The 143,312-nt window shown below is 38.2% G+C and overlaps 1 protein-coding gene and 1 non-coding gene across 2 annotated transcripts; both read right to left on the bottom strand.

The window, feature by feature from the left end:
* Positions 1-27,601: 27,601 nt before the first annotated feature.
* PREP (prolyl endopeptidase) lies at positions 27,602-139,376 on the bottom strand. Its single transcript, XM_062572694.1, has 15 exons — positions 139,227-139,376; positions 137,916-137,990; positions 130,328-130,461; positions 127,489-127,619; positions 124,597-124,806; positions 123,139-123,260; positions 110,493-110,598; positions 80,870-81,061; positions 71,038-71,235; positions 66,544-66,647; positions 44,354-44,490; positions 39,102-39,196; positions 35,951-36,082; positions 30,618-30,774; positions 27,602-28,274 (listed from the first exon to the last, which is right to left on the bottom strand). Exons 1-15 carry the CDS (start codon positions 139,368-139,370, stop codon positions 27,980-27,982), a joined length of 2,232 nt encoding a protein of 743 aa, XP_062428678.1. The 5' UTR covers positions 139,371-139,376; the 3' UTR covers positions 27,602-27,979.
* TRNAV-UAC (transfer RNA valine (anticodon UAC)) lies at positions 31,318-31,387 on the bottom strand. Its single transcript has one exon. It is a non-coding gene; the product is annotated as a tRNA-Val (tRNA).
* Positions 139,377-143,312: the final 3,936 nt, after the last annotated feature.

Below are 143,312 nucleotides of genomic sequence, written 5' to 3'. Positions count from 1 at the left end.
CAGAAGAAGCAAGAAAGTCTAGTATATTTTGATGATGTATCTGTGAAATACTTTTGGCAGTGTATTTAGTTGCAAGCAAAAATCAAGTCATGATTCTCCACAGAAATGTGGATCTCCTCTGATAATTTCTATTTTTATTGAGTCAACTCTACATCACGTATTCTCTAACCATTTTAAGACTGAAAGTGCGTATGACCTTCTAAATTTAGCCTGGCTGGATTATGAATATGTTACTTCAGTGTTCATTGCGGTTTACGGAAGTATAAGCTTGAAGAATAACATAAAAATACAAAAGGTCAAAACGAAGTACTGATACAGTAGCAAAATAGTCACTGTCTGAAATGCTTTTCAGTAAGCCTCAGAACAGGCTTAGAGCAGGGAATGAGTTAGGCAAGGTTTTTTAAGTCAAATGGGCTTTGAGGAGTCCCATTGTGAGTGCTCAAAGTTCCTAAAAACAGTTGGCATTTATCTTTGAAAATCAGGCCAGGATGAGAGATCCAAGTAAGCAGTAATAAAATGGCTAAACTGTCACATTCTCGACAGAGATGAACGCTGCCGAGCAGGCTTCAAATCAGCCGCTTGAGGGATGAGGCTACTCTTGATACAATTGAAACCACTTGCGCATTTTTTTTTTTTTACATAAAATGATGCTTTTTTTAGAAGGTCAATTGGTATAATAAATGCAAAACCAAATTATAACCAGTATTATTCTTTGTAACAGTATGGCATGATATAAAGGTCGTGCTTAAAGGTGAACTTGTAAAAGGGACTGTGACAGAACTCAGAACTCCAATGTCAGGGATAGAAAGTTGTTGGAGATGTTGGGGCTCTGGGTCAAGGAGGAGGCTTGGCTATGGCAAACGTGCTGTGTGGAGGGTGCAAACACAACTGGCCAAACTGCCAGCAAAGGCCAGCTGTAAAAGAGTGGCAGAAAATGGGAGATGGGTTCAAGCTGGGCCGAACGGGGCAGCTGTGGCAGGAGCCCCCGGTGCTGGCAGGTGCCTGGGGAGGGGCTCCTCAGCCACTGGGCTGCGGCTTGGGATGTGATTTCACCATCTGCAGCACAGTCCCATCTATTTCCCCAGGTTTTATCCACTGCCTACTTCAGGAGGGCTTATAGCATCAGGCAATTTTGCTCTCAGTTGTCCCTAGGTAATTTATTTTTTTTTCCTCTGAAGTAAAGTGATGGTGTTTCTTACATCATGCTGAACTCTGGAAGGTAGAAGTTATCAATAACTATGTTTGGGGGGGGGGGAAGACTTCTTTTATGTTTTCTTATACTCTTTTAATGTTTAATAAATCTTGACTGCATTTTTCCCTTCTCTGAATTGTCCTTGGTCAATAAAAATAACTTATGAAGGAGGAGGATATGGTAGCAGGTAGCATGATGAATTATCTCTTTAAGAAGCAATGCACTTTTTCTCTGTGGATGTAATACTGTACTTCCAGGTAGTCACAAGAGGGCATTATGTAGGAATTATTAGGCATTTTTGAATGAGAATTAAACTGTATGCTCTTTGAAAAGGCTTTAGTGGACTTTTATAGCAGAGGTCTCTTATAGACCTCCTCTCCCCTTTATTTGTGGATTATGCTCAAGTAAAGAGAATCAGAATTGCGTGTGGGTAGTAAGCTAGCTTTTATGAGTACCTTCTGCAAGCATGACATGAACCAAGACATGTCACAATGCAATATAACCCTCTAGTTCATATCATAGGCAGTCTGCAGAGCCAAACAAAATTCAAATTGGGGAACCTTTTTACAATGCTGTTCAATTAACAGCATTCCCTGCTGGGTACAGATAAAGCAGTTCTAATTTAAGCAAGAGTTTCTTTATGCATCAGTCAAATAACATGTTAAATAGTTCTTTCAACTTCTTATCTTTTTTTTTTTTTTTTTTCTTTTAAAGGCTTTCAGGTAGTAGAACTGGAATCGAATATCCTCAGCTGCTCTTCAGGTAGTAATTGTTAGATGCTTCTCCTTCCAGGCTGTCATGAATAGGAGCATCCAGATATTGTTTCCTGACCAAGGGACTTCCCATGTGGAGGCAGCCGACTGCAGAGAAGGAGATTCCTTCCTCAGCCTGGCTCTTCCTCACCTGAACTCATTTCAGACACCAGCATCTAGAAAAGCCCGAGGAAATTCCTAATGTGGGATTTCACTATAACAAAGATAGGTGATTCCGAAGTTGTGACTGCTGCTCATAGAGATGTTTAAATTCCCTTGTTAATATTTTGGCTTTGGGCATGTGGCAGGATCCCCTCTTTGATGTCTGCATGTGGCCAGACTTGCTCTGCTCCAGGTGCTCCTGCAGTGGTCACTGAGCTCAACCAGTGCACTTGACTATGGGGAGTCTGGGGGGTGGACAGTGGGTGCATGTAATGCCAACATCACCCGTGTGCAGAAGGCTGAGCCTGGCACAAAGTTCAGCTGTTGTCAAATCTAGAAGCCAGAGAAAGGCTGGAGATTTCTTTGGGCCGAGAAGAAGGGTGCATGGAACAGGTGGGTTTAAAGTCCAGTGCTTGGGATACTCATGTGGGAGGGAAAGACCTGTGTTTTCAGTCTTGTTCTCAAGATTGTTTCCACATTGCATCTAAATATAGTTTAATAACTGGTACAGAAATAATTCGAGGAGTTAGCACTAAAGGTGGACTTTCCGCTTCCAGAGACGAGAGCATTGTAACTGCTACACCATGGAGTTACTGTCTTTCTCAGACATAATCCATGAGATTACGTTACGAATCCATTGGAGAAGTATCTCCAGTCCTGGAGATACTCATAATCCAACCACAGGGTTGGATTATGAGTACCTCCAGGTACTCAGAAACTGTAAAATAAAGCTCAGTAAGTGCTCATATGGCAAAAAGGAGACATAGATTTGAATTGGTGCAGACCTCTATTTTCTTGGGTGAGTGCTTTAACCACCACGCTGTCACATAAAAAGTTGGTGGCCCTCACCAGGCAGGGCTGCAGCTGAACTGCAGCTCTGCAAGAGCAGGAGATGCATTAAGTTGAAGTTTATATCCCCATAGAGCCATACTTCACAATCCACCCCTGAAGTAGGGTGTCTTCTCAGGAGTGAGAATTAAAAAAAAAAAAAGAGTAAAACTAAAAGCTCTTCAAAGCGTTAGGTAACTGCAAAAGACATCCAGGGTGAGAATTAAAATATTTTGTTGTAGTCAGACAAATAAAGCAGATGCTGTCCATAACATATGTTTAAAGGCTCTTCAGGCACAGAGATGTTCTCTGCTGATTTCAGACTAACGCTCTTTCTTGCTGAAGTTCTGAGTTGTCATCAACCTCCTACTAAATGTTGTCAGAAAAAGGAAGGAAACCTTTAATTTCCAGCCTAAGCTTTCATTTCAGATATCTTTGTAGTTACATAATGTTTTCAATTGTTTTTAGATACACAGACCTTATTTTTAACTTCGTACTCTCACTGCTCATTTTACTTTGTCACCTTCTTCCAGCTCTCTCTTCATCTCTTCCCAGAAGCCTCCTGTCTCAGTCCTTACCAGTCTAGCTATTTTCACAAGCATTGTCATTAAGAATAGATAAAGGTCTTCTAAATAAATTATTATGTTTGCTTAGAAGGATTCAGATGGCCAGTGTACTGGCCAATACAAGAATTTTGATTGGCTAAGGAAGTCCATCTTTTTCTTAAAACAAATTTGGACTAACTGAGAGCTACATCAGTTTTAGTTAACACTCATACAGTATTATTTAACTCCTGCTCCATCTGCTGTAGCTCTCTTTCTCAGCGTTAGGAAGAGGTATCCACAAAAAAGTGTTATATTAATCCCAGTTAGAAACAGTAGATATCCTATGTCATCAAATACTGGCAGTGAACAGAACCAAGTTAAGCTTCTCTAACAGGCAGATTTGCCCTAAAAAACCTTCTGGAAATTAAAACATACAACTCGGAATTTGCCAAAAAAAGCACCCTTTCCAAATGAAATTTCTTACACTGGAGCATTGAAGGAGGGAAACATCATATAGCACGTGAAGTCCCTGTAGTATGGCTTGCTCCACTTAGCTGCAGAGCACTGGCGTGGCAGTGTCAGGAATGCTGGGTTGCAGTTCCCACAGTCTGACCATCTGCCGCACATACTGAAGCTCACCTGCTCTGTGAGGGTTAGCCAAAAATCATTGCAAATGCCTGTACTTACATTTAGCTGCATTAGTTTAGGTCTAGACCTATCTGCTGAGATTGTTATCAGAGATAATAAACTGTGGGGTTGGCATTCATTATGCTTATTAAAATTTGGGTCTAGATGGTGTTTATGAATAGAAAAAGGACTTTATTCTTGTAAATACAAGTTCCCAGTATTACTAACTATATCCGTCATGATCACAGTTCTTGCGTTTTGCTACAGACACACAGCTTTGCAAAGAGAGCCACAGCTAGCAAGGATGCCGTTATATTTAATTCAAAGGTATAAAAATAGTAAATGGTTCTTTTGAGTGTTCACTTTATTATGTTGCTAATGAATTATAAAATGTATATCATCAAAATAAATATTCTTGAAATTGCTTCCTAATGAATCACTTAGACAATGTGCCTATTCAGTTGTGTCAATGATTAATTATATTCTTGCCTCCTTCCTGGAATACAAATGCTTTTATTAAAGCAATCCAAAGACAGTAAGACAACAGACTCATTCTTATGGTCATTCATTCAGTTGTGGATTGATAGAGTACTCCTTTCAGCATTTTTAGAGGGTATCTGAACAGCTGCAAGTGGCTGTGACATAGATGAAAATTCATCTCACCTTAAGTGGAATGAGATGGAAGACATTCTATTCATCTCGTTTTAGCTTATCAGTGCACAGTCATTAAATACTAATATTAGTGTACCTACCATGCCAGCTACAGGCATCCTCAGATGGGAACCTTTTTACAACGTTCTGATGCACGGAGGTGAATTATTCCAGAATATTAAACATTTCATTAGTTCTCAGCTTCGAGCTATGGCTTTAAAAGTGGCCAACCTCAGAGAAAAAATCATAATCACTAAATATAACACTTACAAATCAGGATTTATGAAGTTCAATAACTGCCACTATGAAATAGCCTCAGCAATCTTTGTGTAGGCGCCGTCATTTTTGCAAGCCTAAAAGGCAGTTGCTTATTTGCATAATAGCATTCATACCATTGCTGAAAGATTAGGATTGATTTAATGAAAGCAGCTATGAACAGGGAAAATGCTTTTGTACTGAATTTAAATAAGTAAATCCTGAGTTTAGGCATTCCTTTTTGGCTTCTTAGCACAAGACAAATAGAAAATGTTGACTGCCATCCTTTTCTTGGCACCACTGGAGTTCATATTCGTGGAAATAATTAATGATGTTGGTTTGTACACCAATTTATTTAAGCATCAGTACCCAGGTTAGTTTAATCTAGTAATTCAACATTGAAGAATAGAAGCACTAGAGGATTAGTTTAATATGTTTCATCTTCCATGACATGTAGCAACCAATTTACAATGACAAGAAACAAGGAAAGGTAGAAGTTAAGCAGGAATCTACCACGTTTGTTTATTAGATGGAGTGCTGCAGAGTGCAGAGTTTAGCTCAAATTGAATGATGTTAAAGGGAAGACCAAAATAAAATTATTGCATTATGAAGCACAACCATCCATAAAGGATCCATCCTTTGTGTACACACCACTAAAATATTTGATTCCAGTGAAAGTTTAGTAAAAATACACAGAGATGTCTTGTACATATGGTATGGTAAAACAAAATCAATAAGTTACAGAAGCAGATTTTTAAGATTTCAAAAGTTTCTAGATGTTTTGGGTGATAAAGAAAAGGCAAAGAGCACTTGAGCCAAAGCTGATTTAATTTGATAGTAGTCTTTTTCTTCAAAATGCAACATTTACATATGGGGAAAATGTTATATTAAAAAACACAGCGAAGAGAACTGAATTTCTTTCACCTATTAATATGCCCCTTTCTTATCCAAATCTACTTTTTTTTCACATGTCCAGCTCACTGAATTTAATCTGAGTGGGCCTTCTCCAAACCCATTTTGGAAAAGTAAAGCTCTCCCCTGAGCTCAGGGGAGTTTAGATGCAGCTCTATACAAGGAAAGAGCTATGGTGAGAGCTACTCAGATGCTTTCTGCACAATCCTTTTTTTTTTTCTGTACTGCTAAGAAGCCTCCAGCTAAGCATTCAGTGAGCAGCTTAGAGATACATGAATTTTCTTGTGCTTCCTTCATTCATTCAGGCACAGATCAAAAAAGATAGAAGTGCTGAAGAGCTTGTGCCCTGGCTGTGCGCTGCAGCGTCAGGGCAGCTGTTTTTCCCTCCAAAATACTGATCTGGGGCTTCCCTAACACTGGAGAGCACCTGGCTTTTGAAGCTTTCCCCAAAACCATCCCTCCTTCATCCTCTTCACTTCCAGATGCTCTGCCAGATCCTGCCCACACGTGGTACCAGGACCTACACAGTAACGCAACCAGCAAATAAACAAAAACTGAGTTAATGAGCTCCATGGTGCTTACAAAAACGTATTTCTATACTGTGGAAATCAGCATGAGGTTGCAAACGAAGCAGAATATGTCAGATTTGCAAGTATCGCTACTTCATGATTTGGGGGCTTCCTTTCCCCAAACAGGATGCACTTTTACTGTTCTCACTGAATTATTCTGTTTCAGACCATAAGGCACTTTTTCGCTCTATTACCAGTACAAGAATATACCAGTACACTGGGATGGAAAACTCAATAAAGTAAGGGAGGATGGAGCTCAGAATATATATACTCTCATACAAGACACACATATTCAAGCTTGGATAAGAAAATGAATAACAATCTAAATTCAGTTTGGGGACTTCAGAAATAGCTTATTCTTTCTGGAAAGTGTCATCTTCTTTGACATATTCTTTTATCTTCCTCCTCTTTATTAAGGATATTGTCTTTCAATTGAGTTAACTTTCCTAGTTGCTTAATGACTTGGAATAAGTATCTCAATTTATAATCTTTTATAATCTGTCTGTTTTCAGCAAAGTTTGCCTGCACTAATTCATAATATTTGAGGATATATGTGTACATACATATATATATATATATAAAAAATATTTTTAAGTCTTCTCTGGCATTATCTTTACAGTTCAAGGCATATGTTTTGCCTAACGCATCTAGCCAAAAGAGTAACAAAAACCATAATCCAATTGCAGCTAGATAGGCTACAATGTAGGGCACATGGGATTGCTGTCAGAACTTAAGCTGGCCAGGCATATTTGTGGAAATGACAGTTAAACTGTATTTTAGAAGAATGGAAATTTGGTGAAGTCACCCTACTCATTAATATAGACTGTCTGCCAGAATGCCAAAAGATTATTGCACATAGGTATTAGTGCACACAAGCGATGAATGAAATGCTACTAAAATTACACTAATTAATATGCATATTCTGCTTATGTAATTAATTGTATTAATTACTTATGCAGAAAATTATGTCTAGAGCATCCAAGCATGGACGACATGCTCAAATACAAGAGTGATGGCCTGAACACAGAAACCAAAGTGGAGTAAACAGAAAAATGGTGCTCAATTCTTTTATATTTCTGTGCTACGTAGTGGATACCTTTCTGAATTAACACACATTGGCAGAAGCCTGTTAGAGAGATAGCCAAGCTAACCTTCGACTAGCTAAATCACAGAGCTCTGAGCATGCTAGGGTATCTGCCAGGCGTCTGAGCAAGGGTGTCCATGCAATACTCAGTTGCAGAGTAGATGCATCTCTAGTTAATCTGAAGCTAACTCAGAGATGTATGTACTAGCTCAGTCCTAGAGGAATGTAGAAATTATAAGCAGATGTTTTAGAGAGGGAAGGTGGAATCTACAGGGTTAATACTCTATTTTTGTTTTTTATTTGCATTAGACACAAAACATTACACAGAAAAAGAAACATGATTTAATATGTTACATTTTACTATATAGTCTATTGTATTTACTATACAGAAAAAAACCCTAAAAGAATGTTATCTCTACAGAGCACTGAGTATTTCTCAATGTGCTGATCAGCATTTATATTTATCATTAGGAAATGCTACAGCATTGATTGAAAGTCTGAGATACACAAGATATCACAAGATCCAGCTTGAATAATGTGAAAATCTCATCCTGCTGCAATTTACTGGGAATGGAAGGGATGGGATAGGAAGGGAAGGGAAGGCAAGGCAAGGTAAGGGAAAGAAAACCAATATGAAAAAACATACTTTAGATAGTGCCTGGAGCACTGGCAGTTATTGTATGAGGATTATAAATAGGATATTTCATCATTTAAATTAAGATTTTTGAGATCTCAGTTTATACTTATTACCCAAGTCCCAGCTTTTAAAATGAAGATCAGTAAGCTGTTGAAAAGCTTCACAGATAGTTTAGTTTTAGTCTTAATTCTCAGGTGCAGGCCAAGCAAATGAAATACTGATCTTTGTAAGTGAAGCTATTTCTCCAGTGCTTAAAAAAAAAAAAAAAATCACCATTCTGAACATTCATTACTTCTGTAGCTTAGAATTACTCTGTCAGCCACTGGAAAAATATGATGCTGTCATTTTATTTTGGACAAAAGAAAATAAACAGAGCTTCAGAAAGCTTCAGAAAATGCTCAGGCCTGGATCTGGTGCTGCAGCCTGGTGACCAGCAGAAAGGCAGATCCTCTATCTGGCCTCGTAGCCTGCAGCCCCATATCAGATGGATAGCTGGCTCTTCCACTAAGCTTTAAGGGTTACGCCCTTTTTAATCAGATCGGGTTCGAATGAAGGAGTATTCAGAAAATAAGAGGATCTCTACTAAGCTACATTAGATCTCATCCTGAGCCTTTATGATGAGATATTCATTTAAGTCCCGACTGATGAATTTAAACATCCCTTCCCACATTAGTGTGAAATAAGCTAAGAGACTTCACAGGAATATGGTTGCCAAACCTTCTTCTGAATCCTGCTGATTTCTTGGCCTCAGTGATTTCCTTTAGAAATGAGTTACAGGTTAAATGTCATATAGGAAAATATTTGTTTTAGTGGTGTTGGATTCCCCACATTCTCACTTCACTAAGGAATTTTTCCTGACTGGAATAGCAGGAATACCTTTTCCTAGGGAATTATCATTATAGCTTTTATAAATGGACATCATCTTCACAGACCTACTGGGGTTCTTTGAAAATATCAACAGCAAGTGAATAATAAAAATAAAACTTGGATTTCCAAAAGGCTTTCAAAAAGGTCTCTCGCCAAAAGCTTTTAAGGAAACACGACAGCCGTAGGTCAAGAGGGAAGGTTCTTGTGTGAATAAGTAATTTATTAAAAGAAAGGAACCAAAGAGAGGGAGTAAACTGTAGTCCTTCACAGTGAAGGGAGATTACAAGAGGAACCCTACAAGAAAATGTCTACTTGGACTTGTGCTGTTCAACATAGTTACACATTAAATGGAAGATGGGTGAGGAATGAAGTTTGCTGATGATATGAAGTTATTCAGTTGTTCATGATACTGAAGATGACTGTGTAGAATTGCAGGAGACACTTACAAGATTGAGTGGGCAATAAAATGGCAAATGAAATTTGGTGTAGAAAAATATGAAGGTGGGAGAAAAATGATCCTAATTTCATACATAAAAAGAAGGGCTGGCTGTTTCCCTCAGCAGAAGCTGTGGGTTATGACAGATAGTTCCATGGAAGCTATTTATGCTTGCTATCAGTAAGAAGCCTAATAGTCAAACAAAATGTTAGGAAATTCCAGGAAAGAAGTAGAGAGCAAGCTAGACATTATCATCACACCGCTATGTAAGTCCATGATTTGCTCATCTGTTGAACAGTACATGCAGTTCTGGTCTTCTGGTCTTTTACATCTCACAGATGTAAAAAAAAATGAAAAAGTTACGAAAAAGGACAGCAAGGATGATTAAAAGTATGAAACCACTTCTATATGAGGAGCAATTAGAAGACTAACTAAACAGTCTGAAAAGGAGACAGCCAGGGAGGGGGACTTCAGAGAAGTTTATGAAAGCATGGAAAGAGGGGATAAAGATCAATTGCTCACTGCTTCTGGTAGAAGAATGAGGCATCATCAGGTGAAGGTGGTAGGCAGTGGGCTCAGCAGACATCACGAGGGGTTGTGCCACACTTGGATGTCCTTGGGCTGTGAACTCCTGTTCATAGGACCTTATAGACACTGAAAGTTCACATGGTCTCAAGGGGACACAGGACAAGTTCATGGAAAACAACTTTACAAGGGTTGCTAAGTGCAAAGAAAGCGCCTCTGACACAGCAGGTCCCTGAGCTGCAAATGGCTGGAAGCTAGGAACATACCCATCAGTGGTATCATGCATGTTTGCCATGGTCTTATGCTCTGCCGTAGGAGTATGCCCACTTGTGGTCATGGCTGGCGACAAGGCACTGTTTTAAAGAACCCCTCTGCTCTTATGCTTTAAGAAGTAATTTTAAACTCTTTATAAAAAGCAGAACTTACTTATTTTAGGCCAAAGGTAAGTAGTTCCTGATCTGCAGTTTGGAAACAAAAAACTTAACTGAATAAAATGATATGCTTTTTCCCTCCTTCCTTTACCCTGGAGCCCAGTGTTGCATCCTTCAACCCATCATTTGTTCCTTGTCTCTGCTAGCTGAAAATGCTCTGTGGAAACCCCTTGCTTATGTGAAAGCCTTGTTTGTGACTGATGTGTTTGCTAAACTAATATTTCTACCACTCTTAACATGTAGCATAATGCAACGTTATTAGCAACATTAGGTTCTTCAACAAACACAGGGCTCCTCTGGCCAAAATCACATTTAAACATGAGACTGATTGCATTTAGGCCTTGTCAAAACTTCCTGCCATTTTTACCACTTCTACCCAGCTCAGCTCCCAGCACTATCTAACCTTGAAAAATGATCAAGCAAAATACAGTTGTCAAAAATAATATTAAACATAATTTCATGGGAAAATAAATAACACTATGATTTGAAGCAAAACCATCAAACATGGTTAGTACTAAAAGGAACCTAAGGCTAACCGTGACTTGGTTACACAAAGGGCTAAGTTGTATTTAACACTATGTTTGAAGTAATATTTTTTAGCCTGATACATTTCCTTTGCAAAGATGTATTTTGATCTGATCAATTCCATTGCTATTGAGGATGATGAGACGTTCCAGAAAGCGTCCCCAGGGTATAGACAATGCTATTGAATTGCTTTCCTTCTTTCCTGAGTTGTCTTGCAGAAGGCTACAATATAGCTCTTTGTCTTTAGCAGTTAATTTGCATCTGTTCTTGTTTCTCATCTGTTGTTCTTATTCCACATGCCTGGAACTATCATACTTTGTCCTTGACATAATGGGTTTCAGCGCATGTGTGCAAAGTCACAAAGAGAGGATTATTAGCTTCTAAATTATGACAAGCAAGAGCAGATGAACGCTTAAAGCAAAAGATCTTATTTCCCTGAAACAATACTGGTACTAAAATGAAATCAAATCAGAGAAGAAATAAAAAAAAATATGGAATATGAGGTATAGACAGAATTGTTTGTAATTAGCTAGGGTTTCTTTCTGTATGGACCAGCTGCTCTTTACACTCTTTGTTAAATAGACCCATCATTCCTCTGTGAAAGAATCTTTTAGAAAAACGGCAGAAAAGCCTTCTTTTCAATTACTGTCTCATAAACTAGCAGAAGAATATGCACTAGAGCAGCAGCAGAAGAACTATGTGAAAGCAGCAGTCTCAAACAGCAAAACGCTGAGGCCCACGGCTGCTGGCACCTTGCTACGAGTGCAATCCTCTCTGCTGCGGGTGCCTTGCTCTCTGCATGGGCTCTGCCTGGGCTCCCACCGGGATACTCACCGGACTAGTGGACCGAGCAATCTTTAAGCACGAGGTGGATGCCTTAGTGCATAACTCAGAATTTGCCTGTGCATGCCCAAAAGAGGCCATTTAAGAAATCAAAGCACTAGGAAGTCTTGGTGCTTGTGATGTGGAGTTAGATGGGGCCTGAGTAAAAGTTTTCAGGGTCTATGTCTAAGCATTCGACTAAGGTGTCTGCTGAGGCATGGTGGTAACAGCACCAAAATCCCTTTTGTAGCTCTCTCTTTGGGGAACAGAAAAGTAGGAGACTTTTAACCAGGCTTAGAATGAGATCTCCATTTCTTTTGAACCACTGGAAGATATTTTGTTTGTAAAACATGAATGCAGAAAACATATGAGATAAAAAAAAAAAAACAAACAACTAAAAACCAAAAACCCAAATCAGTATCACATGGGGCGCGTTATACAATGACTTCACTTTTCAGTTCTTTAAAATATTCACAGATGTTTTGTGCAGAAAAATGGGCTTATGGAATAGACTCCAAAAGCAAAGTCTTAGCTTCTGAGCAGATGAACTAAGCTCCTGATCTTCAAAATAACTTCAAAGTCACCTTAAAGTCCATACTTACATTGCTAACCAAAAAGCTTTGCACTAGTCAACTTGAACTGGTGAGCTTTAAAAAAAAGTTAGCTTGGCACCAAAGTTCCCTTAGGTATCATCTGAGGAGAAAAAACATTCAAAATTAACATAATGCCACTTGATTAAGACAACATTTCTATTTGTAGCTGCTGGACATCTATATTTGAAGCCAAGGGAGTGAAGAGCATCTAAATTCTATGTTCTTGCAGCACCAGGGTAGTATTAAAACATATTTAAACACTTGGATTGTAAAGTTATGAGTCAGGTCTGCAGGACAGGGATATTATGTGGCAGACTTGTGACTGGGAACTCACTTTCAAACTTTACTTGGGCAAAAATGGTGAAAATAACAGAGCGTCTCTTTAGATGGGTAATGCTTGGGCAACCTGAGACTTTCCTTGCAGCAGTCTCTTAGCACTTTGCACGTAGTGGACACTTACGGTCCATACATTTGGCTCAGTTGGTTAGAGTGTGGTGCTAATAACACCAAGGTTGTGGGTTCGATCCCTGTATGGGCCACTTGCTTGAGGGTTGGACTAGATGACCTCCAGAGGTCCCTTCCAACCTTACCGATTCTATGATACCCCCAAGTACACCCCACACATTTGAGCTGGAGTCTAGTGACTGAATAAGGGTGTCTGTGGCCTTCAAGGTGCCCCAGGGTATCCTGGATGGCCTCCGGGGCCTCTCCAGAAGGTCTCCTGCAGATCCTGCCTCATGTCAGCGAGTCCTGACCGACGCGCGTGCCTCGGACAGCGCAGGCTCACAGATGGCACAGGACATGTCCCTTGCAAGTAGACATCTAAATTTAGGAGTCTTACCCTAGAGCTCGCTTGCAGGGAGGGTGCCGCTGCACAGACACGGGGATCTAGTGCAACCTGAGATGTGTCAGGGTGCTGGGGACAGTTGGGCAGCGCTGGCGAACACCACGCGAGGCCTGGGAGACCGACACACTTTGAGAGCGTCTGGCGGATGCAGGATGCCCGAGAGCTTCTCGGATGCCACTAGATACCCACGTGTGGGCAGCTGAGCTGCTCCCTTAATGACGTACCATTGAACTGGTATTTATTGCAATCACTGGTTAGCTTGGCTGACACAGGGTAATGTGTGACATAAAAGATTACTTTTCTAAATATAATTAAAAATATATCTCTGTTTTTTTTCTCTGTATGACATAGAACTGTAAAATGTAAGTATTTCCTAGCTAAGTAATATTTGAACAGGGAGGTTCTTAGCAGGCTTCACTTAGTCTCTGTTCTTTGATAAATTTCTTTATCATTCTACTGTTCTTTCTTCATACTTTAACCCTTCCATTTTTGAAAGAAACTTCACTGAAAACGCTCTGGAGAAAATATAAATCATCATGGCTTCCCTGAATTTGTTGACGTTAGGAGAATATAATATTATATTAGGGAAGGAGTTTGTCTTTTCAACTCCAGCTGTCATAGATTCGTCCTGCTGTCTCTGCTGCAATACTCCAGAGATGCTGAACTATATGCTGAAATTTTATCATACAGTTTATTTAGAAGGTTAAGACCTATATTTTTGTTCCACATATTTCTGCTGAGAATTTATCACATTCAAAGATTTTTGGAAAATAAATTGTATTTTCTCACATTGTGGTATTTTGATTAAGTCTGATGTGAAACAAAAGTCATCACATATCTTCCACAGAATATTATACTTGGAGGGATGTTTTATGTATATATTGTCTAAGAGTAACTGCACTGAAGTGGAAAAATATTCTTCATGTAGCAGAGGCACTGCTGCCTTTGAAACATTTTTTTTTTTTTTGTATGTAAAATACAGGGTCACTTTTCCCTTTCAGTATAATGGAATTTTGACAGGAATTATGAAGGACAATTTTTTCTCCCAGGTTTTAGCACATTTCTAAAGAAATGGATTTTTTTCCTTTTGACAGAGTACAATAGCTAATGCATTACTATGCTGGAAAAAAAACATTAACTAAGATTGGACAAACCTATGAAAGACGCTGTTAACAGAGCTGACAACAGTGGTTAATCTTAACTTTTTTTTTTTCTTTTTTGCTGATGGCAAACAGAAAGATATTTTCCATTTCCCTCTAAAGATGCATCCATGAGATTCATTGTAATGCTATAGCGAGCGAACAAGAACGAACCAAAACACGGGATAACATAAACTGAACCGTCCGCAAGGCTTGAAGGAAATCTCCCGGGCGGCGCCGGACGGCTCCGTCCCCGGCGTGCGGAGGGCTCTCTGTGCCGGGGCGGCCGCGGGAAAGGGCAGAGGGACCCGCGGCCTCGTCCGGCCGCTCCTCTCGCCCCCCGGCACTGCTCGCGGCTCTGCCCGGTGCTGCCCGCGCGACCCCCACCAGCAAGGGCGGCCGCCCGGGGTCGGCGGTGGCCGCGGGAGCCTACGGACCGTGTGGGAAGGTGGTGGAGGCCCGCGGCGGGCTGGGGCTCCCGCACGGCGCCGGGCCGGCAGCTTTGGCCTGACCGCGGCTCATCCCTTCCCGTCTGCCCAGGGTTTTCCGAAGGGAAGTGACAGTGATGGAGGAGGCTGAAGCCCACAGTGTCTCGCCCCGGTTTGAGTCCTGAAGAGGACTGATACGATGGGGTAGGCACTCTCAGCGAGCTCTGAGGTTAGTGCTGCTAAAACGTAGCTGCAGCCTGCTGGGAACGCAACAGAGGACGCGCGCGGTGGCCTCTGGGTGCTGTAAAGCCGTCGCTGTGGTAAAAATGGCACGCGAGAGGTGCTGAGAAACCTTCTCCCGAGCGCTACTTGGAGACACCGGCAAGAAGCTTGTGGGTGGCTCTGGTCAGAGATGTTGCGCTCTAGCTCCTGCCGACGGCTTTTACATTTTCAGCAACAACGCGATAGGAAGAAACCAAAGGATCGGAAGCAGACCTGTTCTTTCAGAAAGCTTGGCAAAATTAAAGGTGGGAACATCCCCAAAAATCTCTCACAGTCTTAAGTATGCTTTAGAAATGGCTTGTAATATTACATAGTCTTATGAAGGACTATGGAGGGCAGAAATAGGAGCAAATTCTTCACCAGAGACCACATATGCTGGTTGTCCATAGTGATGTGTTCATGACAGAGTCAGCGAACTGTTGGAAAGGAACCTCAAAAAATGTTGGCCAAGTCAAGCCATTTCATTTTCAGACTGCTTCTCTTTCGGGATAGATGTCCTTTATTTTTTTTCCTGGTCAAATGACATGCTTTCTTCAATTCAAAATGAATTTCAGGAAATGCATTTCAGTGAAAAAGAACAGATTGAATACATTATTTTTGAGTTTGACCAGAAAAATGAAAACTCAGTGTTCTGCACAAGCTTAGCATGGTTGGAAAATGGAAGTTAAAGGCACAGGCCAAGACTGCCCTGGCAGCACCAGTTAGTGCCTGTAGTGCAGCCAACCAAGTCAGAAGAGAGGAGAAAAAAGACTGAAAGGAAATCACATAAATTAGATGGGAATTGTCAAATGGGCTTATAATTAAGTGCAAGTAGAGCAAAAGATATGTAGTTTTGTAAAGGCATTTCCAGTAATAAGAGCTGACATCAAAGCTTAGTTTGGCCTTGTTCAGAAAGCAAAGACTCAGGAAAGTCCTTGATAGACCCTCACATAGATCCAAGTGGTAGAGCTGTGGTAATGCAGAGGTTTTTACATAACTCCTTGCATAAAAATGTCTCTAAACATTTTACCTGACAGAAAAAATCTGATTCTCTCCTTCAAAACACCGTTTTTCTAAATCTTCCCATACATGTACCAAGATATGTCAGGTCATCACAGGTGATGAAGAAACGCAAGGATCAAGCATAAAAGTGCAGATCCTTGGGGGATATAACATGAATGGTGGGATATAACATTCAAAACAAATTTTGAGCATACTAATAACCGTATTCCTTTTTAAATGGCTAAATGGCTTCAGTCATATTCCGCTGTGGCCCTTTCATCCAGCGGAGACCGCAAAGGCAGAAAAAAAGCTTTAAGAAGTAAGCGAAATATTTCTCTACTTTTTGAAACCTCTTCCTCACTTTTCTCCCACCATCTGCCCGTGCTGAATAATCCCTGCTGTGCCTCATGGAGACCTGAGAGCGCTCCTGCTTAGTTCTGCTTGCACAGAAAATTGCACATGAAACTGAGGAGCCCCGAGCCAGAGGGGCTTGTATATGTCTAACTATTTTTTAAACCCTGCACTCAACCCCCGATAACATCTCATAGCAAGGAGAGCAGCAGATTAATCATACCTTGCGTGAATCTATTCTCTTCCACCATTTAAATTTTTTTTGACTCTTTATCTTCTTTGAACATCTTTTCGATTGTGGAGAAAGCACAGATTTTAGCACCTAATTTACCTTCTCTACAGTGTTTGGTGTTAATATATCTTTCATGTCCTCTGTTTCATTCTTCTCTGAATGAAAAATTCCTAATTTTTCAGTCTCTCCTAACAGGCAGCTGATAGTCTGCTTTTCATATGCACTTTTCTACTTCTGCTCCATTTTTTTTAAAGACAGAACTAAAGTGATTCAAATTTCAGAAGATGTTGCAACCTCACAAATAGCTTTGTATTAAAACTTCCCTGTTATTTTGGGGTCTGACACAAAAGTTCATTGACTAAATGGAAAACTGGCACCAAGTATTGCTTTGGGTGAGGACAGCCTTGCACCAGTCACTCAGTTTTCAGTGTCCAGTACTGAAAAGCTGGTGGGGGGAACTTGCAGGATCCCTAAACTCTTCCCTTCTGTTGGATTTAAATTGATTTAAGCTTCATTGGCTTGGTTTACTCGAAATGTGCCTAGGGAAATGTGGTGCCAAACAAACCTGTTCTTTTTGTCCCCTCAAAGGATGTAAAATGCTGAAAACTACCTGAGGTTTGTAGGAGGAGATGACCAAAATAACGAAGAAAAGAGGAAAGAAAAGCAAAAGAATCTGAATCGCTGTTAGTTAGGGGAGCTAATTAAACAGACTAGGGTGAAGTTCAGAGCAGCAACATGTCTTGGGTGTCTCGTAGTGCTGACCATTAACCAGGGACAAGCAATTCTTGCGCAAACACCTGAAGAGAAAGTCTGTGAGATCCACGCCGGTGCAGAAAGCGTTCCTTCAAAAGCTGGCTGCTTGGGTTGGCAGCAGACAGTGAAAGAGCAGAGGAAGGAGAGATTAAAACCAGAGGGCAGAACAGGAATTGTCACTCTGGAACCAAACATTCCCAGTGGGGGAAATTCAGTTCTGTATGGAAAATCAGCATATTGTCTTAAGTCCCCCTTGCTTCTCAGAAATAAGGTTTGAGTGAGGCATAATCCTTTGGGGAGCCGTACATGCGGGAAGCATGTGTCATCCAACGAGAACAACTCATCACTGGAGCTTGGCTCTAGGGATTTCTGAATTTCTAAAAAGTGATCTGCAACAAAGCAGAGAGAAAATCAAGCAAAGCCCTGAGGAAAGGTCTGTATTTGCACGTGCGTATGAGAGCCTGGAACAAGTTTGTTTTTGCCATAAGCTTCATAGTAACTCCTGCATGATAAAGCTCTAGATAATTCAAGGAGTAGGCAAGGTTAGCACAGCAAGAAGGCTGAAGAATGAAAAATGAGCAGGCAGAGAGTGATTAGGGAAAATGAGAGCACCTTATGGAGCTTAAAGCAGGTAAGGAAAATAAGATATTCCTGCAATGTATAATACACTGCAGAGAGAATTAGATGGGAGAATAAGAAAGATGAGGCTGTTGCAAAGTGCAGGGTCAGAGTCTGTAAGAGAATTTATGCACCTGAAACTGGAGTCAGGCTGCCTCTGGTAAGTCTGAAACTGAGATTCAGAAAACCCTGCAAATTCATCCATTACTTAACCCTGAGTGATGCCTCTCATGGCTTCTGAGTATCCAGAAGTCTCTGTCCCACGCATGCCCTGACCTGGGCTGGGCTGTAAGACCAATACAATGGACTTCTCCTTCATACCAAATTACAGGCCCAATTTATTCAGTGACTAGGTCAGACTCTAGCTTGCCTCTTCCCCTCCTGGCCTCGCGGCCAGCGAGTCCACATGAGCAGAGGTGGTGGCAGCTCCTCCTGCTCCCATATGTGGCCCCTGCGGTGAGCCTGGAGTCCCAGGGAGGGGGGAAGTCATGCTCCTGGCCTTAGTGGAAGTATCTGCACAAGAATAAAGTGGGACCTTTTTCTGAAGACCTGTTATGAAAATTTCCTGCTTGCTTGTTTCCTTCCTGGACTAGCAGCTTCCTAGGAAGCTGGCTTCCAGGTAAGTGGCATTATCCAGCAAATTTTTGGCTAGAAATCAGGATGGCATGATCTCCAGAAAGCTCACACAGACTTCCTAGGATGGGAACATAAGGATGATTAGCCCTTCTAGACATCTGTTGTCATTCCGAATAGAGGAAAAAAACCCACAAATAAGATGAGTAGACCAAAAAAAAAGAAAAAAAAAAACACTTTTGAGTGCAGGGGAAGCTTATAGTTAAAGGAAGAGAAATGTTGTCTTTGTTATTTGACAGCATTCAGGCCTTTGCTGTGGAAAACCAGGATGGCCTTATAGACTTCAGGCTTCAAATATGCCACCCAAGTCCCCGAGAAGCCCATTTTCCTCAGCAGCCCAGACCTACACCAGGAGGAAGCATTGCTCTGGCTCTTGTACAGACAGCACAACCCTCTGTGAGTCAGTACATTAGTCACTACAGGAACCGGATGATGGCAGAAGCATTAAATATACTGGCAGCAACATGTACTCCCAGGCTTGGCAGTCCCTAAGGAGTCTTCTCTGGGTCCAGAATTGCCACTGGGCACCTGTGGGCTTTGCGGTCCCTGGGGCAGGCATGAGCCTCCCCACACTTTTTTACATCATGTGGTGGTTTCGTGTACAAAACGAGCCGATGTTCTGCTATCCGCACGGTGTTACAAAGCTGCCAGCTGCAAGGAAGGCATGCATCACTGTCACGGGGGGCTGTGCATGGGCAAGCCCGTGAGACCCTCCAAATTGTACTACAGCATGTGCAAAAATGATTCTCTTCAGCCTTCTGCCTTAGGGCTGGTGTCAGCTGGAGGAGTATCACTTTCGGGGACAAAAGAGAGGAAGAAAAAATGTTTCTTTGACAGAGCGATTTATCACCAGCTGTTTCAATCTGACCAGATGTCAGGAACACTGAAAGCCATCTTGAGGAACTGTGATTTTTTTATTTAAAGAGACATAAAACTTTTCGTAACGGGCCACATCCAGTAAAGTCAGGCACAAGTCCGGATCTACAAGACACAACCTTTAGCTGCCTTGCTAAATATACATACCTATGTGCGTGTAGCTTGACTAGCCTGAAATGCAGAGCAAACACCCAGTTCCTAGCCCTAAGTGAGGTACTCTGCTGTTTGAATTGGGTAGACTGAGTTTGGACAGAAAAGCACCTAAAGGATTTTTAAGTTAAATGGAGATGCTCTAGGCTAACTCTGATGTGAGATTTAAGTGCCAATTAAGTTGAGTGTATTAATACCTAGTTTTAGGAGCCAGGCTCTCCAAAAGAGATATCAAAATTCAGTGAGGTGTCTACCAGACTTGTATGAAAACAGGAGGAAAGTAAACCTAGATCTCAAAATGGGATTAGCAGTAGTTGGCATGTTAAGCCTGAAGTTGCATGAGCTAGTCCCTGGAAACGCTAAGCACAAGGGGGTCTGAAGTCCTGCAGCCCACAGGGCACAGACACCTTTGGATAGCTCCTGTTACTGTATCAGTAGTTACTTGTAAACATTTAAATCTTCTTAACTGCCCGCATGCCTGCAATCAAGTCTCAGCACAAGAATTTGTTGTCAGGCCTTGAAGGCACTACCAGGTCTTACTGGCCCTGCTTTGGGGCCTCCACGCTGCCCATGACCCAGGAGCTGTGCTGTAGATGTTCTGTCTGCAGTCCTGCCCTGGGGTGGACCTGGCCCTACACTGTAGGTCGCTGGTCTCCTGGCTGGACTCCTCGGACATGTTTCATAGCTTGTCTCCAGACCTGTCCCTGGCCTCTCCTTTTTGTCCTGACCGCATTCCCCAGGACTTGGGCCTGGTTCATTTCTTTGCTGTATCTCGGGTTGCAGATGGACTCCATTACCAATACTTGGCTCAGCCCACTGTCCGCTGCAGGACTGTGCCCTGTCAGTGAAGACATAGCTGGCATTAGGGTCAACCTTGGCTCCCAGCTCCTCTTCCCTCAGGTAGCAACCAGCCCTCACTGCTCCCCAACACACATAGCAAACAGCCCATCCTTCCCCTGGGAACCCCCAGGAAATGATTAAGAAACTCTTGACTATGGTTGGTAATTATAAACTTTTTGCAGGGACTACCATCATCTAAAAAAAATGTAGGAGTCATCCTCCTAGTTGATGGCAGGGATGTACTTGTGGTGCCCAAGAGCATCTGCCTAGGCTGGGTGTTGTATGAGGTAGTCCCATGACACCCAGGAATGGTATGTGGAAGCCACAGCACCCCTTCTTGACTCTGGGGACTGGGAGCAAGGCCATGGCTCCAGCTTGCCGGGAAAAGGTGTGCTAAATGGAGAACCTTTGCCCTCAGGGGAACCTGAGACAAGAGCTGGCATCTGGGCACCATGCAGGTCTTGGCACATTGCCACATCGCAGAGATTTCGATCTCTGCCAGCGTTGCAGTGGGTGACTGCAAGGGAAGGCTCAGCTACAGGCTGTTGTGCTTTTACAGCAGGCTAGAGATGGCCAACTCTCCTGACCAAAACCTGTCCTCCACTGCAGCTCCATGCCCGTCAGCTGCTAACAGAGGCTGTGTTATGGCAACCTGCACTGACAGCAACCTTGGATCAAGGCCTGCAAAGCAGGGTTAAGTGGCTGAGCGGTTAAATGAATCAATCTATCACATCCTTTTCCAGGTCACTTGTTCCTTATCCTCAGCTCCTAAAATAACAGCCAAATAGAGAACTTCCATAGCTCTGTGACTACAGCTAAGCACCAGCAGAATGGTTGGTTCAGGAGCTTGAGATGAGCTACAGCCACTACACTACAAAACCAGCCTCTGAAAGCTAGGGGGCACGGCTCTTCCTTCAGCTCCATAGGTCTGCGTAGGCAAAAATAAAGACACACAGTTCTTATTTGGTTATTCACTAAGCGACGTGACACTCTTGTATTTGGCTGGTGATTGTTCCCTGTGTTTTCTGATAGGTCATGCTGCAACAGGTGTCTTGTCCCCATGCCAGGTGTAGAGCCACTCGGATGATTAAATAGGATTTGACTACCCTCTGCAGTCAGTGCTCAGATGGATATTCCCTTGAAAAGAACCTAATTAGGTAAGGAAAGCAGGAATCAATGCACTTTGGTGCAAAACTCAAATGAACTAAAAGCATGTTTTCCATCATGCCTTTCCAGGTGATATACACCATCACAGGGCTTCTTTCTTTCACCCAGCATTGCTGTCCCCAGTTGGCAGAACAGGCTGCTTAATCCTTACCAAAGGGAACAAGCATCAAAAATAACAAATGCTGTCCAAAAACTCTAATGAAATGGTCTCAATAGGGTTTCTAATTCATTAACTGGAAGCAATTTTCTAACTTTGATACCCTTCCCCCTCGTCTACTTCCTCTGGCAAGTGCAAAGGCTTTGGAAGCCTCCACCATGCAGGAAGAATGGGCAGCAGGCCCACAGCAGCAAACTGTTTAATGACTGTGTTATTGTGTGAGTGACTGTCATCTGTGAGAGGAGGATGTTTTCCAGTCTGTCCTTGGCAGCCAAAGTTCTCCAAGCTAGTAAGCTATTGCTGGAAGATACTCATATGATTAAAAAAAAAAAAAAGAAAAAAAGTTTTCTTTTAGGAATTTGAAATGATGGGTGCTATTGCTAAGCTCAGACTTGGAGCTGCACTTCATCAGAGCTCAAAGAGGTCTGGGCATCTCTAATTAGGAAAAGCAGTCTAATTCCAAAATATAGCAGGCCTGTTTATGTACAGTCAACAATAAGAATTCCCAATTCTGCAATTTAGAGGCACTAATCATGAATGTTTATATCTTTTTTTACAGTAATGCATAGTTTTCCTATCACGTATGCCTATCCAATGAAATGCAAGATGCAAGGTAAACCATATATAAGCTGAAGCTTGGGCTGCTGTGAAGGGTCTTAAGACTAAAGTCTTATTCCTGTTGTATATTCATGATGAAAACACATCTTTCTAACTGAGAAGCTTTAAACTAAAACCTAAAACCAATTTCAGTGCAAAGCAGTAAAATGTTCTTTATCTACACAGACTATATGAACTGTTTGTTCATGTGTGCACACGCAAATGTGCTTACCAACTTTTGGCCAAGCTACTGAAATAGTTATCTGCGCATACCTACATTTCAAGGCATGCTGTACTACAGCAGAACTTCCTTTGAAAATATAACAGTACCAGAAAACATTGAATTCTGTAGAGAAATGACACTGTTTCATTTGAAATAAACAGAAAACACTATTATCTGTTCTTTTCACAACTCCAAAGGATTCAGAGTATGAAATAACTGAACCTTTTCTTCAGTTTCTTTCCTGGGAAGGAAAGAACAGTCCACATCACCATGCTTTGTCATTTGCTGTCAAAATGACATGCTCTTGCTGCACACCAGAAAAGAGCCTAAGAGCACAAAGCAGCACAGAAAGCAGTTTTTCACCATCTAAACATTCCTACCAGAACTTCTGAAAAATTGCATTAACTAGTGTTTAACTAATGAATAAATTCGTCTGTTACTTAATACGCTTGCTGTTGTTCAATGACTGCTAGGTGTCAGAGAAAGCAATGATTTTTTAGTGTTGCTACTGTCTCCTGGCACTGTCAGAGTCCCACAAGAGTAAAGGATATATTAGGTGGCATATATACGAAATGCAATGTATCTGAATGTTCATCTGCTCATCTCTTGAGATGTTAGAGGTTATGTGCAGGTCTTCACAGGGAAAGAAAATCTGTATGGAAATGATGATGTTAAGTTCTAAAAGGAATTACTACCTATGAGCTCAAGTGCCTCTGCTGAACTAAGGTATTTCATGCAACTCAACCTACAGCTTGTCTGTAGCTTTACTGTATGCAATCTTGCACTTCTAGTACAATCTTATTTCCCGAAACAAGGAAATTCCAAGCCCTACATTTTGGGGGGAATAAAAGAGGATACTTATTTTAGAATCCATACAATGAATGTTCTTCAAGCATCCTAGAGGATCAAATCAATATGAGTACCTTAAAATGAAATCATTCGTCTGCTTTTCTTCTGATTATCCCTCTTATATTTTGACAGTGATGCCAAAATGAAAATTATAAATAATATTCTGGGCCTAAAATGGCACTCTTTAGTTTATAGAAAATGTCTAGTTTAATAGTTCAGGTGGCACTATCAGATGTACACGTAATATGTATGTTTGTTAAAACTGTATGCGAACTCCACCTTCTTCAAGGGGTTCAGGAAGAACATCTCCTTACTTTTTGGACACAGAAGGCCTGATATACAGTGGAAGTAATGCACGTGCACAAGTTGTAGGCTTCCAAATAGCACCTTGTAGGCTACAAACATCAGATCTGCAGAGATGCTGATCCCATGCAGCATCTGAGCAGAAGCTAAAAAGCTTTAGCAAAAATCACCATGAATTGACCCTTGCTACTCAGTTTCAACATTAAACTTCTCCTCCTGTGCAGGGCAAGGTAGTGAGCAGCAAGTTCTTTGCCTCTCTTACTCCTGCTACAGTAAAATCCAGAATTTCAGTAGATTTCTGTAGATGCTTGTAGTCAGCCTAGCTTCCACTGAGGGACTCCATCACTCGGATTTCTCTTCCATGAATAAACTAAAGATACGAGATTATTCAGAAATGGCTATTTGTGGAATGTTATGTGACGATACACCTTATAAGAAGTATCATCTTGGTTATCTCAAGAGACATGAGAAACAGAAGGACATGCCACATCCCCTTCCCACATGGGCAAGGCAAAACAAGGCCAGAAGAACACATTTGCTTTCCTTGGCATACAGTAACAGCAAGACAGAAGTAATTAAAAGAACATATGGAGAGACTAAAGGAGTTGCCAAACCTGGCTGTTCAAACAGCATGGACTATCCAAAATCCCAAGAGGTCTGCATGGAGAAGCCATTGCACAGAAGTTACCTACTAAAGATTTTCAAAGTAGAAGAGTGAGGCAGAGAAGTGGGTGGATGTTTATTAGCTTGGCTTCCAAGTCCTTCCCTTGGCTCTCCCTGCTAAATCCTACCCAGCTTGGAAAATCCCCCTCACAGGAGAGGCTGTGAGGAAGAGTTTACAAGAAGATCCTTCTGCAATCCTGAGGGGCTACCTCAGGCTAAAAATAAATAAATGACTTGACAACATAGATGTTTGAAAGCTGCTGCTTGTAGTATCAAATCCAAAAGTACTGTGGCTCATGTGTCTGTCTTCCGATAGACAGATGGCAAGGTAGAGTCAAATCAAGAAAATCCTCGTAAAAAGGACAAGTTCTAGGTGCCAGGAACAGGTATCTCCAAATCTGTCTGGATTTATTCTCATATTTACTCTTATATATCCAGAGACCAGCTGCTCTTGTTCTGCCCTTAGATCTTGTGCTTACGTTGCTGGGGAGGGTGCAGTATCTATTCGAAGTCAGTATCTTCTTTCAGTAGCTACCAAAATTTACATGAACTCTGATGTGAGGGAATTCAAGTATCTCTTCCTGTGAAGAATATGAAGACTCTCTAAAAGAAGAAGCCTTTAAAATATTTCTGACCTTTTTCACATAAAACAGTTCTGATGTCAACATATTCTCACTGGAGTGAAGGCAACTAAGAAGTATGTTAGTTCTGAAGAATATCAAAATTGAGCAACATGTAGAAATTTATTCTTTTATTTCCACTTAAAAACAGATTTCAATTCATGTAACATAAACCTCCTATATGACTTTAAAGATTTTTCTGTTTTTGGTCTTGGCATAAAACATTGGTATCAATTTTTGTAAGAAACATGATTTTTGAAAAAGCAGTTGTGAGGAGGTTATCTTGCCATGTATCCAGCTGGTGAATTCTGCTTCATGCGCTAGAAATAAAAGGCACAAAATACAGAGCCTCTCTATGAAATAGCATTTCCACGGTAGAAAAAAGAAATTAACCTTGAAATTGGATTAACTGAGACTTCATTATGGCTTTATAGAGCAGGAATGGTTTGGTTTCAAGAATACTTAATCCAAACCCTTAAAGTTTAAATCACACAATATTACAAGGGCATTATTTGCTCTGAGTTAATTACAGATTCTCTTTGGAGCCATGACTCTGCACTGAAAGGAACAATTCAGCTAACAGGATAGCTCTACAGCATCCTTTTTGGACACCTGAATCCCCTACTTGGCATATCTGATGAAGATCAATTAAAAAGTAATAATTAAGACCTGGTTATGAAAACAAAATGCCTTTCTCATTGAGAAACGAGCTTTTTACCAGTGATACTGTTGAACTCTTCTTATTTTGAGTAGTGTCTTCAGCAAACTAGCTCAATCTTCGCTACTTTTGATTGCCACTTAAGCAGAAAGTTTTTGAACTCCCCACTTTACTGGTCATCTGACCTGATACTGAGTTACCAGGGAGCTCAGCTCAGCAGAAAACATCAGGAAAAAAGTGAATTATTTTTATCCTGTGGCAGAAGCATTGCGTTTGAGCAGCTGGAGAACAACAAAAAGCATTTTTAGGGACAAAGACATGAAGAGATGACTGAGGAGGCTGCATCCCAGCCTTTGCAATCCAAGGCACAGGTGCAATTCATGCCTGTCTCACAAAGGTCCAAAGAATGAGTTTTACACACACGCTAACCTTCAAAGCTCCTCTTACTGCCCTCTAATGAAATTACTGCATCAATAAAAGGCCAGATGTGGCAACTGTGAGATACTACAAGCAAAGATGGTTTGTGTGCTTTGTTTCTGCCATTGCACGGCAGCTGTTGAAACTTCCTAGATGTCTTGGAAAACAGTTCACATTCCTTGAACTTAGTGGGGGGGAAGTAGAACCTAAACTCCATTTTCACAGCCTAGAGGGAAAAAAACCTCCCTCCTTTGAGCTCGCTAGTCTGATTGTCTAATTCAATGTTGTGATAGAGCACATCAGTCCATAAGGTACCTGAAAGAAACTGTAATGTCTGGAATAAACAATAATGGAATACAAACTCTTCAGGGTTTAGGTATGGTACTCTCTGATATTTCATAGGAAAGCAGAAATCCTTGTTTTTCTCCTGAAATCAAATTATGCATTACAAGGGGCTGAGAGGAATCATTCTTCCTGGATTGGAGAGGGAATCAGCAGAAGCCCCCAGTGTGTGAAAGAAATGTAATGTAAATCTGGTACAAACAAACACCAGCCTGCTCCTCTTTTAGACAACACTTACTCTTCTTCCCAGGCTGAGATATTGCTCACTTAAACATAAAACTCTGAGCTCAAAGTTAAATACAACCTTAGAGTCTGAGTGTGAATATGACAAGCATGACTCTGGAAAAAGTATACTAATAAGTTATCCAAAACTGAGAAATGGCCGTGTTTTATCTTTTTGTTTTGCAAAATCAAAAGCTAATAATGCAGCACTGCACTGAAGTTTAGACAGCTTACAAGCAAATATTCATATCTACTTAATAGCTTTACAGCCTGTAGATGGGAAAGACATGAAATGGCAGTTCAGACCCTGTGTGTCTGTCAAATCAGTACGGAATCTGACTGTGTGCTCTTGCTGTTCTGCAGTCAGAACCAGATTATATATATGTTCAGATTTTGGCTTGTTAGAGAACACACTGTCAAAAGCACTAGGAAAAACTGAATTTGAACAATCTGACTTTTTTTTTCACTTGTGTCTAGTCTGCTGTTGAGAAATAGAGAGCTAACAGCAGACAGGCAACACTGTAATTTGACAAAGATTACAGTGAGAGTCTAGGAATTTTTCAAGTTTTCTGGCCTCCAATTTTCTATTCTATGTGGAAATAAAAGAGGAAAGAGAAAATTGATGACACTTGGAAGCCTCTTTGGAAAGAAAAAAACAATTTAGCAACATCATTATTACAGATTGTAATATACTGTCAGGAACAACACGAAACATAAGTTTTGAATAATATTTGACTAAATTATGCAGATCACCTGCTCTTCAGTATTTCATGGTTATCACTTAACCTTTTCAATTTACATTCTTAAATAAATTACTGTGTAAATAAAGTATGCTCAGAGTATGGGGACAGTACTTACATTTAATTACAGATGATCTGGATATGTTTACAGGTGCAAAATACATTAAAATTGCTTACAAGAAATAAGTCTATCTAGCACTAAACTCTGGATCTAAATGTTCACAACAGCACTGACAGTAGCTCAGCTATTTATTTGAACATGCTATTTAAAATGTACACCGGAACGCAGTAGAAAAGAAATTCAAAGAAATGCTGAAAAGATGGAAGCACAGAAGATCAAAACTCCATAGCAGGTTGGATCAATAAAATATTAAACTGCAGTTCTTAAATGTAAGTACTACACCAAGTAGAAGTCTGGTTGGTCTTAAATGGTGTTAAAGCCCTTGTTTTCTAAAATAGACTGCAACAAGCATTTTGCCTATTCAATCCAATCAAGATTTAGGCATCGTGCTACAAAAGCAAACATATCTGACACCTCTTCTATAACTTTAGCAGTTGGCTTTCCTGCTCCGTGCCCAGCCTTGGTGTCAACATGGATAAGAAGTGGATTGGTTTGTTTACGGCTTCGGCCCACAACATACTGCAGAGTGGCAATAAATTTGAGTGAATGCAGAGGGACCACACGATCATCATGGTCTGCTGTAAGAAGCAGTGTAGAGGGATACTGGATGCCATCTTCTTCTGGTAGTTTGATATTGTGAAGTGGAGAGTACCTGAGAAGAACACACAAATATTCACATATTTTTTCCCCAGGTCCAACCAGAAGGCCATCTCATATTGAGTGGCATTTGACAGTACTTAGAATATCACAATTCTCAGTTGCAAAAATCAGTATTGCACTACTGACTACTGAGGTATGAAAGCGGCTACAGATTTCTGGCTCTCAAGTGTGAAGCAAGTACCTTTCTTTAATTTTGGAGAGGCATAATACAGACACCTCATAACAATATCGAAAATATCAGCAATAGATTTCAGGGAAACCTACAGCAGAAGCTATGAGGTCCACTGCTGGAAACAGGGAAATCAGTCATTTTCCCAGCATACATACACAGCCCAGATCTATGGCTTCTATGGCTATGGCATGTGAATGGCTTCTTTGCATGTCTGGAAATAGTCTCTGATATTAAGCTGCAAGTGGTGTACAGCTATTAAATTTGGTCCCTCCAATCTTCAGACCTCTTTTGAACATAGATACTCTCTGAGGAAATACTATGTGGGAAACAAAGAAGAGAACTGTAAGTTTTCCTGCTTTCAGTGGATGACTTTGATTCATATTTCTTGAACAACGACTGATCTAACCTACAAAATTTGCTTTCCTTGCAGGAAAATTTAAAACTCATCATTACAGCAACATAACATAAAAGATCTCAAACCAAATACTTTCAGGTATTAGAAATGAATGTAATAGCAAGTCATAAAGAATTCTATCTAACAATTTCATATATCACTCAGGCAAAGCAGTACCTAGAAAGAACGCTGCATTCCTTAAATCAAGAGTAAGATACTATATTTTTCCTATCTCATGACAATAAATACAGAAGGGAATTTTGCTTTATTTTTTAATTAATTTCACACTTGGAAGAATATCAATTAAGTAAGTCTGAATTATTTTTATGAGCATGTGACAACATTCAAATGTTTAATCTAATAGATTTCTAATTTCCCTATTTTCATCTCAGGAACAATGTGAGTTAATTAGTAGAACTAAGATTTGTTTTGAAAAAAGATAAATAATGGTCAATATGGAGCACTCTATTTTTAGAATATTTGTAATGACAGCATCTAAGCAATATTATATAATATCTTGTTACATTTGATAAAAAATTGCCAGTTGTTTAACAGGAGACAAAGCAGCTTAAACAAATTTTCCCATCTGGAAAAAAAAAGAAATAATTCAGGTATCGCCCTAAGTTTTTAAAATTACACACCGAGATTTTGTGAGACCTACAGTATGTGCATAAGTAGGTATAAAGTGACTCTCTTCTACAGAAGCATTTTTCCTACTTACAAAATGAATTTAAAACTGTGCTTCTACTTCCCCTCTATCTGAATTTGCACGTGGGCAGGCAAGTTTCACTGCCAAAATTATGAAGATTATTTGGATTAGTTTTGTAGCAGTTAATTTTTTGAAAAGCAATTAACAAAAGTTGAAATATAAAATTTGTTAATTGTTTTGTGCATTTTATTTATTTACAAAAATACGATTTCCACTGAAAGTTTAAACAGGACAAATGGAGTTCTAGAAACAATCTAATTACAATGGGCCTGACTGATCATTTACTATTTGAATTTGATACTGATTTTCAAAAAAATAAATGCTTTAGATCAAGTTTGATCTCAGTGTACTTGCAGAATATGAGATACTATTTTTAGTATCTAAATGCTGTTGTATTTTAAATCACTCAAATTGCTTAGTATGTTTGAGGGATTCTCCTGTAATAACAATCTTCATTACTATAAGAATACAAAAACAGTAAAAGGAGATGAGGTGCCAGAAAAAATTTTGAAATGATGGCACTTATTCTAACACACTCATTATTAGCCTTATCCAACATGCAGCCCCCTTCTGTTCTCACACAGCTCTCTCCCTGTTTTTTAAAGATATTTCCAGGCCTCTCAGCAAGAAGTTAAGAATTGAATTAACATCCTATTGTAGTCTACTCCCATTCAATTCACATAAACCCTATCCACATTGTGTAATGCAATTCACAATGGTGATCATCTCTCCCCCATCGTGAAAATACAGTTTGTGTAGTGGTTCACAGGAAAGGATTCTGTTTTGACAGTCTACCAAAAAAAAAAAGAGTCACAATTCAGAAAAGAAAATCTCACAAGTTGTTAAAGTTCTTAGTCTTTGAAAATATGGCCAGCTGACTCAATGGTGTTTTGAAGACAATCTTTTGTGCAAAACTGACTCGTGAGGAAATTCTGAACCCCTCAAATCCAGTGTGAGAAAGGATGAAATAATTCTTTACATAGCTGTTGATTATGACAACTTAAAACTACTGAGCAGACTATGCATTTTAACAACCACAAAAACATCAAAAGGCACTTACTTGCAAAGCCATTCAAACTGCTCTTTACAGTCAGAGCAACCGTAGTCAGTAGTCCAAGCATGACCAATCGTGTACTTGTGGAACTTGAGCATATCCATCACTCCCACTTGGGCAATAGCACAACCAAACAGATCAGGGCGCTGATTAGCACAGGCAGCTTCAAAAGGGAAACAACTCTATTACTACTCATACTGAAAAGAATGAAGCTCAGTACTGAAAGGTCCACTGCCAACAAACTCATGTCAGCTCAACTTTCATAAAACTGCTTTTTATAAACTGTTTTTTTCTCTATAAAACATGTAAAATTGTCAAGTTAAAACAATGCAATAAGAAATACAGATTCCCATATAATGTCTGAAGCCAAAAACTTGAGTATAAAACGTCTAAAATAAAACCAATTGCACTTAGAGAAGACTTGCAAATGAATATGAAGTCAAACAGACTTTGAAGCAAACCTGAAAGTAAATACACAAAATAAAAATTACAGCTCCCAAAGATGGTATTTTCAAAACAGTTTAAGAGTTATTTCTGTGATCTCTAGGCACCAAACACTTAGCACTTTGAAAACTGCCTTCCAAACTAGCAATTTAGGTTTAAAGGAGATATGTACTTTAAAAATCACAGATAACCACGGAATGAGTAAGGTTGGAAGGGACCTCTGGAGATCATCCAGTCCAACCTCCCAAAGACTTCCTGGTGCTGGTTTCACTGGGGTTTGAACCCAGGACTTTCTGCATGTAAAGCAGATGTGATAACCACTACACTATCCCTCTACCTCCCCAAAAAGCTTTCCTGGTGCTGGTTCCACTGGATCTTGAAGCCTGGACCTTCAGCATGTAAAGCAGACGTGATAATCACTACACTAAAACTCTACTGTGTTAAATACATGAGCTTTTGGACAACTGAACTGCTGCTTTCTAAACTGATTACTTCCTAAACTTCTAATACTAGTATCAACGAAGAAAAGGGCATTAAGGAGCAATAAATCTCCATCTGTAGAGGAAGATTTTCTACAATTACTATGTAAATCCAAATGAAAAACATTTCCCTGTTTTTCAAACCTTTTCTAGTCAAAGAGGTCTGATAAAAAAGAGGTAATTGCTTTAAGAGTAATGTTTGCCTCATACTATAAAAATAACCATCTTTGCCCATCTAGCTCAGTGCTCAATTTACAAGGTGGCTACTGGCAGATGCTCTGGGAAAAAGTTTAACAAAGAAAGCAAATGCTGAATGGTATTTCCTGTTCCTTTGTCATGTTTGTGCAACTAGTTTTTTTGTTTTTCCCTGAGCTGGAGATTATCCATCCTGTTAAATGGACATCAAAGCACATATCCTAGTAAATTGCATATTCCCTTTCTTAATATTTATTCATCTAGACTTCATGATATCCTTTGGCAATTAGTTCTTTGATTCCAATTTCTGTTGTTTGATTTAAATCTGTTGCCTTGTGATTTTACAAATTCCCCTAGTTGTTCTAGTATGAGAGAAAAAGAATAACCAGTCTTCATTCAGCTCTCTCATTCCATTATTTGGAATTGATCAGTATTAATTGACTATTATCAGTTCCCCAGATTGGTTAAATCTTTCCCAAGCTAAGAGTCACAGTTTATTTGTCTGTCTTCAGAAGGAAGTTATTTCATGCCTCTGATCCTTCTTGTCATCTTCTCTTTATCTTTTCTTGTTCTACTATAACTTTTTTGAGAGTAGAAGCTAGCACTCTACAGGTAAGATTCAAGATATCCATGTAATCAGGACCATAAGTACAGGCTTAAATATATTATTTTCTTTTGGTATTTATTCTTTCTTAATCATATCCAGTATTTTATCACTGAGTAAGGCACTGAGATTTTCAGCTAACTTCCATAGTGAAGCCCAGAATCCCTTTCTCAATTCAGAGCCCACCTCTATGCACTCACACTTAGGTAAACTCTTTCCCAAATTTCTCTATTCTTCTGATTCTCCAATCTTTCCCACTGTGGAAATGGAGAATTTATTCCCACTCTTTGCTTCCTGCTAATCAGAATATAGCTACAACACGAGCTTCCTTCCAGCTCAAGAAGAACTTTTCTGCATAGCTTTGTGTGAGGGACCTTGTCAAAAAAACTTTCAGAAATTTAAGAATAATTCCTCAACTAGATCACAGTTACAAGCACCACATGACTCCTTCAAATAGTTCTAACAGATTTGCAAGCCTCAATGTCAGCCTGCAAGATTCTTCTTTATGTGTGTCAGCTATTACTTATTAGTTTCAACTGGTCTGCCATCAGAGAAGTCAGACTTATTGACCTGCACTTTGTAGATCACCATGAATCATTTTAAAAATTGGTCAATTAGGGGGCAGTTGCCTCCTTCAGTTCCTCAAATATTCAGGCTTAGTAGTCTGCAACTGGAGTTCATATAGGATCTTGTGTGTGCACTAGTTGGTCCTGACAAACCAGCACTTTTCATCTGATTGATCTATTCCAAAACCTCTTCAGCTGATGCTTCAGCCTGAGTCAGCTCCTCAGAGCATCCCCATAAAGAGAGAGTCTGGTGTAGGGAATTCCCCAAGCTCCACAGGAGGAAGCATCAATACATACAAACCATTTAGTCTTTCTGCTCTGCCATTATCTTTCTTTAGTGCTCCTTTTACACCTTGATAATCTATAAGACCCAGAGATTCTCTGGCCATCTTCCTGCTTCTGATGTGCCTACAAAGTTTTTATTGCTAATCTTTATGCTATTAACAATTTGCTCATCAATTTTCTGTGGTCTGTCAGAGTTTATGCTCTGTCCTATTTCTTCACTTGAATGTCTGTTTTCTGAAGGATGTTTTATGTCTGGTCACTTCTGATATACAACCATGCCGATTTTTTCTGGGTCCTTTCTATTTTCATAAGAAATATACAAATATATGGGGTCTTCAATAGTTGCCAGTTAAAAGCACTTTACTCTTTTAACTGAATCTTTTGATCAGATCCCTCCTTTTCATGTTTTTTCCTCTCTTGAACATAAATGTTATTCTGATAGGGCAAAGAAGCTGAAACAACTATCATAACATCGAATTTTAGCACTCTATTACAGAGTGTATCTTCAAGACCTGAACTATGTGCTGCTCAGGATTTTATCAAAAATAGTTGTGTCTAGTTCTCTGAACAGTTATTCTCTGAATAGTTACTTCAGTAAGAAATTACTTATTGAGATACTTCCCAGTTCTCACTGCATCCCTTTAATTAACCATAATACTTAACTATACGCATTATTAAACTGCAACTTGGTACGATGATTTCTTCATGAGTTTTACCCTTTCGATATATTTTGGGTTCCCTTTTTCCCTTTTATTTTAAACAAATTCAGTATGAAGATAAAATTTCAAAACCTCAAAACTGTTTGTCTAAGCAAACACAAGAAGTTAAAAACTGCATTTGCATGAAGGAGGCTTTCACCTCACAGCTGTGTTGCCCTACTAAGCTTTCAGATCCCACTCTGCAGGACAAGGAAGTCTTGTTTTGCAGTTGAATGAGCCAGGAGGTCAGAGCTCTGCACTCCTCAGAGTCACCTCCTGTTAATTAGACTAAAAGGAAACAGTATTTTGGAAGAATGACAGTATTTTTTCTTATCAGTTTTTTCTTCAGTAAATGTGGAGTAAGAAAATCTGGCACTGGGGAAATCCAGCTGGATTGCAGTCAATCTGCAATTGCTAGGGAAAGTTTCTAAGAACAGATTTTCCACAGCAGCAAGGTCTAGATTTGTCACACCTGTTTCATATGACATGAGATGCTCTCTGTAGATGTCATCAGGGTTCCCTTACCTAAAGGAGTCCAGCTGCTAGTTCAGGCAGACACAAGGGTTTTCTGCTGACTGAAGCTGGGCAGGACAAATCCTATCCTGACTGAAACTATAGTCCAGGTAAGCAGCTATGTAACAACTACTGAATATTAACTGAACATTCAAATAGGTATTTAGAACATAGAACAGACTTGTTCTGTGTTTGCACTCACAGTGATGTGCAGATCTTTTAATTGCTTATATATTCATCCATTTCTATTTGTACATTTATTTACAAATATCTCGTCACCTGTAACTGAGAAGCATATATACAGAAACAAAAATAAAACTTTATATGTACTGTTATTTATCTTTAAAATAGATGTTTTCTTTAAAAAAGAACATAAGAATGGCCAAGCTGCATTAGACAAAAGATCTGTGTAACTCCAAATTCCAAATCGTTTACTATACTAGATGCTAGTTCACTTCAAAAAAAAAAAAGGGGGGGGGGGGGCGGAAGGGGAGCACCAGTAGTCAAGAGCAAATAATTAGAGAAAGCAGCATCCACAGGGTGATTCTAGTAAATCTACTCATTTTCTATAAATCACTGGTTTGTAAACTTTAAATGCACTTTTCTTCTTCTCACTTAATTAGTTTGATTCCACCATATTATCACATTCATTTCATACTGTTTTAAACAAATCCAAACAAATTTGAATATTATTCATTATGCTTCCCTCTCCTTTCAAGACTGAATGAATTCCCCCACCTCACTTTTTTTTCTACTACCTTCAGATAGAAGGATTTAATCAGAGACAAATTTTGTAGCTCTTTGAATACTAGTTAGACTATGAGACATTTTCTGGCAAGCTTTTCTGTTTAAGAGGAGGCTATTATTTTCCCTGAATTCAGGTCCAGACCAATGAATTACATGTTAACAAGAGGCATCTGAGACAATGTAACAAAGCTCATGGCTTTTTCAAGTAGCTGCACTTACTTTTTTGTATTTCTCACCAGAGACATTCATGGTTTTATCTGCAGTCACGTTTTAACTTTATAAACAAATTTAGAGTCAAATTATTACTTATCCTTGTACAAAGGCCTTAAATGCTAAATTATCATGTTTTCATTTTCCTTCTATGAATGAGAATGCATAACTCCAGAAAGACTGAATGAGAAATTCTGACAAAGGACTGCCAAATGCAGGGATCTGGCTTACATGACAGACTACATAATGCCCCTTGGTGCTATATAAAACTTTTTCTTTTCTTTTTTTTTTTTTTAAGAAAAAGTAAAAACAAATGTTTTTTAAAGCATTCTTAACTATTGTACGACAAACACAGGGCTAGCTCTAGCACACAAATCAAGACATTAATTATAAATATGGCTTTTAACAGTCAGAACTTGCTAGAGATTGCAATATCCCTATGCAAATGGCAAATAAAGTAGAACTGCATAAAACATTTAGTTTATATTAACGCAATGACATTCTCGCAAATTTTGGAAAGAAAATCTCATACATCTTTTGCCTGGTTACTTTTGACAAATTCTAGCACCAAACCCAGGAAATGTAAGGAAATTCTTACCTACTAAGAGGCCCCCATTTGAGCCCCCATTAATAGTCAGCTTCTTTGGAGATGTGTAGCCCTCTTTGATAAGGTACTTGGCAGCGCACTGGAAGTCATCAAAGCAATTTTGTTTGTTGGCCAAGATTCCACCTAGTACACAAATAAAAAAAATCCATTGATTCCATAAAATCCGTTGGGACTTCAGAAACGCATGTGTGCAGAAATACCTGGGAACAATTCCAGTTTCATGAACATTTTAATAATTGATGCAGCTGAGAAAGACAGGAAAAATGAGATTCTTCCAACACAGAGAGTCTTAAGATGGTTCTGTCGATAGCTCTAATGCTTTCAAAAACCCTGAATAATACATATCTATACTGTGGAGTGAGTGCCAGGTAATGTTCCTAACCAGTAATATTTCAGCTAAAAGCTTTGTATTGCAAAATGTATACAAAATAACCACATGCACTCCACTGAAGGCTTGATCTAATGGGACTTGAAGAACATTAAACTCAGTGATGGCTTCTTAAAACAAGAAAGCTTTGAATTTGCTTATGTATAAAATAAGCATTACAATATACCTGGATAGAGGATGTATGGGTGGTAATTTACCCTTTTTCTATTATTTGATTTCAAATTGGATGATATATAGTTATTGTCAAAAAATGGACTTTAGAGTTGCATCTTATTTTGAAATTTTATAAACAAACTACCAATATCAAAGTGCTTAAGTTAAAATGGTGCAATCCAGTCCAAACACGATCAGATGCAAGGGGAAATAACTCATTATGGAAAATGTAGGTATAGATGAGATAAAAAGTATGATTTGTAGGTATAGATGACATAAAAGGTATGATTTCTAGGTCTCAAGACAAAAAATCTTGCAGGGTAGGATGGGAAGAGAAAAGATGGTCTTTCCCTAAAATCTTTCTACTATTTGAGCAGAAGAATATCAAACTAGAGCATTTAGTTGACCAAATCTCACAGTACCAAATCCACCTTCTTTAGAGGCCTATTTCGTAAGAGACAGTAAAAACACCTTCTCCTCAAAGGTTACACATTCTACCCTAGGCTTGGTATGGTGAGTTCTTTCTCAAGTAATAAAATGCCAGCAAGAAATGGTAATTGGGAAGAAGTTCTAAAGTTCCTGTAGCAGAGGCTGTAGTCCAGTACAGTCCAGTGTGCATATGCGTGCAGACATCTGGTGAAAGTAGAACTCAAAAAGCTAGGTCTTTAGTCCAAGCTGATTGTCTAGGTTCTCACTCCAGGAACATCCATCCAGGAAAACTAATTCCATTTTAAAATAAGAGGAAAGAATTATTATCCAGGGGTGTCTCTCCATCTTCATTGTCTGTTCAGTGAACAAAAACGCCCAGCTTATATAGGATGCTTCACATTTAGGTTGCTAAAGTCAGATAAGATGACTCTAACCTTTAGTTGTACAAATCTCCTTGTATAACTAGGATCACTTTTTTTTTTTTTTTTTTAAATGCATGTGCACAATTCACATTAAAAAAGACCACTGAAGAAAGACATGTTGGGAAAATTAAAATATCTTCAAAAGTGTGGCAGCAAAGGATAAAAATCGAAGAGAATTGAAAAACTGAAGAAAAAATAAAATTTAAGAGAAATCTTACTCTTTGCTCAAAGTTCTAGTCTGAGGTAAGATCAGAATTGTGTTTATATAATTAGGTTGCAAATCTAAGTAAACAGACTTCTCTAATTGCTTCTAGAATTAACAAAGAACAGATACATATCTAATTATGTAACTGCAATAAAAGGCTCAGGTCAAAATTAAACAGGAAATAGGTAAACTAAAGAAACATTATCATATTAAGATAAATTTTATTAAAATTTATTACAAACCAACAGGCAAATTAAAATTAACGAAGGATGCAAGCATACTTTGTCTTGAGCAATAATACTCTGTATCTGTGAGCATATGTGGTTTCTGCTCATGAAACCATTAGATCTTTAACTCAGTTGTGAGGAAATGACCTAGAGAAAAGAGTTGAAATGGTAATACCAAGCTGTAACGATCTGGGAATCCCATTTTGTTTAATAAGAAGTTATCATGGAGTACTGATTGCAAATTGCTGTATTGTAACCACTACTGTTTTGGCACATTCACCCTGCTGACAATTTCTCCAGCAACTTATCCACCAAACTCTAGAAATAAGAGTAAAACATTGTCATTAAATAATGGCAGATGTGTTATTGAGCTAAATGTGATTTTCTTCAGCTTTTTCCTCTGGTGAAGGCATGCAGAAAATTGTCAGCAAGAAGGCAAGTCAACATAGGCAATAAAAGAATCAGAACAAGGACTGGAAGCGGAAAGACTGGAGAGAAATATATCAAAGATAACTGAGAAAAGGGGAAAAGATGTGGACAAGATTTTGTGGGGAGTTTCCTTGCAGTCTCAATCATTTTTTTTTTTTTTTTTTTTTTTAGGAAAAATAAAAAAAGCTTCCCTATAGGAAGCTGGATCTCCTAAGATCATGTGGAGTGGATAATAATGTGGGGTTTTTTTTGTTTTTTTTTGATACTGTGAGAGTCTAAGCAGGCAATGATGCCCTATGGGGATTTTGTGAGCTCAGCTCTCAAAAGCAGAGGACTAGATTTAGGATCTGTAGCCCAAGTACCTACAGACTGTAACAAAAGGCAATGTCTGGATGTAGTTTAGATACCATTTTTAAAACAGGTAAAGCCCTGATGATAAACTGGGAGTTGCAAATATGTGGGCACAGCTGGATTCTGCCATATATGCATCTGCAAATAATAAAAGAGATATGTGAAAACAGCACGGGGCTCCGGCAATATACAGACATTTTTGGAAAACCATTGAAGATAAATAGTTGCATTTTCAAACCCTAAAAGTCCAGGAGCTTCATCTTGTTTTGAAAAAAGTAATAATTTTATTGGAAAATATTGTATTGGTGCAGAACAGGACTTTTAAAGTAGGCTGCAAAAACTGAAACAGTCTAACTGTAACTCTCAGATAATACTGGGTGAGCTACAGATTAAATATTATGAGCAAGGAAAAAAAAAAAGAACTTTTCTACATGAATAAATAAAGGCAAAAGGAGATATGTGCACAGAAGAGGGACTGAGAGAAAACGTTGTCAGCTTCACTGCTTGCAGTTTTGTGCCTGTACTTGGACTAATTTACCTTTGTGCCAAGTCTCTCCATATTCACCACCACCTCTGATGTTGGCCACTGCTAGAACACCCCCAAGGTGTCGCACAAAAATTAGTCTTGATACACTGAAAAATCAAACAGATAGATTATTTTAAAATTCAAACTGCTTATACCTCTACCATCCTTAAAAAAATATTTTAAGGGAAAGATCTGTTCCAACATGACAGAATCAAGAATAAAGTCCTCCTTTAATGGCAAACCTGAGTAGCCAGACTTTTATTATTATTATTATTATTATCCATGGAAATGAAACCTTCTACAATTTCTGGAAAGGAACCAGTGCTGTTCCATTCTTCTTACTTCAGTTCTGCACTTTGGAGGCTACTGGTCCTGCCTAACAAAAGATGTCCAGGACATATCACTATTCTTTGACTATCTTTGAAGCCTCCAGTGTGGGAAATAAAGCCATGCAGTACAACTGCATCCCTACAGCTTTCTGAACTGTTCCTCCTCTGCTTTTTCGGAGAAGGAAAAGTTTAGCCCAAATGAAGAAAGCAAAGAATTAAGACATTAAGATCAGCATTTGATCTTTGTTTATGAGGTGTTTTCAACTTTTGCATAATGTAATTCTTCTTTGACCTTTATAAAACTGTATTTGCAAAGAAAACCTCTTGCTTCCATCACTGGTTTGTGCTAGGGTCTGCTGTCAAGTTCTGGTCAATCCCCTTTTCATTTGTTTCCCATTATATTATTACATACAGAAACAGATCATAAAAGCTTAAATCACAAGTTTTGCTTTCCCTGGTATCTCCAGAACTTAGATGGAAGCTGAAGTAATATAGATGTTTTTAATGTCAGATTACAAAAGTACCAACAGTATTACTATCCTTTTAAAGGGGATTAAAATAATTTAAATTATATTTACCAATTAAGAAGAGAAACTGATCTCTGATCATTGAGCAATAGTGTAACATAGCAGATGGCAAACCACATATATGCCAAGGAGAACAGTAAAATATTCAAAACTAAACCCAATAAGCTATTTTTTTCTCTCTAGTAGGTAGGTTTAAATTTTTTTTTATCTACTTGAAACCTTTGCTCATGCAAGGAACTACTATCTGCAGAAATTAATTCTATTCAATCACAAGGGTAAGGGTTGGGCCTTAATACCTTTAAGCTGCCGTACTGCTTATCAGAAATCTCTTGGAAGATGCTAGTCTTACAGTGCCTTCATCTGTAATCTGTTTGTATATCAAAGCAAGTGAATTTTTCATAGCTTCCAAAGCAATTATCTATGTATTGTCATATTTTCTTGACAGTATATTCCAAGGACTAAGAAAACAAAGGAAAAGCAGAAGGATAACTGATAAGAGACTTCTGCATTTTCATAATCCATCAAAGGAAGTCTTCCACTTGGGCTGGTAAACAGTAGCCATCAGGAGCTTTGCTTCTGTAAAATCAATTCTGAAGTTCATCACTGAATTGCATTTTTTCTTGTATCTCTGTGATACACTAATCAGATATAAAATTTATAATCTAGATGTACACTGTGCAAAGAGTCAGAAAGCATTATTCTGTCAAACTGTAAGATGCCTTACATTTCTACAGCCTGATATACTGCTGATGTGGAGTAGCCTGACAGCAGGTTGTCCCAAGAGATTACGGCTTCTTAATTTTTAGTGTGTTAGAACCACAAAACCTCCCAGGATATTCCGCACTACTTCTTATTCTCTCTGTCCCTCACAAAATCAACAGAGAGATTTTTAGGTCCAAACTTACTTGATCTGCTAATAATCAAAGATAACAATTACCTGAATTGCAGGTAAGTCATGAGTTTACTACCCAAACATTACCCAAGATTATTTGTAAAATAAAAATCTCGAAATAAAGTCCATCCTTTTCTATCCTCTGAAAGAAACTGTATTTGAGTAACCTGCACATTTAACCAGCAAAGCATATGTGACCAATACGAAACCACACTCCTGAGTTGATTCTATTCGCGGCCTCCTCTAACAAAGACACTACCTTGAAGACAATTTTCAGAGAGCTTAAGTGACTCAGAATCTTGTAACATACTATATTTCCAAAGAGCTCCCACTGCAGTCGCTCTTATTACAAGGGGCTAGTTCCCATTCCCTTAGTGAACGCTCTTTATGTCATATAGACCCTCAGTGTGATTCAGTAACAGTGAATAAACTGCAGTTTGGTAACAATCATTACATTACCTGAATTGTAAGCAAGCATAAACTTAGTTTATCTGTGCCATCTTTCAGCAACGCTACTGGGATTTAGGCACTTCTGAAAATGTTACTCCATCATTTACATCTACTAATGTCACTGCAAATGACTATTAATTAAGGTCTAGGCTATGCCACTTAGGTATGATCAGTAGTAAAGTGAGGCTGGACTCTAACCTGACTGATGTTTTGGGCTGAATTGGCCAAGAACTTACCATAAGCTCTCCCAAAGTGTTTTTTTAAATCCAAGTAACTGGGTTTTATTAGAACATAATCTGGACGTGTTAGCTTTTAAAAAGTGAAAATTCCAAGTCACCAGAAAGCACAAAACACAAAGTTCACAGAGAACTCTGCAACTGCCTACTGTGTTTCTCCAGGGGGCTTCTTGCTACCAGGTTTAATTTCAAGTCAACTGGGTGGCTGAGTTGCAGCAAACTCTGACTAGCTCCCTCAGATGCCCAGGAAACACCTTGTTAAGTCTGGTTCCCTGCTCTTTCCAGAAGTCTCTACTGCCTGCTTTGTTTTCATCAGCCCTCTTTTTCCTTCTCTCCTGGGAGCAGGATAAAGAGTAAAGAAAAGGGCAATAGGGTCAGGAAGGAGGTAGTGCCGGGAGGGGAAGATAATTCCTTCCCAGGAGAACTCTTTCCTGACCCTTTCATTCTTTTCTTAAGCAGCATAACAGAAATCATGAACAAAGAAAACAGGTATTGTTTGTTGCATTATAGAGCAGTATGAGGAGCTTCAGGGAGCATGATTTTTTTCCCCAGAATTACCGATCTGCTGTCAAGCATTACTGCTGACGGCTGTAGCTTTCTTCTTGGGAGGGATGTTAGTTAGTGCATTGGTAGTGACAAAAAAAAAAAAGTACTTGAGTCACTGACTATTATTCCTTTCTTGGCTCCTGTGGAGCAGGATAGAGAGGCAACGGAGTAACAAAAAAGAATAATCTTGCACTCTGCACCAGGGGCTGCTATTTTGCCTGACCTTTTTGTGGGCTTACAGTCTTTCCTGCATCACATCCTTGCATAAAGACTTGGTGGAATCTGGCCCTGTAGCAGTAAAATATGATTTCACAGTCCGCTTCACAATCATTTGTATTTCAGGATGCATTAGAAATTACTTCTATTATACCTACACAGGCACACACAGAACAATAAAGAGAAACATGTTGGTTCCCTCAGGGTAATTAACAGAATCTGAGGCATTACTGGTGCATTTTCAATAGTGTTTCCACAGAAGCTCTGCCAAGCCATGGGCGTGAATTACATCAGTTTCAGCTTGCACTCACTGTGCAGGCTGTATAATTAAGGACAGTGCTCTAATGTGCACTACACTAGAAATACTGTCAAATATAGTTGTTTGGTCCAGTGTAATATATAAAAGAAGATATATGCTTGCCTTCAAAAGTGAAGCACTATTGTAACTGCTTTAATGACTTCAGGCTATCATTCACCTTGTAGCTATTTCTGCATCACTTTACCTGTTGATTTGTTTATAATTCATTCAGGAAGAAAGATTTCATTTTTTGTGTTACTGAATAAATAAATAGCAACATCAGTTTCTGAATTAAGCAGAAATATGCTTCCCAAGCCAGTGAACTGGCTCATATTAATGGGTACAAAATATCAGCTATGGGACATTTGACCAACTTGAAGAAATACAGAACAGAATCATGTGGAAAGGAGAAGTGGAATGCTTTGTGAAAAGTCACAATAGGTGCAAGTTCAAATAAAAATCAGGACTATTTACCCAGGAACAGAGTGAGGGTTGGGATTGTTTTTATTTAAGATAAGTAGGCTACTGTACTGCTCGGTTGCATTTCAGTAGCTATGTCTCAGCTCAGGATCAGGTGAACCACATGGTAGGTCCCAGCTTTGAGTTAAATTAGCATAGCAAAGGTTCCAGCAAGTAGTAAGGCCAGTGGAAGGGAAGTGGAAGGAAGGATCATGAGACACCTTTTTATCCTTTGGCCAGCAGCTAATTCTTGTGTGTTCTCTGCAGTATGTGAAATCCTAAATCAATCGATACATGATATTCACTTTAAAAAAGAAAACGTGTGTTTTATCAGTTTTCAGCATTGACAATAAACTGTAATAAATCAGTGCTTAACCATAATCTAAAAAGGAATTTAAAAACTATTCCAGTTATATAATTGCGTCTCACTAGAACCACAGGAAATTAAAAATGTAGCTTTATAAGGCAGATGAAAAACTTTCAGGTAATCATAGGATGCAGGAAGGGAGGTCCATTGTTAGACAAAGTATTTGTTACACAGGACCAGATACTGTAAATGCTACTTAGAAACATAATCACAGTGACCTGGAAGAGTGAGCACTACAAAGGATTTCTTGAAATGTGCCGACTCTAAAGCAAGACTGATAGCATGCATACTTAATAGGCTGGTTTAATAATAGATTATTTTTGTGTTGGTGAGCTGCCCTTCTACTATCTGAAGAAGGACTCTCCATTCTGTCTTTTGTATTTCTGTCTTCCCATCCTGCCTTTGGTGTATTTGCTATATGTTAAAGCTCTAAAACAATCAGTGTAAGTTCTGGTTAAGTCTATTCAAATTCCATTTCTGAGGAAATAAGCCTTACCTTTTAAGAGATAATCTATTCAAAAAAGTCTATGGTTTAAATGCTGTTTTGCACACAGCATTTTTGGTTTACAATGCATTGCTTTGTATATGAAGAGACCATACTTTATGCACTTGAAGACAGAATCATCTTTTCTCTTTACTGATTATAAAATACTATACTCAAAAGTATAGTATTAAAATACAGCTACATTTTAATTATTTACATAAAAGATTTAGATTATTTTTAACACTTAGACAAAGGTAACTCTGTAACTCAGTAAAAACCAAACCTCCTATGCTATCAGTTCAGCAGAATGTTTAAATACCAGTTCAATGTAGTAGGCCTATAAGCTTTTCTAATGAGCTCACTGACAAAGCAGGAATTACTGAGCCAGACCCATAGTCCAACCAGTCCCATCTCTGACAGTAGTTACTTCTTCAGAAGAAGGTATAAGTTATCTGCTTACCTGTAGCTTGGTGTAATTGAGATGTTGAAGCCTCCATATCCATACAAGAAGGCAGGATGAGAACCATCCAATTTAATTCCTTTTTTGTGAATAATAAACATTGGGATCTTAGTACCATCTTTGCTAGGGTAGAAAATCTAAGAGAAAAGAAAAAATAATCTGAAATGGTGTTATTGCCTTAACTCCGTTACTACTGCAAACAAGAATCAGAGGTGATCACTTATATGCTATACACCAGGTACAACTTCCTGAGCAGTATGTGCATTGACTGCTACAGCCTCTTCCTATCATTTTTATATTTGGCCAAGCCAGGTTGGGGAACAGATATCAGCTGTTTTGTTGCTTGACATCTCTGGAAATCACATCAAAATGAGACAAGAGGAAGGCTAGGACTATAACATTTATATACATCATATTCATAAATTTTACATACAAGTGGATTTAAAAACTGCTACAAAAACAATGCAATACTCTTCAAGGAAAAAAAATAATGTTATAAAAACACAAACACCCCATAGTCCATCAGACATGAAAGAAACAAAGCCTGAGCAGGGAAGGAGAATGAGGAGAAGTAAAACGCTTCTAATCTAAAATTCTAGTTTCTAAAATTTCCAGTTTCTAAAAATTCAAAATTTTAGACGCTAGAGCTGCAGTCAACAGAGAGGAAATAAACTCACAGTATTTTAGGGAGACCTCATTAAAGGTTACATTGATAAGAGTGAACTACGTGACTCCCAAATAAGTATATAAAACTCTACAGGCTTGCTCTTGTGCTGCTGAAATCATGGAGAATTCTTTTCCTGCAGTCGATGTAGCAGTCTTCACTTGTAAAAACATAAATTTAATCACAACTACCAGGAGAAAGATATTTAAAAAGCATAGTATCATATCTCTTGTATTAATATGTAACAATATTTCTCAACAGTCACTCTCACAACCAAGTTCAAGTCAAAAGAATAAACTTTGAATAGACACTGTTTATCATTATGCCCAGTGAAAACAGTGAAAAGGAAAAGGACTACTGGACACTGGCATATGCATCATAAATTCACAAAAGCAAGGCTGTATCCCCAAAAAAGTGTTTAAAGAACTGCAAACAGCACACACACAGTAAACCAGATGATCAACAACCCTAGCTATGCAGATTCCAGAGAAGGCATTTACGTCTCCTCACAGAACTTACCCTCCAGTTAGACTTAACTTAATCACTTAAGTTAATAAAATTTAAGGGTATGTTTATCTTGCAGTGACTGCAACTCATGTAGATATACCTAAGGCAGCACCTCACTACTGTTAGCAACATTGCCATGGCAGCAAAGGAATGAGCCTAAGCAGAACAACTCCCGTTAGGAGCAGGGTAAAGATCTGTTCAGTAGCCTGGCAAAAACTCCATGGGATCTTTCTGTGGCCCTAGTCATACCAGGGATGCTGATTCTGCCCAGCTCCACTTTTGGGTCTGTGTGCACACGCTCTGCCTGTGCCTGACCTCTGAATGCAAGCATCCAAACTGCAGGCATTTCCCAAGGGAGGCAAGTTCAAACCCTCCAATTTTGCTTCCAGAGCATTCAGCTGCTGCACAGCTTTGAAAGCAATTGTCATTTGACTATCTACTTGGGCTTCCAATCACCCTTTGCCATTGGAAGGATTGGTCAGGGCACAGGAAGGGCATTACAGTAGACCTGGGCAGCTGCAGGAGCCAGGCAAAACCACTATGGCGCAGTGGGAGGGCTCGCAAGGGTGCTGGGAAGCACTCTGTGGCAGACAGGGTAAGCATGCCCAAATGTTCCTGCTGCCACACGCAACTGCACCGCAGAGGCCCTCCCTGCTCCCCCCCACCCATGCTGCCCAGGGGCACAGGGAAAGGGCAGGAGGAGCTCATTGTTCAGCCTTTGCAAGGGCCCTGTGTGGTAGAAGAACAGCTTGACACATGCGCCTGCCCTCTGAGGGCTGCAGCACAGCTGGTCCAGGGGGTGGGAGGGTAGGACAGGGCTGCCCCGAGCTGAGGTGTCTGCCAGTCTCCCTTCCCCTGCTCCTTCCTGAGGCACACCTCACCTCCAAAGGGCATCTTCAACTCTGGTGCAGCATAATTACGATCAAGTGAAATCAAGTACATGTTCAGTTTGACTTATGGGGGAGAAGTAGAATTCACTGACCAGGACATCCAAACTCTAGGAAGAAATCAAAACCTGCTGCCAACTGACAGCTGCTCAGGCAATCCCTGGGATGGGAGGTGCGTGCGCATGCATGCTTGGGGGTCTAGGCATTGGCCAATCTTTCCAGGTTGTATCAAGGAGCACTTCACCTCAGAGTGAGAACACAAACCACAATGGATACTTTCCTAATAGCTAATGTATTTTCAGGTAGCTACAACCAGGAGCGCTAACACTGGGCAAACCCACCCAGTAAGACAGCAGAACAACCCACTGGCTTTCAGGAGATCGCATCCCCAAAATGCCAGGGTCCACACAGCGTATACTTTCATACGTGCCAAGCTAAATTCCATGCATACACAAACTGGAATTGCCTAACAGAACTTAATTCACCTCTTGTTTTGATACATGTATCTATGTGTACATTTTAATTTAGGATTCAGTGTGTTTTATTTTGACATTCAAACTAAACTTCATGTGGGTGTGAATATAGTCAACTGCTTGTCCCAAAGTTCTGGTTCACTATTTTTCATTGCTTTCTTTGTAGCATTTTTATTTACAGCTTCTAGTCTAATTAGAACAATGTAGAAATAACAGAAGAATGAGATTTTTATCATTTAGTTGCATGTTTACAACCTCTGTGCTTTTAAAAGAAATCAAGACCTATCATGTTCTATAAAGACACAAGATCAACAGGATCTATTTTTATAACTAATAAACCCCAACAGTAATATGATCCTCTGCAACACATTTATTCTGAGCATTGCCTACAACATGAAACTTGGAAACCTACATGGCATGTTAAAAAATCACACTGAATTTTAGTTTAATGACAGCAAAGGAAATATGAAATATTTTAAATAAAACCATGAAGCCTCAGGAGGCTTCACCAGAATGTGTATGCATATTCCAGATAAAATTCAGTATTTCAATCTCCACCATATGCAACTTGTAAAATTTCAAAATAAGAGCCTTAAGTAATTTTCACACAGATGAAATCAGTGGTTCCAGCTATTGCCACAATCACATCTTTACCTACAAAGCGCTCATCAGAACTCATCACAGTAGAACGTAAAAGATTTTCCTTTCACCATATAACATGTAATACATATCCATAGCATCTTATGTATGTTATAAATACAGAATTATTACATATTACATAACATACAACAGAATTGTATTGTAATATACAATGATATAATGTGTAACTATATCTTGTGTTATGTGTAATATTCTATGAATAATAACAATATAATAATAAATAATATAAATATTCAGTTGGTAACCTGGAAAGGGCAAGCTCCAAAGAGAAGATTTTCCCATGACAGAATTTCATTCAGTTGAACATTCCAAACATTACAATATTTGAGACAAGAAAACTGTTGGGGCTAGTGATGAAGAGTTCCAGAGACTCAGACTCCAGTCTAAAACATTATCAATCACCTCCAGTCATTGCTGGCGATTTATGTATTTATGTAAAGTGAGCACCTGGCCCTCCTATGACTCCAGTAAGTTACTGCTAGTAGACAGTCATTTCCTGATGATTAAAGGATGCCACTAATTTTCCTGGCTCTTCCTAAACAAGAGGTTTTTCTTTCTTCTTCTTCCCTTTCTTTTTTTTTTTTTTTTTTTTTTTAAAAAAAAACTCTGAAAACTGACTTCAGTATGGCTCTTATCATCATCAGGTATGATTAAGTAACTTTCTATTAAATGAAAATGCAACAAAGAAAACATGCATGTCAAGGTGACACTGTCATTTGTGATTCAAAGGTTTATACTACTCCTCTCTTTGCTAAAATAATGATTACCTTCCCTCCAAGATGAACAAATGGGAGAAAACCAATTCAGTGACACGCTGAGATATGTGAAGCTATTTAAGCTCTTCCAATAGACTATTTTCAACGACTGATTCAATCTCACCTTTAAATTAGGTGCTATCTCTGAAGTAAGTCCAAAGGTTTATTCATGTAACCAATAAAGGGAAGTCCTTCTATCTGAAAGATTACGATAAATGGGAAAGGGCAAGCCCTAAAGGGAAAAATTTCCCATGATGGTATCTCATGCCTAATTTTAGAAGCTGACAGCTTTTACAGGAGTAAATGCTCATAAAAGGGTACTACTGTTTTCTGCTTTATCAAAGCTAGGAATGATTCACTTGTACTAGCCATATTATGTTACTCACTGCTCACACACTTTCAAATATAGACTCTCAATGCAACTATAGCCATTAGCACATTTAAGAAGAGAGCAAATTAACAAAGTGATTCTAGGGGCAGAAGGACTGAGGACAATGTTTCGGACATAATATTACATGCATGATAAAACTCTAATACGAGAGGGAGGAGGGAAATGCTAAAAATATTTTCAGTCTCTAGAAATGCACCAGCAATGCTCTATGGTTGTTAGGGTACTCTTACTGCACACAACTCTCCGTGCTATAATAGGAGCAGTACAGCAGTACTGTTGGAGCAATACAGCAACCATGGAATGGCTGAAGTGTAATTTCAGCTCACACTAATGTTCCTATCTGTCACACAGCAGAGATCTCAGTGCCAGATGGAAATTAAATTCAGATGCTGAAACCTGAGGCATAAATTTATAACCCTTATTCTTAACATGACCCAGGAACACTGTTTGCACAATTACTCATGAATACAAACTACATTAAGCTATATAAGCTACATAAACAATCTTAGTTGTTGTTGTTCTTTACTGCATACATATTTTCTGTATCTTTATATTTTATATATACTTTATATGTATCTTGGCAATTCAAAGCAATAACAATATTTTACAACAATTTTCACCTCAAGAGACACCAGAAGTTTACTTCTAAAACAGTTTACTGAGTAAGTTCTACAAGTAAATACAGTTAATGGCTGAGTGATGTGATCTGTAAATTTACTTAAGGATTGAGCAGAAAAAAAGTTCCGTACACTCATTCCTGTGGAGACCATTGTTTTTCTAACTATAACTTGCTTTGAAATATGCAGAATTTGTTACATGAATCTTCACTTAGAGAATGGGAGAAAAATCAGCCAGTGTTGCAGATTAAGACAAAGACCTTAAGACAAAAAAAGCTTCAAGTTTATCCACTTCTGCCCCCACAATGACGAGAAGTGTCCTCTCCTCCACAAGTAGGCAGGAAAGAAGACTTTGAGTATTTTAGCTTTTGAAAAGCTAGAAGGATTTCAAAGTGAGAGGTTGAAAACAGAGCTCTTTCACTTGTAAATAGAAATAATACAGTCAGACATTGAATAATACAGCCAGGCTGAGACTGACACAGAATTAAAAATAAATTTGACAGTCATCTGCTATGCACTTCTTATGTGAGTAAACATGAAATCAGTGCCTTTTAACATTAAAGGAAGTGATACAATCATCACAATAAAGAAATAAAATGAATTTGCCTGAATACTCACATTACACCATAGAGCTAAACATGCTTAAGACTACTGAAAAAAATGCAAATGTCCATTTTTTAAAAATTCTGTCAGTAGTTTGTGAGTATTCAGTTTCACTTCTTCTGTTTTTCCAAAATGTTTTGCCTGCTTACACAATGGAGAGCTTGAAGGACAAAAGTACCTACAATTGCCGGGGCAGGGAGGTTGGAAACTGAAACTACCTTACCTTTACCCCCCAAAAAACCCAACTCCCCCGAAAGTCCAAAGCAAAAACTCCACTCCAAATTTGTACAGATTTAAAATCAATATTATAAACCTAAGATGCAATACAGGTTTCAAAATACTGCTATAAGACACAGAATAAACCTCCCCTATCTTATCTAAATGGATCTAATGCATACATTTTTAAGCTGTGAACAATATCTGAACGTCTAGAAACCTTTTATAGTTTTTCTGACTCTTTCATTAATGGTAAAGAAAATTAAAATCTAATTCAAAAGTGATTACTTTGGCTTTTCAGAAAGAATTATTTCCTGCAGGTAATACATGAATTTTGCATATGAAAAGAAACACTGATTTCTGGGACTTGAAAACACTCTGTAAGTCACAGTAGGCTAATTATCTTAGAAAGCCACTACTGATTCTAAAAATGTCTCTTACAACCTCTCTTTCAAGATCAGTTACTACATACCAGAGATATCTATTCTTTCCATGTCTTTGTGTGCTTGATCAAAACCAGGTAAGAGTTACACTTGTCATCAGACTGACACCAGCCGTGCTAAATGCCAAAGATTTTACACAGTATAATGAAAAAGGCATGTAAATCATGACTGAATAATCTTTGTTAAAATTGTGTTCATTAATTTAAATTTAGTAATACCAAGATGATGCCTTTAAAAGGAGTGCTGTTCTAATGTCTTTTACTGCATTTTTATCAAGATAAACCCCTTTTCATTTGAAACAAATACAGGATGTGGCAGTCTTATGAAATTTAACAGTTGTTTTCTACTTCAATTTAACAGTTGTTTTCTACTTCTGGGTAAGAATGCCTCCCCTCACATATATCTGCTGTGACTCCACTAGCAGTCACCACTGAGTTATACACAGAGCTAAAGAAACACAGTATTATGCTCGGTCTTAACACACAGGTACGAGTAAAGCAAGCACAGCTGTGTTACAGTTGATCAAAAGGAATGTCTGAATATCTTCAATTTCTGTAATTATCAAAGAAAGCCTTTAGCAGCTTCTGGAATTAAGTCCTAGAATAAATGTGCAGGCAAAAACATGCCATATTCACCTACTTGCTTTTTTTTTTTTCCTTTTTGGAACTACATCTTATATATCCAGTTTCACACAAAACATTTCCCTTGTTAACTATGAAATGAGGATTTTTCATCAGATATATATCAACTTCTATGTTTTGAAGTTTGGGAATTTGTAGTAAATTATGCCATGTCACTCACATTTTCCCAATTGTGCACCAAATGCTTTGTTAAAGGAAAGGTTCACCATTCGAAAAATTTTACACAAGTACACTAGAAAGAAGACTAGAAAAGTAAACATATGTGAATAGTCCCTGGAGAAAGTTTTTATATCTGGATGGTGGCATCAGGCTATTCAAATCTGTAATTAGCCACAGAGATAAACGGTGCCTGAGGCTGAACAATGCTATACAGCAACACCTCCCACTGATCCCAATGACAGCTCCTAATAGCTGCCACTCAGCACTTCAGAAAGGCAAGCCCCAAAGAGCCTACCTTCACACTGGCAAGTCGGGAAATCTCTACACTGGCAGGCAGAGAAAAATCCTCTCCCTCACTTGAGATGTCAGGGCAGACATCCCGCTGATCCCCGCAGAGCCAAGAGTCCTTCCGTGTGCTGCCTTGGACACACTCTTGACACATTCCATTTGACCCTTCATCCATCCATCCATCCAGTATCACAGTGTATATTACACAGACACTGATCTGGGGCTGAAGACTATATAAGAAGACTAGACAGCATCGTAGTAGCATGGAACCAAGCACAAAAGGACAGCAGAAGTCAGTGCCCAATAGCACTGTTCTGGCACCCAGACAACGGCCAGGTATATGAGATGCCCTCACTAACCACTGGGTTTTGTATTCACACACAAACGATGCACCAGAAGTCAGAAGAAGCAACAGAAAATTATTACTACAATACAGCAGCTCCACAGGATCTGAGGTATTCTTTCTTCAGAGGAGAATCCTCATATATCTTCTTAAAGCATCTTAAATCAGCTTCAAAGTAATCCTGTGCTGGCTGTTATGCTTGCTTAAAACAGAACTGGACAAGGGCCAAAATGAACATTCACACAGGTAAAACCTGGAAAGAACACCTACCACAGACAACTGCAAAAGCATTATGAAAATAACCAAGAAACCTTTTAGAAGAAATTGTTTCACTGCCCACCCACTGGCACAAAAAGCAGCTTCATGCTGACAGAGGAAAAGCGCCAGGAGATGGTCTTTTAGAAGAAATCCCTCGTTAGTAAGTTTAGCTGCCTAGCTGCAAGTGACTGCTGGGAGGGATCTCACAGTGTGGTGGGAGGAAGAGGGGAAAGGCAAGAGAAACACACAGCTGAAAGTTCAGAAATCCCGCAGGGCTGGCAAGGCAGAAATTCTTTTTGAATCACACTATTTTCTTCATTAATCAAAAGGTTGCAGTCCCTTTGCATAAAGCCTTAGCAGTAAAATGGATCCAACTAGTCCCCTGAACTCCACTTTTGCAACCGGATAGATATACTTGCTCCTCCCTAAATGTTCATTCTCTGTGCCTTTCCTCATGATCTCAAAGCCTCCTTCAGCAGAACAATTAGCACTTGTCACATAAAGTTATTGCTTTTCTCTCATCGTTTCATTTGAAATATGTGCACAGCATACATATTGCAGAGATCTAATTTACATTTTTATGTTGTTATTTTTGGTTAAATACACATTATAATCAGCCAAAAAAAAGTCAAAAGGGGCCTATGAAGTTAAGGTCAGTCTCTTGAATTACCTCTGTGCTTATGAATCCAAGAAATATATTAATAAGTAGTTAACATGAGATAACAAAAAAACTGCCTCAATGGAAGTAGCGTATCATTATAAATACATAAGTAACAGTTGGCTAATGCAATTTCCTTCATTAAATTAGGCTCTACTTCATTGAGGAAACCATTTGTACAGGAGACACTCACTATAATACTGTGTAGGCCTAAGAAAACAGAAAACACTGACCTTTACCTTGCTGAAAGTCAGTTCAGGTTGTAATGATACTCACCATGAGAATAAAGGCACAGAAGCAACTTACCTTGGAGTAAAAAAGGGTAAGAACTTACATTATGCAAGCTACTCCATATTAACTGTTCTTATTTATGGCTTTATGCTCTGGCAGATACACACATCTAGTTGGACATGCTGAGAAACTGATATATTCACTCACACAGAGTGACCAGCTAACTCGGCTTTATTCCTCCTGAAATCTTAGCTATCTTGCTCAGAACTTGCTCGGTTATCTCAGCATAGCCCCACTTTAATGCTTTTACTAGCCCTGAAATCAAAACTGTGACCCACCCCTCTGCTAGTTTTGTTCCCTAATGCAGAGGCACCTAAATTGTATGAGTGCTCAAATTTCACTCGTAAATCGGCATCCAAAAAATCTTGCATAGAACAAATTCCATCATGACACTGATGATTAGCAAATGATCCAGTTTGTGTCAAGGCCCCAACAGGAGCCACAGATTCCACTTATGTTGTCAAGAAGTTTGATTTATGACTTTCAATAGCTGGACAATTTCAGAAAGTCAGAGTATCCTTTCTCTACTATAAAATCATATCATGTTCATACATGTCAAGTTGCTACCCAGGAACAAAGGTACAATAAATCACTAAACACTTGTGTAAATATTGCACACGGCTAGTACAGTATTAAAAAAAATGGTGATATTCTTCACTTCTACTCTTTGGTTTGAAAAGAAACAGGGATAATCTAATTGGACAATGCGTGTTTCAAAATCGATCCCAGACTGCTTATCCTGTGAATACTTATCCTGATGAGCTTACGGAAACAACATGTCACTTAAAAGCATGCGAAGCACTTTCACTTGAGGCTTCTCACTCAATGATTATAGTGACAAATAATTTAATTTTTGAGATTTGAGCTTGAATTTAAGGTTTCCAACTTGTACCCCTACATGATTTTAAAAAAATTAAAAGCAGTATGGAAAGAAAAAGAAAAAAAAAAAACCCTGAAGAATGACAAAGGGTAAACTAAACACCTAAAAAATGGCTGAGATGCTAGATTAGAAGAAACTAGTTCTAAAGATCAGAAACTATTGATTTTAACAGTTGTCTCTTGGTGACCACCTCCTGCTGTGGAGACAGTACTTCAGGCTCATCTATTGTTTTCAGATTTGCAGTGCTCATTAGATGATGAAGAAAAATTGCACAGTAAGTAGCAGGAAGTAGAAAAGAATGATGACTTTTTGTGACCCTGCTGTAACAATACTTAGGGAAAAAAAAATCACACTAAAGCTAGTATAATGCAACCAAGCAAAAATTTCCTGTTATGATCTCATTCCCAGACAGATAACATAACAAGACATTAAAGTATTTCATAACAGGAACACCAAGAAGTGTGTTGATGTGCTCCTGTAGTATTACCTGCTGGAACAGAGCAGGAGAAAAACAAAGAAAAAAGAAGAATGCCGTACTTTAAAGTCATTAAGATTATGGACAGCTTGCAAGAATCTTTTCTTTCTTGGGCAGTATGTAAACAATATGGTAAAAACTCAACAAATTTTTAAGTGAACCAAAACACTTTTTAAGTGAACAAAAACAAGGTGACTGCTAATAATGACACTCAACAATCAACTGTCTAATCATCTAAAAGTCTAGCTTCAAATCAACTTCTGTGAGTTCTAACAGTTTAAGAAGCTAGTAAGTGGAAGGAAATGGCAAGGATATTCCTGACGGCAAAAGATTTCCTGCATCTTGCCTATTTTCAGCGATTAGCGATCATCGGGGTGTACTATTAATTTCAACATTTCAGAAGAAATTTCAGCCAGGTATACTGGCTGAAAAATAAGCAATACTTGTCAGAAATATATTTATCATTTTCCCCCTATCTGTGAGAACAAGAAGCCAGAAATAAGGAAATCATCTATTTCTTGATAATATTCATCTAAACAGCTGAAAAACTAGTTGTTATGAATATTAATGTTACTTCTAGCAGGCTTCCCTTGACCCATAGATTTCCTGGGGGATGCATGAAGGACAGAGCAGAAATAATTAATCTAAGGAAAGATGATATTCTATCAGTACCTCTGGGCAGTGCTGATAAAATCAAATCAGCTGCTAAATGAAGATACAAACCACATTATCCTTAATAAAATTGTCCACTGATGAATTTGTACTGGATCATAGGCAGACAAATCCCCAAAGAAAAAAATAATCTAATTGGTGACTGAACTGTTGTTTCTGGGTGAAAAATGAACTGCTGCCTTCATTCCTTTTCTTTGAAACAAACATTCTCATGAAATGTGCCACGATTTTGTCATTTAAAAAATGTTGTTACTTCTGGTCTTCTACTATTATTGAGGGCAGGTAAGAGAGAAGTTTCCTGAACAAACCCACTCATATGAGTGTTCCAGATACACAAGCTGACAACTGAATCTCTGAAAGCTTACTGAACCATTTTATATTTAATCTGTCCTATCTTTTGACTATTGAATGACAATGTGAGGGAAAAAAAATCCCCTGTCTAGATACTGAGTAAAAAGCTTTTAAACTCTCTTACCTGTTATTAAGCACAAATTTCTGCTGTATTTAGTATAAATGGAGACTATGTTGTTGAAAGCCTCTAAGAACACCAACACATTATTAGGAGGTTTGATTATGCCATTTTGCTATCTGCCAAAAAAAAAAAAAAAAAAAAAAAAAAAACATGATAAAGCCCTTTGAGAGGTTCTTCACAAACCTCTCATTTCTGTTTACCAAAAATTGTTTTCTCTCAGTACAACTGAACTGCTCATAACATATATGACCATCTTGCTTAATACACATCCTTTTCTAAGGTAAACATGTTCACAATGAAAGCAAGAGTCATCCCTTCACTTTACAATATATGCTCTCATCCCTTAAAATGCAGAGTCTGCTCCAAGCAGTAGTCATGAAGTCTCATTCAAATTACAGAGGCATTAGGATTACAAAAGACTTAACACTTAAGTCTGAAGTTAGCGTAAGGTCTCTGTAACATTTGAAACTGCAATGTTCCTTTAATATTCACCACTCCAAACTCCACTTGCCTGTTTCCACTGTGATGATGAACATGAATTAACAAAAACAAACACACAAACAGAACAAAAAAAAAACAACAAAAAGATTCCTATCCACCAGGCAGTTTTGGCCTTGGATAACATAAGCAAGTAGAAGTTTATCAGGCTGCTCTATTAGTACGTAGTAATGTAGTTATATAGTAATATATAGTAGAATACATATTTGCATTTTTCACTGGTTATAAATATTACTAATTATACTTTGTTTTGATTCCTGTAATTAATCCACAGTTATTAGGATTAATCTTCTAAATACATAAGTTATTGCTCTATCCTGCTTTCAAGCTGTGGTGGGTATGGGCCCTGCTATGGCCTGCATTTGCACAGCCTTCAGCGCACTGGTAAATACGGTGCATGACTAAGACTCCAAAGTGCTCTGATAACATAAGTGAACAATGAAGAAACAATTTCTATTTTCTTTTCTCTGTGGGCTGCTGTACCACCTTAAATCTCTTTGTATCAACTATATGTCAAGCCTAGTACACAACTGCATTAACTAGCTGCTAACTTGTGCGTGTTTAGAGGCATGGAGCCTGCAGCTCTAAAATATAAGCCTCTCATTTCTGCCAGATCCATTTCTATTCTGAAAACACCCCAGTTCTTTGGTAACCTACAGGGACATCATTCAGAATGAGAGACTCATCTACTATGAAGTGTCTAAACGGAATACAGAACTGTATGGAAACTTAATAGCTAACAGGAAATTCTGCAGAAAAGAGGAGGGAAGGGAATATCTTCTTGAAAGGAGGAAAAAGCAGAAGGTAAAACTACCTGAAAAAATAGAATACAATCCAGTAAGGCCAGAAACACAATGTACTATACTTTGGCAGGCGCAATCACCTACAGAATGCGGCACAGCCATTTAAAAAGTTATCCAGAAAAGTATCTTGGATTTATATATAGTGTATGTCAAACCAAACAAACATCTTGTTAGGGAAAAGGCAAACCCTATATTCGGACATATAAACAGAAGTCTCTCATTTGCAAGACACAAAATAATCCTTTCTGCTTTATTCAACATTTGTAAAGCCTCAGATAGAATACTGTTCAGTTTTAAACATGGCACATCATGTGGGGCCACCAAAAGAGATGCCAGAGGAAAGGCAGAAGAGTGACAGGAGGCCTAGAAAATGCAGTCTACTAGAAAAATCAAATATTATTCTAATGAAAAAACAGGATTGAGGGGATATGCAGTGGCAGGCTCTAAATACGCAGAAATTTGCTGTAACTAGGAAGATAATTATGTCTTCCATGTCTATGAGGGACAAAAAATAATGGATTTCAACTGTAGCAAGGGAATGTAGATGGGATTTTATGGAGGAATACTCTTCCTCCAGCAACAAAAAACAAACAAACAAAGGACCATAAAACGTTTTAACAGTAAGCGTGATGAGACATTGGGAAAGACTGCCTATGGAGACTGAAGGGTTTTAAGCACAAGTTAGACCAGATCACATAGGAATGATACAGGCAGACGTGACGTGCCAGAGAGCCCAGGACAAATGAGCACACTCTAGCCTCAGCAGTCCGGATGACCAGCTCTGGGATCTATGTGCATACCCATTTTGCCATCACCATCCAACCATACTTAGGCACTGCAGCTTCTTCCTTGTCCCAGTTTTTATGTCCTTTGGTTATTAGAGCAGCTCTGGCAGACCGTCTGTTCCCAGTCACATTACTTGCTAGGCAGTAACAGTTGGCTCCCCTCTTCTTGCATGAAAAGCCAGTATGCTGCCTCTTGGACTGCAGTGAATTAGATGTTGCGATTCTTTTCCCCTATACTTTATACGATTTCAAAAAGATAGGCTTCAAATCAAGAGAAATGGAGAAGGCAAAGTGACTGAAAGAGAACAAATATCTCCCTTCTCCCTGCCTCCAACAATACATAAAATCATAAATCACTTATGAGAGTTTGAAAGCTACCCCTAGCGAGTTCACATATACAAGAATAAAATCTACAGAAACAACTGGTGAAAACAGATACACTCAAAAATCCAACAATTAACACTGTATTAGTTACACTTCAGAGAGAGACACGTGCAAAAATATTTTAAAACATTCCCATAGATAGGTTTATTATGTATGTGTAAACACTTATAAACATCGATTGCTCAAGATCATATTCATAAATAGGTTGATCTTCACTAATGCATACCATTGGCAAATCTGCTCTAATTTTAAAACCATCAGGTTTTGACGTCCTGTGGCAATCAGAAATGAACATCTGTGACGTAACTCTTACTAAACACGAGTCCTCTTCTTTGAAAACCTAATGCCATTAAAACTATTCAACAAACCTACATGATACTGTTACCACAACACTGAAGAAGTCATTGAACTTGCCTTCAGCATTCTGACAAGTCTGGTTGTCTCAGTAGACTGGTAATGACATTTGGGGCATCTTCCTGCTAGTTCAAAGGTTTGAATGTTGGCCACATGAATGATGACAGAGGACTGCAATCATCTAATGTCCTCTTGACAGCTGTGTGGGTATCACACAGAATCACACAGAATGGTTGAGGCTGGAAGAAACCCCTGGAGACCATCTAGTTCAACCCCCCTGCTCACCTAGAGCATATTAGACAGGATCATGTCCAGGTGAGTTTTGAATTTCTCCAGAGAAGGAGATTCCACAACCTCTCTGGGAAGACATCAACCAACACCTCTCTGGGTAACACCAATGATTGTGGTCCCAGAGAGATGTGTCCTCAATACAGCATTATCATCCCAATTTCATACCCTCCTGGGTAGGCTCAACTAGGCAAAGTAATAGGTGGGCAAGATGGACGGAAAAATCTCCAGACTTACAGAAAAGTGCTCCTGTTCTAAACAATGCTCGCACGCAATCACAGTTTGACATTTAGACTCAACAAAGGGTTAGGGAAAAGAAAAGTGGTAGTTATCACTTCTTTCTTTCAGCAGAGTCCTTAGTCTTTCATGCAGTCCTTAGTCTGGTGAAACTTTCCAATTTTTATGACTGCTTTGTCTGAGCAAGAACTCAACAACCATGGAGAAGCTACAGAGCAGAGTTTTTGTGGAAGCATTCTGTGTTTGATCTTCCATCATTTATGAAATGTGATAGTTCAATCTGCACCACATAAGATACACAAATACCATAGTGATCAAAAAAATAGTGTTTTGTCAGCATTTTATTAAGAGAAATTGGTGAGAGGTGGAGCGGTGGATTTTTATTGACGTTAAAGTTTTATCAGCTGCTACCTGTGTAAAAGACTTCAGTAACTGTCTTGATTAACATTTTTCAGACCACTTCTGAAGACTCAACCCTTAGGATCAGCAAAAAGAGGAGTAGCAAAACACTGTCACTAAAACAGTGAGTGGGATCAAAATATATCCCAAATGCAACACTTTATCAATACGTAACCATGGACAAATCACAATCTGAATGTTTCTCCTCTTGTAAAATGAAGTTAACAATACTCACTGCCTTTGAGAAATAACACTGTCAGGCTTAAACAAAAGAGAGAATAGAAGTTGAAAGAATATTCCCACTGAGAATCATTAAATGGAAGTTTTACTTATCTTGTGAGTAAGAGAGTTAATTAAAATAGTAATGTGTTCACAGTTAATTACTGGAGGTGAGATCAATTACAGAAGTGTATATGAAAGCTGCAGGAAATAAGGGAAGGGAAATTATCTTCAGCGATTTTAGAAAGAGGAAAAAGAACTAACATTTTCACTACAACAACATATTCATTTTAATGTGTATCAGCAAAGAACCTACTGAGATACTTGAAGATTTAAACACACATACTCATTTAAAGTATTTACATGAATGAAGTCCTTAACATTCTCTCCTGATGGCAAAATGTATTTAACCATTTGTTGTAAAAATCAAAACTATTTCTATTCACCAGTGATGATGCAATCATTTAAGATCTATGAGGCTGTAAAATAATCTTTTAAGTTTCCATTACAATTGTGCAAGCTCTTATGATATAACTCCTATGCACGAAAGTATTCTCTACATCAGGTTCAGTGGGTTACAGCTCTTTTTTAATCCACATTATTTCAGCTTGTGTTTTAAGAAATTCTAAGAAAGAAATGGAGCACAGAATGCAGCTTGGGATTAAGTATAGCATCTCTATCCATTAGAAGAGTGGAAAATAAACCGCTGCTAGTTTAGACAAAAGTTCTAATGAGTAGGCAATAAAAAGAAAATTTCACAATGGGTTTTAGTTCAACTACTAGCAATCACTTTTCCAGCAGACATAAAATAAGCGAACATTTTTATAACATCTTGAGTAAGAAGGTTCTACAGACCCTCTGTAGTATCTGAATACGTTCTTCAATTCCCAGCAGATGTTGTAGAAAAAGAAACAATCCAATAATTAAAACATTGGAACCAGTGAATCTCAAAGCCTATACAATGATCCAGATGAACAGATTGGTATTTTAACATTAGTACCAGACATTGTGTGGTCCAGTATTGTGCTAATTCTTCCTAAAAGCTGTTCTTTGCTTCTCCATCTCAAACCACAATCTCATTGTTCAGTGTTCTGCTGAACAAAGTTCCCAACATCCTGAACTGTGCAGTGATCCTCTATGGTATGTAAGAAGGGGATAAAGCAACAACTACCCTAGACATTTAGACCTTAAAAGAGGATTTGAACTGGATCACTAAAGAGAGGACTATCACTTTAACCTTTTATCTGGAACACAGAGATCTGGCTACTATTCCAGACAACTGGGGAGTATCACATCTGCCAAAACTATTGTGAATTATCTGAAGTACATTACATTGGGCTGCTTAAAATTAAAGGAGGTAGAACCCATTGCTACTACTTTGCTTAGGAATAAGGATTTCAAAGTGCAAGAGTGTGTAAGGTCATTGTAGGGAATTTTTCATTTGTTCAGAGATACTCTTCTAGGTGTACAGTCTTTCATACTGACACTTTCCCTCTTAAAACGAAGTGTATTGTCGCTGTAAATATATATCATTTCTAATACACAGTCTCTTGGTTTTAAAGAAATATAGGGCCTTAAAACTAGGGGACCCCATTTGCATTTAGTATTTTTCCACTGATCCACAACTAGAAAAGGTAATGGCAGATTAAAGTAGTATTTGCACCGATTGTTTTAGGAGTGTAAGAAGCTAAAATCATATAGGCATAAAACCAGTAGTACCACAGTTGTTGATATTATTTTGCTGATGTCCTCCAGATTATGACAGTCTTCTTGGTGCCAGAAACACCATCATTGTTAAAACACTGGCAGAGATCAGAGGTGAAGACTCTGGTGTTCTCCCTGGAAGCTGTGATGGAAACTGAAGCAGCTAAAAGGTCTGATTTCCCCTGGAAGAGGGCAGTTGTCTGCCACACTGTGGCAAGCACTAGAATTGATAAGTTTCTTCATATTTGCTCCCTTTCCCCCAGTATATCTTATTTTTCTTCCTCACCGCAACACAAAACCACAATGAAATAAGATGAAGAAAATAGAAACAACAATAAGCAACTTGTTTCACCCAAGTATTAATTCTACCCTCTCTGTCCCACTAGATCGATGCAGGATTCAAAATAGTATTAGAAGCAAGAAAGTTCAACTCCTCAAAAGTCAACTCCCTTTTGGCTGTGTTTGATTCTCAGAAGAGGGAAGAAAAGGATGCCAAAACAACTTCTGCCTTAGGAAAAGGAAAAAATTGTCTCTGAACACAATGAATGTAAAAAGTAAAAGCCTTTCTTCTATGATATTGAGAATGTTTTTTCTAAACTGAAATAATTGAGGTACTGAAATTCTCCCCAAACTTCAGTAACTTACTCACATACATTTAGTTAAGGGAAAGAAGTAAGAGTAAGATCATCTCTATATCCACACTGAATAAACAGTGATAAAGTCAAGTTTTGGCAGGTCCAACTTGCTACAACTTCCACAGGACACAAATTTTCCATGCTGCTCTCTATTTTATTTTATTTCAACGAATGAATTTCAGGCTCATTAAATGGCACACTAATAGCAATAGCAAGATCCAGCAATAGTGTGGGCAGGTGCTGTGCACAAGCTTTTCCCACAGCTCTGCCAATCAATCTCAAGCCTGACTCATCTTTCCTTGGTGTTGTATTTTCCTGAAACACAGATTAACAATTGTGCCAAACTCTATAGTGTAAAATTCTGTTAGGGATTAGAATGACTGTAGGCTAATTTTCCCTTATTAATGACTCATAATACAAAATCAGTGCTGTAAGAGGTTGAGGATGGGGGTGAAAGGCTGAACAATAAAATAATAAATTACATATGAAAATTACTTCCCCTATAAATACTTTTTTCCAAAAGAAAGAGGAGGCAATTAATACCAGGCCTAAGAAAATGAGTATCTTTTTTAACACTTGTCCTTCTTTCATCTCTGTGACAGTATCTAAACCAGCAACTGCTTTTAAATCGAACTAAGTCGTGCCATGAATTTTACAGTTCTTTTGCAAGAACTAACCCCAAGTGCATCTGCCAATAGCTACACCTATTTTTGGTTCATCTCAAACTATTTTAAGGACAGTACTGGAAGGTATTCAAAGAATGGCAAAAGGAGCCAAACAATATTTTAATTGTAGCAATTTCAATGCTGCAATCCTGCATACCAGCATAAAAGTAGGTGAGTTCTGAGCCAGGACAGAAGTCTGTTTATCTATGATTAAGTGCCACTGTGAGGTGCAAATATGGAGAGGCATGTAAGAGCTTAGTTGGCAAGTTTATAAAGATAAAATAAAGGCTTTTTATTTAAAGTAGCAGTTGAGTTATTTATGCATTGATCACCTGGTGGAAAGTCTTGTTTATAGTTTCCTACAACTGGATTTTTTTCTGTAGAAAAAATCATGGATTTAGGCTGCTTTCTGATAAAGTCTGCCATTGTAAAGGAAGAAAGTGTGCAGAGAAACAAAGCCAAATCTAAGAAAGCATTTTGTATCGAGAAGTTATTAACACACTTTAATATATCATTTAGCAAAAGTAGCCATGATAAATTCTTGATGCGTGGCAAGCATTTTAAACGGTCTTGATTTTTCATGAAGGTCACATTGACAGTTTTTTTTTAAGGTAAGGGCAGAGGCACAAACTACTGCACAGTAAGTTAGGCTGTGAACTTGCAGTGTGTCAGGTAGTCAAAGCCAACAACCTACGGGCATGCTCTTACCCTAATGTAAATGTCAGGCACTTTGAAAAAGCTCACTCTTCAGTGCAAAATGGGTTGGCTATCTGTTCTTACTTTACCAAAGGGTAAGAACATACTCTCAGGTACTATAAATTTATATACTGCAGTAAAACTTATCACTGGTCCATATTTACACAGCAAGGAGTCTCCAGAATGCTTTAAATTGGATCCAAAAGAGCAAAAAACAGGCACTGTGGCATTTTCCAATTGTCACTACTTAAGCTTCATATACACATGATACCTCATACTTCAGTTCAAGTCCTCTCAGCTATGTTCAAAGACTGCTAGAGAACAACAACTCATTAAAATTTCATATATGCTATTCAGGCAAAGCTTGGAAGACTGTCAGGCTTAATGTATATTTTTTCAACTATATGAGAACAAAGGAAGACCCCGGGGGTGGAGGTGTGTGCCTTTCATTAAGGACATTGATCCGAACAGAGGCAACAACATTTCTCTTTATCATTTAGTAATTCTAATGGAAACTAAAATCATGAAATAAATTCCACAGTGTTATTTATTCTCTTGTAGCTAACAGTCTTTGCCTGTCCTCAATATTTTTCCTGTGTTCTTAATTTTGAGCTTCTTTTACAATTGCCTGAAATGGTTATGTAAGTTTTGAAATGGCTATGCAAGGCTATCATCTAGGTTGACAGACATGCATAAATTGCTTTCATGAGCTGCTGCTACCTCCCTTTCCCTTGAAGGGTAAGATTAGCTTTAGCAGAAGCATCAGCCTTTGTCCACGTGGGATGCCACAAATGCTTGTGAGGACGGGAGTCAGCATCAGCAGGCTACTACCTGGCAGGTTACTATGGAGGTGACCAGGCAGTCGCAGGCCTGGCTTTAGCAACCAATCTCTTTCACAGCTCAGTGGAAACTGAGCAGTGGAAACTGCTCCATGGACCAGAATGATACGGGAAACTAATTTCCAAGAGTATTCCACACTGAGATAATTTGTGATAAAAGCAATGGGCAAAGACTCTCAGTTTTTGGATGATCCAAGGCAAAAACAAATGGGTAGCAATCCAAGAGTGCTCTTTATGAACACAGGTCCCAGGATAACTACACCAGTCACATTTCCCTAAAGCTGGCACAGAGCTGGAGGGAATAAGGGGAAAGTCATAAAGCAGTTATATTGACTTCCACTCCATTACAACCCAGGGTGAAGCTCTGTCAGTAATTCAAGAGAATGAATGCTTCCATGGGTATAGCGTAGTGCGCTTCCTCCTTGAAATTATTTGTATTACTGTTCCACTTTGCATTAATTTAGAAGGTAACTGATATAAATGTAAAATAATATGGTAATTATCCAGACAGATATTTCATAAAATATATGATTTACTAGAAAAATGCATTTTCTCTAAGTTATGGCAACCTCTTTTAAATTCTTTTGAATTACATAGGTATTTGTGTTCCATCACTATCCCTCTGAACTTGATAGCAGCATTATAATCAAATTATGTTATTTCATAAAAAGAATGCTTTTTTCTTGCTCTTTTTCACCTCACTATCCTCTAAAGTTATCCTGTGGAAGTCTCTGCAATAAATTTGAGTGAGGCCGTAACAACACAATCTCTGTGAGAATATTTTTAGCAAACTGTCCCCTACATAATTCATCTTACTGTCTGCAGATGCAGTGACAAGCAGATGAGGCTGTTTACAACAACGCTGTGCACAGAGACAGTATCTTCTTTTTGCTTTTACAGAATCTATATCCTGTGTATATGCCAGATGCTAAATTTAAATTAAGAGAAACCCCATCTTTCCTTTAAAGACTCCAAGTCACGGTGTTACCATGCTTAACTATCCTTTCTCCTACATGATTTCATCTTGTTTAAAGGCTATGCTTACTTAAGTTCCATTTCTAGGCAACTAGATTTTGTTATACCTTGGTCTATAGAAAAAGAAAATCTTCTATACCACCTTTACTCTTATTCTAGAGATGCAAATCCTATATTTAATCAATATCAATCAATAATCAAATCAACCTCATTTTTTTTTATAAATTGGAGGGATTAAATATGTTAAGCCTCACAGTACAATGGCTATTTTCCAGACCTCTAATTATTTCAAGAAAATTCTATTAACTCTCTCTCAATGTTCCATATTTTCTTTGAAGTCCAGAACAGGGTGCACTATCCTAACAAAGCTTTGGTAAGCCCCTGATAAGTGGCAAAATCTACTTCTTATGTATATTTTGCACAATCCTTTTAGCTATGATATTGGTGATTGTGTCAAAGCTGTTGTCTGCAAATGTCTCCTCTTAGTCTTCCCCATGCTGAGTTCTGACAGAGTCAGTTTGTAGTCCATCTATGTCTATCATTTTAAGTCTACTTATGCAAACTTCTAAATCAAGATGTCTTTGTCACATCAAGGCAAAAATAGCCTTTTAGAAAATCTGAGCCTCTGATGGTTTTATAAAGCAACCATGCAATCTTGCCGTCTCAAGAGGTAGCAGGTATATTTGACAAGACCTGCTTTTCATGAAACCACGCCACAGAGGATATTTTTTTCTTTTTTTTTTTTATTCAAGGAGTCTCAAATCAATCATCCAAACCTTAAGAGACAATTACATCAGAACAGTAATGCAGTTCAAAACTACTATTCATTAAGTACTGCATCAGTATCCCTGGGATCTCATCCCTGTGGTACTGGGTATTGCACAAGCAGAACAGTAGCAGATCAATAAAATGAAATGACTTGTGCTGAGGATCCTAGTGCCCTGTCCAAAATGGTTTAAACATCTAATATTCTCTATTTCTCCATTGCTTCTTCAGCCTTGCCCTACTACACACTTGCCTAGTGGAGCCGTGGCAAGTTGCCCTGATGGAACTAATGCATTACCATATGGAAAAGCAGCAACTTGATGTTAATCCAGTAAAGACAAAGACTATCACAGCATGGGAAAAAATTAGAAAGCAAAACAGTTGCAAAGCCTCATAAGAAGATGGAGGATTGAACCTGCTGGCTATCTCCCAATCTCTAACAAAAATTGGTAGAATTCCTTCAGAGCTTTACACTCCCTGCTAAGGACCTCAACCCAGCAGCTAATCAAGAAATTCCCACCATTAGCCAAGTGCAGTTTTATTAACCTCTTGTGTAAGTGAATAAGTAAGACAAAAAATTATATTTATTACCTGAATTGTCTGGTAAACAGAAGGATCAAACCCTTTCACAGTCACCTCCCGGAAAACTCTTGGCTCCAATTCCTCTTTGGTCAGATCACAGTGATATATAATACCTAAATGAGAGAGCAAGTTTGTCAACTTAGTGTACGTGCATTATTAAAAGGACACTGGGTTAGACACTGTGATGGAAGAATGAATGGCAAAGGTAACTCAGCAGGATTAAAAACAGTTGCTCCTGGTAAATTCTTTCAGTTAACACAGGTTACCTATATGGCTGAACAGAATTTGGTCTTGTATGATTTATTTTACATCTCGATCCTGCAAATCTGAAAGCAGGTCACTTGTTTGAGTTAGCCTTATTTTTTTTTTCAAAGGACTGCACACGTGAGAAAATTTATGTGTATAAATAGTTTAAACTCATAGGCTTTACTTTTTTTTTCCTCAGGTTTCAAGAGAGACAGAACAGCAAAGAAAGTAGCAGTCTAGATACTATGCACTTGTACAACTGCCCAAGAAGAATTAATTAGCCAAACAGAATTTTTCTTTTAGACTATAGTCTTCTTTCCTGTAATTCAATCCTGGTAAAACTTGAGTATGTGCCTTATAGTTTCCTTGAGGAAAGAAACTGTAATTATCACTGTATTTGCAGACCCGTTAAAATATCACAAAATACACATTCACAGATATAGTAGAGCTAAAAATATAATTTGTAAAACTAATCAGTATTAATTAATCTTTGTTTTTCTGCTTCAAACATACACGAAACATACCTGATACAAACAGATTACCTTACTAAATCACTTTTATGGACTGTGCAAAATCAAAGATACAGATTGGCAAGGGAACACAAGATGAAAACCAACGCTCCTAATAACTGCTAAAAGCCTTTTCCATAATGGTGAATTAATGGAGGAATAAAAGCAGGACTACTCTAATCTGCTGGGAATTTTTTCCCTTTATTATATTTGTCACATAAAGTGAATAGCAAACCTAACACAGGATGACAGGTACAAACAAGTATTAAAGCAGTGTCTCCCTAGAAGATTAGCATCCAGAAAGTGATGTGAAAGCACAGACTAAAACACTGCACGAAGTCTCAGGCAGTGCAGTTATTTTACATATGTATGGCCACCAAAGCTTTCGTGAACATTACACACAAAGCAGGCAGAACACCTTCACAGCAGGAAAGCCCACAGTTAAACACAAGCACAGTCATGGACTGCATTTGAGGAGCTGAGCAATATAACCTTTCAGTAACGTTAAACTGAACCCCTTGTGCTGCATCTTCTTTTTTGCTATTTTTTTTTTAACTATATGGCACTTCATACCCAGAACTATAGTAATGTTAGGACCTGCACCCTTTTGCTGGGTGCTAAATAAATGCAATACTCCAGAGTGCTCACCTAGGTGGCTGGTAGGAGTGGCCAGTGGGAATGGCCATGTTTCAGAGGATACCAAAAATAATTTTTATGGCATCGAAGTCTAAGGTTTTGTAAGTGCTTTATTCATTATTTCACATATATTTTACTATCAGTATTATTACAAGTATTAAAGACTAATACGTTACATCTATTTCTGTTTCTCAGGAAAAAATACCGCAATTTAATACACATGCAAATTATACTGTACTATGACAGCAATGTAGGGAGATTTAGTCTAATCAAGGATCAGCCTGACAGCTTTTGTCTCATTATTCTGATACGGCAGATAGAAGGTTCATACACCTTAAAAAATATCCACATACCTACCTAAAAAAAATATCTCTCTGGTCAGCTGCCCTCATTCTTTCCTTGTTCCCATACTTTCTACCTTATTTTCTTCCCTTCCTTTTTTTCTAGATCCCAGGCCCTTTTGTCCCCTATTAACGCAGCTATGCCATAGTGAGCTCTCAGTAGATGTTAAGCATATGGAGGGAAAGGGGAAAAAAAGAATCTGCCTAAGCAATCAGTGGGCACTGACAGCAGTCATGCTGGCTGTCTGGAGAGCTGATGCCTTCCAGCCCAGGAGGTGGGATGTGACAAGTGAAATACCTGAATCATTAAAGGTTGGGGTGAAGTTAGAGATAGAAGCAACAATAAGAGTGTGCTCAAACTCCTCTCCAGTTGACTGTCATGATCTGAATGCTATTTAGAAGTTTGTTTAAAAAAGGAACTGGAAACAGAAGACATCATACTTCTGGTTTAGGAAGTGGTAAGATAATAACGGTAAAGTCCTCATACTTCTTATCTGCTAAGTCTGAAACTTGGACTTTCAATAGCTTGACACAACCCTTTCAAGCAAAACCACCAAATCTACCAGAACTAATACATAGTCTTATAATCCGTCTGAAACAGAGCAGAAACCATACACTGGTTCTGGTTTCCAAAATTTTTGATCATCTCATCATTCACAAACACTGACAGGACTAGAAAAGATTCAAGACTCTGGGTCCTGTCCTGCATCAGCTACCCTTGAGAGTACACACAGAACAGATGGATTGTTTGGGGCATAAAGAAAAAAGAAAAGAAAAAAAAAAGTGAAGTAGATTACATATTTTCTTGTCATATACTAACTTGACAGTTGTACAGAAACTCTTTTCCTATTCAAAATCCTGGAACATTTTTTGGTCTGCTACATGTATTTTATGTAGCTCTTTGGACAAGCTCTTGACTTGTACAATTGTACAAGGTGGATTCTTACAGTAATCCAACAGCAGAAAACATCACTGATAGCAAGAATGCTGTAATGAGACTGAAATAAATCACAAAGTTATTGGGGGGAAAATTTTTGTGGCTTTTATTAATGTTCTTCAAAACTGTGACAAAAATCATAATAATTCACAATAATTGTAGCAATTCAAGCAGTAATTCACAAGTCAAATGACAATTCACAAGCCTCCCCAGCCTAAAGCTAACTTTGTGAATATCTCATCCCCTCATTTACAGTTTTATACTTTCTGTGTTATTTTTGAACAACCTTCTTCAGTACACTGTTGTTTCTGTTGTTTCAGTGTCTTTCAATGCACAATATACAATGTGCTCTTTTCATATTTTTGGCTCTTCTGAAAATGGAGTGACAAACACGTTGACCATTCAATATAACTTAGAAGGCTCCTATTAAACAGCTACAAGATGCTACAAACATAAGTTGTATTTTCTCCACCTATAGGAGGTAATCAGTTTCAGTTGCACAAATCTTCTGAAAATGTTCAAAGTGTTAATACATTTTGCTTCTCCTACAGACCTGGCATCACAGCATCAGGGAACAACTCTCAAACTAGTCTCACAGGACAGAAGGGGAACTCATCAAAAGTTGCAAGATACAGAGCACGCAACAATCTTCTAAGGTCCTTTTATAGAACTCTTTATGCCCCCAAAAAAGTCTCAGCATCTCATTTTGAAACGAAAAATAAAGAGAAAACAAGATTTATACTCTGTTTCCCACAGTTTTAAGGGAGGCAGTTCTGAACTGGTGGAGTGTTACATTTTTGGTCTGTTCCATATGTAAGTCAAACTTCTCATTACACCAAAATTGCACAGCTCATTTGCAAGCCTAGTTCTAAGCTCTCCATCTGCTGACTTGAGACCACTTCAGAGATATGGAATATCTTGCTACGGGAATGAAGATCACTCTGATGAAGGAAACTCTCAATACAGGTCAATGCTAATTTTAACCAATGAGAATGACCTTTAGGATATATTCCTTTCTCATAATGGATTTTAGTTCTCCCCCTTCCTTCCTTGTAATTAGAATCTGCATATTAAGCTCAGTAAAACAAGACATATTTAACTACACTATATTGTGCTACTTTGACAACTGTTCATATTTACTTACTTTGCTTTGACCTCTTGAGACCTTCAGTTTTCTCTTCAACTGACCATGGGTGGCTTACTCCAGATTACATTGAGAAATATATCTGCAGACCTTTTTGGAATGAGCCCTTTCTAGTTGGCTGTTCATTGCTGTTAGTAAGATACAGCTCAAATTGTCATTCCTAAAGCCAGCAGGCGCTTTAACAAATTTGCAAGTTTCCTTAGATCCAACTAAAACAACTGGTTTACGTAATTGATAGAAAGAGGAAACTTTGGTTTGGGACAATGATAGGATTTGAAGAGTAGCCTTAGAAAAGATTCACTAGCTAGACCACTCACCTGCTTTTTCAGATGATGACTGCTTTCATGGCAGCAATCTTGAATTACATTTAACATAAGCACAATCTACAGTAAAATTTGTAAAATTTTGCTGTATGAAGCAAGAGCTATGTAAATGCTAGAACTCCCTCTCTAGTAAAAGCTAGTTTTGAGTAATTTCTGAATGTAGATCTTTCAAATATTAACATGCTGCTAGGCTTCAGGGATCAAGAATTTCTCTGCTGGCATATTTTGAAGTGCACAATCATTACTCACTACATGGGGGGGAAGGGAAGCATTTTATCTGCGTCTTAAACATACCTAATGCCTACTAAACAGAAAGCAGATCCCCAGGAAATAGGCACAATATCTAAGGGAAAAAAAACAGTCTTACCTGGAGATAAAAAGGAAGTAAACTGATAGAATATTTCGGTATCCTTCTTCTGGCCACTGTATCCCACAATACTGCCAACTTCTAATGGAAAAGTCTTAAGATGTGCACCGGTAGCTAGATCATGAAGTTGCAGGACATTCTTCACATCATGCAGATAGCATAAAACCAGGAAGTTGGACCTCACACAAGCAACCCATTCTGCAGAGAGTGGAAGAGAAAAACAAAGCCATAGAAAATACGTTGAAAAAAAAATCAGATATAAGCTGACTCTAAAGGTCTTTAGGACCCGTAAGTATGTGCATGAACCCTTCTGAGAGCTACCTAATTTAATTCTTAAAGCTTGAAAAGACACTTGCCTTCAGAAACAAAAAATGAATCCCAAAGTAATTCTCTGATATTCTGATATTCTTTGGGCATGCAGTAGTTGTATTTTGGAAAATATGAACACATGGAAAAAAAACAAAAAGAGGAAAAAGGTCTGGGCTGGCAATTTCTATAAAAATCCCTGTGAATCTATCAAATACCTCCTTCAGTCCCATCCCTTTATCCTGTGAAGTGAATAAACTCTTCAGGGTTAAAATTTTTCCAGAATATATCAGGTGATGTATTCCTTCTTGGTTTAGAGTACCCCTGTGCCATTGGCTTTAGACCCTTAGTAACCTCATGACAAATCCACTCTTATTTAATTTTGGATTGTATTTAATCATCCATACAGGAAGAAGATTGAAACCTCCTCTTCCCTCTTGGAATTTCTGTCATTTAAGAAAGTGGTTTTCCTACTTTGAAACAGAAGTATTTCAGCATCTTCTCAGTTATTAATTTGCAAATCAAATACAAATAGACAAAATATGAGGTTAAAAGTGAAGAAAAACAAGGAGGAGGAGGAGGAGGGAAGGACACTTTTTTTTGTCTGTAGGACTAGGTGAAGTATAGAGACTCTTTTCCTTTTTCAACCACAAATGAGCCACTTATCCCTTGACAAGTCAGACTGGAAAGTGGGTAACAGGCAAGGTACCACTCTTGGAAAAAGTCTTCTCTTACCTACTAGAAGCAAAAAACACTGAGAGAATCAAGTGAGCAAGAAAACCAGATAGGACTGACTGGGACACACTGTAATGCCAAAGTAGAGCTGTGACTTAGGGAGTTCAAAATCCCAATACCAGAGGAAAAACACAGAAAATAAAACAGAAGCAAAGCAAAACTGACTGAATTTCAGTTTTACACTATTTTATATTGTTCATATTTTAACAATTCTTTCCAGTTTCCCCAAAGCCTTATAAAACCAAACAATCCAAGTTCAAAGAGTTGTACTGTACAATCTTACAAAAAAAAAAAAACATCTTGGTGCATTCAGTTTCAAAAACAAAAATTCAAAAATACATCATGTGCCACCACCATTAAGGATAACAAGCTTTTTCTGAATTGTAGGTCAAAACTCATTACTCTGTAAAGCTTAGCTTCTGTAACAGTCTCTCTTCCATACACAGTTCAGGTCTGTCATGACTCCCTGGAGCTCAAGGACCTTTGAATCCTAATAGCTCTGTTAGAGTCTAACTTCCTTTCAGCTTGTTCCTGAAGGACCAGGGAAATTGAACATTAGTCTGAAATCATTTTTCTTCAGACTTTCCAACTCCCTCATGTACTTCTAGCCTAAGTCTGGGAATTTTCAAACCAAAGCCCTAGAGTACCACACTAATTGAATTTTCAACCATGAAGACATGACCTGAAATAATAAAATACAGTACAACACAACAGTGTTTATAGATTAGCAATTGCTATGTAATTTTAGCTCTGGAGTGACTAAAATCTCTTAAGTGAGGCTAGAGAACAAAATAAACTTCCTAAGCTTAATTGCTATATCCAATTACATATTTTGAAATACAGACTCATTCCTGGCTATACATACTAGCAGACTATGCAGTAGTTTAAAAGTATTTATCACATTGTTGTTGTACAAATCTGCTAACATTCACACATGTATAATTAGTTTACTAACAAGAAATATGAGTAAGAAAATAACAGCAGAGTAACACACCATTTCTGCCTGCAGAACTGTTTTGCAGTAAGAATGAGTTTACATGAACTCAGTTTGTATTCTCAGTAATATCTAACTAAAACCTCCAATTTTATATTTAAAATTTTCTAACACCTGAAGTTTTACTAAATGGCAAGTAGATTCTCTCAGAATAACTTCAAAATTATATATAATCTGGAGTTCTATCTAGCAAAAAAAAGAAATCTCAAGAAATCTTTACTTTAAAATTAAGTTGTGATGAACTTTAATTACTCACTGTTGACTTGATAAGGCATTCTATTTAGTGGACCCTTTCACTGAAAGTTGAAGTATATATTACTGTTTTCTTAAAACAGGTTCAATTGTTCAGGCAAGGCTTCTGGCTTATTTAGGGAATCTTCCTGCTACTGAAGAACTTGCTTAAGAAGCAGCAATATTAACTCTTCATTACTCCTTTGGCTTACAAATCAGATGCTCTCAGCAAGGTGGACATAACAGATGAAAAGACAATGGGAAATGTTTTTAAAACTGCCTACGAGGTTTAGGAGTAAAGCTCCTATGGCATACCTGTGTTGTAACTGGTTCTGGTCCATTGTTAACTGCCTCCAAAACATACAGTAATGGAGCCTAAAAACAAACATGACCCACCTCCCCCTCCCCTCCCCCCAAAAAATCTAAAGGAAACAGGAAAAAAAATATATATATTTTAAGAACCAGCACCTACATACACACAAGCTAAAACAATGCTAAAATATAAACTAGGGATACTTTTTGACTGCAAGTTACAAGTTTCTGTCACTCCCAAGCTCTGCTCTGAGAATTGGATGTACTGTTGAGTTGGCTGCATTAGCAATTAGCCTCCTTGGTTTTGCACATGCTTTGAAGAAAGCATCCCACATGCCTCTGTACTTCCAAGGAACTTTTAGATTGTATGCTTGGAAGCCTCAAGTCAGCTTGAAGCCACCTACCTTTACATAGCTAAAAATTAACCCTAGCATATTCACTGCAGCCACCCTTTATAGACAAGCTGGGCCTCTTTAGCCTGGGGAAGAGAAGACTGAGGGGGGATCTTATCAATGTGTATAAGTACCTGAAGGGAGGGTATCAGGGGGACGGGGACAAACTCTTTTCAGTTGTCCCATGTGACAGGACAAGAGGCAATGGGCACAAACTGAAGCACAGGAAGTTCCGCCTGAACGTGAGGGAGCACTGGCACAGGTTGCCAGAGAGGTTGTGGAGTCTCCTTCTCTGGAGATCTTCAAGGCCCGTCTGGATGCAACCCTGTCTAACATGCTCTAGGTGACCCTGCTGAGCGGGGAGATTGGACTAGATGATCTCCAGAGGTCCCTTCCAACCTTTCTTATTCTATGAATCTATGAATGGGCGGAAATAAGCACCTCTGATGAAATTCATTATTTTGAATACCCTGTTCTAGGATACTGTGACTTGCCCTCTGAGTTGTTTCTTCTCAATTTTGCAGATCATTATTTTTAAAAAGGACCTAACCATCTGAGACTTTTCCATTATATAGGGTCAATTTATTTCCAGATAAAACAAACATAATAAAAACAGTGCAGTGAATCCCACTTTTTTTTTTTTTTCTCTCTCTCTCTCTTATGCTCAGGTACACCTACACTCATCGATCGTTCTCCAGCACATTCATACCTATTTGCAATACACAGCTGGCAAGGGATTCATTTTACTAACAATAAACATGTAAAGCTGCCTATTCCAACCTACCCTCTTGGCTCAGGCAGAGTCATGGATGCATTTGGAGACACTGGTAAGTACTGAAAGCAGGTGAGAAGAATTACCCTCTGGTACTGAAGATGACAGTGATCACCTACATGACTAGGTTAGGTGGACACAATTTTTCAGTAAGTGGCATTCTTAACAATGCCTAGGAAACTGAGCTCAGTTCTCTCCTGGAGAAATGGTCTAGTTAAATCTGTCATAAATTCATCTACTACTACTTTCCAAAAGACATTTTACTTTAACAACTTTCACTACTAGCAAAGGCATGCCACTAACTCTGTTCCCACAATGCTGCTATTAACCATTTAATAGTTTCAGGACAAGGAGGTAGAATCCTCACAACAAATATCTGTGCCAATAACCTCAACTACATAAGCCTGTGCTGAACTTTCGTTTTGCAGCAATAGCTACAGCATACCAAGCGTCCAACTCGACAAAACATACTCTGACGTGGTCAGGATGAAATGCTGATGGAGCAAAAAACCATGTCAGGCTAAACAGAAAAACTACATAGTTTTAATTCTTCAGAAGAAACAGCCAAGTTACTTCCTGTACAATGTGCTCATGCGTCTTACTCAACAAACAATTAATACATCTTAATGGAGTATCAAAGCTTCAGCTGAAAGATAGACCTGGAAGGTCATTTAGCAGTTTTTTTGGTCATCACAGACAGCAACCGTGAAGTTCAGTATCTCTGCAGATTAACAGGTGTGCATGCTGATCTCACTTAGAATGACCCATAATCACAACTCAAGGCTAGTTATTGGTAAATCTGCAAGCATTAGCAATTTACAGAATAAAATATTAGTCATCCTGAAATGTTGAGTACAAGCTGACAAGCTGTCACAACAACACATGAAAAGACATGTGCCCTTTCTTGACACTATCCTCGGTGACAGCCTGCCATGTTAAAGGCAAAACTCCATCTGATTTTAGTAAGCCAACGATTTTATACCCCACCTTCTCATATTATGAGACATAAAAGTGAGAGAGAGAGTGGAGGGCAAAGCTCTTCTGAAGCCACAAACACTAGGAATAATGTTTCTTTAAGTAATCAGCAGAACAGGCTTTAATCATCTGTTTTCTGACACAGGTTTTCCACAGTAAACTCAGTGAACATAGCCATAAACCCCTATGAGAAGGAGCAGAATAAAACTTTCAGTCAGGGGCATACATCTGGACAACATCCTCTTCCCTAGTGATGAACTGTATCTGGCTTGACCAGGCCTCCAAGGATGCTTTTCATAGCTAGGAAACAGCAGCTAAGCTATTTTCCAATTTTATATATTTCACAGTACAAGTTTACCAATCTGATCCTTTGCATTGCAGCCAATTTCCTCATCTCTATTAGACTTCGGTGCTAGCTGTCTGCACAGGGTAATTTCTAAGGGCTACAAGCAGAAGTTTATACAACTGTTCCTCAGAACATTCCTGCAACCTTCATTTACCAACTTTGAAAGGAAAACTCCTCATTATGTAAAGCTATGGCTATTATTAAAGACAAGACAGGATAATGGAGTGCACAAGTCTCCTGACAACTGAGATAAACACGAAAGACTACTCACACCCATACACATCATTGTCATTCAAGATCAACAGTTTTGTGCTCTTGCTTCCAGATTTTTTCTCCTGGCTTTGTTACAGTGCCAAAAGATAACTCTACCTATTTCAGAGTATGTTTGATGATTATGGGTGTTTGGTATCTTGTCTCCACACTACGTTTTCTAGTGTAACCTATATTCATAGGAATTAAATAAAATGGCTGTGACTTTTTTTTTTTTTTTTTTTTTTTACTTTGTGCTGCTCTTTAGATAGGTGTGGACACGACAGTGTCCCCAAATCTGGCTTGAGAGTTTACATTTGTAGAAATGCAGTTAGAAGTTTTTGTTATGTTGCTGGAGTACAATGGCAACTTCATTGCAATAGCCCCCTTCCCCAAAGTCTTAAGTATTTATGAATTAGCAGGTTAGAAATATGAAGAAGAAACACTATTTTGCACTTGGATAGCACATTCTAGCTTATGGAAAAGAAGCACTTTACACCCACTGAGCTTAGGCATGAAGGTGTTTCCAAGGCACGGTATGCTGCTAGCGCTGCCCCTGCTTTTTAAATGGTTAAAAGAGATTCAAGGAGTTCAAGGTCACTTACCTCAACTCTGGTACATTCAGGATTACTGCTTATTTCTTAGTGCTTTGGGTAGCTCCTTACTCAAGAGACTTATTCAACAGACTCATTCTACTTTTCAATATCATACTCAGAGGGCTGAATATAACTGCTGCTTCCAAGTTGCCCCGCTTCAGAGGTATCAGCATACTGTATCTTCCAAACTCTGTTGAGACCATTCTCACACCACACATCTGACACCAGTCACCCCTCTGTGCACCTCAGCCAAGCAGACTGTGGTGATCCAGAATGCATCTCTCAAAATTATTTAACTTTCTAAAGACAGTAGGTTTGTCCTGTGCCTGAGGATTAGGGTCCCAGTGTCCACAATGATTGAGGTACATTTAAATCTTATAGATGCCTTTTAACTAATTCAGCACACCTAACTGCAGTTATGCTGCCATTTAAACCACCAGTTCAATGTTAAACATGAATCTCTCCTACGGTTATACTTCAGGCTCTCTGAAAATTAAAAGTAACAGTTTATAAACAAACTCCAGAGGGGAGAAAATGAGTCTCATCACACACCAAAATGTCCTGATGCCCTTACTTAAATTTCTTTTGTTTAAAATAGCTATCATTTATTTCTTCCCCTTCAGCTCACAGATGAGATCTAAATTTATCTCAACTCTGTGTAAAGTCCATGCTGAGAACTATGTAAACCTTAACTTTGTTTAGCGTATGTGGGAGCCTGGTTCAAAGTGAGATCAGAAAAGAACAGCTCTTTACACCTTGAGCTTTAAGATGAGGTGTGCTTACAACCTCACTGTAGGAATACGTTTGGGTTTTTTTTCCCTAGATTAGTTTATATCTAAACAGTTTTGAAAACAAAACAGTCAAAGCCAGTAACAAAAAGAATATTCTGAAGACTCTGTGAAGCCAAATTACATGCACATCGCTTTCTAGGCACATGTGTCTGTTTAGTACTTGGTTACACCGCATTAGCTGTGCTATTGCACACTTCCTGAGAATTTATCCTTTTGCTATTAACGGACACTGAATTTCCTAATTATTAATCTTGACTCATAAATAAATTCTATTCCTATGTGTATGTGGTGGCAGTTTTATAAAATTGAATCCAAGATAATACATACAAAAAAAAAAGAGTTATGGCTAACAAGCAGATCATGTAAGAGTAGCTGACTTTTGAGCTGAGTATCTGTGTATTCCAGTTAAAGGACAAAGAAACCTTTGTGACATAGAGCACTGACTCTAGTGTTTATAAAGCAATTCTAAATACAGCTAACTACATCTGGACAAGAAGCAATACTCATTTAACTTTTGAATCATTGCAGTCATAGCTTTTGCAGAAGGCGATTCATTACATTGTCATCTCTGTATCACAAAAAGTCAAATTCACTTGACTGCAAGGCTTTCAAGACAATGAATTATTAACTGCCTTCTGCTATAATTATGTCTTTCCAAACCAAATCTTGGAAAGATTAAAACAAGGTGACATAATGGCTGGTCTGCCTTCTTTCACTGAGAAAGTCTCCTCTTCAGGAATGAAGGCGTCTGACTTCATCAAGTGCAAACTAGTGTTTTATTATTTCATTCAGAGCTACAACCTACCGAGCATGATAAAACCCTCTTCCCTTAGCGCTGTGAATACAACTTTAAGTTGCAAGTATCTGACACAAAAAAGCAACTAAACTATTGAAACTTACTTTACATTAGCATTGATGCTCAGATTTACTTAGTATTAATCTTCTACGGAGACACTTTCACTTGTTCATTTAACCTGATTCTTTAACATAATCAAGCTAAAAAGCTAAGGAGAGAAGTATGATTGCCTACTCTGGCTTCACATTCATATACAGTAAAATCTTGATGATATAAAACAGACACTTGAATGTCAGTCTGATGGTCTGATATAACAGATTATATTTGACTTCAAGTATGTAAGAGCTGAGTGTCTGTTGTGTTTATATTCTAAAGGCCACTGCCCTCAGTAAGTGCATTCATCTGAACTTCTGATTCTCTAATTGTAGTTCTTGTTATGCTTGTACAGTTAAGACTGTCATGTGCAATCCATTAAAGGAGCGCTTTTATGCATTAAAAAGTTTCTTACATGTGCACAAACATTAACTCACCATGACTTTGATTTCAGAATGAAAATAAAATAGAGTTAAATATCACAATTTAGTGAAGAGCAGAGGTAGCTTTTTTCTTAAAGACAAGAAATATATAGCCAGTGCCTATATGGCCAGTGCCCAAAGCTCCTTTGGTTGGCTAGACCACATCCCAAGCAAATTCTCATGTGGTAAACATATTTCACATTAATAAAGCAAGAGAGAAAAAAATTTACACATTTCTGTGCCATTCCGTTTGGACACACTCCATCTCTAAGTCAATTCTTCAGCTCAGTCCCACATTGTATAATGCTGCTCCTAGTAACTTAAACACGGCAGATAGTTAGCAAATTTGTACACTATCAGAAATTAGATTTGGAAGCAAGTTTTCACAACTACTACTCACTGCCTAGGACTGAGAAGGTAATTCATTCAAGATACAGATAGTTCCTGATTCAAAGAGTTCACAATCTCAGGATAAAGACTTGTTTCTCATCAAGCTTTGTTTGATGTTTTTGTGGTCACTAAAAGTCTTAAAACACTCAAGAGTACAGATGTTCCAGTATCACTAGAGTTTTGGGCATGCTCCAGAAACCCCTCATTCTTCCTCACTCATCTGTTACCTGGTACAGGATCTGGTCAGCTGGCTTTGGGGCAGCTGCAGGACCTATCAGGCACTGTATAATAGCTTTGCTCTTCGCTTGTGTCATACTGGGGACTGACCTGGTCTAGGTTGTGGCACAGGTGATGCAAGATACACTGAAAAATGCAGAGAAATGTACTCTTAAGAATCTTTTTGTGTCTTGGAAAGTGAGATCTCAAGAGGAATTTGAAATAGTAGCCAAACAGATTTGTATTAGTGGGGAAGAGACAGAGAAGTTATTTTATATATACAGACACATATATAGAACTCTATTCCTTCTAAAGAGAAGCTCTTCACAGGAGAAGCAGCAAACAATGAATGAGCGTATCTGTACAAAGATGGATTAGTGAAAAAGAAATGCACAGTCTTTTTGAATAGCTACAATTATGCTAGTCAGATAAATCACAATCGTATCTTACACTGGATGGTGGATACAGTACACAAGTATATACAAATGATCTGTCAAATACTCGTACAAAAAATACCTCAGGGGAGGTTCTTCTATAATACATGAAATTATGTCAAATAGTTAAGTTTTAATAGACTTTTTTTCCCAAAATGATAGTATTAAAAAAAAAAATCCTAAAACTGACCTAAAGCTAAGTCTTAATTCAGGAAACTTATCACAACACATCTTTGTTTTAATTAGCTCAAAATCAAGGATTTATGTTCTGAATTTGCTTCCACGACTAGAGAATTCCATGTTCTTGGACTTTCCTGAGGCTTTTAAGAGCTATCTGTTCCTCTAATCCCAGGAATGATGGACAAACCTGTCTCAAACTCTGATCTCCATGTTTGCAGTGTGCTGCACTATTGCCAGGCTTGCTCTTTTCCTTGCTTCTGCTTGTAAAGCCTCACTTGCTGTAATCCCTGAGTGTCTGGCAAACATTCATAGCACTGACATGAAGCAGGAAAATACTTTCCCCTCATTTCCTACAAACATAGAGTTAAAACAAGATTAAGCAACTTTATGAAGGCCACACAGGATGAGAGAGCAAGCTATGGAAATTAAACCTGTATTTCTCAAGTCTCAGGTTAGTCTTTTAATCACAGGACATGCATGTCAAGTCTCAAACATTTGAAATATAAGGAAGAACTAAGAAAGCCTGTGCAAGACATTCAACAGACTGAAGACTGAATTGATCCGGGTGAAGGGGAGAAAATATCTTTCAGATATAACCTTACCTAGAACATCTCTTTCATGTTCAGGGACGAGAACTTTCCATTTAGATTCCTCTGGGTCACTGAAGTCAATGTTGATTAACCGGTAATTTGGAGCATGGCGGTTTGTCTTGAAAGTGAACACTGTTCCTTCATTGGTGACATATTCATACTCAGCTTCAAAGTTGTCTATCAGCTTCACCCATTGAAGAATTCCTGTCAAATCAAACACATCATAACATGAATTCCTTATCTCCTGATACAAAACATTTTAATGCTTGAGAGCAAGGTTTTCCTGACAACTGTTGTAGGCTCTTTCTCTAACTGTGGTGACCAGAAGAGCTGTAACTATGCAAAAGACCTGAATATATACTTAAGCAGTAGAGTTGGTGAGAAATTTTTCAACTGAATAGGCTGCAGTGGAAAAATGTCAATTTACTGGCATGGAATTATAACGGTTTTGAGGAATTTCTAATGAAATACAAGCAGGACACTTACAGAACTAGGCTTAGCTTTTCTCCAGCATTTCTGAAGGGCTGCTGGAAAGCTCAGATATTTGCTACACGGGCACTTCCGCCACCCTGACTGCCTCAGAGCCAACAATGCCAAGTGCACAAGGCTTTTGGCAATCAAGCTCCCAATTCCCCAGTTTTCCTACAGATTTCTTGGAATGGGGAGTCGCAGCTGAGCCAAAAGACTCCTCACTACAGCTTTCAAGCTCAACGTTATTTATTTCCCTTTTTTTTTTTTTTAACTTAATGTTCACTTATAAAAGAAAATCTTTTGGATTTTTCATTTCTGCAAGAGACAGCTACGTTTTCCTTAAGTGAAACATCTTCCATTTTCCCTGAAAACCCAAATCTTCCCACAGAACAGAAATGATGCCATCTGATGAGTACTATTAACTTCAATATCAGGAGTTACTTGTTAATTCAGAAACAACATCCCCAAAGGGTGATTCTACAGAAGTTTGTCACCACCAAAGAAGACTTGTGAAGTAAGAAATTCCAGTTTCTCTAAGAACTTTCTAGAACGTTTCACTCAATAACAGAAGCGTACTTCTCTCTCAAACACAAATTGGCTAATACTGACTGAACCTAGAGTGGGGATGGAAAGACTCCAGAAGTTTTTATTCACAATTTACTGTTTTGCAACAGATTTAGAGGCTAGTAGAAAAAGATGTAGGGCTAAACTAGATATGTGATATGCCTGTATCTACAACCCAACCATCAACCAAACTCACTGTAAGTATTACATATTAGCTCGCTAAAAAATCAAAATCATAACTAATATAAGAAATTACAGCTTTTATATTTGAAATAACAGTCTACCCTCTGCCTCTTTCCTGAAACTAAAGGTTGGGTCTCTGCTTTTAAATAGAAATCAATAAACTGTGCATAGTTTGCTTATGAGACTTTATAACATAATGCTTGCTTTTATAAAACAACACATCAGCTTATTTTATAACACTAAAAACTGAGCAGAATAATGGAAGTAGATCATAGCTGGGCTGTAATTGCTGTAGGTTAAAAAAAAAGAAAAAAAAGAATAATTGAGGAAGCAGTGAGATGGCTAAGGTCATTTTAAATCCATTAAATCTAATAAGTTAGTCTAGCCAGGCCTAGTACATTCATAAGGCTCGTATCTCTTAATTTCCATTTTGGTTTAAGGAAAAATTCCCTGTCTCTTCATGCAAAGTAATAGATTAGCCAATTAAATTCTACTTTCTATACTTCACAATACAAAATTTCCAGACAATCCCTTGAAGTTAGTATCCTGTTTGTGAGAACTGATTTTGTATGGAATCTTGATTTTCACTAAAATCCGAAGTTCTGGTCTTCTTAAGAGATTTCCTGAGGACAAATCCTGCTAGGTCTCTCAAGCTGCTCAAAATTTCCAGCTTCTAATGTTGCATATTCCACTCTTTATCTTACAAAAATAGCTGCGTTATTGTGGTACTCTATGGCTCAAACTGTCTTGATGCCCAGTAAAACAAAGAAAAAATAGCCTACAGTGAAGCCTGATACAGAGCAGTGAAACTGTTTTGAGGTCCCAAATCACATGCTTAAGTGTTTTGGTAAATAAAAATCTAATTGCAGTAATACCATAACAGCATTAGAATGTTCATATTTTAATATTTGATAGAGTGAAACCATTCTACTAAGGAAGAATGAGACCTCATAAAAAGGAATCCCAAGACCATTGATTTAAAAACCCTCTTTACGGTAAATGGGCACAATAGCTGTAGCCTGCACAATGACAAAAAGCGTTGGATTCTGCAGCGAAAAAAGACAATGATGTTACATCAGTGATTTACATTTCTGCATTAGTACCCATTCATCCACTCCCAAATGAGCAGTCAGTAAACAGTGAGAGAGCTGATATTCTACAGGGATACACTAAGTTATTATTATGAAAATCAAGAGCATTCATCATCTTAAAAGTGGGTATTATATAGTCCTTGGAAGACAAATATTGCAGATGAATTATATCAAAACTGTTGTCCCACTGAAGTAGTTAATTACTTCAGTATCTGGTCTAAGTCAAGAGCCAATAACAAGGCAATTACAAACAGCTGAAAGGGACAGTAACATTTGTTACTGTAGAGATTATTTGCTATTGTTTTTCAATAAGAGGAAGAAACCCTTTGCAAGAATGTGTCTTCAGGGCTGGTTTCAGCTAATTGAGTTGGGGTCTGTGATTGAAAGGGATATTCCAGCATTGCCCTGGATTATTCAATTTTGCTCTCTCCTTTGGGCCATGACTAACAACTTGGTGACCAGCAGAGTCAGTTCATGATGCTGATATGCCTCATAATTAAGCTGGTATTGGTGGTAGGGGCTATAGCAGTTATTAGCTGATTGAGCTTTTTCAGCCTGTTTATTACCAGGTCATGCCGGTGCTAGCACAAGGAGCGGGCAGGTCAACGTATCTCTAGCAGACTGGCCTAGGCTAGCAGGGAATTGCAACCCTGGGGAGCAGTCTGGCCATGCAGCTGAGCTGATCTAGTAGCTCATCATCACCAAAGAGTGTTGCCCTTCTTCCTCCCATTATTCCTAGCCTGCTGCTTCTCTTCTGCTCACTGAGCTGAGCTGTTCCACGGAATTAAATGACTAGAAAATTGTGTTCCCCCTCCCCCCCCCCCCCCAAAAAAAAAAAAAAAAATCTGTTTCATTCCCTGAACCAGCTCACTGCTAGGGAAGATGAGTGCCAACATGTGCACAAGGCAGAGAAAGAGATTAACAGACAGAAGCTGGAACACTTTTTTCCCTAGCAATGAGCCATAAAACAAGCTTGAATGCAGCAAACCTGCACCTCCTTATTTCTCCTTCCTCCTCCTCCATCACCTTCATGCTTGGTCTAGCATTTGTCTGAGTGCATAGCAAAGCTGATTAGACTAGCGAATCCAGCACAGAACTAGTCTCTCTATTGCATAGTTTGTTTTCTGCCAAATTAGTGAGTACAATCACCTAACCTGATGGTCAGGGGAGGGAAGATGCTGACTCAAAAAGAAGAGACAGTGCTATGGAATCTGAGCACATCAGAGAATGGAAGGGAGATCTTTCTTTTTCAGGGCAGCACCTGCTTAGTCTGGCTCTTTCACCAAACTGCTCCCTCCAGTACCCAAGAAGCCCAGGAGAATGTGCAAGACTCTTTTTCTTTTTTAATTAAAGACAGCGCATTTCACAAGGAGAGTAGCTTGCTTGAATGAACACAATCTGATGTGCACACAGAAAGACAGACTCTTTGACAATGTAAGTATCAGGAATGCCTACAGTAAGTCTGTCTCAGAGCAAATATATTAAGTATAACTTCTAGTCCTTCATGCAAATCTTTTGTTTACACGTGTGACTACTCTGTACTGTGAAAAACCTGTGTGAAGCCTTCACCTGGCTTGAATTCAGTCTGATCCCTTAGTAATTAGATAAATACTCATAAGTTTGGACAGCCTTAGAGCCATAACATTGAAGAGAAAGAACAGAGAGCCTTAACAGTGCTCACTTCCCTACAGCATATTCTCTAGAGAATCCCGGGGCACACTCTTGGAGGAGCTGAATGAGCTTGGTGGAGAGCTGTTAATAAGTATCAGCAGAAGAGGATTTTCCAGTGATCAGAGGTAACCAGAAAAGCACTCTAACATGCAGTGAGATATGGGAAAGTGTGCTTGATCATGAAGGATACCACATTATAATAGCTACTGAAAGAAAAAAGAAAGATGACTACACACAAATCTAGATGGAAGAACATAAAGCCTCCTGAGTCACACACACCAATTCATGAAGGGACCTGAGAAAGTCAGTGAGATATCAGTAAATATCTGTAGTCAAAAAAGTAAACTCATTACTGAAATGTGTAATGGCTAAGGAAACACATAACAAGGCACCTGAAAAAGGTTCTACGGGGATGAATTGCAGATAGCTCCCTCAGAGCTAGGCAAGATGCAAAAAATAGAGGTTCGGAATAGACTAAAAGAATAATAAAAGGCCTAAAACATTATTTTCATATAAAGTGACCTATGAAAATACCTTATGCCTTAGCACAGAGAAAGATCAATGCACAGGCACATGACAAAAACAGATGACTGGGAGCTGTGGTACTCTGACACAAAGTCTGGGCTAGGATGTGGACCTATTAAGGGCTGTGACCTGCGGTCAGTTCTCTGTCATACGACTGGAAACTCATCATGGGACCAGCACACTCATTCTTTTAAAATGGCCAGAAGTACATATACACATTGCATCATATGACTGGATGGACATTATCTTGCTGATCAGATACATGATCCAAAGCAAGTAGGTGTATCCCATCATGTGGTCGCCACATACTCAGTTATTAAAACAAGAGGGACTACAGAGTCTCTGAAACAAGGAATGGACTATGGATACCCATAACAGCTCAGGCAAACCTTCTCACCTCTGAAAAAGTTCGGAAAAAAGGGCAAGAAGGCCCAGGAACGAGAGATTGCTAACCCTGATTGAAAGGCAGATGAAGGAGTCTTACTTCAGTCTCAAACTCAGAACAAACAGCCTTTCAGTAACAGAAAGAACAGTACCTCAAGGAGTTATGAATAAAGATTAAAAAAAAATTCTCCAAACCGCACAACTTTTTATCTAAACTTGTAATTAAAAAAAATGGTCATACAGAGTGAAAATGAATAAAAACCATATTTAATATTAGTAATTTGACAAGCTGCAAGAAACAAAAACATTTTCAGCTTTTGAATTCACATAGTGCTTGTTTGTATGGTATTTTGAAGCAAGAAAAATCTATAATTTGAAGATAACCCCAGACAAAAGGAGTGCAGGGTGAAAACCAAACTGAAACATGCAGTCAATCCAGTTGTCTTTAAAAGAAAGGAATGGGGGAAGTGCAGAAGAGGATCTTGATAAAGATTTGCAGGTTTAACCAGCAGCCCTCTGAAAACATCTGTCTTTTAGGAAAGCCATCGAGAAGCGGCATCTGTAGTCCAAAATCCCTTAACTTCAACACCAGAGCCACTGAACACTAGGGTTACAACCCACACGAGCATGCAGCAAGAAAGATTTACTACACAGGGAAAAATCATGAGGTTGAATACTGCTATACTATAGCTATAACTAATCCTTTTTTCTGCCAGTCCTTCAACTAAAACATGGTACTGAAGAACTGTACACGCCTGTGCCTATATACTTTATGCCAGTCAGTTATCCATCATCAAATAATTGCATTACAGTAAGAACTGTAGGTAGAAGATTTATAACCTTTATTTGATGGTCAATAAAGTTCACTCCTCACAACAGAAAATCATAATCACACAGAGCCAACTCTTCTGCAATGTTCAGGCCAAAAGCAACAGAGAATGTACAGACGATTTTCAAACAGTACTGAAGAACTGTACACGCCTGTGCCTATATACTTTATGCCAGTCAGTTATCCATCATCAAATAATTGCATTACAGTAAGAACTGTAGGTAGAAGATTTATAACCTTTATTTGATGGTCAATAAAGTTCACTCCTCACAACAGAAAATCATAATCACACAGAGCCAACTCTTCTGCAATGTTCAGGCCAAAAGCAACAGAGAATGTACAGACGATTTTCAAACAGTATTTTTTTCACCAATACATGACCAAAATGGAAATTACGTCAACAAGTAGCACAGATTCAGGCCTCAATCCTCATTTGACATCTGAACATAGCAAAATACTCATTGGTCTGCTAAGGGCTCACGGTATGATGAAGCAGTTTTGTGGCTGAACGGTGACAGCTACAGAAGCAGGAAAGCTAATCTGAGTGTGATTAGAATCAGCAAACTGTGATCGTAACAGCAAGGATGACCACACAGGGTGTCCTATCCACCCTTTTGAGTGAGATGTGATAAAGTGGCTGAGAGTCACTGTTCATCAGCTCACAAATGTTCCCAATAATTTCTTTCATACTTCATGTTTCATGGAAAGGCCAAATACAATCTATTCGTGGCAAACAACATACTGACTGTGCTGGCTGGAGAGACAGGGTATATTGATCGGCTAATGGAATTTTTTTCTCTAATGCTGCAAAATAAGTTGTATGGTCAAGGTAAAAACTCTTAGTTGGCCTTTTTATGTACTCCAGCAGCCAAACATTAGCAGGTAAAGGTATGAATGTTAATCTCCATAAAGTTATATTCCATTCTAAATTTCGTCAGTTATACCTTCTGAATGGCAGACAGTTTCTCCAAAAACATGGGAGTGTTGAAGATATTCAGAAAGTGTACCAAAATGACTAGTTCAGCATGATGGAATAAGAAATCTACTACAAAGAACTACGTGTAATTTCACTAAGATATAAGCATTAAATAGGTAAATTTAATAAGGATCCTTAGTGAGGATTCTAGTTTTTCAACGTTTAGATTTTAATTTGATTTACTTTTTCAGAAAGGCAGTGAAAGATAAAGTGTTTGTCTCTGAATCGCAACTGGAGCCTTAAAAAGACTTGAAAAAAGACTAAATTAAAATGAGTAGTTCTCAGCCTTAACAGCTGAGGTCCCACCTGGCTACAAGCCTGACTTTCTAAACTGAAGTAATTTTGACAGCATTTCATCAGTTATTTGGAATTCAGTTTGCCTTTCATCCAAAACATCAAAATTTTCTGGATCTTTGTAGTTAGGAAGATTTTTGAACAGAAGGAAAATAAAAAATAAAACAAAAATCCCTCTAAATCTAATCTACTAATTTCTACTGAAGTACAGTGAGTTTTGGTTTTGCTATTCCAGGTATATATTTTAACTTTCAGCATGGGTATCTACATGCAAAACTGTAAGTTTAGGGTAAGTGGTTTTTTAGGTATGTTTTATATTAGTTATAACACATCCTCTTCTTAAATTTGAATAATCAATCAATTAGCATTACTAGACTTGGGGACAGAAGAAAGAAAGATGGTGTTTTAGTAAAATACTTTGTTACTTGCAGATTAATCAACATATACAATACAGTACTATTCTATACAATAGCACATCTTAGTAAGATGCAGGAGGACAGTAACTTCAGCCTCAAATTTCCAGTTCCAAAAGCAGAACATTGCAAAGAAGCCTTATAAAAGCATCAGTTCTAACTGATTTACTTTCATTTTCCATGTTCCCCCATTCATTTCAGGGAAGTACATGTTTTATTGAAGATTCTAGAAATAATTGTGGGTCTATGTTAGGTCTCACATCCTGTAAAGATAAAAATCTTATTTTTAATAAAATCATTATACTCGTTCCTTCCTACCTCATGGCTTTTTAAAGGTAAATTTTACAGTGTATTTATCTACTCTTTGAGTTCTGGATTTCTTTTCAACTTTGTAGCCAGAAGGAAAACAATACTTAAACTCTATAGAATCTACGGCTGTGTTAATGGATTACCTGCCTTTTTGAGTCTTAGGAAAATGGATCTAAATCACTTGCCCCTTCATCATTTCTGCTTTTTTACATTTCTCACTGAGGAGCAACTTCCAATATTTTTAACAGAAAACTCCTTTTCCAAAATTTTATTTTCTTAAAGATGCATCTGCATTCTTTATAGATTCCATCTTCCAACATTAACCTATCAACATAGCCTGTAATGCATTTAAAATAGCTTAAAATGCCTATTCATATACACACGTGTGTGTATATACACATACATGCATACATGTCCACTTTTGAACACTTTCGCTACAACAGAAAAAAATCTTTTGCCCTTGGACTGTCAATCTCCAACTGAAAATCTGTTGCACTTATTGGAGGAATCTGACAACCATTTTCCACCTCTGCAAACTTCAATAACTGGATACATAAAGCCTTTCATAATAGGAAAAAATTAAATGAAATTTAAATTTTGTCTAATATTTACCTCCCTAATCTTAGTATTCTCTCATTCATATTTTCTCTTTTCCTTCTTTTAATTTATCCTACCCTACCCTGTAACAAGCAGTATTCAGCTCATTCAAGTCATATGGCAATAACTCACTACAAATATTTACTGGGTGTATTCTTCCTGTATTTTTCATTACATCTTGTCATATCACAGATTTCACACAATCAGTAAGGTTGGAAGGGACCTCTGGAGATCATCTAGTCCAACTTCCCAAAGATTTTCTGGTGCTGGTTCCACTGGGGCTTGAACCCAGGACCTTCAGCATGTATATATATATTTATCTAAATAAAAATTATATAAGTTAATATATATACACATACATACATACATATATATAATGTATGTATATATGCATATACATTATATGGTATGCCAGTTCATGTTTGGTAAAAGATATTTATGCCATAGATGCCTGAAGGGTAAGCTACCAGCGTGCACTGGAGGAACATTCAAAAGCATTTTCACGCCACCTAAGAAAAGCTCAGTGTCAAAATCCGTAACAAGACTGCAGTCGTGCCAGACCTTTCACCTTTTTCTCTAGGAAAGATGCTAATAGTTTCATCCTTTGAGGGCTTTAGGAAAGCAGCTGATCTTCAGTACCCTATCTGGCAAATAACCAAAGGAGCAGCTTGCTTAATTTCTCAGCCACCAGTAACATTTTGAAGACAGTCAGTAGCAAAGTTCCTAAAAAATATTGTCCTACATTTATACAATTTCCAATGAATAGTGACTAGAATAAGCATCTGGACAGATAATTTAAGAGCCTGGGAGCAGCAAAAAAGGAAGAGTAAGGAGAAAGGCAGGAGGTTTGATTCTCACTTGACAATATGTGCTCACTGAATACATGAGGAATGTTTAAATCCATTTTGCAAATTTTGTAAAATGAAATACAAACCTAAAAATAGTATTAGACTTCAAAAATTTAAGGAAAACTGATTAAAAACTTCATAAATTTAATTTTAAAGAGAAAATATGTAAGATATATTTCCAGCTTCTAGAAACCACCAGTAGACACTATCACAGAGTTTTGTTGTTATCCTATGTCTTAATACGCCTAATAAACATTAGATAATCCATTAGCGAATAAATACATTAATAATGCAGTGGCACAGACCCTGAAAATCCACATACTCTGAAAGGTCAAATATCCCTGAAATTTAGAAATGAGATAAGGTGTTGAAAACTAGCCATTTATTCCACAATTGTTTTCAAATTCAGTCCAGTGCAGGTATTCTCATGGCATACAGCATGGTTCAAATTAGAAGAAAAACTGTTTCAGAACTCCAGTGGTATGATCCTAGCAGATCTTGAGAAATGAATGGCAGCATACAGCCCTTCATGTAGACATCTACTTGCACATCAGAATCGAATTTTGTTTTGAATCACACAATAGATAGCTTTGTCTTAATCCCTTATTCCGCGATGAAAAAAACCTCGTCTTCTTTTGCCTTTTCTTTTTTCTTCAGAGTCACAAGTTTTTAATTAAGTGTGACATTCTGGTTTCTGAAGGTAAATGAGGAAAAGGCAAATTTGGATTCTTTTTGAAATTAAGATCTCAGTCTCTTGGGACTTGACTCAGCTTATAGGTGTCTGGGGAGAGGGGGATACTGACGGGGCGATATTAAACTGCCCTGAAAGGAATGCAGCTTTGTTGTGTTTGTAATGAGAAGACCCTCAGTACCATTCATCATGTGGATTATGGCTATTCACTGATCATGGAAAGTTAATGTATTTGGAATTCTAAAAATGAATAAATGGAAGGAGGCAATATTTATTCCTCTGAGTTAAAAAGTTCAGACATGTCAAGATATATCAAAGACCAGCCCAGAAAAAAATCAAGCACTTTTATGAGCACAGCTTTCTCCACCACTTTCAAGGCTTCTGTTTTACTTCCATTTGGATGATCACTCAAAAGACAGAAGGAGAAAATATAATTTGTTTTTAGAATTATAGCTCATTTCCTCACACAAGAGGACAGAGCAACAGAAAAATAGGAACTGAAGGTGATCTCTGACACACCACACTTTCTCTAATACACACAGAGAAAAGCATAAATACATAACCTAAAGAATAACTTCACTGTGAATGATGATAAACACAATGTCCAATCAGACATTAATAACATGAAGATCTCTTTGTTCAAATTAACTGTAAGCTATTTAACTTTGTTGCTAATGTTTTCCATCCAATAACAGAATTACATCAAAAGCAAAACTGTTTGGAATTGTTATGCCACAGATATGAAACTGTTTTCTTAAAGCAAACACTTTTTTGTTTTTGCTGAGGTTTCAACACATTTTTCAAGACTCAGCTTGCTTTCTTTTTTTTCTGTTTGTGAGGGAACTAGGATACAATGGCTTTGTTTTAATACTGATTTTTGAAAGTTTTTCAAAAGGCTCACTTCATTCACACAGAAATATTTGCAAAATGTCCTTTCCCCACCACATCCCACTTTCTAGATGTTTAGTGATGTCTCACTAACCTTTTTCTCTTGTTCTTTTTCATTACAAAGGTTTTGATCCACTCTTTCAGGCTATGCAGCACTTACTGACTCATCCCTTTGATGTTACTGTACATAGCACTGTTTGTTTCCTTATTTTTTTTTAGAAAAAAAGGTTGTTTTTGAGAGCCTTCCAAACCGTAGGACTAATCTAAAATACAATAGGCTATATAAATCTCCTATTTTCAAGAGGAAGATGACAAGCATCATCTTTGCTTTTTCTACCTGCCCTCAAGCATATCTATGCTTTCCTCAACGTGCCTGGGGGGTGGGTGGAGAAGCGCCCTTCCAAACAAAATAAAAATTTTTACAGCTGATAACACTGCTCTTAAATTGTCTTGCAACTTGCCTCTGCCAGTTTAGTACAAAGTACTTCCAGCTGACATTGATTAGGCAACCAGCAAGCTGTGAACTTCAGGTTCTGCTCAATTTTTATTGCCTCTTTCCAACCTAGTGGTTCTCAAATATTCTACCCTAGCTTCCCCCACCGCCTCACCCTGTTCCCACCAGACACTACTACTACTCTCCGAACAGTCTCAAGTCTCTGCTCCCCAGCATCCAAACGTAAGAGTCCTTACCAACTCTCTCAAACTCCTTGCATGCTCAACTTAACCCTTCACAAGCTTGAGTTTAGTTTCTACTCAAAGAAATCCCTTCAAATCCAATGGAACAGGAACTATCTGCACTTTCCGACTGATCAGCTCTCTAAACTTCTGGCATTTGAGAAATCACAGCAGCCTTTCCACTGCTATTCCTGGATCTTGTGGGCACAGAGGCCTCCTCCACCCACCACCCTGCTCATATCCCTCGTTTCTAAAGCTTTGGCTTCCCCCAGGGAGATAAAAGTGTAGCTCTGACCAGAGCTCTGAGGCAGCAACTCATAAATCAGCTCAATAGTGCCTATCACATGATTTTTTTTTATTAGGCTTCCTAGGTGCTGCCATAATACAAAATAAAGAAAAAGGTCCATATTAAGAACATCTTCAACAAGACCGATTTGCTATAGCATGTTGGTTTAAGTTTTTAGCCAAGGCTGATTAAAGTGCTTGCATTTATTTCTCTTTGTACTGCTACAGATTTGTGCTAAAGAAAGAAAAACAACCAACCAAACAAAAAAATCCTAGAACACACATTCAGAAGAATAAATAGTCAAAGCGGACAACTGAATTGGAAAGGAATAATCTCATTTCAAACAAAAAGCAAAAGACAAAATTATTAGCAGACACAGAAACATGAAGAGACATGGTACAGAAAAAATATTGTTTTTCTTCTTTTTTTAAGGTGTAATGGAAGGTTTGCTAATATACAAATGCTTGACTGCTTTGTATCCAGCTGTTCAGCTAATATGAGACATACTTCCAGGTATACCAAGAATACTCGTTAAAGCAAAGTGATTAATGACATTAATTTTCTTTTTTGGCTGGTTCAATGTTCAAGCAAACTCCAGGCTGCTGCAAGCATTCTGGAAGACAAGTTCAGTAAAATAGCCACTAAAAAAATGTGCCTTATAACGTTCAGATAGCATGCATCTTTGTTTTCTTCCTTAGGGAAATGCTTAGCATCTATCATGTTAAAAGCATATTTGTAAGCCAAGGCTTGAAAAAACTCACTTGCAGTTTGGCAACAGGAATAAGCGATCCTCGAGTCTTGAAGGCCCACACTTCAATTTCTGATAAATTGCTACTTTTTTTGGGGGGGGGGGGGGGGAAGAAAAGAAAAGAAAAGGAAAAACAACCACCCTCCAGCAGATAGGCTAAACAAAGCATAATCTCCTGGACACGAGCCACAGTGCGGTCCCACATGACCAAATGTATATTGGTTACACCTCTAACACTGAAATTTTATAAAGCAAAATTAAACCATGTTATTCAGTTTTGTGACTGATAAATAATGGTGGAAAGCTGACAAGAACTGTGACTTTTTCATTTTTCTCAATCTTTCTAAAATACTCCATAAGCAACCAAAGAGGCAAGTATGAAGGGAAAAGCCCATATACACACCTGGTTCAAGTGGAATCCAGTAAGAGAACTGTTCCAAAAACTTAAAGACTAGCCCAGCTGTCTTTTCCTACTGGTGTACAGGACTTCTCATAGTATTGTGAATTACTGAACTCAAGTATCTAATCCTGAAGAATGGATTATTTGCAAAAAATACTTTGGTATGAATATATATAAAGCTCTCCCCCTCCGCCAAAGTATAATAGGTTAAGTTAGTTGTAAATATGACATTACAATTAGTAAATCTGGTCATTCCTAATATAAAGGGCTTTGTGGTAAAAAAATAAGCAGCAAACTGGTTAATTTGGTAGCATTCATGATATGCATGTTGTAGTAGGGGAAGAGAGGAAACAATAGCCCCAAAACTTCTTTTCAGACTAATTCAAAATTCATGTTAAAAATAGCTATATATTTGTCAGAAGTTACTTATTATCGTAATTTCCTATCCTTAAAATGAGTATTCTTAGCACAAATAGCTCACAGTGACCCAGTTAACAACCTACCAGATACACTGAATATTTGAAGAGTAAAATGACTCAGTCTGTTTATAATGTGAAAATTGTGAAGGAGCAAGGGGAAGCATGAAGGACGTTTTAGCTAACCTGAGAAGACGCTCCCTGCGATATTAGTAGAAGGAAATGAAAACACTGCCATGTCTTCCCAGGGAAAACAAACTAACAAAGATTCAATTAACATATGGCTGTTGACAAAATACATTATGAGTACTCACTTATAGTGAAATACAAAGAGCTAGCACACTTAAAATTTCAAATGTAGAAATTAGTCAAATCTGTATGACTTCTATATTTTTTTAAACATTTAAAAGCTAGTTACCCTCCTTTATTAGATAGCAAAGTATAATAACTTGATCTCTATTCACAAATCTAGATCATTTCTTACTCAGCATGGGGCAAATTAACTTCCACTGGTATATATTCACTGGAACATATCAAAAATCAATGAACACAGAAGACACAGCTGTCCGCAGTACAGCAGAACTAATACAATGTCATACTTGCACAGAGTTGTTAATGATATCATTATCTTCTCACTTGAACTTTAAAGGGAGCACATGCAAAGGAAAGCCACAACTCACACCACACAAAGTTAATGCGTTAACTCAAGATTACTGATGCAGTAAGTGGCAAATATTGGGCAGATGCTGATGGTGTTTCATAAAAAGATAACTTGTTAGAAAGTTAAGCCAGAGGATCCCCCTGCAACAAACATTTTGGACTGGCTGACATCCTTGATGTCATGTTAAAATGCAGAGCAGAACCGAGAGAGGTGCCATCAGATGATTTCCAAAAGTAACATGCTTTCCCAGAATATTTAAAATGTCACTTTACAGATTTTGATTTAAAATATTTATGCAATTCTCAAAGCCCAAAAATGTCTCACGAGACAATCTTCATAGCAACAGACTCCTCAGATAGAAGAGATTGCAACTATTTCACAGCTTCTTTCAAGCTACTGCTATGATTTGCCACTTTTTCAGACAGTCATTGCCACAAGCTAAAAGGCTCTGCTGAAGGCAAAGGATGGTGCAAGTACGGCATTTCATCTCTAGAGACGATGTCTGCAGTCAGAGCAGAGACAGTATGTGTTCTCCCTGCTATGGAGGTCATGGAAAAAGAAACACACTTCTGATCATCCTCTACTGTTGTCAATCAGTGTATTTCATGCAAAATATTTAATTAAGAAATTACAAAGTAATTTCTTCAAACTATAATTGATGCCATGGTTTAAATAAAAACCTATCTAATAAGGACCTATAAAGTCTAGTAGCTTGCTAATATTCACCAGTTAGAAGGGGAACAAGAAATCATTGTTTGAACATATGAATATACTCTGGCAGACCCAAGTCTCTATAGATAACCTTATCCACTTTATTATCTAATTTACTTCTTTGTTCTCTTTAATTTATTTTGATTTTAGTCTCAGGCAAAGTATGTGTACAGGCATCACTACTGAAAACAAGCTGACATTTTCATGGAAATATCTATTACAGCTCCAAGATCTTGTTCCCAGTGGTAATGGTCAACTCCAGATCATTTATTCTACAAATGATGTTAGGACTGTTCATCCCCTGCTCGTCACTAAACATACACTCACACTGTTGATTTACTGCCCACCTGTAAGCTGTACAGTTCTTCTGAAGTACTTCAAGAATATTCTTCATCCTTCACCTAAAAAAACTTAGTATCATTTCCAGTTTCTGTCAGCTCACTGTTCACTTGTTCTCCAGGTTATTTATGAATATGCTGAACACTACAGATCTCTGTTGTGCTGCCCTACTGATCTTCCTGGACACAACAGATCTCTGTTGTCCTATGCTGCTGATTTTCCTCTCCTAAAAGGACTGACTACTATTGTCCTTCTTTTGTATCCTGTCTTTATGCTGGTTCTTCAACCATGCCCAGGTCTTTCCCCAACTCTGAGCTGATTATTGTCCTTAAAAGCCTTTGGTAAGCGACTTTGTTTTAGGCCTTTTAGAAATCTAGCAAGACTGTACAAACTGATTCACTCATATTCAAAAGCCTGCTGACTCTTTCAAAGAACTCTAATAGGTCCGTAAGACAAAACTTTATTTTATAAAACTCAGGCTAACTCCCATTTAGATCATGTTTATTTAGGTGCCTACTAATTTTGTTTTTATACTTTCTACTACTTGCAAGTCTGACATCTGGATAACAAAGTTGATAATTTCCTTCAGTCTCTCCTGGAGCCCCTTTAAATTTTTTTTGTCATTTTGTTACCCTTCATTTCCTGGGTACCAGTTTTAAGCAGAAGGCTATGTAGTATTTCAATACTTTCAATATAAATTTTACTCTTGTATTTTTCTAGAGCTCATGGCTGATTTCCTGTACTTTTATCTGTTCCCATAGATTATTTTGTCAGTTTTTCCCATAACCTCTTCTGTAGTTTACCAGTGTACTCAACTATACCCATCTCAGTTTTAGACAAATCCTCTAATATCAGAGTTCTCCCTCTAATTAGTCCCAATACCACTCCTATCTCTCATACCCAGAGTAACTGCTCAATTTATACTGTTGCTATTAATGCCAGTGCTTAGAGGATTCCTACAAATTGGTGGGTGGAAAATAGACAGAGAAGGAGATGATAACACACCCAACCTGTCTTACCTGCAAAACTATAGGTTACTGGGTACTCTCTAGGGTAGTCTCTCTTGAAACTGTTTTACCACATGTGGAGTAAGTGATGCATTGAATATTAATTAGGACAGAAAGGACTGCAATGGCACACAACTGGGAAAACCTAGATCTCACATACTGCTCCATGGAACATCTAAAGAGGGATTGGAGTGCAAATCACTCTCTATTGACCTTTACACAGACTACATCCATGCTAATAAATTGTAATAAGCAGTCCCCAAAAAATTCCAAGTTGGAGAATGGGAAAGTTCAGGGACCATTCTTAATGGGCAGTCTGAACGCAGCCACCTATTCTGCAGAGTAAGAGAAATGGACAGTGTGGACACAGGTTGTTACAAGCCCATTGGCCTTAGTGCAAGAGAACAGTCACCAGTACATTAAATTTACTAGGACAGCAGCAATTTGAGTCTCTCTTTTGACTCAAACAACGTTTGATTAAATATAAGTGAACAGCTTCAAAAGAGGAACAACGCAGCCTGTTTATACTGTTTATTTGATAGATGGAAGGATACTACATCACATTCTTGAAGAATGCAAAAGAGCTGAAAACAAGACTCCCAATGTTTAGGGGAACGCTTTTCTTACTGAGCTGACGTTGAAAAAAACCCAAAGGGAATGGGAAAAACACTATCTCCTTGCATGTTCTACAGCATCTCAGAGAGGTATCTAACTGGTGAATACAACACATATGACTGGCTACATCCTGTGTTGTTTCAGCTTTGTCCCTCTCAACTCACCACTGCCTATTTCCTAATTTCAGTAGCGCAGTATGCAGGTTATCATGAGTCCTATTCTGTGGTCCCTGTCTCTCAGCGCATTTTCTAAAGCGGAAATACAACTCAGGGCTGCAGGTTTCCATGGGGTAGCAAAAAATCTGAAAGACAGAAGATTGAAATATTTCAGTGTTGTAATGTCCAGGTCATTTTATAGATCTATTCTGTATGGGACAAAATACAGAATCACAGAACTATAGAATCAGTAAGGTTGGAAGGGAGCTCTGGAGATCACCTAGGCCAATCTCCCTGCTCAGCAGGGTCACCTAGAGCATGTTAGACAGGGTTGCATCCAGGCAGGCCTTGAAGATCTCCAGAGAAGGAGATTCCACAACCTCTCCACAACTAGCAACCTGTGCCAGTGCTCCGTCACTCTCACAGGGAAGAAATTCCTCTTTATATTCAGGCGGAACTTCCTGTGCTTCAATGTCTGCCCATTGCCTCTTGTCCTGTCACATGGGGCAACTGAAAAGAGCTTGTCCCCATCCTCTTGACACCCTCCCTTCAGGTACTTGTACACATTGATAAGATCCCCCCTCAGTCTTCTCTTCCCCAGGCTAAACAGGCCCAGCTCTCACAGCCGTTCCTCATAGGGCAGATGCTCCAGCCCTCTGATCATCTTCGTAGCTCTACGCTGGACTCTCTCCAGTAGCTCCATCTCTCTCTTGGCTTGGGGAGCCCAGAACTAGACACAGTACTCCAGAGGAGGCCTCACCAGGGCTGAGTAGAGGGACAGAATCACCTCCCTCCACCTGCTGGCAACACTCTTCCCAATGCATCCCAGGAGACCATTGGCCTTCTTGGCCACAAGGGCTGGCTCATGGTCAACTTGTCATCCATCAGCACTCCCAGGTCCTTCTCTGCAGAGCTGCTCTCCAGAAGGTCAGCCCCCAGCTTATACTGGTGCTACTAGGGTTATTTCTCCCTAGGTGCAGGACTCTGCACTTGCCCTTGTTGAACCTCAGGAGGTTCCTCTCCGCCCAGCTCTCCAGCCTGTCCAGGTCTCTCTGAATGGCAGCACAGCCCTCAGGTGTATCAGCCACTCCTCCCAGCTTGGTATCATCAGCAAACATGCTGAGCAGGCACTCTGTCCCCTCATCCAGGTCACTGATGAAGAAGTTGAACAGGATGGGACCCAGTACTGAGCCCTGGCGGACGCCACTAGCCATAGGCCTCCAACTAGACTCCACGCCACTGATGACGACCCTCTGAGCTCTGCCTTTCAGCCAGTTCTCAATCCACCTCACTGTCCACTCGTCTAACCCACACTTCCAGAGCTTCTTTAGGAGGATGTTATAGGAGACAGTGTCAAAAGCCTTGCTGAAGTCAAGGTACACAACGTCCACTGCTCTCCCCTCATCCACCCAGCCAGTCATGCCATCATACAAGGCTATCAGATTGGTCAGGCAGGATTTCCCCCTGGTGAATCCATGCTGGCTACTCCCGATCACCTTCTTATCCTCCGTATGTCTGGAGACGACATCCAGAGTGAGCTGTTCCATCACCTTTCCAGGGACGAAGGTGAGGCTGATTGGCCTATAGTTACCTGGGTCTTCCTTCTTGCCCTTCTTGAAGACTGGAGTGACATTTAGAAATACAAGTTTTGTTCCTTATTTGTAATCTTTTTTCACTAGCAAGATGACTTACAAGATGTAACCTTGCAAATGGAAGCATCAGATTCAGTGGAAAACTAGAACTTAATTTAAACAATAAAGACAGCTAAAGTTAGGTGAGGTAAAACTGAAGTCAGGCACCTTAAGACAACTTTCCCTGTTACTCATAGTTATGAGTAAAATCTGAAGCACTTTAATTTAGCATCGATGTCTGCTGGACTCTCTTCATCAAAAGATAAGATCAGTGAGGCAAAGAAAATCTTTCAGGGGATGCAAAAATAAAAATCACTGTGGGATTTTTATTTTTGGGGTGAGAGATCAAGGAGCAGCTAGAACATTATGCTGCTGCTTTGGAAATTAAGGAAATAAACACCGATTCCTAGTATTTATAGACTGTTAGCAGAAAAAGGTGAACTTGTATTTAATTCTGCTATAGTTTTGCAGATTCTCCTAGGACAATCTGGATCTTTCCTTTCAGCTTTTAACATGGAAAAGCTTCAGATTTACTTATTTATTTGTATTGTCTAAATATCCAGCGAAGTTCAGTCGGGGTAAATAAGTGAGCATAATTAAGAAAAAAAGGGTCACAATCTAAGGAAGCAATAAAGGTTCCACAGCTTTGTTTTTTTCAATTGGATATGCTAATCAAATTAGATATACTCAAGAAAGGCTATAAAACATATTACGTGTAAATAAAAGTAAAAAGGGAAGATTATACATTCCCTCCATGTGCTGTGGGAAGGAAATATCTGAATTCCTGTAAGGTTACTACAGGCTATGTTGTGCTGTGCAGAAATTTCCATAGTAGCTGACTCATCCCTGAATTCAGTCATCTTCTGAGTTCTCTCAGGCAGATATTTCATAAGTGTTCTTCATTTCTACACATGAAACATACTGTTTCAATTTGCATTCCTATTACCTTTTTCTTTTCCCAAGATTAATTTTTTCAATTCTCTACTTTCTCTATTCTATCCTGAAAACGGAAGCAAAACAATTCAACCATATACCAGATTTGAGAGGTGATTTTTGACTTTCAGACAAGAAAATAGAGTTCACTGAGCAAACAATCTACCCCCCAAAACACAAGCAAAAAAACCCAAACAAGACCTGCAAATGAAATAGCTGAGCTATCCCACCTCAGTTCTAAACCCCCCAAATGCAGTATATTTACTCTGCTACAATAAGAAACTACAATGTTGGTCACATAAGAAAAGGGGTAGCAACATGTAACATGCCTATAGGATGATTGGGATTGGAAATTAAGATGATCTCAGTTTATCAATCTCATCCCAACCTCATCCCTTTCTAGTGAAGAGAAGCCCTACTTTTTGTCTTGCCTCACCTAGAAAAGGAAAATCAGATCTGCCTATTCATCTTCCAGCTTTTCTGCTACTGCCATGGTGGTGCTGTAGACAGACACACTCAGTACACTGACCATGTGAGGCTTCTTCAGTGGTAGCACGGCTTTAGTCTGTTAAGTATATATTGACATGCACTTCTTATTGCGATCTGCTGCTCAAAACAGTATTCAAATTCTGAAAAATCCCAAAGGAATTTCACAGAATAAAAGACAGTCGTATAACAGAATTTTGCTCCTGTCAGATTTGAAAGGATATGTCCAAACACGTGTTCTTGTGGATACAGATGTCAGAGTTGCACTTACATTGCCAGGCATCTAGTACAGCAAAATCCAGTTGTGCCCATTCAGCCTTGAGGTGCATACCTTTCTTTCAGTTACCAACTCTGCCAGCATACTTTTTTCCTCATTATAAAACCATACTACTGTCTGTGGCATATTTGACAGAGTTTTCTTAAGTCAGCTCCCTTTAACAATCCAGTAAGAAGTTCAGTCACTATCATTTTAATATAGTGTCTTTTTATATATATATATATATACACACATATACACACACACACGCACACATATAGTGGCCATCTCAGCTTTCAGTTGCAAATTCAAATTATTTGCACGTGCTTTTCCACAGTAAGCTCCCCCAGGATGTAAAGGCATTTTGAAGGAAGCAATCAAAGCCTCTCCTGTTTCTTATCTAATGGCTATTTCCTCTCTTCTTTAAAGTCACTAAATCAGAGTTTCACTGTCAAAGCACTTTGTTCTTAAAATATACAAAGGGCATCTAAATCGGATGTTATCTGCTAGATCCTGGGCTACTATACAGTTAGTACAGAATACAGTAATATTCTAACATTTTCTTTTATTTTTCAATTGCTCTCATTCCTTGTCAGTACAATTTCTAAAAAAAATAATACTAATCTATCTAATAGTCCTACAACTAATTCTCTGTTTTGAAATCTATTTCCTGAATAGATACATCTTATCCAGATCATTTTCTCCCTCCCCTCACCTTTCTTCTTTCTTCAGATTCCACAGGAAAAACACTCCTGTTTATATTTTCAAGAGTGGTCTTCAGATTTGGTCCAGGCCTTTCCCTTTTCTTTCCCTCCCTTTAACTTTAGGGGCTAACAGCCTCATTGACATGGGAGCCCTTCGCAATCTGTAGAGAGACCTAGGCTCGTCCAGAGGTCTACTCATATTTAGCATCAACTCAGTCGTTCTGAGGAGTCTTTACTTTGTATAGACTCCTTCTGCCTAACAACTGCAGAGGGAGCACTGGAACATAGGAGGAGCCTCAGCTAATGGTCTAAACAGATGAATCCAGACCATCTTCTCTTCTAGTACATCTAGGGTCTAGAAGTGATTCTCACATTACTTTGAACTGATTGATGCCTGTAACACAGAATTCAACAGTGACTGAATTCCTGCAGTGAAGCATAATTTAGGAAAGTACACGAACCATCCAGCCACACTTCAGATCTCACTGCAGTCAACAACACAACTGCAGGATGAGGCTTAATGAACAACTGAAATCAGAAGAGGCTTAGAACAATTTAGCCTACTCATCTTACCAATACCCCATTTATTGTCCAGTTCAAGAAAATGGGTATACAAATCTAAACCCAGACATAATTACCCTATTTTAGAAAGCCCTTTAAATCATAGATCACCACAGTAGCAAATCTTCCTTCAGCATCAGACTCCAGTGCATCTTTTCCAGCTATAATGTTTAGACCTTATGGCAGCTCAGAGAACTCAATGGTCTTGCACACTATGAAATAAAGTGTACTTCTGACTGTTACCATTTGGAACAGTTAGACAACAGGTTGTTTAAGGAGCTCTCTGGAAATCTGGTTGTGGTTATTACTGTCCCTTCTCCTGTTCTGAATTCGTAATGCATGGTTCAGTTCTCTCACTGTGCATCTCAGGTCTCACAAACGCCCAGTAACAGTCCAGGAAAACAAATGTGCAAAGTACAAGGTAGGGGTGCCTTTCTTACTTATTTTTGAAGCAAGAATTAGTATTAAAATACTAAGAGAAGTTCTCAAGGAATGTATGCAGTTATCTGTAGGAATTGAATCTACACCAGAAGCCTATCACGTCTGATATAACACTTCATCTATATGATCAGTTCTCCTCCCCAAAAGCAGGGGAGTTGTCACAATTTTCCAAAATCTTGCTTTTCCTCTTATCATTTGTAATACAAGTAAAGCCTCTACCAGCCTTCAAATGTATGTTTTTGAATCAAGATTTGTTTCTGAACTTTTCTGTTTGCATCTTTCTGCATTCTCATCTGTTATCTTAGCTTACTCCAATGACAACACAAAACAGTTTACCTAAGAAACTAAAAATAAATCCATTAGATCAAATGGAATATTTGCAAGGTAAAGTAATGGATATTTCAATGTATTTAATTGATGAAAAATGGAAAAAATCATGTCCTCACATAAAAGATTACAAAGCATAGTCAGAATTCTCTATGCAAAGGGAAGACACGTTTCAACCTTGCTCCATCTATCTATTTAAAGCTTGCTTACAGCTTTAAGGGAAAAAAAGAAATAGTTCTCAGCACTGGAACTAGTGGAGCCTGGCCTACAGATTTGTAAGTTGTTGGTTGACATTTTAGCTCAATTTACATTAAGATCCAGCACAAGCAAGATCTCATCTGATTATTTATCAATTGACACAAATGAGAGCTGTTATGAATATCATAACTGAAGGACAAACATCCATTGACTTTCATGTCTCAGATAATCCACAGAGCAGATAACCCTTTACTCACAGTATCTCAAGTCTATTAAGGCAAAATTCCTACTGAAACTTCCTCCACCTTTGCAGCATCCATAATGTTGCTCTTCTGAGTGAATCTTTGAGTTATTACAAGGCTAAGTTTATGCTGCAGCCCTTTTCCTTAATTGATTCACGGAAGTTCTTGTCTCTCCCTTGCCACCTCACCTCCCAGGCTTTCTGTGAGGGTTACACCACTGGGACTCCTACCTCTCTCTCGTATTTGATTGAAATTGAGACAGTGGTTCAAAAAGCACTAGAAAATTAATTGACAAATTGTGTGAGATTAAACATCTCTTATTTCCATAGAAAAAAGTCTGAAAGTAAGTTAAGGAGCAGAAAACACACACATACACACAGAGATTCATTAGGGAAACCATAGTAATATTCCAGCAGTTATTCTAGGTTATCTCATCCTGTGCTACTGTTCTATACTGCAAAATAGTGCTGGGACATAGGTCAACATAGACTAAAACCTACAGAAAGAGGGAGAGATGGAGATCATCTTTTAAGGGAGGATCATCTACCTCTCTGCTATCCTTGTTTTTTGACTAAAGGGCAATACAAATTTCATTCAGGCCAATTTCAACTGAACTGCTTCTTTTCTCACTTCTGTCTATCACCAATGTTCCCATCTCCTCAGTTCTTGAACAGTCCAGCTGGAAACATGTCACCTAATCACCATGAGTCTATACTGAATACAGGTTTATTAAAATCATTGACTGTGGAAGAAAGTGACACAAAATAGGCTGCTATGTCAAATCAACCCTGCTACATATATGTGAGTGTATAAAAGAGAGTTGGGGTTCAGATCTGAGCCTAGTCCATGACTGCCCACAGTATTTAACTGTTAGCTCACTCCCCACGGCATTACTGGTCTGTGCCAATCAGCAGAAAATGCATGGTCACACTTTGGGGACAGTGTGCCAAGATCATTCCCAACAGGCAGCTTCAATGTAGTCGTGATGTGCTGGAGGGAAGAGAGCTTTGGTACATAGGGTAAGTAGGGAAGATGTAAAGGGGTGGGGACTTCTGGCAGGAGGACAGTACTGTGAAGAACACAACCATTAACCATGGCCACATTGCTCCTTCCCCTTCTTTGGTTTCAAATTCTGTGCGAAAGCTCAGTTTCAGCAACAGCAAAAGGTAGTAGAAAGTGTGTTGACTGGGACATTCACAGAGGTGTGCTAAAATATCTCAGACTTGCTTTCTCCTTTTCAGGAGATTCAACATAAAAGATACAGGTAATACAGTGACACAAGATGGGAGCTGCCTTTTATATGCTTTTAGTTCATTTCTCAAAATGTGAGCATTGTAACGATTAATTATGCAACTTGTTTGTAAAACCATATCTAGAATCTGTTTATTAATTGCATTTAGAAATGTTATTAGCATAATTAGAGCCCAACTGCCCTGGATTCTTGTCAGATTGAAGATCCCCATTAAGAGGTACACTATGAAAACGTACCACATAATTCTTTGAAGAGATATTTTCTTCAATTCTCTCATTGCTCTCTAACGTGATGTTTTTTAACTTGTATTTTTCGTTTCCCATAAAAAAAAAGAATAAAAACAACTTGGGATTGGACAAGATCAAGTCATAATTACAAACTTTCAAAACAGACTAAATACTGAGAAAGCCGATCATTTGGGTCCACCTTTGGGGCGGGGGGGGGGAAGGGGAGGACTACAGTTACTGGACTTCTCACTGTTTTAATGAGCCTGACTACCAGACAAAGTATGAAATAACAAATGATAATAAAAAAAATCTGAAAATGCAAAAACACTATTCAACGAAAGCATCTCTTAACTAATCCAAATTCAGTTTGGATTAAATCAATTTAAGATACTCATCTGTCCTACAGAATTAATAATCATTCAGGCTCAGGAGAAGGAAAAAAAATCTTATTTATTCAAGAAATGGTTTGATGACAGTTCTGTTATTGATAAGAGAAATGTCTCTGTATAGCCTTCACTGAACAGAGCAACTGAGTGTTTCTTTTTGGGTAATGTTGGATTCTTTTCAAGAATCTACATTTTCAGTTTCTCACATTCCTATTGACTTATTTAAGACTTCAGTATATCCCGAGTATGTGATCTGTACTTTTAAAACAAATTTTAATCTTGAGGATTGAGGGCCTAAGACAAAGTTTAAAAACAAAACCAAAAAAAAACTATCCTGTCATCTTTCCACAATAAATCTAAGGTAGCCATGGCTACCTTAAAAATTAAATACTGAAATGTGTCACTTAAATTAAAAGCTGTGAAACATGTCTGATCATAACAAACATAAGTGTACAAGAAGTTAGCCACTTGTGGTTTCAATAATATTAATCTGAAGGAAACTAACATAGAAGTTATTATCAACACTGCAAAACTATTCAATAATTAAGAAATCTGATGCTTCCTGGATGAAAAGAAAACCAGCAATTTTCAGTATAGCAGATACGGACAGACTGAACATAGATCTGATGCAACTTCTCAGTAATACACTGATATGTTGTCCAACACACTTTCCTTAGGAACTTCATGCAGAATCTGCTAATACAAACTTTACCACAGATAAAAAAAGGAGAGAAGGTGGTTTCAGGGGTGTGTGCATGTGTGTGTGTAAAAATATATATATATAAATGTGTATACACACACACACACTTAGCAAATACCCTGCCATGTTCACCTCTCCCTCTACAAACTAGTACAAACTCTAGCCTATAGAAATAGCAGATGTTCTCCTCTCCTTGTAGTTTTTGGCTATTTTAACTACTGACATGAAAGTGAAACACTTTCCCACCTACCAGGCCCAATAAATTCCTTCCATTTTTTCAGAAGCTGAAAGCGCTAATAACAGTATTTACTTTTAGTTTTCAAAACTCATTTTCTTTACTCTTGAATCATCAAAATTATATACTGGAATAAATAAGTAACTATACTAAATTTTTAAAAATCAAATTGTCCCAAGTTATTTTTCTTGGAATCACAAAACATGTGAATTTATCTCTCAACAAAAAAATAAGTTCTCCTATCTATGGAGTAAACTACTAGTCTATACCCCCAATGAATCACATTTCATATGTATTCCTACAGCTTTCTGACAATCTGTCATTTTAGCATTCAGTACTGAGGCTGTAACTCTATAACTTTTTCACAGCTGCTTGTTAGCAAGCAGGCCAAATAAGCAGCATTTATTGTTGCTGCCACTGTCTCAAAAAAACAGTAACAGAACTACAATTAACTTCACAAGGCCCTCAGTACAACAGAGGGAAAAGAAATTGGTTCTTCAGTCCTCACACCTTGTGACTATAACAACCCCTTCCTATTAAAGACAACTGTTATACAACTCAGAAGTCTGGTAACCTCTTTCCATAGAAAAGGAATCAACTATTAGCAATCAAAACTCAAGAAAGGTGTTCCCTAACTTAGTTAACATGACATCTTGACATGGGTTTTGTGTGTAATAAATCAGAGTGACTTCTTTGTATTTCTGTGCAATTCTGTCTGAGCCACAGAAAATTCTTTAACTCATAGCTTGACAGGCAGCATTTCAAGTAACACAGTCAAATGTCTACCTTGGGAAAGAAAGCCATTATTTAAAAAGAGAAGAAATTCATGATTACAGAATTGAAAAGCTGTCTACAAACAAGATATGTTACAGAGAAGTATTAAAAATAACCTGCTGAAGCACGTCAGTCTATAATTAAGGTTTTGCCACAGGCTTCAGAACAATCAGGATCTCATCCATTACCTTTTGCTTAGAAATTGTTTTCAATTCCTTACAAAGAAATAAGTGATGTAAGTAATGACTGCCATACAAAACATAATCACCTGTTACCTTTGAAAAAGCCTCCATTGCCTTTTAGGTTCAATGTCTTCTGAGTAAGCTCAAAAAAGTTTCAGGCTTGAAAAAAAATCTAACCATAAACAGAAGAAAATTTGCTAAGAACTAGTGCGTTCTTGGATCACCTGGACTGAAAGAACAACTAGGGAAGAGAAAATGTGTTCGAAAATCTAGATTATTTTTGTGTATCAGATATCATCTTAGATGTTGGAGAAACATTAACTATCCTACTTTTCTTTAACTTTTTTAAAAAGTAAAATGAATTATTCTTGGATAGTAGAATGGAACTTTGAATAAGGAAATCATTGTTAAGTCATATACAAAAGCTCAGATTAAACATTCAATACTTAATGAAGAAAAAAAGCAAGCAGTATCTTAGTTATCAAAAAGTATGTGAAGTTTTCTTCTTCTAAATAAATACTGTTCTGAAAAATGAGAACAGTGTGAGAATATGTGGACAATGCCACATATTTTTAAAACACAGACACTTTTCTAAATAAAAGTCTTGATCTGCTTAACACCTCATAGCAAGTGGAATTCTTTGCCACTTATATTGTTTGTTGTACCAAACACTGCATTCCATAGATACTATATGAAAAGGCAGTATTCTTGTAAAACATGTTTTGTTTTGTTTTGCTTTTAAGACAGGTGCTTCCGATATGAGACACCTGGAGAATTACAAATAATCCTAATCCACTTGAACGTATCTTTAGATATTACTGAGTGGTCTGTACAAATTGGCAATTAAATGTAGGTCTTAATTCAAGAAATAGACATTAAGCTGTTTCAGTCATATTCTAGACCTGTTTGGTTCCTTGTTTAAACAGTTCACATAACGTAATTTGACATTTGTTTCTCCTAACTTCAGAAGCAAGCTCTTCTAGACTTGCTGTCCCAGAAAAAAAGAAGTTGAACTGAAATTGTCCCTTTTGTTGCCTAGACTGATAAAGCCAAGAATAAAGCTTATGAATATTATTACTTGCTCAAATTTATGGCTCTGGACAACCAAAGGTTGAGGTACCAGTGGTTCAGGATGTTTACATTTGAATGGAGGACCATGTCCAGTAAATATCCGAAACATTTACTATCTTACTAACATGGAGACAGAAAGACGTGGGTAAAGATAAGAGTCTTCACACTGAAAAATGCACTGCCAGCTTTGTAAGACAGAAATGGAAAGTTCATAACTTTATAAAATAGAGAACATGTACAAACAGTTACACCAAGATGATCTCTTCTATAAGAAAAAGGAAGAGCTTGGAGGGATAGGAGAACTCCCACTCAGCCCAACAGCAAACAAATGGCAAGTCAACACAAAGACTCTGGTTCAGAGAAAAAAGATTTCTTTTTTTAAAGCAGTATTTCCAAAGCTGGAATATGCCACTACTAATTTATGCAAATATGCAGTATTAATCCATAAAAACAAACAGCAAGTTAGTATCACTAGAATGGAAGCCTCCAGAACAAAGAACTCGAATGTGGTACTTCCCAGGGTTTTGTAAAGTCTCAGATAATTAGGTAACTTTTTAAAAGATTTTTAAAGTTACCTAATACCTTTAAAAATCTTACTTAGGCTATTTGCTTAGAAAAGCCTGGAAAATGTTAAGCTGTAGATTTACCTTAGACCAGGTAGTACAAAACAGAAGCTTCATTATCTCATCCATGACCTTTCAATGCTCCATGCTAATATTCTTGTCAAGGTTGTCCAGTATATCTATAAATGGGAGGGTGAACATGGGAGGAGAAAGCTATACTATTTATGCATTATATCTCTAGTTCGAAAATGTCAACTTGAACGACAGTATAATTTATCATTTAGGGAAACGCTTCACTGCAGTCTCATCACTGCACTAAATAGTTTTATCTACGCTGTTTTATGTTTTAAATAAAATTGCATGGAAAGCATGCTAATAATTTTCATTAGACCTGACATATTCTACAGTCAAGATGGCATTAAACAGCTGCTCAGTTGTCCAAGACAGGTCTGAAGTAATTAGGAAATATTATTTGTTAAAAAAAGAGAGTGACATGCCCACCAATAAAATGAATAAATTCCCTGGAAAGAAGCTTAAAGGTATTAATTAATTAACCCATTTACTTTGAAACTATCATTGCCTAACATTCAACTTGCCAAATTTCAAACTAGCGTACTAAAGTTTGCTGACCAAATAACTAAGGGAAAATCACACAACCATGTGGTATATAAACAGCACTTGACAGGGAGAAACAAAATGTACATCCCATATTCCAGAGCTGCTATTAGTTCTAGTCACCCTCATGAGCCTCAAATATTCTCTTTATGGGCAAGAAAACAAGTGTCCTGAGATCCAATATTTAATAAGGAATTTATTCTGTCCCCAAAGATTAAAAAAAAAAAAAGTGCAGTTCTTCTGAATCCAGAAGAACTAAGCTGCTGTGTTCTGAGCAGAGCGCATGAGCGCATAATAAGGCGCATAATAAGGAAGAGACTTCAATAATCTAATATTCTGAAAATACAAAAACATTGATTAATAAAACAACTAACTCTACCAGCCATCAACAACAGCCATAAGCAGCAAAGTACTGTGCTTTCTGCTCATACTATTCAGGCTAGAAGACCAAATCCGCAAAAGCCAAAAGCTAATCCAACTACAATGCAATGAAACAAATAAGCATGTATTTCAAACATCAGTAGATAAAGCTACTGTTAGAATAATGATGCTACAGAACAAAGTTTTATTATCTTATAAAATATTTAAGGATTTTTGTTTGTTTCTTAGTATTGTACACAGAAAAAAACAAGGTTATAGACAAACCAGGGACCTTTTTAAAAAGAGACCACTACATCAAAGGAGAGACATTATGTATTTTTCAAATGTGGAAAAAAAACCCAAAGAAATGTGGAAAAGTACCAGTGGTATAGAAAACAAAATGAAACATACACTGATGAAGGATGCGTACATTATGTCAAATTTTCCTTGTGATTTTTTAAACACACTAAAAAATTAAAAATGGATTTTTCCATCCCCTGGTATGTAACAAAGGAATACAAAAGTTAGCAGCATGCATTTTCACGTACTCTCTGCATTGAACAAAAGAGTTTAAGCAATATATACATTTCATATAGTATGTAATAGGTTAATATATTATTATACGCATCTCTCTCTCTCTCTTTATATATATATATATATATATATATATATAAATAATTCAAATCTTATGTTGAAAAGTAGGAGAAATAGTGAAAAATAGTTATAAAGTAAGAAAACATGTACCTGATATACCCTGAGACTCTGTTTGTAGATCACAGTACCACAGCCTGTTCACTGGATCACATCCTTCTCGGATGGACAGTAAGACATATCGACCATCATCTGATATCTGTGTGAAATTACAGAAAATTAAGACAATCCATTATTTGGAAAAAAAAATCTAAGTTGAAAAGTTAGTCCATATACTCCTAACAAATAATTAATTGATAGTACAGTTAGTTGAATAAACAGATGCATATAATACAATGCCAGAACTCAACAAAAACACTTACATCCTTAATAACTTAAGCATAGCCTGGTGACATCTCAAGAGATCAAAATCAAACAGCTGTATGTTTTTCCCTCCTTTAATTAAAAAAGTAAAAAGTTTGCAATAACTAAGATAAAAGCATTCCAACTGAAAAGGAGGAGCCTAAATGAGTTAGTGATGAAAAAAATTTGTAGCATTTTAGAAGGTAAATAAACAACATTTCTTCTATTTTTTTTGTTTTAAAAGATCATATTGAAATGACACCTAAACAATCAAATGCAACATCCTCAGATAGGAACAAGATTTTAGAGGAAAAAGCTCTTTGATGTGTTTCTCATTAACATTGGCTGGAAGTCTACAAAAATCAAAAAGGGACTTGGCATTATAGTTAAACTAGCACTGAAAATCATGCAGCACAATAATAATTATTGGTCGTTGACAGTATTTTTCTGTCTAGTCACAGCCACAAAATGAAATGCATAATAGTGAAACACAGGTATTGCTACAAAAATCTCACAAACACCTATTATATTCTTCTAACACAGGAGACAAGGGAAGTAAGACTAATACTCAGTGGTCTGACAGCACTGTTTTATTCATGTGGCTTATAAAGTGTATCATCACCACTTCAGAAGGCAGAGTCTCACTGAAATGTAACAGCTCCTTAAAAGAAACCTTCAACCTTTTTTTCAAGCTTTAAAAATCCCTTGGTTCTGCTATGGTGATTCTTACATCCTGTTGAAAGAACTGGGGAACAATGAGCCAGAGTTGAGATACCACAAACTGCTCAGCTTGCCCTGCAACTCTGCAGCACTTCTCAGATAGTCTTCTACTGTAGTGCAGCTAACAAGCAAATGAAGCCATCAGTGCTTCTGCCCTTCACATAAATGCATGTTTACAACTAGTTTACAGCACTAACCTGGCATTTTAGCAGGTTAACAGTCAAAGCAAAACCTGCTGGCAGGAAAAAGAAACATTTAAAAATATCTTTCATCTCTCCACAATCAATGTGTTCTTATGAAGAAGTTTATGTAAATTCATTACGTCAAATGTAAAGCACTGCTTGCTCTTGTGATCAACTGAACTACCAGGCTCCTACTGAACTACAGTAATCAAAGAGAGCCCTCCTACACCAATTAAAATCTTTACAAAGATTTGTTTGTTTTTACAAACAAAATTTCAGGATGCCCCCAAAAAAGATGAGGCAGCCACATCTGCTGATGCAGGTGTCTGGTTTCTTTCTAATCATTGACTATGATGTCAGTGTTCAAACTGAATGTTACACAGTACAACAAGTTTTTTTTTTTTTTTTTTTTTTTTTTTTTTTTTTAACGTAGGTTATCTTTTTTAAGACTCAAGTGTGCTACTAGTGGTTTTTGTCCAAATAAAATTTGAGTTTCTTATGAAGATGGAAGTTCAAGGTCAAAGGTTTTGCTTTAAACTCCTTTATCAAGATATTAATTCCATGCAAAAAGAAATTTAGCTGCCCCACAGAATCCTATTGAAATAAATGTGGCCCAACAGTGGCATGGGAAGGATCAGCCACATAGATCTCATTGAAAACCAGTTGGGATAACCACTGATTTACGTATTTTCAGAGATGTACTAGAACTGCACATGCCCACTGCTAATACTGTGTGGAAGATGCATCTACCTTGGTGAAATCGCTGTATTTTGATCCCTGTGTAAGCACTCCATTTTTAATGCATAACCTGCCAGCTGAATTGAATCTACAGAAAAGAGTTCGTCACTAACTTCTTAAAATGAGCCTTCAGTGGCTCTCACAGATTTGCATAAATTGAATGCTGCCTCCACTACACCCAAGTTTCCTCACTATGATTCCTCTCTTTAGAGATGCCAAAATGGCCAGTATGAGAGTCTTTGAACATACTAGCTATGCTAAAGAACAGCTTCACTCAGGTCAACGTTCCAGGATACTTCATCACCCTTAGATCCCTAATGCTGTCCCTGCTGACAGTGCTAACTTAATTCTTGAGTCAGTAAATCACTAACAGAGACTTGTCTACATCACTCTCCAAGCACAGTTGAAGGATTTTATCATTCACCTTCAAAATACCAGTGATCCGGAATCACAGGGTGGATGAATAAGGATATAGTACAGTTCACCATGGTTAGAAATGTGCTAACAAAAATGTAGTTGCTTTAAATGGAAGGATGGTGAAAACCATCAAACTTGCATTTAACACAAGCCAAACATGCTTGCCTTAAACAGGTGCTTTGCCAACGTTTTTTTTTAAAAGTAAAATCAGAATATTAACCCTCTAGCACAGGGCTGCAGTAATTCCCAGTACCACATACACCAGAAGGATTTACCACATGCTAGAGCTCAGCTTTTTGATGTCTCATTCCCAAGAAGTTCCAGGGGTATCTGCTGTGAGTCCATCTCTTACAGAGCGAGAAAAAAGCTGGCAGCTTAGTCTCTTAGAGAGTAACTCTCTGAACGACAGCCACTTCATTCACATCAGACCTTCTCTCAAGTTTGCAAGTGACAGAATTAGTTTACTAGGTGTTTTCTGTCACAAAACAGCATAAAATGTCTTAGAAGTCATCTGAGATGGCTATTTGCTTCATTTGCACGCGTTTGCTTACTATGCCAAATTAAATGAAGCTCACAGTGTTTTCATTTTTGCTATTTTTATTAGATTTACACACAGAAAAATCTAAAGGCTGTTGTTAAATAGACATCATGAACTACACCTATATCATAAATTTTCAGATGAAGCTTCTCGTTTTGTCTCTGCATGAGTATGCACACATACAACAAAGTTATTTCTGAAATACTCTCTGCTGTGCACATATAATCGTCAATAAATACTTCTTTCTACTCTACTCTACTACTTCTTTCTGCTTTTTGCTGGCAAAACTTTTGAAAGTGCAAGTCTACGAAGCGAAGGCAGGAAGTACTAGGAAGTCATCAATTTAAAGCTTCCATCTCCTGGAGCGGCTCTGCTGCCATGGCTCTTCTGAGCACATTCCAAAATTACCAGATTTAGATGTTTTACTAGAAACTGATGCAGGAGGCTATTTCTTATCCACACTTGCCTATGACAGTCCCTAACAGAAATTTAAACCTCTTCAAAAAACAACAAAAAAAACCCACCCCCCAAAAAACTTACTCATGGATTTTAATTACTTGTTAGAATTTCTTTGGTTAATACTCGTAACATTAATTGTGCAAAATATTCATAACATTAGCTAGGCAAAATAAATGTTAGAAGAATTAGACCTTACTATACTGCTATTCAAACAGATCCACAGTTTTGAGGCTGCAGGAAGGGAACTTAGTAGAAGGCAATGCCAAATCTCAGTATAGGAAAGTTAACTAAAACTTAAGCAAATGTTTCCAAGTTGTCTTCTTACAAAGGATTTTGTCAGTAACTAATTACACGACTAAAAAAAGAGTCCGTATATCTGAAGTCACTCAGAAAAACACACCTAAGATTCCTAGGGGACCAAGAACAACGTTAAGAAAACAACTAAGATAAATGTAATAGGGCAGATTGCAAAATTGAGACATCTCGCCTACTCCAAGATAGATTATACACCAAAACAGAAATTAAAATTAGACAACCATTTTTGAGAGAAGCATCTTCAGTTTTGTTAGGTTTCAATTTAAATGAAACTAGTTACTGCTATATGCTGCTTAAATGACTATTAATACTTCCAAAAGAACTTCCTTTTCTTGGTAGATACACAACTTGTCTGATACATTCTTTTCCTCTCCTCCTCATAAAACACTACCAGTAAGTATTGCATACCAATATAAATTTCCATTAAACTCAATAGTATGATCCATAAAACCCTTTCAGTCACGCTTAGAACCTGCACAAATATGTTTTTTAATATTGTGAACTAACAGTTAACAGAAGACTGTACATTTTATCCAAGAAACAAAACTTATTTGCAAATTTCTGTTGTTGTTGCAAGAGCAATTCAGAACTTCCAATGACAGCAAATTTGAGCACATCTAATAACTTTTTCTTTCTACATTCCCAGCTGGACTAGTGAAGAATTGATAGCAGTTTATGTTTAATTAGAAGTAGAAATTCCCAAAGTAAATTGCTGTTGGGATGCCAATTAGGTCTACCACCATCACTGTTCTTACATCAGTGAATATTATAACCCAAAGGAATTTGACTAAAGCAGAACATGACACTAACTGCAGCATGCTAAAATGTTTAATATTATATTGCAGATTTAGACATCAACATTGCAAAGTTACAAGTCTGATGAACAAATTTTGGTAGCTGTACCAGCTTATGTAGTCTCCATCTCTAGCTCTTCCTTCTGCTATGGTTACTTATACCCACCCAGGTTCATCTCCCTCACCACGCCACTACATTGGCTCAGTTCTCAGTTCAGTTCAGCATGCAGCTGCATGAATGTCTGAGCTGACACACCGCAGCAAGTGGCTGGAAACAGAAACAATATGGACAGAGACTGCTCAAGGCAGCTTAGATGGTGCTGCTGACAAATGTGTAATCACTGCCTGAATGCTACTGACTTTTCTATATTGTAAACAGACAAGAGTCAGGATTTCAAAATGAAAAGAAATACTATTTCCTCAGTATCATTTAGCTTACACTTAGATGGCTACATGTTCTTCATGAGATCAGCTGCAATCCTCTCCCTTGAACCACAAAGTTACAAGTTTAAATTTCATACCAGCATCTCACTCAAATCTTAGAATGCTTTCATGGTTCAACCTAGTAAGACAGACAGCTGTAGTTTAAGAACCAACAGCTTCGAGTAGAAGTAAGTTCTCCTGGTTTCCCAAATCCAAGCTGAAAGGAAAACATCTCAAGAATTTCTGTAAGAGATCTGGAGAGCCCAGTCAGTGCAAATTTCTCTCAATAAAATAATTTCTGTCATTTCGAACAACACACACTGTTAGAAGGTAAGGCAGTTCTATAGCAATCAAACATCTCCAAATTACCAATAGGTCCTGTCAAAATAGGACAGGAGAAATCCTGTAGCCTTTCAACCGGAGATGAGCTCCTGAATACCTTAAATGCTTTTCAAAGCCTTCAGCAAAATAATGATTATACTGGCAGAACACAGCACCAATCTGTAGCTCAACACTGGTAAAGCAAGCACTATCACAGGGAACTGCAAATGAAACTCAGGAATATTTCAAAGGGTTAATGTTGGCATACAGTATGTAGTTTTGTTGCTGCTCTTCAGACAGGGGGCAGTTTGAAGGGATTAGATCTCTTATTTTTGGAATAGCCACTGTTACTGTGTTTAGACCATACAAATAAGTATCAGTATGATAGTGTTGCTCACAAATACTATTTTCTTCAGTCTTTCAATGACCAAATCTTTTTAAGTAAACTTTTTCTGCAAAAATTTTACTTTTTAGTGGCTTTTCTCCCCCTTTTTACTAGCAGTTTTGTTTCAATTTTACTGTTCTCTCCCTCTCTGTGTAATCTCTACTTAGAAAAATGTTAAGAGATGCTAGGGTCTACCTGTGACTTGGATAAATTAATGGGTGTCAAAAGAAGAGAAACTAAAGTCTAAACAGTGCATACAAGTAAAATGAATTTTCCAACTACTTATTTTTTTCTTTTCAAAATATTGTTAATTCATCATGCAAGTCATAAAGAGCCTAAATGAGTTGCATCTTCTGCATTCACAATAGCAGTAATAATCTGTGAGATCTACAAAAGAAAATGAAGCTAAATATTTTGCCTAGTACCAATACATTTCAGACCGACGTTTCATACATAATTAAAAAAGAATGAACAGGAGAGATTGTAGGGTTTTCAAACTTCCTGGCTTTGCACATTACTTATCAGATAAAACATCTATGAGAAGTAGTAAAGTGCTTTGCTTCTAAGTAAAGGGGTATAACAGCACCCGCAGTAAACATTAATGCTAGTTCTTTGAATACCACCGGGGTAGTCACCACTGCAAGATTCAGAATAGTGAAGAGCTCTTTTATTTTTAGCTCACAAACAGGGCCTTTTGAATGCATAATATTATATTAAGATAACCATACATTTTATCTCCTTTTTAAGATAAGCAATTAAGGTTCCCCCACCTTTGCCCGTTCTACTACTGAGGTGGAAAAAACTAATCACTGCATAATTTGTTTCCATATAATGAGCTACTAAAATATTAAATAAGTAAAATTCAGTTATTAGAGAACATGCCATGTCCAGGATAAGATAAACTGTCTTCTCCTGTAACTCCAGACATTAACACTATTATAATACACATCCTGATCTTCATCTGTGGTTATTTTACAAACTACTATTCTTCATAGACCTCACAGTCCTCTGCATGTCAAATAAGGTAATTGTCATTGCCATCCAATGAATTGATAATGGAACAGAGAAAACACATCAAAACTTCCACATAGAGCCAAACAGTCATATTAGGAACAGGATTCTGTGCACTCAGAATGTGGTTAAGTGAAGATCAGACCCGCCTGAGAAAGTAAGATGTGTGGCAATAAAGATGCTACATATGACATTAATAAGTAGGATTTAAAACTCACAGCATTAGTAAGCTACACTTTAACATTGCTGCCATTTCATTATATGCTAAGTATACAACAGTTTAAAACCACCTAGAGTGACTGACCAGAAATCTATTTTTTTTAACATTCATTTGAGGATTGTACCCAGCCACTATTGTAAAATGCACTGATGATAACTCTTACTTCCTGAATTTTACATGCATGCTGCACAGAACCAGAACACAGCTTGACCCAGAAGAAGCTACATGGAAGAGGACATTTGAATTACCTGCCTTACATTATTTATCAATATTTTAAAGGTTCCTATCAAATGAGTAAAATAAAATCCTGGCCAAAACACAGCCCTTCTACAGAGGGAAAAATAAGAAATCTTGCAGAGTTTGCCAGAGCATTTAGTCAGTAAAAGATGAGAATAATTATGCTGTCTAAAAAGCCTCAAGTGTTCTAACGTCATGATTGTGAGCATGCTCCCGTGCCACAAAGTTGTTTGTACAATGACAAAGTCAAGAAACCACTGTTATCTCCCAGCATTTCAAATTCTGCTTTTATTAACTCCTACTAAACTCATTACTACTAAAAAGCAAAGCTTTTTCCCTTCCTAGAGGATGAAACAATTTTTCAGTAGGTAAAATGAGTTTTTTTTAAAAAAGAAAGGTATATAGAACTATGCTCTAAAATTATCTAGAGTGGTGTGTGAAGTCATTTAAGTCTACATAGAACAACTATTGTGTTTTATGTTCTAGAAGTCTTTTGAGAAGACTAGGATTGGTGCAAGAACTCCCTTTCACTAACTAACCTCTTGGGACTGTCTGCAGAATTCAGGCCCCCAAAGCTGGCACTCTGTGGCCAAAAATGCTTATTTTGTCTTCTGATTGCACCAAACTGATTTAACCAACCAGATTTTGAAAGACCTAATTATGGGTAATCACAGGTATGTGGGATTTCAGAATCAGGTCCAAGAGAAACTGCTTATTACATTTTGAAGAGCAGGACTGACATATGCTATGTAGTATACAGCCAGTTTATATGTTAATAAGATGCCGGCATGCTCTCTCCCTTTATCCCATAGGTTAGACGAATTGTTTTGGACATTAATTCAATTCCCTGACTTCAGGTGGGTTTTTATTCTTGGATGTCAGATACAATAAATGAAGGAGAATGTGATGGTATGAAGAACATTGCTATCCATATCCTTCTGAGCCTTTACTAAGCCTGCAGTTGAAGGAGATCTACCAAAACCAAGGAATTGGGATTTTGGCCCTAGATCATGATGATTACAGCTGTTTCAATTGTAACAGGACACTGCACAGCTTTGTTCAGAAGTGGAACACAGCCATATGCACATGCATATTTACATGCATTCCTTTCTTAAATCTAACACAGAGCAAACCTAGTAGTCTTCTGAGGTGACAGCCTACGGATTAATGCAAGATTACTGCTGGGGCTTTCAGCTTGCTTTTCAGTGCACTGCAAGTTGTCTAAATCCCAAGGCAACACAAACTTGGCTATGTAAGAGATTACCTTCTATCATAGTCCCACTTACAGCCAGAAAGATTGCCTGGGTGATAGTAAAACTCTCTCGATCTGTTGCCAGGGTTAAAAGAAAATATCCACAGTTCTATTCCAAATTCAGTCTTGAAAAAGATAATATATGATTTTACAAAAACAAACAAAACCCACCCCACAGCCCTGTTTGGTTCAGTGATGCGACTCACTTAAGCAAACTAAAAATGTTTTGAGGCCTCTGCCTGCATCTTGCTTATTCTTCCCCTATGGATGCTGCACTTCTACATCTGGTAAAGCTTATTTCTCCGCATTCTGAATTTCATTTATAAGATCACCTCCCCAGCTGTGAACCAATGATGTCAACTGACAGCTCTGTACTTTTCTCATCAATTTAGGGATCGTGCGTAGTGCATGTTAGACAACATAAAATGATGTACTGTTTTAGAAGAGGCAGAAATGGGATGGGAGAGTTTGTTTTCTTTTTCCTTTTATTTCTATTTACTTTCCTGCCAATACAGACTTTTAACACTACCAACTATGAAAGGCTCTTACATAACTTCTTGTTTAACTTTCAGAGTAACAATCTGACTGTAAAAGAGATATATGCTATATGAATCCAGAAAGGAAGCAAGGAGATGCTACATAAACAGAGAGGTGGAACCCAAGAACGCTCCTCTTTCAGAGTGTAACTATGACATTGCAAAGGTTTTAAAACAGCTTCATACGAGACTGCCCTCTACTGGGATGTTATTCAAATAGGTTCCATCCCTGCTTCTTCCCAAATCCCCCACCATCCTAGAATTTGTACCAAAAATATATATGTATTTTCTAGACTAACGAAGAGATTTGATGGTTGCTTCTTCTAAAATAATCTAGCTATAAATATAAAGTCTGATTGGAAATAAACTATTTTTTCCTCATAAGCTATACATTCAAGTGAGGAGCTGGAAATATATTCATATTTCTATGCCAAGACCATTTTCAGCATCACAGACTTTGTTTAAATCAAGTATACTAGTGCTGGTGGTGAATGAGTAACAAGGGAAAAAAATGAAGCTATTTTATTGCATGTTGTCTTGTAAATGTAGTAAGCTGACAAAATTTTACTCTACCCTCTTTTCTCCTAATCAGTGACCCAATTTCTTCTCACCAATGAAAATACACACCACATCAGCTCTCTACACTGCATCAGAGATTATTTATTTAAGTATAACAGCTATATTATTACTTTCACTGTCTCTTAAGGATTTCCTTTCCACTTTAAATCTGAGTGTGGAAATCGAAGCCCTATCCTTATAAAGGTTTGATAGTTTATATTAGAATCTCCATACAATCAATCGTCTTCACTGGAGCTTGTACAAAACACAGAAGAACCCAACTTTTTCTGTTAATTTGGCCTAGTAGGGCTCTATATAATAAAAGTGTTCACTTATTAACGTGACAGGAATACAAGTGAGCAGACTTTTGTAAAATGTTGAGATGTGCAAAGCTGTATTTTAAATCTAGTGGCAGCATATTAGGACAAAGGAAGACTATTTAGAGCAAAGTCAATAAGCCTTATCATTTGATTTATTAAAATCATTTTAATTTTTCCAATTATTTTGTGGTCTTCCAGTCTGTCAAACTGTTTTTTTTTAAAAAAAAAAAAAAAAAAAAAGACTAGAAAACTTGTTTGAATGGCCTACCGAGAAGATTTTTAACCTATTCCACAAGAGTGAAACCACATTTTGTAATTGCAAGGATCTTTTTTTTTTAATTGCAGAATACTTGCTTTTTTCCTGACCATTAAAATCCATCTTTCATTAATATCAGGATTCACAAAGCCACATTTTACAGCTGGAGCTCATTGAACAATCCCAAATATCAGCTGTTTTAAAGTATTATCACTTAGATAAACTTGTGATTATTTACCAGAGTGCATCTCTGCCTTACCAATTCATTTTAAATTCAAGAAACATATTTTTAAATACCAACATCTCTCTGGAAGATTATGCCTCCTGGAAGTAAAGAAAACAATCACAAGAAGCTATGTAATTAAATTTATTAATCAACAATCCACAGTAGTGAGGCATTTCTCTATTCACTACCGCCCCCGCTTTCCTGAGAAAGTGCTTTCTATTCATGGGGTATTTCCACTCAGGTGACTTTGGAGCTGGTAGCTGCACTGCATTATATTATTTTCCTATTCTGCAGCAGGAACTATTACTACCAATCCTCTCTTCCTACCCCAAGGATTTTTTGATCATTTAATGTAAGAATTATATATTCTCATCAATCACATAAAAGTTACCCGAGACATTTCATTTTCAAAAAACCCATTTTTTTCCCCTTTATCTCAAGATTTTTTTTCACAGCAAGGGGTCAGAAGATGCAAGATGGCTGCTTCTCTATGCCCTGGCCAGGCTAACTCTTTGCTACTCACTACACGCACTGTATTATGAAATCTCTTCCATGGTCCTCACATTCAGTTCTGCATTTCTGATCTCAAAATGCTCTATCCCCGTTTCTTAACTTAGATAAGAAAAGGCTGTTAGTATGTTACCATCTTAGAAGGGTTTGCTAAATAAGACCCTAACCTACAAGTCACACACATCTCTACACCTAGTATAAGAGATGAGATAACTTTCCAGATGATTTAGTACCATCTGAGACTGCAAACCTTCACTCACCCTAAAAGCTGTATATTCTAATGAACCGGACAACAATACTCCTCCTAAAGGAAAATGAATTTGCCTTCACAACAATACGTTTAGTTTAGCTCACAACACTACAGATTGATGATAATAATAATATGCATTATTTGTGTGAATCAGTGGATACATCACTGCAAGACATCTGTCACCAACAGAAAGCAGCCCATTTATTTATGGAACTGGGGAAAAATAAGGATAACGGTTTCCAAATACTACTTTATTGCCAGTTTAACTCAACAGAATTGACTGGTTCTTAAATAGTAAAAAAAAGTCCCGAAGTCTCATTTGCAAGTTTACAACGACGTTCAGGTGAGATGGAAAGGTGTCATGAATAGATAACATAAAAAGATTCTTTTTTTTTGTAGGTTCTGTGAATAAATCTGATTTGTATAAAGAAAGCTCAATGCCGTCTCTTTGCCTCGTAGTCTTCTACATTCTGGTATTTGACTGCTTGGTAATTTGACTGCTCAAATTCTTCAAATGAATCTTTGTTTTCTGGTAGCCCAAAATACCCTAAGTTTCCAATATTTTTATGGGCTGACATGCTGAGAAGCAAAACTGGGTTGATGATCACATTTTTTAAAAGACATACTCTCAGAGCAAAGTAGTTATTGGAACTGAATACCTCAATTAAGGCAAAAATATCCCACATTCACCACAGATGACAGGCCAAGAGAGATCCTCTATGGAAGTAAAAATGTACTGATTAAACAGGAGCCAGGAGAGTACAAAAAAAGTCCAACAGGATATTATTATCCCTTGGAAAAACATCAGCTTCTTTATTAATAGAAAGATTACTACATTCCAATAGCAGTTAAAAGAGTGCACTCACTTAATGAAGTGCTGTTAAATCTAATATGAAGGGCAAAAACGTATGTTAATTACAAGCCTCAGGGTCCTTTGAATCATTCTTGGAAGTCAGAAAAAAACATGGTTACCTATCATTAAGGTTCCCTGGAATGTTCCACAATATACTTGTAGCTCAACAAAGTAAGCTTAAGAAATCAATTCCAGCAGATACACATTTCATCTCCAGTATCACAGTAGGCTCCATATTTGTGCCAGCACAGGGGAACTTGAGAGTCTCCACCTGAGCATACAGCATTAACAGAAAATGCAATCTGTATTCTCCACGAGTAAGTAAAATAAACATGTTTTCTTTTTCATATATGTATGTATGTGTATATATATATACACACACACACACACACATATATATATATATATATATACACACACACATATACACACACACACATACACACACACACATACACACACACACACATATATAGACACTTATTTTCTTTTCAGGAAAGATACTGGGAAAATAAATATGTGACTGAGTATTCAGACATTATTGTGATAAGTTCTTTGTGCAGGAAATGAAGGCTGGCGTTCAAGCTGACTGAGAAGAAATCAGAATACTGACAAATGATCCCTGTCTATGCTGGAATTTACAACAGGCTAAAGAAGAAAAAAAAAATGTCATTGTGTCATTACAGACAAAGACTGATTTAAAGCAGACCAAATAGTCTTATTTTCAGCAATTTTTAGTTCTTAGTTCAATGGTTAACTAACTCTAATAAAAAGCATTCTTCTAACAAAATGTTTTCCATCTCATACTTACTACCAGCTGTTAGACAGAATCTGAAAAACTCAATAAACTGACGACAAGCTTCACGTGTATCATACCTCAGCTCCACCCATCCATTTCGGTTCATCAGGAAATTCAGCACATAAGATATCTTCTGACTGGTTGGTTCCCAATACGTGGTAATGCAACTTTTGGTGGAGATTAGTGGAGGTCTCAGTGCCTAGTGAAATGCAGCCGTTTAAATCAATTAGTTCTGAAAGAATCCACCAATATCCCCCTCCCCAAAATGCCCTTAGGCTTCTGCATTCCTTTCACGTTCAAGAGGAGTCATTCAGCACAGAAAACTACAAACAATTTGAATCTACAACCATTCTGACTTCTACACAGGGAATTAAGCAAAACCCTCCAAAACAAGACAAAATTCCAAACCACGTGGCAAAACAGTCCAATTAGCATTTCCCTTTATTGCAGGCAAGACATTCTTTGAATGTGAGGATTTTACATTTTAGGCATCACTTTCCAGAAATACTAAACAAGCAAACAAAAACAATCCCCCTCACCCTTTACTGATATTTTCGTTTCCATCTCACATGAGGTAATTAAGGGGAAACTGACTGTTAATTAACATTCATACACACCTTTGTATTTCCATCTGGTAAAAATTAAAAAGAGGTGCTTTAAAATGCTGCATGAAGTGCTTCTTAATTTTTTAAATTTTGTTCTTGCAACACTTTCCAACACTTCTGGGCCACAAGCTCATTTAAAGGTAAATAACACACGTAAGTGTCTAGTTTGTGAGTTCTGCAAAACCACAGTCCGCAAGAGTAAAATATATGGCCAAAGCCCAGCCTGACTCCAAGGTTTAACACAGAGAAGAGTTCCATAAAAAGAAACTTTTCAGTAGCACTGTCTTACTAAGGAGCTGCTGGATTCCTTTCCCACCTATGCTCCCCAGGAAATGGTTCTCCTTCCTGTGCTATTCCCTAAGTTTTCTGAGCCTAAACATTTGGAATTGCTGTGCAGTGATCTATAGATGAATAATCTATTTGTGTAACAAAAACTCCTCCTTGTTTCCCAGGCTGTTGTTCATCAGGTCAGCTTCCCAAGTCAGCTGACCTACACAAGTTTGTAATAGGCACAGATCTAAGCGAACCATCATCAAACATTCAATTCAAGTCAACACTACCCCGCAAGAGATCTAGGTAAATCATTGTGGAAAAAATATAAAAGGACCAACAAAGTTTTATGAAAAAGACAAGGTAGAAAGTGACACTAATCAAATTAGGTTCTGGTCATACAAGACTTAATCTGGCATCTAATAGCATAAACTAGTATAGCTATTTATTTCAAAAGGCCCAGTAACAGAAAAAGCATACATATAAACCTAGGCTATCTCTTGCAGACATAGGTTTCTGATGTTATACTTATCTGCAGCATAAAGTTACTATTTAATGTCATTTGACTAAAGAATCTTTCTGTGACAAACTGCCCTAGGACATTATTACACACAATTTATCGAAAAAAAAGACATTTTGTTTATACGAAGTCATACTTACCATCACTTTTCCCATCTTGTTTTGGATAGCAGTTATAAAACATGCCTTTTCCATCATGGGTCCATGCCATACAACTGAATTTAACTCTCTCCAATGTATCTGGAAGATCCTCAGGACCTTCCACTTTCATAAACTTAATAGTAACCCAATCAGAACCACTAGAACTCAGGCCATATGCAAAGTATTCACCATCTTCACTGAATGCATAACCTAGGAAATCAGAACCAAACAAGATGAAGTAAGAAAACACACCAGAAATCAGTATTCTCAAAAAAAGTGTTTGTTATATTGCCATACAGCTTTTCAGTATATACTACACACTATCCAAATCCCAAAGGACAGGGGAAAGTGAGGAAGCAGTAAAAAGAAATGTATTATTGAATTCCGATAGGAGATGTTTTATTTCCTAAAAGACATCTACTATTATTTAGGATTCATGGCACTTCTACAGAGTCTCTGTAGATTTCTCAAATAGTTCACCCATCCAGGTTTTGTCATGCACACTCGGGAAGTATTGTCAGCAATACTGCTTATGCCTAATATCTAAATTATGATTTGAATAAGAATTCTTCTACTTCTCTGAGTCTGCAAGGAAGAGGTAGAGGCTGAAAATGCACACAGGTATGGACCACAAAGCAAGATTCTAAGTAAGTAACATTACCAAAGAAGTAAACATGAGCTGAAATGAAGGGAATAAAGCAGCTACCAATCCAACAGAGGAGTCACTGAAAACTAGACCCTGCAAAGACATGAATACTGAAGTAACCGGGGGGATGACTCGCAAGTGAATGGATTAAATGACAGTATTCTCAGCTCTCAGACCTATGTAGTTATACCCTTTAAGGACAGAATGATTCTGAAAAAAAAATATATCGGGAGAGCTTCCATCATAACTGACAAGTTTCAAAGTCACTCTTTCAAATCAGCTCAAGTTGTAGTGAAAAGACTGAATTATCACAGGCCTGAATAGACCTGAAAGTAACTACTGGAAGCAAAAAAAACAAAACCAAAACCTCATCCCCCACAAAGTATCTTTGTGTTTCATAGAAATTGTAGCTTTGAAAGGCACCACTGTGCCACCCTAACATATTCACCCACAGAGGAATGGCTACTCTGATTCAGAACACAATTCCACCTAACAGACCTCAACAGTAACCATATGGAGATGCCTGCAAGCACACGTGGTATTTCCCTGAAGTATTCTTACCGCCTCTGAACCTTTCTGCATTTCAGACTTCTCATTCCTGAAGTAGCTGGTAAATAATCCTCAGTGGTCTTCTCCTCCTTGACTACATCCAGCTTCCATTTAAACCCCGATTAAGCTTTTTGCATCAACAATATCCACTGGCAAGTTCTTAGAACACGAAAAGACATGCTCTTATTTGTTTTGGACTTCACTCCCACTGCCTTCATTTGATATCCCCTCATTCTTGTACTGAAGACAATAAACATCCAAGCTGTATTCACTCTCTCCATGCTACTTCATATTGCTTTTGATTTTGTAGTCTCTATCATATCCCTGCTAAGTTGTCCCTTTTCCAAACTGATGGGTCCTGGCATACTTGTTTGTTCCTGCTGTTCCTTCTATACCTTTGATTGTTCCTGTTGCCCTGCTCTGAACTATATCCTGTGCTGAAAGAACCAAAACTATATACAGTATTCAATGCTACCATATAAAATTCTGGTTTGTCAGTATAATGATGTTTTCTGTTTTGTTCTCCTTTTTCCTTCTAATCCTTTCTGACATCTGATATGCTTTACTAGCTACTATTGAGAAATAAGCTGACATTTTCATAGAACCATCTATAATTCTAAGAATTGTTCCCAAGTGGTAATGGTCAGCTGAGAATCCACTCCTCTATGAATTATGTTAGGATTGTTTGTCTCCTCTGCATCATTTAATTTATCTGCCTTTTACCTGTTGATTTATTGCCACTGACTTTTTGTAGGTTCTTCCCAACCATTCTTCAGCCTTTACTGGAATAATTGTCACCACCAAACTCTGCCACCTCACTACTCAGTCATTCTTCTGTATCATTTGTGAATACTAAACAGCACATGTACTAGTATTGACTGACAGAATTCCACTGGTGATTCCCCCTTGAGAGCTTATCAGTTATTCCTGATTTCTTAGAATCAGCTACTTATCAAGGCAAAGACAACTTTCCCTGTTGTTCTATGGAACAAGGGACCTTGTTGTAAGCTTTTTAGAAATTTAGCAAGATCATATGATCTCAATCCTTCATATAAACTCTGAGAGGCAGGACTTACCTCTAAAAAAAACCATACTGATTCTTTTCAACTAGATCATACTTAAAGCAGCGTCCACTAATCCTAATAGTTTTACAGCTTTTACTAACTGGCCTTGTAGAGACATCAAGGACTTTTAGGTCAAGAGTCCTGCTTCCGCAATAAGCTAGTAAGGAGTGGGGAAGTGGACAACTCACATAAGTTAAAGCCGTAGTGAACACGCCATTTTGACAAGTTAACACTATGTTCCTTCAGTCTCTTATCTCAATTTGCTGGTTTGTATTAAAAATGCAAACTGATTCATATTGACAATTCACTTGAAATTCTAACATATATCAATACATAAACCCTTTTTCCTAGCTATGAGTAGCCTCAAAATTAGTCCATGTTTCAGTGGAATTCTGTTCCACCACTGTGAAAAATTGTGAATTATAAAGAAAAAAGACCTCAAAAAACTGAACCAAGATAACTGTGAATGTAATTTAAGTTTAAAGGTTTTCTTCAAATCCACTTGTGGTTATTGTGACCATTTTGATGTAAACAAGCCACTCTAACCATACTTTACAGATAAAGAGTTGCAAACCATTTTCAGCTTCTGCTGAAGACCCAGGCTTGTTGAGTAGCAACTTCTTTCTCACCAACCTCGTAAAGCTACAGTGCCATCATCAGAAAGCTTATTTGGATCAAGAAAAACTTTGGCATCAGCATCCAAGGAGTCTTGTACATATAATACTCGCTGGTTTTGCAGTCCTGTATTGTAAAAGTGAAAATACCTAAAAGAACAGAGGAGAGCAAAATAAGTAAGAATCTGATTTTCAGTTAGACAAGCAAGAAAAATTTTTGCGAGACTGTCAAAAAAACAATAAAAGACAGATAAATACGGAAAGGAAACAAGTTCCACAGCAGAGTAATAATCATGGCCTCCCCTATGGTTGTCAGGGAGTTGATCACTCTCTGAAGGTGCCTCCCTCTTCCCCTTAGCACAGAGGAAGTCCAGACAGTAATTTCAAAGCCTCTGACGATGAGGAGCCTTATCTGAATGAGATATGAATTGTATAGGGGAGATTGTAGGATGCATCCAAAACATCTTCTAAAAATAAAATCTGAATTTGCCACAATCCGTTTCAAACAAAGCTCTAAAAACTTCTAAACTTCTATAAAAAAATTCTATAAACTCCATGTAACTGTTATAAAAGAGAAAAAAATAAGGTTGCGTGATTTTTGTAAGTATTGGTACAGGTTACCAACTCCTACGTTTTAAATGTTGTCATTCATGTACCTGCTTTCATCTGTATCTGGGAGAGATCTGAAATAGTCTCATCAGTATTTCCCAAGGTTCATAGGACCTTACGTGTTTTGAGACAGTTGCAAGAATAGAGAATTGCAAAGTTCTCTTGTAAGTGATGATGTTCATATTAGAAGATGTTAGACAGGTGGTAAAGAAATCTATAATTATATACTATGTAATTCACAGGCATTACACTCCTTTCTTCATAGGACTTTTGAGCTGTATTACACAATTTTATTCATGACTTCATAAAACAAATCAAATAGTAGCTTCACCTGGTGGGGGAGGATGAAAGTTATGGGGTAACAGTCAACTTCCAAGTCTAAACAAAGTTCACACATTCACTTGGATACAAGCACAGGAAGTGGGCATTTTTCCTTTCTGGAAATTCCTCAGAAAAGCTCTTCAGATATTGTCCTTTGGCTACTATTCTTCATCAGAAAATTTGAGTATTTCAATTTGAGAACTCTGAAATATCATGAGAAGCTTATAGGTTCTTCCAACAGAACAGTTCCCCCCTCACCCTTACAAAGCATTACTTAACTTCGTAGAGCCTTCCTGGTCTCCTCAAACAGCATAATACAGAGGGTTTTGGTAAGCTTTTTAAAGCATTGCAATTTAAGTTCAGCCCATGCCAAGGAATAGGGCTGGTCAGAAAGAAATTCTTAGGAAAATTAAAGAGACATCTCTTAAACTCAAAGTTATGTAGTATAAATTAAAGCACATTAAGCTCTTCGAATAGCTGACTGTCCTCCAGGAAGAACATCTTCATCAAATTAAGACTTTCTATCTCTACTGGAGACTATATTCATCACTGTCATAAGCACTTCTGCAATATCAGGTCTTACCAACACTAATGGTATCCACATCCAGACATGTATGCACTGCACGGGGAGAGAGGCTCAGAGAATCCAAAGCCATTAGTGACCAAGCCTGCTCCAGAATCAGGTTCAGCACAGCTACATCTGCACTTGTATTGCATCTAAACTAATCAGCTTTGCCCAATTCTCTCAGCAAGGCTTACTACTCTGGATGCAGCACTGTTCTACAACAGTAGGTACAACAGCAACACAAACTGATTTTGGGACTTAACCTCTATATATTGATACGCTGCGCCATATAAGTGGCAACTCAAATCAACACTAGCTTGGGGTCACTCCCCTCCCGTATACTTTTTACGCATAGTACAGACTATGCTATCCAGGCTATCCTCACAGTACAGGACAGGTAAGAGCAGCAGATCTCTCAAGATCAGTACAGAAGTCTTAAGGCAATAAGGGATTAAGATCTCTTGCTCTTTCCCGTGGATAACAGTGAAAACACACCTGGCATATGTGGTTACTCACTCAAAGACAAAATGAACAGAAAATAGTGAAAAAGGCTATTTGTGTTTCCCGTGACTAAGAAAGGCTTGTAGTTTTGTTTTTCTCTTAAAACTGCTAGAAGTGTTTTGATGTTAATAAGTTAATCAGAGGTTTTATCCCTTTACTCTCTCTCTCTAAAAGACTACCAGAGTGTTTCTGAAAGACATTAAAGAAAACTGAGCAGCAGCTGCACTCTCTAGACCTCAGCAATGCCCCAGAAACCTCTTTACCTGGCCACAGAATTAAAACAGGCTTCCAACACAAGTAGGCTAAGTGTTGGAATACAGAAGGGCAATCAGCTGGCTTAATTCCTCATTATTTTTTTTCCTTTATCCACTGCAGATACAGATGTAGTTTTTCAAAAAGGAATTCCCATTGCTTTTCCTAGGCTACGGCTAAATACAAGTCCTAACAGTTACTCAAAACAAGCCCAATCAAAAAGCAGTATTTTAGTAAACATTCGGAGAAGCAAAATGTGCCTGATAGACCTGTGTTGTTTTCAGGTTGAGGTGTCTTTAATTATACTGACAATGACAAACCCTGAAAGCAGCTCTTCAAACAAAAATTCCACATGGTTATTTAAGTTTAATCAACCTTCATTAGTCTCCTCATAAAAAAGGAAGAAAGATAAGGGCACAAGAACACGTGCCTGAGACTTAGAGCCAGTCCAGCACCTGTGCTCTACACCACACAATCTGACATTAACATCGGCTTAAATAGTGACTTTTTCTGCTTTCCAGTAATAAGAATAAATGTAAATATAATAACTACTGGTTACTTTTGAGTTGCTTCAAATTAATCACTATCTTCTAAGACACTCTTCACATACCTTTTTCCTTTCTTGAAGTGGCAACTGTACTTTGGATAGTCATAGAGTTCTGTCATTCGTTCTTTGAATAATCCTCTGACAGGACATTGCTCAAGGAAGGGTACTGTAAGCTTGTTCTGAGCCTCCACAAATGCCTGAAAGAAAACAGCCCCCCCCCCAAAAAAAAAAATATGAACTTAAGCTGAAACACATACTTCGTATAGGACACACTTTTCTGATGCAGTGCATCACAGACATCTTTCCTCCACCATGGGAGTTGCATAACGTCACACCAGAAGAGTCTCAATCACTTACCTTCATTATAACTCAAATACTGTAATGAGACTGTAATCTCATCTTATCTTGAATAATTTCTTTTCTAGGGCACACACGGAGGTAATCAGTCAAGCCAAAGGTAAATAAGATTGCCATTCCCCATCAAAAAAAATGCCCAAAGCTCTTGCTTTCAAAAACTTTCTTATATTTGCATAAATGGCATATATAAAGCTAGCTTACTAAATTACCTACTCCACTTACATCACAAACTGTGCTCCAATACTCTGTGGTGAATAAACTAGAAAGAGGATAAAGAACAGAAAGGGAGTCCATTTTGCCCACAAAAAGACTATCACTTCAGTAGCTGTGAAAGGCTGGAAGATGACACCAAATTTCACACACACCATCTGTTCATCCTATTCACACAAGACAAAGGATAAGTTACAGGTATTATTTCTTGGAAAGGTCAAAGTACTGGGCTTTGCCAGTAGAGAAGATGCATGTTCTCCCTTCCACAGGTTGATTTTCAGTTACAAAAGACAAGAATATCTAACCTCTGTAAAGACAGCTTAAAGGTGTCAGGGTTCTTAAAATCACTCTGCCTCTTTGGCACAAAAACTTAAGTAAAATGGCCAAAATCATTACCATTCCAGCTGTTCGTAAGAGGCTACCATTCCCACGGCATGGATGGAAAAACTGTACTACGTTGATTCTTCACCGTTTCTATTTACATACAGTACCATGCATAAACATTAAATTAATACTTGAGCATCTTAAGATAACAGGCTGTGAACCACAGCTGTTAAGACAAGCTGTTTTGCTGTTTCTAATATGGAGTAGGAAGGATAGGACACATAGTATGGGGCTGTAACTCACAGCCAGACTTAGCAATGACAGCTGCAGTATCACTCTCAGAACTCAAACAGATGTCACAAAAAGGCAGCAAGGCCTCCAGCCTGAAATCCAGCTCTGATCTCTTACACAACTTCATTCCCCAGCTCCCTTTAAAGGGGTTGTTCCTACCAGTCCTGACCGCATTCCACATCTTCTGTTTCACCCTTCAGTGCTTTACAATTGTTCAATAAAGCAAGCTGCTATATAAACAAAACAGACTGCCTCACAGACACGTACCACTTTTTAAATCAACGTTTATGCATTTATCAGTTCTTCAAGTAAGGGGAAGACTACAATGCAAAATTCTCTTTCAGTAGCATTATACAGACATTTCACACAGACAGAAGTGACTACATGAGGGAAAGCAATGGACAGTTGCTCTGTCTCCACCATTTGCCTTGCTGACACAGAAATATATGGACAAGAGCTGTATTACGTTTCAAGCTTTACTTTCAGAGACTTGTCACGTTGAAAGGTAAAGAGGACAGTGCAAAAATTATGGTCCATTTCCACCTGAGATGCATTTGTTCATGTCTAACAAAGCATAGAGAAACCCACAAGCTTTGAATACTTAAGTGCAGAACCACTAATGCTTCAAGAACACTTTCCCGAGTTCTGAAACATTAATTTAATAACGTGTGTGCTGGTTACGTGTAAATCACCATTCAAGGATGACACAAGAAATCAACTCTGTGACTGAAAAGCAAAAGATACTGAAGGCTAACTATGATAATATCTGGAACTTTACTCAGAGTTAGACTCGACGCATCAGAGTGAATCAAGTCTGGAAATAATTCTCTGAAAGAAAAGAGAAGGGAAGAGGTGAACACATTGCCAAGGGAAGCCAATGTTCTCACTTTCGTGTTCTCACTTTGAGAATTACACTGGCATAGACAGCTTTAACATCCAGCACGGCAGCACAGCACATCCCAGTGGTAAGTAAAACATTACTCCAGTCAGAAAAGGATGCAGCCTTTACCTAGTACCACTGTGACCAATGGAGATGTCCATTAGGTGATAAACGAAGTGATCGTGTCTTCCCAAGAATTACAAATAATTGAATGTGTCTTCTCCAAATGGAGACTTATGAATTTCAAAGAGCAAATATGTGAAAATTTAGACAGTACACGCTATACAGACTAACTACTCAAAGTGCTGTGACATTCTCAGAGGAAAGGTGCTTTATAAAAACATGTATAAAACATCATACAGGAGATAGCAACGTTTTTTTTGGATGGGCAAAGGTGCTTTTCAACTGTATTTAGTAGATAGAAACTGGCACACACCTTTTACTCATCAATAATACGACCAAAACAGTAACATTGCTGAAAGGGAACCGTGCATTCTTCAGAGTGCACAGTCACACTTTTACCATGTCTGCTTTCCTCTTCCTCCAAGTGTTCATTGCACAACAGTATCCTTATATATTAACTGCTGCACTCACAATTGAATCATTAGTAATTTTGCTTTTATGGGAAGTTAATGTAATTTCCCTGTTTCCATCTAGCATGCATCACAGATTACAAGACTATTCACAAAAGGCCACATTACTCAAAATAGGAGCTAGGACTTTCAGGTTTTGGAGCGTTCCGCTGACAGAGAATTCAGTTCAGTTTGGAAACACACATTTCTTACACTTTTGAGCAGAAGGTTGTGCTCATGTTCAAAAAGCAATACATAATTGAAATACTGCTCTAGGTAAAGTACAGGAACAGATGTTGACAGTCGAAACTCACAGAAAATAATCCATCAACCACACTGAACTAAACAGATTAGATAGTTCTACCTTCTACACATCTTCATGAGCCTATAGATTTGTATTTTACCTATAGAAATCTACAGCTGACAAAATATCGTCTGCCTTGCATCAACACAGAATTTGTTAGCAGAAGAAAGGACGGAAGGATCAAAGTAAGGTATATGTGTACGTATGTTTCATAAAAACAAACTTTCAGAAAAGAAGGTAATTCTGAAATGCAAGAGAATTTCCACATGCTATAGTAAGAGTAGAGATGTTCTACTCAACGTTGAGTTGTTTGGCCACCTCTTCACCAGGTCAGCTGTTAGTTAAAAAAATCTATATCCAAGTTTCATCTAAAAAATAGCCCCCACAAAAACTATTAACTACGCATACCAGCATCTAGAGAGCCGACGGATTGTAACTATGCTATTCTCTCAATATGATAATTTTCACCCAAGAAGAAAACCATCAGATGCACTCACAGCATAAAGTCCTAGAAGGAGCCTTACGATAGAAATTATTTTTAAAGAATCACCAGTCTTCATTATTAATCTGTAAAGAATTTACAGTTTAATAGTTACCCCTAGATCTCTATATATCTTTCCACTGAAAGGTGGTTCAACATAATTCTTACAACACAGCTGATCTTGTGTTAATCATTACAATATAAAAAATAAGATTTCTGGCAGCTTGCCTTTTAGCATTTACTTTAGCACCACTTCAGTGCTTTATACTAAAGCAAAATTCAAAGTGCAACTGGAAAACTATCAAAACATCTGTGAATGAAACACAGGTAAATTTTAATCACAAATTCATTTAATTAGAATTTTGGGAGTTGCAGTTCTACTTTTAATCCAAATATACCCCTGTTCATGACACTACAATTCAGCTTTGTTTCCTGCACGATCTCTTTTGTCCCTTGCACACTTACATCTGAAATAAACTATGCATTTCTTCCTCCACATTTTTTTAGTGTAATAAGGTATTGTATATGATTGACAAAATTACAGCAGCAACAGACTCTGCTGTAAACTGAAATAGTGCTCATTTTCCACAAAGTGTAAAAACAAAACAGAAAAGCCTAGCGAGGTCAAACACAAGACACTAACAAAAGACCAGTTTTGCAGTTCTGGCCTATGTGTGGCCACAGGAAACATCTACCACTGTGGCCTAACATTTCAACTATGCCAGGTAAGCTTCCTCAGCCTGTCTTAATAGTCAATGTATACCTCCAAACACTACTAGAGTATGAACCCAGTTTCTCCACTTCCTTTCTCTGAAGTGAGGTATGAACTCTTTCATCCGACCAGGAGTTCAGTTTCTGTTTATGTATCTGGGAGAACGAATTTTTGTGCGCTTGGAACTGTGTATAACTACTTCCACTAAACACACAAGAAGAAGAAAAGAAATATAATAAGCATGTAGACCATGAACATGGAAGTAGGTATTTCTTGAACAACAGCTGCTCTACAAGACACTGAGGATGTGGCTTTATCAGCTTCAATACGCATATACACCAAGAAACAATCCTGCTTACCTTTCTGCTTCTGGCTACAGATTTTGATAACCTCCTTTCTAGAGCAGCTATACATCACGTATAGAAAAAAATCATAGTGATCTGTCTGAAAAATTTCTAGAGCTATCTGAATTCTTGCCTAATTAAAAGTAGGTGGTGTGCCACTACAAAAGGAAAAATCTCATTCTCGAACTATGTTCTCCCCCCTGCTCCTGTAGTAGATCCATATTCTGTTCCAACAGAAAACTAACCTACCAAAGCCTTCAGCCTCATAATCTCACCCTGTGACTGCAGGATGGCTATGCAAGACCCACGCAAGACTCATACAAAAACATTCAGACAGTGCAAAATGGGAAGGGATGGCAGAGAAATAGAACAGAATGACCTGTCTTCATGGAAACCTGCAAACTACAGTGGATCAAATGTACAGATGCTATTGTATCTATCTCAAGACAGAAACATTCACTTAAAGCCTATCACAAAAAAAAAATCCCATTCTTATGTTCATTTGTTGTAAGTTGCTAATTCTCTATTAGAGCCCACAAAATCATTTGAACTAGCCCCAGGAAAAAATGACTATGAGTCTTTACAGCTGCTGGATAATTTCTATCAGTCTCAGTCCTACTAACTTGTGCAGCAGACAAGAGGTCAAACTACCATGCAAATTCCAGAATTAAAACTAATCTCACTTGCCTGTGCTCCTTTCTTCAGTCTTCAAGAAATACTAAAGTTGATGTTTTCACAAAGAAACATCACATTAACCAAGAAACAAAGTGAGGCCTATCCTTTTATTTTTTATGATCACATCAATACTTCACATTAATATTTCTGCTAGGCCTAAAAAAGTAGAATTCTAATATATTTGTCTCTTCTCGACTGTAATGACTACTTGCGTGCAATAAAAGTTTGCTAACTTCATAAATGAGTAAGTTTAGTCTTTACTCTTACCATAAACCTGATTTTTTAGAACTTACAGTCACATATACACAGATCAAACCAGCATGTTGTAAAGAGGAGCTGAACTCTGCTCCTTCACTGCAGATGAGCATTAATTTCAGAGGAATTGTTCTAGTTCTGTACTTAATATTTAGAAAATTAAAGGTAGCCTATTGATGAAGGATGTACATACGGCATTGTGACCTTTCCCAAAACAGATGAAGGCTTGGGATGTTAAGGAGTGTACAAAAAGATAGAGCAACTTGGAGGAAAAATAGGTAAGGACATAGATGTCAAAGTAAGTGATCTGAAGACAAAGCACATGCCGAATGTTCTCTGAGGCATGCACAGTCATTCAAGTACCTGTATACCAGTGCCTGATTGTTGTTCAATCTGGTAAAAACAGAATGGCTATTCTGCAGAAGTCCTACAAAACAGCTCAAGAACCTGGAGATTAAACTATTACAAAAAGCTATCAAGAAAAGAACAGCTGGCAGCAGCTGCTGCTCCAGTGCACAGTAGAGCGAGTGATAAAGCAGACAAGAGGAACTTAGATAGAAAAAACAGTCAAAAAGTGCCATCTATTCTTGGAAAGAGGTAGGACATCAGAATACTTTAATTCCCTTTGTTCAGTAACTACTGAAACTTTGGAAAAAAGATCATGTGCTCAAGTATTTACACATACTGTAATTATCTACTTTTTGCATCACTACTACAGCGTTGCAAAATTCTGCGGAGCTGTGTGCTCTCTGTAGCATAGGCAAGCGAGATTTAACAGTATTTTCTTTCCAACAATGTGACACCTTGTGTCTGGGCTGCTGCATTTTTAGAAGGATGTTAAAATTCTCCATTTCTTGTTTTGCTTCCTACACATAAACTATGACCTCTGAAGAATGAGGTTCTCTCTCCCTCAGCTTTCCCAGTATGAGGTTAAAGTACTGAACATACTTTATTTGGGACACCAAAGGTCATGTCCTGGTATTTCTTTTTCATTTCATCTCTCCCATGGGATCCTGCAAACCATTTTTATGGGTATCTGTAAGGCCTCCATACAATGAAGAAATACCCATACCTCCCCACATATATACCCTTCTGAATTTGGAACAAAACAAAACTATTCTACATGTACCATTTATTTTTGATTCTGGAGTCCTTAAAATCTAACTACTTCAAACTTACTACATGTCTTGTTTTCCACGTTAACCCCATGGCAGAATATTTCACTAAAAACTGAACCCAAATGAACCTGTTTAATCCAGGTAAGTCTCTGTAAATGCCAAAGGATTTGTAAGTAGGCAATGTGATCCTGATAACACATATTTTATCTTACCCTTAAAGTGAATTCTTTTCAATCACCCTCTAGCCCATCAAAACATATTATCCAAGGGAAAACCTACAAGAAATCTCACTGATAGAAAGCTACCCGGCCTTTTTTAAGATTCTGCTCTTCATCTTTGTTTTAACACAATCACGCACACTGGACAGAATTCAGTGTTTTAGATCTGGAATTACAGTTGTCACAAAGTTAATAGCCATTCTAGGGGAAACTTTCCTACCCCTGCTGTCACCTTCCTTTTGCCTTCCATCACCCTTACAACTCTGTGTGCCATGAATATCAGAGGAACTGGTTCACAGTCATGTTTTCTTATTTTTCAGGAATCTCTCTTAAAGCAACACGAAGAATGAGCTTCAGCAGTAGAGTCTAGTTATACTGGACTGCCGGTTGCAAACACCACAACATCTGTAATGTATAATAAATCCCACCAGTAATGCTTACTTTGAGGAAGAAAAAGAGGAGGGGAAAAAAAAATATGTACAGTTGTACAAAGAAAGCAAACCACTTTCCTACGTATCTTATTAGGGCAATTTTAGATTTTACTTAGGACAGTAGTTAGTGTTCCGAAATCATGTTTTCCTTCAGTGCAACAATGCCACCTTGAATATTTCAATCATCTTCAAAAAATGAGTGCAAGACAAATCGGACCTCAGTTTTCCAATTTCTGTTCTAGGTTATATCTTTCTGAACTGTTTCACTCTTTCCTCCACATTAATGCACAGGTATAAGATAAAAGCATTGTTCTGTTTGTTGGTGCTGTAAGATATCAGACTGTACTACATTACACCTACGTTTACAATGGTAAGTTTTATAAAACTATTGGTACATACTCCAAAAAGGAATATCCATACATCAAACCTATAAAATAGATCTATGTCAAAACAGCCATTCTCACACAAAGAAAGTTTACCTTTGTCTGTTCGCTGTCAGGGTCTTCAAGCCAGCAGTATGGATCACTTATTTTACACCCATGGTAATCCAACACCTGAATTTATGAGAGATAATACTTTAAAAAAAGACATACACACACAAGCAAACTCTATTCATCAGGGAATACTCCACATCAAAATGAAGGGTACCTGGAATTTCAGAGCAGCATTCAGAGCTAAAAAAATAAAGAATGAAAAAAGAACCACCTTGTTCCCAGGTGAGTTGCTAATATCACCATTCTTTGGATGGTGGAACCAATGCAGCTGAAATACTCTCAGAAAAAAAAAAAGCCCCAAAGAAGCATAAAATATCAATATGAATTCTTTCCAAAAGACAGATGAGCCCCAAATCCAGATGTTCAAGTGAAATTACAAAACTTGAGCTCCAGAAGCACCTAAAATGTAGTTTCTGTCTGCAATGAACAGTCTCTCCGGTTGTAGTCCTTCAACTACAGATAAGTATGTTTACAAAGTACAGATAAATAAGAAAAAAGACCAGAAGATTAGCTAACTTCACCGACTCCCTTTCTCCAATATATACATGAAGACTAGAGCTCTATTGTTAGAGGAGTTGCACACTTCAGCCTTTCACCGAGCTATAAAAGTAAATAATTAGATCATTCCACCTGCGATAGCTGCATATATTTTGATTTAGAAGTGAGGTGAGCTCTTTAAATAATTCCTGGATTGGAGCCGAATGCAGAGTCCTTTGTGGAAGGGGGAGGAAGACTCAAATGAGTTTAAACAAACTTATCCAGCACCCCTTGTGTACCAAGTTAGCTTTCAGAACCCCGCGAGATAAACCATTTTACAGCTACATAAGCATCTACAGACACTTGTCCTTCGGCACTCTGCACTAGCCTAGATTAAGGCCTGGATTTTCCAAAAATCCCTGCTGATTTGGGGAAGCTGTAGGTTTTGCCTCCCCGGCCTGACACAACTGGAAGCGGCCTGGTTTCCAGCCGCGAGGCCACCTCCCCGCCCCCGCCGCCCGTCCCGGCTGGCCCTCGCCGGCAGCGGGCCCGGCCATTTCCGCGGCACGCTCCGGCAGCTGCCCGACGGCCACACGCACAAAATCGTCTACACTGAACGCAGTTAAATTTTAATCACTAGAGCTGAACGAAGCCCTGAAAGCCGAGGGGTCGCTAAATACCCCTGGGCAGACGCTCTGCCCCCTCAACCTCCACCCCGGTGAGGAGGAGGCCGGCGGGTCTCCCCCAGCGGCCGCGCCGGGCCGCGTGGCGCCGCGGCCGCCGCACGCCGGCGGCTGCCCCGGGGCGGGCCGTACTCACGGCAGTCTCGTCGCGGTACACCTCGGGGTACTGGAAGGCCTGCATCGCGGGCGGCAGCAGGAGGCGGCGGCGGCAGCGGCAGCAGGAGGCGGCGGCGGCCGGCAGCAGGCGTGCGGCGCGGCGCAGGAGGAGCGGCGCCGCCATCCGGCCCCGCCCCCCGCCGCCGCCGCCGCCGCCGCCGCCGCCGCCCGCCCCAGCGCGGAGCGCGGCTGCCGCGCCGCCGCTGCGCCCTCTGCAGGGCAGCGGCCGCCGCGCAGCGCCGACCAGTGCGCAGGCGCCACCTCGCCGCGCGCAGCCTCGCCGCGCGGCGCCCGCGGCCGTTGGTGCCGCCGTTGCTCGTGGCTCGCGTGAGGAGCGCGCGCTTCCTTGTCGCCACGCGGCTAACGGGCTTAGTCCTCCGTAGGGTCAATTCTTGGCTTAGAAAATCAAATAGATTCTTTGGTGTGATTCTTTTTCACTCCACGCGGCTGTCCCGCTTAGCCTCTGTGGTGGTGTCTAAGGGGGAAAGTCAGGCTCAGCCAGGGACCATCACAGCTGCCTTTGGCTGCCTTTCGGGGCTCAGGTCGGCTCCAGGCCAGGTCCACCCAAATCGGCGCGTTCTCAACAAAAGTGTTTCTGGAGGAGCTGCTGGATGCCTGTGTCACTGTGTAAACGCGATGGTCAGGCTGCTGTCAGAGCCCTGGCAGGCACCACGGCTGCAGCACGCGACAGGGCTCGTCCCACTGAGGTGGGACCAGGGCTTCTGGGCTGCTGCACTGGGATGCCTGCAAGTGCACCAGTACAGGGTGACTTTGGGCTCATCAGCCAGGTGTTTTATGACTGTGTTTCTTGTGTCAGCCAGCTTCCAGCCTTTTTTCCTTCCAGGTGATAACCTAGTTGGCTCTTGTACCATGGAAAGAAAGGAAACGTGCATAGGATGGGTGGGTTCCTTGGCTAGCTGCGGGGCTACGTTGCTTTTCTTCAGAGTGACTTGTTGCTTTGAAGTTACTGCTAGCAGCCCTCACAAACTCATTGTGTTACTGGGTGGAGGATTTTGTCTGAACTTATCCAAAGTAAACTTGCGTGTATGTGTGACGAGATGTAATATTTTAAACTCTCTGAATAAGCTGGAGACAATTGGGTTGACACACGAGGTTAAATCACCCCAAAGAACATTCACAGTGCCTAATAAAGTAATAGGTTGGCGTGACAATAATCTGAAATAGTCCAAAAATGGACTCAACTGTTCATAGTTACAAACTCAGAAATGTGTCTTGATTGATTACTTTTAATGAAAAGAGTTACTATCTTTTACTTGGTGTACTTGGGAGAAGTTGCAGGTGGTGTAAGTGTGAGGAAACAAGCTTGTCAATAACGATCGTAGTTGCTAAAGACAACTACATTTGTCAACTTCATTTACAACCTAAACAACACCTACATGGCTTGGTTCTTCTCCTTGTTCCTTCTTTATTCTCTTTTGGTCTTTTTTTTTTTCCGTGTTACCCTCTTTCTTTACTCTTCTGCTGTTATAAGGATGGAGCGTAGCTGCCTACCAGCACTTTTGTTATAGTACTGAGAACATTTAACCAGCAAGGCAGTTTATGGCAATGCCTTGACATGCCCAGTGCTGATAAAATTTTCCTAGTTGTCTGAGTAGTTTGTTCAGATAAATGCTGACAAAGACTGACATTTTTGTCTAGAATTTCCCAGACAGAAAGAAATGCATGCATATAAACTTGTATCAGAGGCACAATTAGCTCAATACTCCTGAGAAGCATCCAGCTTCCCTGCGTGCTACACAAAGAAGCTGTATGTGCACAGTAAATCTGAGAGTTTCGACTATTCTCAGCTACAAATATGCTTCATACATAGCAAAGTTCTTTCATAGCACTTGCATCTAATTCAGGGCTACCATTTGTCTGAAGAAGATGTCTTCTCTTTCAGCCTGAAAATTCAGTCCTGGATGAACATGAGTATTTTACATTTGCCTAGAATTTCTGGATGTTTAGCAGCTTGGTCAGGCTGATTGCAGCACTCTGTGGAGCAGCCATACATCTAAATATCCTAGACATTCCCACAATGTGGCTGTAGATCAACTTCATGATGTAAAAGCAGTCAAGCTGATGGCACTGGTAATTTTGGACAGATGTACTTTACATACGTGAAGAACTCTGGTCTGCCAGGAGAGGTCAGACTGACTACATACCGTTGTGCAGTCGACCCAAAGGATAGCCTATGTTGTTCAGGTTTCATCAACCCTTTCAAAACAGTGCACAATAATTACTGAGTGGGCTGGCAAGCATCCAGTAATCACAGTAATCATCCAGTGTAATACCTTCCAATTTATCCTAGATACAGAGAAGGCAGGAATATATAAAGAAACTCAAATACATGGTTGTCCTAGAGAAGATCTTTGACTGGACCTGTATTTTACAAGACATAATTTTCTTTTGAAGATGAACACCAGGGACAGAAAGTGAATTTTCTCTTTACTATAAATTTCTCTTTTGTTTCTTTGATGCAGGAGGAGGAAAGAGGGGAAGGAGGAAGGATCACATGTGAGCAAAAGCAAATGGAGCAATTCTATACACTGTCTGAACTTTTCTTATCAGAAAAGCAATTAATACAGGTTACATAGTATCTATAAAATTATCCAAAATGTATTTTTCTTACAAGTGACTATACACACCTGCAGTTAAAGGGAAGGTAGGGCAGTGTACAGTATATCAATGGAAATACTTACTACAAATGGTGTATCAGTGTTCTCCTTTTTTCAGTATGTTTGTTAAACACAAAGTTACAAATGATTAGTATTAGGACTATATCAAAGCTTTGTATTAAGCTTTGGAGCCTAGCTGAATTGTTTAGTGCTGTAGCAGCCGTTAAAAGTTCTATTAAAGTTTTACTCTTCACTGGGCCTAAATAGCCCCATCAGAGCTCAGAGAGAGTATCTGCCGAGTTTTGAGGATAGGTTGCTGAGTAAGCAAAAAATTCTCTTCCAAATGTTTGAAACTCTCTGCAGTCTTTATCATCTTATCACGCCCCTGTGTGAGTATGAGTTTGATCATTTGAAAAACACACATTGGTCTCCACTGATATTAATTATACCTCTGCTGATCATCCAGTCATTAGCAAATTTCTTTCAGCTTAGTCAGCACATTCACAGTGACTCACTGCAAGTAGTGTATTGACTCGATAGGAAGTGACTTCATCATCCATGTCAGGAAAGATCTGACAAAAGAAAAAAAAAGCAAATTCTGTTTTTACCTTTCCTTTTCCTCCTTTCCCCAACCTCATTCTATCATTATGACTCAACAATAACTTGAAACTTTTCTGCTGTAGAAAGAATTCAGATCAGTACCTTTACCCTTGCTTTCTTAAAGTTTTTTTTTTTTTCATAGTTGTAAGACCACGGTTCTGCTGTTCAGAGATTTATCAACAGGTGTCAGCAAAGCCTCAGTCTTTCACTAACATCAAGTAAATATTAAACACATTTATCTGTGTTGAGGAGTACAAATAACTCAGTTTCAGAGGAGTGTGATTCTGGAAGTGTCTACCTTGCTGAATTTCTGTGTTGAAAGCACCTGACTCAAGTGCCTGAGTCCTAATGATTTTCAGTGAATTGTTGATTACTAAAGTATGTTCATCTATTGTCCACTTTAGTTATGAATTTTGTAAATCATTTATGGATAATTGAAGAGCTGCATGATTTTTGAGATTGATTATAAAGTGCATTACTTAATGTAAGGTATGTTTTTATTATATCAGTCACAGAAACTAATACATGATGTAGATCCAGTCAGTATTTGAAAGTATAATCAAACCTACTTCACTGGAATAAGCTACTCTGCACTCCATGGGATAGGATGGATGCATTGAAATAACTGGCATGCTGCAGAATTGTACTCTAGCTTGGTCTGGGATTGTATGTTGGTATGCTTACCCTCCGGTGCTGTGAAGTCAAGTAAGTGAAGCAGAAATAGCCACATGGGAAGCTAATATGGAAAGGCAATTACAAAAAAGTATTTCCTCAGATAGACAAATCTAAAGCATGATTATGGTATGATAAAACATATCTAAACTGATACATGGACACAAAGATCATCT

Source organism: Rhea pennata, chromosome 3, assembly GCF_028389875.1.
Source record: "Rhea pennata isolate bPtePen1 chromosome 3, bPtePen1.pri, whole genome shotgun sequence".
NCBI lineage: Eukaryota > Metazoa > Chordata > Aves > Rheiformes > Rheidae > Rhea > Rhea pennata.
Note: the sequence above shows the minus strand (reverse complement) of the source record. Positions and strands in the feature narration are given on the sequence as shown.

What these genes read in the sequence shown, in the direction of transcription:
- PREP (XM_062572694.1), bottom strand. Translation starts at nt 139,370, where the DNA reads ATGGCGGCGCCGCTCCTCCTGCGCCGCGCCGCACGCCTGCTGCCGGCC. An exon ending in CTGTTTACCAGACAATTCAG is followed by an intron (nt 44,491 to 66,543) that starts GTAATAAATATA and finishes CTTTTCTCTTAG; the next exon opens with ATTTTCTACCCTAGCAAAGA. An exon ending in AAATGGGGGCCTCTTAGTAG is followed by an intron (nt 30,775 to 35,950) that starts GTAAGAATTTCC and finishes TCCCTTTTGAAG; the next exon opens with CTGCCTGTGCTAATCAGCGC.